This window comes from Pecten maximus, chromosome 17, assembly GCF_902652985.1.
Source record: "Pecten maximus chromosome 17, xPecMax1.1, whole genome shotgun sequence".
NCBI classification, from domain to species: Eukaryota; Metazoa; Mollusca; class Bivalvia; order Pectinida; family Pectinidae; genus Pecten; species Pecten maximus.
In genome coordinates, this window is record NC_047031.1 from 17,015,858 (window position 1) to 17,127,082 (window position 111,225).

Sequence of the window (111,225 nt, forward strand, 5' to 3'; positions counted from 1 at the left end):
CCCTTTCCCGATATAATTATACATAATCATTACAACAAGATGGCATATTTACATATTTACATATTTAAATTGAGAGAGAGAGAGAGAGAGAGAGAGAGAGAGAGAGAGAGAGAGAGAGAGAGAGAGAGAGAGACATATCTGTATATATCCACCCAAGTAATTTAGATAAGAGCTAATCCGATGCCGACAACAGAAGTATACACAAAGCACTTTCCAAAGCTTGCTGCTGGTACTAATGTTCATCACTTCCCATGCCAATGTTTCGTTCTCCTTTCACTCCTTACTTCCTTGAATATCCGTTTCTCTTTTGTTGTCGGCAACGGAAAAGAATAAGTATAATCAATTGATAATATATATATACACACATACTTATGTATACATACACAAAAACATAACATACCATATGTAAATATATACATGAAATATAAATCTAAAATGGGTGTAGGAGAGAAATCAGAATCTATTTGAGTTAGCGATGTATATCTGAGTGACTTGACAAATTCTTAAATTTTCCTCTTGCAATAAATCATTTCTTCCGTGTAAAAGTAACTGCAGATCCAGTGGAATATAGTCATTCAGATCACGAAACAATGATATTCTCTGGTTCACATAATCATTACAAGCAAAGAAAAAGTGATATGCATCTTCAATTGGATGTCCACATTGGCACTGACGGTAATTAATCAAATTTACTCTATACAGGTCATTGTTAAGTGTGCTGGATTTGTTTCTTAGTCTAGCATGCAATATATTTAATTTTCTATCACCGAAAGAATAATAATTTGGAACCACAGAACTGTTTGAGAGAGATTTTTTAAAGGATGGATAAGACACGCTATTTCTGATTTCAAGATCAAGTTGGTTCCACTGTCGAATGGAGGATGGAAAGAAAGAGGAGTTAGTTAATTGTAAACGGAAGTTTGGAAGAGAAAAGTTGTGTGAATCGCGCAGATTGTATTGAGAGTTTTCTGAAACAGGAGGAGGTAATAGTGACGATAAGTACTTTGGAACCAAGTGATTTTTAATTTTATAAAATAGTTGAATTTTTCTTCTGGAACGTCTGTTACACAATGGTTCCAATCCACTTTCCACTTTCTATCAGCCTTTAGTGATATATGTGAATTGATTGTGATTAAAACATAAAAATGGCTTGAGATTAAACTTAATTCAAATTGAGTGTTATTGTTAGGACAAAAAAATAAAATATGTATATTTATCGCACATTTAAAGTTATTAACTGAAATATCAAATTACAAAAATCATCAAAAGAAAAACAATATTCAAAGTAGAGATAACCGACGAAGAGGTAAGTGATGACAATGTTAACGCCACAACAGACTCTAATATTCCGCAAGCAGGTAAGTATAATTCACAAAAGTCGTTAGCAGTAGCCGCATAGGTGGTTTCACAATAGATGTGTTTGTGATCAGTCAGATTTTCATTTTTCAAGAGACAGTTTCGTTTGGCATTGTACTAAATGTTCGAAAATACAAACTAGAATACAATAAGAAAATAGTACTGCAGTTGTATTAAAATCATGCATTGATGAAAATATTTTTTTACTAATAGAAATAGCTTTAGTAACAGATAAAAAGTAAACGAGTGAATTGGTTTATACCACAAATGAAAACTTTATTTTCTACGTAAAAAAATACAAAAGTACATATGGTGATAAAAATATTTTAATGTGATAAACAATAATGAAAAGATGGGTAAATATATATATAATCATTAAAATAAAATGATATGGGCTCTTTGTAGAACTGCGTCCTCGTCGCAGAGCCCGGAAACATTCTTATACCAGAATGGCTAAAAGTTCTACAAAGCTCAGGATCGGTAGAGTTATCTGCCCTTAGCACGGGCTCGGTGAAAGCTCGGTAAACACGACGAGTTCATTGATCGTCGGCGCGGTTACAAAATGTCAAAATTTGACACCAAGTCACATTAGATATATGTTGAAATTTATATTTTTAGAATCAGCTATATTTACTTGTTGTTTGTATCTAGTAATATTTCTCAATAATAGCATGTATCGGAAATAATTAGCAAAAAACATGAATAGTCACGCTTGATTGCGGGCTACACAAATTCTCCCCCTAAAAAATGAAAATCGTCGATTTAGGACGTTAAAATACATTTTAAGAAAATCCACTTACACGGATTGATTTAAAACCTGAAATCAAATCTTGGTAGAAAAAATCACCTTAATCCATTCAGAAATGAAGGAGGAAAACGAAAATATCCAAAGCTCGGGCTCGGGTCTTAAGCTCGGGCTCGGCTCGGGATACACAAATTCTCTACCACCGAGATAATACTGTTTAAGAAATCATGAATATTACGTAACGGCGGTATGGTGTAACGGTTAGAGCCACGGGCCCTCGACAAACTTTTGCATATTATGGGGTTCAAATCACGTTCCGATCATTTTTATTTTTTCCATCATTATTTAAGGAACAATTATTTTGGGCGCTTAAATATTTTATGATTAGTATTTTTACAAAAACAAAAGCTGTATTTGAGCCAAAATTGATAATACACATTTTTCTTTTAAGGATGCCAATAAAATGAAGGACCCCGATATCAATTATCATGTTGGCAATGGATGGACTTCAAGTTGCATGTAAGTTTTTCATGATGTCGTAACTGAATTAATTTAATATTTTTGTCAGTGCTTTAAATTGCTTAATTATTTGTTCTTTGGAGTAAGCACATTTTTTTCTGATTTGTTCTTAGTTTCAAACCTACGTTTGTAAGCATTTTATCATTATGCTCTATTTATTTATTCATGCAACAGCTTAATATAACTAAATGAAATAGGTATGAACATAATTACACAGTCAGTATGAATGCAAAGGTAAACAATGATCAATTCAAAGAAACCCTCAAAAGTGGTTTTGTATGGGACTAGCAGTTTAAAACCCTCAAAGATACAGGCAATTCATTAAAAAAAAATGCTAAACATATTTGTTATGGTGAAAACCAAACAATCTAATCAAAATATTTTTTCTTTTTAGGATGCAAGTAATATGAGAGCAGAGCGAAGATGTCATTGATATGAGAGAGAAGGGACGGTGCCTGGATAGTTTTGAAGTGATAGGTAAGTGTTTTTCGGATGTCATAATTCAGTACTTTTAAATATAGAATATTTAGCCTTGGGTCTTGAGTTAGAGATAATTCAGACTATGGAGAGTTTACTGTCGTTTTAGTTGACGTACACAGAAAAACAAGGAACAGCTGTACGCAGCTTTGAGCTTTGTATATAACATGTACATATATACATTTACCAACGTCGATCGCCGGCCATCAATAAAATACATTGTAATGCAGAACCGCGATCTAGGGCCCCGGACCTTTTATTCATGTGAAATGTCAGTGCAGTAAGTCAGCAGACGATTTGTACACAACACATACGGACACACCCTCAGACATTTATTAAATGGCACACACACTCAAGCGCGCACGAGAGCGCACACACACCCTTACTGATACACATACACACACATAGTACCTGAACCAAAACGTATTTCAGCGCAAAAGTTTCATAGTTATTTTTTGAACAATAAACGCATGCCCAGACGTCGTTTGGTTGCCTATTTTCATGACATTTTATTATATATGACTGTTATCTACATGTTTATTCTGTTGTTTAGGATGCCCGGAAAAGGAGAATTTCGGTGTGTTGTTTGTTCTAAGAGAACAAAGCCTGGTGACAGACGCTCCACGAAAGGAAAGGAAAACACTACACTGAGAAAATATATGTTAAAGACTTTCATGATACAAACAAAAGAAGAAGATGTTATTTGTGGAAAATGTCGCATGTCATGTCATCGTTCAGTTCTACAGCGTCGTACACACATCGATCAACATCCCCCTCCATTTGAAGCACATTGTGATAAATCTGCAAAGAAAACCCTTCTGTCACCACGGAATATAACACTTCCAATACCATCCACAGGAAGCAGCCACAAAAAATGTATTGTTTGTAATACCTACCCAAAGAAACTAGTGGTAATATCTCGTGACGCAAAATACAACCTCTTTCTGAGAAAAGGTATTCTGGTACCTTTTGGAGCAAGATGTTGTACTCATCATATTGAGGATGGTTTATTGGGAAACGAGGCATGTGAAAACATCACTTTAAAAAGTGACTTATCTTCACTAAATCGTACTGAAATACTTGCTTTGATTTCTAACATTAGAGATGTAGCAAATGCCCAACAAAGCAAACGTATTGATTTCGACTCACCACATGCTCTTTCAGATGAAGATTTCATTACCTTAACTGGACTCAGTGTTCAGCATTTTAATGAGTTATGTGTTCACTTTACTGGTTCAGTACGATCTTCAAGAAACAGGAGCATTAAATCATGTGTCGGGATCTTTCTTACTAAACTAAAGAGTGGCATGTCAAACAAGCTTCTATCAACAGTGTTCAACATTGGTAAAGATTCCATTCGACGTGCAATATCATCGGCAAGGACGGCACTAATGAAAGACTTTGTTCCACCAAATCTTGGCTTTCAGCATGTAAGTCGACAGGATGTCATCTCGAATCATACAAGACCACTAGCCCAGACATTGTTTGGAGGACTAATGGAACCAGCCATTCTTGTGATTGATGGCACCTATATTTATATTCAAAAGAGTGGCCAGTTCATGTTTCAAAGAAGAAGCTACAGCATGCATAAACACCGTCCATTGGTGAAACCTATGATGTTCGTCACAACAACAGGTTACATAGTAAGCGTGTTGGGACCTTACTTTGGAGATTCAAAAAACAATGACGCCAGCATCCTGAATCAGATTTTAAATGCTAATATTGAAGAGATCAAGGAGTGGATTCAGGAAAACGATGTATTTGTGGTTGATAGAGGATTTAGGGATTCTCTCGACCTCTTGAAACAACTAGGAATCCAAACAGAGATGCCATCTTTTTCGAAACAAAAACAACAGCACACAGTTGGAGAAAGCAACGCTTCCCGACTTGTTACAAAAATAAGGTAAGGTATCCTGTTTTTGATGGACACTTCACTACCTTTACTGAATTAAATGTATATAACTCATCAATGTATAATATCTTAGCTGGTTCAAATAAACCCACAGTGAGAATAGCAGATACTAAAGTTTAATTTTAGCAATTGATTTTCATGAACTAATCTATAAAGAAGAAGTTGACAAAGTTCAAATAAAACTTCCTTTGATATAGCTGATTCCAAATATTGTACATTGTTACACTGTTTGTATCAGTCAAATTAGAAATGTACCAAATTACTATCTTTCAGGTGGGTGGTAGAAGCTGTTAATGGACGGTTAAAAACCTGGAAATATCTGGATCGTGTGCTGCCTAACTCACAGATTCCATACGTTGGCGATATCGTAAGAATTGTGTGTGCAATTTGCAACAAATACTGTAAACCAATTAGCACTGGCGATGCAGAGACAGACCAACTCATTGGAACAAAGATGTTGTATCTATCAAGGAAACAGAACGAACTCCAGGAAAGAGTAGACCGAGATGGTCTTGTCAATAGACCAAGTAAGTGGCAGAGGATGGACAGTAGCGACATTACATTCCTTGTTATGACAGAAGAAGACCTGAGGAACTTGACACTCGGTGTGTACCAGTTGAAATTAGCAAGGGCATACACACAGGAGCACATGAGTGACACAGGAGGTTATGATGTATGTGTTTGCAAAGTAGATGCTAACCTCATCAGTGCCAAGATACAGAGCAGACATATTAACTCTAAAACGTACCAACTGTGGGTGTTTTTCGATGAGTGTACTGTGCAGGGATGGTACTGTAAATGTCGTGCTGGGGCCAGAGTAGTTGGGACCTGTTCTCATGTTGCATCAGTTGTGTGGTATTTGGGATTTGCACGTCATTTGGACAAAATTTTTGACTTTAACAAGGACTGGACACAATATTTACAAGATGCCAGCCATACACCAGAGCCACTCAATGTTGATGAAAGTGATGATGAGGACAACAACACAGAGGAGTGAAGAAGTTTAGGACACACTTCATCATTATTTATGTTTGATGCACATTGTAATTATTGAACAGTTCAGGTTAAATATTATTAATCATTTACTAAATGCCTCCACTGCAACTTGTGTTATTTTTCTTCCAAAATGTAAACAGTTATTGATATTCAATTTGTAGTGTTCATTTCCCTCCAATATATTTCCCATGTAAGTTCCTTGCTTTCTGCAATTTCCATTTCTACTGGCCCGTTTGCACAGAGAAAGACCATGCGTATGGTGTATTACATTGTTACACACAATTGTACTTACTTGTGACTCTCAATATACAAGGAGACGGTGATGATATTGGCTAAATTGAGAGCCATAGAGGGATATCAGGGTGGGAGATAGAATGTGTATGTTGTAAAGGGTGTGTGCTTGTGTTGGGGGAGGGGAAGGGTGTGTGTGTTGTTGTTACTATTATCTGTTAGAGTCACGAAGAAATGAATACATTTCAGAGTATGCATGAATATTGATGTTTTTCTGTTCCGACAGAAAATGTTTATCCAAATAAAACTACTAGATTCAAATTAAGAGGCATGTTAACAATCAGTTCATGATTCTTTACAACATATACAACGTTGGTAATCAGTATTGTTAACAAAAGCAATTCACTTTTTAAAGTACAAATTGTACAAGAATGGTTTCTTAATTTTGTATTTAAAATGTTACTTAATCTAATTACCATGAGATGAGAACGTGGCACTACCACGGATACTTAAAGGTAACTGGTTACACAGTCTAACAGCAGAAGTAAAGAAGGATGCATTATATCTCAGGTGACGATTCCTTCTGTTATTGAATTTTGTTTCTTAAATATTGTTTTTATCACATGAACATTTTGATGTTTTGTTTTATATCCTTTACGATTTACCTGGATCGCAAGGGTTATTGATTACGGGTATATTGATTAAATTGTAAAATTGAAACTGAATTTTAATTGTTCTTTGTTTTATCAGTAAACTGACAAATATAATACGTACCAATACAATAAGATAGAAACAAACCATATTTAAAAATAATCAATATTTTCTTTCCATCCTTTGTTTGATATTGGTATTTGTATCTTTATCTATAACTTGTAATATCCAACCCCATTGTCTCCATTGTTACATGTTTCATGTACCATTGTTATGGGAACATTTGGTTGCTAAGACAAGAAATGGTTGCACCGAAATATCAATTATATGTTGTCTCTGCTACCTTTATATTTACTGTACTTTCATCAATCATCTTCAAGCATCAAACATGCACTTTCTGTGCCCATTATGATAGAAATCATATACCGTTGCTATGGAGAAACTGTCGTTGTTAATGCGTTGCTAGGAAACTCAAAAAACATGTTTGGTCACATCAAAGTGTATTTTAAAACTAAACAATATTCAGTGGAATGTATAAAGCATTTCGAACTAACAACTAATATAAGATGTTGTAATACATATTTCAATATCACTAAAATGTGTAAATAGATTGTATGATATACTGTATAAACAAGGTGGGTTTCCAGGTCTGTTGCTAGGCAACGTGAAGTTAAAATTCTTTAAAACTGCATTTTTTATAAATCTTATATATCCATGTATGCACAGTATAAAAATTGAAAAGATCTAAGATGGGGCCAAAAATGGCCCTTAATGCATCTACTCCAATCGACCGCCGTACGTGAAGTACGTATCTACCCTCCCCATTCGGGAGAAGTCGTTCTAAAGTTTTAGCCTATTTGACCCCTTGTGATCTTGAATGAAGGTCAAGGTCACTCATTTAAATAATCTTGATAGCCCTTCACCCCAGCATGCTATAGGCAAAGTATTAGGTCTCTGGGCCTATCGGTTATTGAGATAACGTCATTTAAATATTTTAGCCTCTTTGACCCCTGTGACCTTGAATGAAGGTCAAGGTCACTCATTAAAACAATTTTGATTGTCTTTAATCCCAGCATGCTACAGGTAAAACATCAGGTATATGAGCCTTTTTGTTATTGAGAAGTCGTTTTAAAGATTTTAGCCTATTTGACCCCTAAGACCTTGAATGCAGGTCAAGGTCACTCAATGGAACACTCTTGATAGCCCTTTACCCTAGCAAGTTATAGTCCCTATGTCAGGTCTCTAGGCCTTTGGTTATTGAGGAGAAGTCGAAAATGTAAATTGTTTAGGAAAGGACGACGGACGACGCTCGATGAACGACGACGGACAAAAGGCGATTAGTAAAGGTCACTTGAGACTTCGTCCTTGACCTAAAAACCCAAAGTAAAAAAACAACAACCTGCAGTTAGTTTGAATGCTTTGTTTTATTTCGTCTAAGTATACAAACCTCAACCACTTGCTCACTGTGTATAATATCGACAATATCATTTCCCAATTTGAATTGTTCAGAAAACACGGTGTCGCTTTTTTTTCAAAACCCTCCCGTCTCGTCTCAGAATACTTCAACTTGCTTTGTTAACATCTGACAACGCAAACTCTTTTTTTTTAATTGACGATAACAACAGATGAAAGGTTGTTTTTACATTTATGATTTAATTTGTGTTCGTAATTAACTTCACTGCTCACGACCAGTTTGAGTTTAGATTGACAACACAACGTCCGATTAGTGCACGGGCACATACAAAAATAGACATAGAGCTGGCAATGCCCGCGGGGAGGTAGCATCTGAGATTTTATTGAACAGACATTGGGAGCGTGTCATAACACAATGCGACTTGCTCCATTTTATGTCCCTGGGTCTGTTATCAATGTGGAAGAAGACATTAAAACTTTCAATCCAATTTCCCTTTAACAATGAAGTCATGCCAAAATAATGTATCTAAAACATGGTATCCCTGTATCCCAATATACTACTGGCGCGGCGTCAGGTCTCTATTAAGAAGATAGTGAAAAGGTGAATATGGCGCCGGATTTACGCTTATGGGCAGTGCTCCACAGCATAATTTTACATGTCCTTTAATTTACTTTATTTTTCAATTTTATTTCAGGCGACCAAGAGGTCAAACTCAGAATTAATAAAAATGATAACGGACATGTAATAAAATATCACAGATAAATACATTCAAACAATGTAAGGAAATGTAACCAGTATACAGAAGCATGGTTATCATCTATAATATACTATTTTTAGACTTAAAAGAAAGCAATATACAATCCAATATACAGTAAAAGTCAAGGGCATTTCTTTCCTTTACGATAACCAATGTTCAAGCTTCGGAAATCATACTTTTCTGCTTTCCAGAGGCCAACGAATACATTTAAACAAGAGGACCGTAACAGATACCTGCATTTTGATATATTTAGCATATTCGACCCCGTGATCTTGAATTTGAATAATCTATATAGCCTTTACCTATATATGCTACAGACATAATTTTTGGCCTGTGCCTTTTTGTTATCAAGAATGAGCCATTTAAAGAATTTAGCATATTTTACCCCGGCGACCTTGAATGAAGATCAAGGTCATCTTATTGATCAAACTTGGTAGCCCTTTATCCCAGCATGCTACAAACTAAATATCAGGTATTTTTGTTATTGAGGAGAAGTTGAAAATGTAAATTGATTTACGACGCCGAACAAAAGTCGATAGCAATAGGTCAACTTAGAAACAAACATTAAAATATTTAATCATTTAAAAGCATGAGGGACCTATGGCTGAAATCCAAGAAATGTCTAGCCAAAAATACGTGCAGGGTAAATCACGCTGTAATACTGGAGTAGCTTGACATTTTTGCCCATACATAATGTGCATAGAACATCATCCTTGCCTAAACCAACGGCATCTACACAGTAGCTATCTGTGTGTAGGATCTTGAGGAACTCACCATGCCCACTGATGAGTAAGACACAGTTGTTGTTATAGTCCCCTATGACTAGATTACCTGCACTGTCATACACCACACCACTGGGGTAAAATGCCTTACGTCCAGGCTGTGATGTTCGTCGGTATGTATCTGGAATTTCACTATCATAAACGAACATTTCCTTAAATTCCGCGTCCATGACAAGGACTTGATGGTTTCTGTCATTATTCATATTGTTATAAATTACTGCGAGATTAAATGTAATTGGACACTCTGACACCTTGTTTGGTAAATTCACTGTTGTTTCAACAGTGCCTGTAGCCGATTTTGAAAGTACCAGTTTACCTTTTAGGGTAAATTTTGAGATCTTGCTCTCCATCCCCACAATGACATGGTTACTGGCTGTGATGCATATGCACTCTGGTGCTTCTTCTGTTTGGAATCTGTGAATAAGTCGTTCGGACACGAGCTCTGTGATGGCATGTTCCCAGTCACAGACCCACAGTGTGTTGGTTGCAGGTGACAGGCTGATGTCCCAAATCCTAGAACTGTGTTTAACCTCTTGAAGTACATTGCTCTTATTGTCGAGGAGAATTAACACATCACTTGGTTGGCAATAGGTCCAAGTTTGACCACCAGTGGTCGGACATACAGAAGAAATCTTTAATGGACACTTCCACTCTTCCAGCAGTTTGGTCCGAGGCAACAGGGTGTATATCGGACTGTGCATTTCCTGTCCTTCCTTTGACTGCTGTTGAACAGACTGCATCAATAACCGCTGTGTTGTAGTGGAAAGTACGTGTTCAGAAGAGCATTCAATCGACTGATCATCACCTTGAGATTCTGGACTTTTACCTGAGATTTCCACTTCGCCTAAGGCTGTATTAAGGTATTGTTGGGGGTCTCTGTTTGGGCTGAAGCTAGCAATGCCCAGGGTTGGTTTCATACAGAGTGTGACATGGGTTTGAATCTCACATCCTGCAATGTAAATTTCCACGTCAGTTCCAATCTTAATCACTGTCTTGCATTCCTGCACTTTTTGCTTGAGATGTGCTCTGTTAATTTCAAGATTCTGTTTATAGGTTTGTAGCAACTTGGCGTTATCCTCCTCCATTTGTTTATAACGTGATACAGTATGAGCACACATCAGGTCAAGTTCATCTTTAAGTTTGTTAGTTTGTGTTTTTATCTTCTGTGAAAGGTCATCAAAGATTTTGGTGTTTTCCTTTAGATTTTCACTAGAGGAGGTAATATACTGGTCAATATGTACAAGGTCAACTTTCTCCGTTTTGTCTATAAAGTTTTGAATATCTTCTTTTTTGTCCCGAGTAACATCGCAAAGTTCATTCAAGGAGTGTCTCCTATGTTTTTGCCGTATGCATTTAGCACATACAAGTACATTGCATTGTTTGCAATAACTTTCAAGCTGACTCCCTTCATGGTCGATACAAATTGTTTGACCTTTAATACGGACAGGAACTGAAGCCATCCTGTCTTCCAGCGCCACTGTTCCATCTTCACCTGAAATGTATAAATTAGTATAAAGTATTAACACAATTATCTTATCTCAATTGGGTAAAATCAAGGCAGAAAAAAATGTTTTAGGCACGGGGATGTTGGGGCGGATCCCCATAAAATATGTTTTTAAAGGGGAAAAATTCACCATTAACGTTACGTAATATGATATATTAATTGTGTCAAGACCTGCAAAACCGACATAGGGAACCTGCTAAATGATTTTCTTATTTCAGCAACAACGTTAGTGCCATTTGTATGATGGGGATCATACCTTTGATGTCTTTCAAGGCAGGGTTTCTAGATGATTCCACGTGCACGGCACTGGCGTCATCTACACAAAACAGTCAAAAGAATTTTTATTGTTTTACAAGTCAAGGGAAACATATTGAAAGTATGCAATCTTACAATGAGTCGCTAGTATAATTATATATATTTATGAAAATATGTAATATGAAATTATTAAACGGGTTCAATAAGTTGATATGCCCCAAGCTCTTAGGCGAGTGGCAGATACAGCTTTTAGACTTAGTTTACTGCAATTCATATTACAAAGCGAATGTAAGATTATGTTTATCATATGACACGTATTGATAGAATGTAAGTGAACATTTTTAGTTTAATTTCTTAAATATTAATATACTATAATATTTTGAATGTTATACACTACTGGAGTAAACACTGTTACCATTTAGTCAGAAACTATTTTTATTTAACAAGAGTGTGTATACTATAAAATATAGTCAACTGTCATCTATTGTCTTTGAGCGGTCAGTGTGGTTAACTAAGTATCAAGGTTTACCAATATATATTTACATTTGCTCCGCATTTCCCCACTGACACAATGCTAAGAGGCAGTTGCCACCATACGCCTATAACACCCAGTGCCTCAGGCTATAACACCTAGTGGGTCATGTGACTTTAAAAAGGCGTTTTTTTTTGTTGGTTCAGTTTTTTTCAAAGTTGACGGAAATGGTAAGACAATGTAAATATAAGTATTGAACAGTGGTTTTAATGTTGTTACAGTCAATATGGCAGCAAGATGTATGGTGGGTAAATGTAGCATGGTTCCCATGCCATTTGCCCACCATATATCTTGCTGCCATATCGACTATAACAACATTAAAACCACTGTTCATTGCTCATATAGCTGCTTTTCTCTTTTGTGCCCGACAAAAAAGTCCTGGGAGGGATCGCGTTCCCCATCTTTGTTTCGTCATAAAACCTCCGATATGATAACGTTAATTTTAGTAAACAAAGAAACTTTACTCCATGGACTAACAAAGTACGCACCCACCATGGTGACAACAAAAATACCCATTGGATGTGGCATTTCAAAACATGAAGAAGAACAATTTAAATATATGTGAAATTTTACCCACTTTCCATTTCCCTACCCCTGGAGGTGTTAACCTTTTAGACCATTTCCCACATTATCAACTGTGAGTTTTGCATTCTTCTTCCTGACCAGATAAAAGAGAACCTACATGTAAGAGGTTTTGCCTGATGACCTGTCAGGATATCTACAAACATTATTATCCTATAAATCCATGCTTTCTACTATTTCTAGTGCTAAACAAATTTTCTCGGTTTTGATTTCATACGCATGTACAGATCTCACAAAGCTAATCATACACATTCAAGACACATTCATACGCATTATAAAACATACGAAATGATACTGTAGAGAATGCAGGTATATGGTATCACCAGTCTTCTCTATACGACTTACAGTGTGTAGGACTGCTCCCAGATCGCAAAACCCAAACAATGCAGCGAGATACTCACGTAAGTGATCTTTCTGTGTTGAGGTTTACGATCAAAGAGGGTGCTCTCTGTCACCTCGTAAGAATATATACGAGAACGCACCTCATGCTCTTGTGCTGAGAGAGTTCTAACAAAGGGAGGTAGTCCTCTCCCGATTTTCACTACAATACTTACCTATTTCCGGTTCCGGGTTTAATATTTTGTTGATTTCTTTTGTGTAATGTAGTACAGTTGATTCCAGTGAAGGATTTATTTCTATCAGTTTGGGTAATAATTGTCCGTAGTCTCCGAAATTAATGTAGGTTTCATCCATGAGGCATTTAAACAGTTCCTGTACTGTTTTTAGTTCATTTATATCCACTCTGGTAAGTGGATATTCGAGAAGACGATACTTTAAACTCTGAAACTCCGGAGCTGTTATATTTTCACTCAGCTTTAAAACCATCGCGTTGTGGAGATCGATAGCCTCTTTGTTTGAAGCCATACTGAAAGTGTCTTTATAATTAATCTGAAAATAAACCAAACGTTATTTATTAGATTTAAGAGTGAATTATTGATAACTAAGGTTTAAGAAATGCATGACATCAATTTATTTGAAACATGTCGTGGAAATGAAAATCACACGGTGGTCAGATAGCCCAGTGGAAACACTGTGAAAAGGTTATAAAGGTCACCTGCCTGACCACGTGGATTTTCTCCTAGAACTCCAGCTTCGTCAATTTGAGACATGACTTTGTAAGTCTCGTTGTCGCAGTATGAAAAGCGATTCGTTTTTAAACTGTGGAATTCCGGACCGTGATTAATATTGATGTTTGGATGGTAAAAGATAGATTGATCATCGTCACGAAAACAATAACAAGCATTTGTAGTGGACATAATTCCTACCGTTCTTATCCCCGGCATAAAAACATTTGGAATATAATCTATTTAAATCATCGACTGCAGGGTTTCCCTGTAGAAAGTGTCTAAATGTTTTTGCTGAAATATCCGTTTCTTGTGTGGTATTCGGAAATTAATGTATTTATTTAAAGAGAATGAATAAATATCCGAATTTTGTATCGATTATCGTTGTGGACCATTCTGTTTGCTGCAATAAAATGTCATCAGCACCTCCGATCTGGACGCACAATGACTGGTTAAGGTTCCAATAATGACGTCACGGAAATGTGGCAAGAGTTATTGTTACGTTTGTATATCACCCCAGAACGCTTATTTGGGATTGATATAATCTTTAAGTAAAGTCAGAATGCTTGAAATTAACCAATCAGGAAAAAGGGAAAACAGAAAGTCGTGTATTCACAGGGATTAGTTTAAAACATATTTTATTCCATTTCTTTACATTTCATACGTCATATACAGGAATATTAACAGAATTCAGAAAAAAAAGTATAAGAATATTTATGTTAATCCTCATTAACGGGGCACAACGGGCGACGGCTGACGAGAGAACTACCCTCCTCTCAGGAGTTCTTTAAAAACCCAATATGTCCTAGCAATTAAAGATATCGCTATATTTATTGAAAGTTATCGCTATATCTAATTATAAAGCTATAGTTACATCTATAAAGATGCTGATTAATGTATTTCAGAGAGTCAGGAGGGTGGTCTGGTGGTCGGATCGTGACACGCTTACCTTTCACCTAGGCGGACGGACTTCGATTCCGCGATCTAACCTGAAAAGGTATTGGCATAACCTGCTCGATCACGTGGGTTTTCTCCGGGTACTCCAGTTTTCTCTCACAGAAATGACCCTCGCGCGCTGCCATCCAGGCGAACGAGAGTGATAAATGCTTCGCAACTGCAAAATATATAAAGTTTGTATAATTTATTTCTGTATACAATGTAGATAACTGTACAATTACTTCAACTCATTCACAATCATAGTATACTAGAATTTCTATATGTGTATAAATATATTTGAAATATTGTATTGTGTGTATTTTGAGTTACACGTATAACATACATATATTACATGTAATTTATTAAAATTCCTCGCAAATGGAGATTGCCAGTTTCGTTTATCACAACAAAGTACCTTTGCATGACAAATGAATAAATACTGTTATCTTGGATCCAAGTGGTACGTTTGAAAAAAACGATCATACAGCGCGTTCTATTACGAATACAGCATATTCGTATTGGTACAACTGGGTTGGTTTTTTGTTTGTTTAACGTCCTATTAACAGCCAGGGTCATTTAAGGACGTGCCAGGTTTTTGAAGGCGGAGGAAAGCCGGAGTACCCGGAGAAAAACCACCGGCCAACGGTCAGTACCTGGCAACTGCCCCACGTAGGTTTCGAACTCGCAAACCAGAGGTGGAGGGCTAGTGTTAAAGTTTCGGGACACCTTAACCACTCGGCCCCCGCGGCCCCTCGGTACAGCTGGTACTGGTACGAACCCGATACAGGAACGCACGGATAATGTATATAATGTATGCTGATGATCATTATGTGTTGATGGTAATATAATATTTGATAATACATTGTGGATATATTTTCATTGATTTATTTTTAATTATCGATAGTTCAGACGTACAGCAGATAATTTACCCCAGAAAACAGGAACCATGAAGTATAAACAGATGTCCTAATGAACGTACGTGCGTGTATACATCTACTCATATTCTGTAGAACAAATATAATTTTAACTGTCAACGTTGCAGAAAATTCATAATAAAGTCCTTCTGTGTTAATTTTTCTGTTGTTTCTTTCTCCATTAAAAAAAGAAACTATATAAATACAGGGAAACAAAAGAGGCGCATTTATAGTCAGTTCTGAAATAGTACTTGTGTGTTAACGAACAAGAGAGGTGAACTTATAGTCAGTTCTGAAATAGTACTTGTGTGTTAGCGAACAAATGAGGTGCAATTATAGTCAGTTCTGAAATAATACTAGTGTACTAGGGAACAATAGAGGTGTAATTATAGTCAGTTCTGAAATAGTATCTGTGAATTAAGGAACAATAGAAGTCAATTATGGTCAGTCCTGAAATAGAACCTGTGAATTAATTAAGGAATAACTGAGTTGCTAATTTAGTCAGCTCTAAAAAATACTTGTATATTAGGGGACAATAAAGGTGAAATTATAGTCAGCTCTGAGATATTACCTGTGCAATGACATGTACTATTTACAAAAAAGATGGTACACATAATGTGCTGTATAAGTCATAAATAAATCAATAAATGTATTTCTGGATTTTGGAATTAAACACGTATCAGGTTTCAGTTATGATATAATAAGAGCACAGCACGATTATTTAACTGAAAACCTATTTTATTAATTTCATACCACATCAGTTTTATACATTATTGTCACATTTGCATGTATATATTTGATAATAAAACAACACATAAATATGAAGCATTATAGAACAGATATAATAAAAAATGCAGAGATTATTCGGAATACCTTTGGTGTTAACTTATGTATACAAGTGTATGGGAACAAGTGTACTGATTATTGCTAAAGTACTACATGTCCCCTACCGGACATCGCTGATTATTAAACTCTAACGGTTTATAAATATGGTGTCCTTTTTGATAATTTAGAATTTTTTTTTTTTTTTTTAAGTATTGACACTTTGCTTGTCACTGAAAATGTATTGTTAGTTTTTTTTACTTTCTAAAATATTATTGGTGTCCTTGACCTTACAACCCTGAAACTCAAACTCGTTAAGGATGCCAAGGTCATTTATAGGTGTCTTAAGTTTGGTCAAAATCACCATATAGGAACTGTTGGCTTTCTTAAACAACAGTAACGGTATTCTTCACCTTGATCCTGACCCTTAAACTTGTTCTTATTATGCCTTGCATCTTATCAATAACAAGATTATCATTGAATTCTTACATTTTACTGCCCTGCAAGAAGGGCGTTAGAACTATACTTGCTTGCCTCATGGCATGATTGTCAAAGGCAACTTAATTTTGGATCTTATCTTTTCTCTTCTTTCTTAACTGTCTTTTTAATAATTTCTCCCTTGACAATGCCTCACTTTTAGACTTTAGTATAGTGTTCGCCCCCTTGTAGAAGGCTTTAGGTTCTGTCGAGGCATACCAGTTCAAGTGAGACGACCGATTCGCCCGTAGTCAGTATAACCCTCCACTATGCCACAGTAAAAATTATTATAATAGCTACTTTCAGTCTATGTTCCGTGAATTTAATGATCTTAGTATTGAAATCCTGAACGCACCCTCCATTAGAGTATTTGAAAAGATAATATCTAACAACAGTGTAAATAATAATACTACTTCAGCTATCTTCAAAAATCATGGTACTAGACATGATAACATAATTTTATGTCAATTAAGGAATGGTGCAAGCCAGTTAAACTATGATCTATTTAAAGGTCATCTAAATGATTCCCCTGACTGCAGTTGTGGCATTGGGTTAGAAACATCATACCATTTCTTCTTCATATGTCCACAGTATAACATACATAGGGACACTCTTAGGGAATCCCTACATAGTCAACAATACTTAAGTCTTTATATTTTACTAAATGGATCAGATGATCTTAATGATGAGGAAAATACTCACATCCTAGAAAATGTAATTAAATATATGTATGTAAATAACACAAGGAGACTCTGAATGCTGAAAATATACCTATACAAATATAGATTCACCATGATCATAAATAAGTACATGGAATACATTAATTGAATTAAGGCATACATGTGTATATCTAATCACTATGTCTGTCCATCCTTATAACTGTCTATCAATCTATGTAATGATTCGCATTAAACATGTATACCTTGATGCTGATAATATACATGATTAATGTCGCTATGTTAATAATGTATCGGTGACAAGTATTTCTTATTGCGTAAAATAGCAAATATACACTTATTGAGAATATTAATAACAGCATACATGTTTTCTGTTATTATGATCATATACATATAATCATCATTTACTTGTAAAGTCATATAATAACAAAGTGCTAGGTAACATATATATACACATATACATATCATTATGAGTCTGTGCAAACTATATCTTACTTTATAATTTAATAATCATATAATATGTATATAAATATTCAATTACGGATGCTGTCACTGTGTTTGTGTGTTAATTATTTTCTAATTATTTTTTGATTTCTATAGTAATCACTGTACATCTATTAAATAATATTATCAACATACACACACATACAAATGTATATATATAATATATATATATAAACAAAAGTGAATAGTGTCAATGTGATTGCAACCCTCTTAACTAAGCATCATTATATTTATTACATGCCATACAGGTAAAATTAGGTGAGATGTGGTGACTTGCTAGTTATGTATAATTGATTTATCTCCTTACTAAGAACAATCTCAATTGATAATCTTATTTGATTTGGGCTTAATCAGAATTAGACACTTGTATGTTTTATTTTAAATTCTTTATATGGTACCAGTTTATATGCGGTAGGGAGATGCGTGTTTGGTCAACACATGAGTAGAAGACTACTGGTATTTACCAGATGGACATTATAGTCAGAAATTCTGTTGTTGATCAGGCACTTGTCTCTCTCCTGCATAGTAAACGAGTTCTCATAAATATTTAACAATGATTTGAAAATTATTATAAAGAAAAAGAAAATACATAAGATTATCATTATATATTATTCACAAATACTCTTTCTATATATATACTGTAATTTCCATTCTTGACTAATAACCAAATACTAATTATTTGAAATAAATGTAATATGTTATGGAGAGAACTTTAATATAGGCTTAGCCTGATGTTCAATCCATTTGATTTCCAATGAAATATGTTGAAATGAAATGTAGTCAGTATTATGTAACCGGGTGGGGTGTGTTGCTTGCCAGCTTGGCGTTTTCGGCAGTGTGATTCAGTGATTGTGAGGTAGAGCTATGAAGTCAGAATCAGTTCTGTCTTTCACAAGGAGACAAACAGAACAGATCGCATGTCTCCTAAAACACGGTGATTATCACAAATTTCTTTATATAAATAGATAAATAGATATATAAAAATGATGAATAAGACAATATCAAATGTTTGTTTGTTATCTATGAAAATGCGTAAGGATTTAGAAAAAAACATGTAATGTGGGAGAACACACTAAAACCAAGGTATATACATATTATGAAACAGACTATAATTACTGCCACAACATTACTGTAAAAAACGTTGGTTTTAAAAAGGTGGGAATAAGAGAACACACCTGTGTTGAGGACATATAGCTTACTGTAAATGAATAATCATAATCACAAACAAAATTGAAATACATTATAGATGAGAGTCAAAATAGATTATATAGCAGGTGAAACCACAAACAATCTGTGAATAACACTGCAGTATCTCTCTCTCTCTCTCTCTCTCTCTCTCTCTCTCTCTCTCTCTCTCTCTGTACACTATTATGTATTGCCCTATCAGAATGTCACCTATACAAACATGCCAGAACACCAGTACACATACAAACATCACAATGCCATGTACATGTATGCACACATACATCAGACAACCCTTCCACGCATCAGAATTCATGTACACATATATCGGGAAACTGCTCACATACAAAATACCATCTATATATATCGGTAAACTGTTTCATATTTCCCATTTATAGTCGATACTGCCAATCTAATTAACTCCAAAAATTGTCAAGAGCATTATAAAATACATTAAACAAGGACGTATTTGAACATTACAAAAACATTTCTGAACACCGTTCATCAGCAAATGAACGCATCCACCAAAGTTAGTAAATCGATATGTGCCTACCTTAATGGAGGGAGTACAGTAACTATTCACAGTGACGGTGGCTTGCATTCATCACTTATTTCTCGATTACTAATTATATAAAAACAGACAAAATGGCTGCCGGTAGATTAGGTTATCTATCACAATAAGGTTTACATTATCACGTGACAAACATATTTATAGACACTCGAGTTAAATGTCACAGGGCCGGTTATACGTAGGGAACTTTTCTTTCAGTATTAAAATACAGTACAGGAACTACAACACACCACCAGATACCTGTTAGCTTAACTGACGTCCTCCACCCCTAATAATACTTACTAGATAGCACATAAACCATAAATCTACATCTTTTACACATCTCATCAAATACTTCCTCACTATGTTGCCAGTTATACAACATATTTGGTATTTTTTAACCTATCCTTTCCGTGTATCTGACTGCGTTTTCCCTGTTTTAAGCTTAAAACTATTAAACTTTCCACAAATATCGACAACTGTTATATTTGAGATGCCACTTCATTAACGACCTCTGTCATATTCATTTTGACGAATGTATGGGTATATTTTTTAGCGTATTGACTCTTCATGTGGTTATATTTACCTTGTTTTAACTCTCGTTTTACGATATCCGATAAGTCTCAGATGTTTATTCAAATGTTGACGCTGATATCGCGATACTTTTCATACTGTGACGCATTTATCTTGACAATTTTCATACTGTGACGCATTTATCTTGACAATTTTCATACTGTGACGCATTTATCTTGACAATTTTCATACTGTGACGCATTTATCTTGACAATTTTCATACTGTGACGCATTTATCTTGACAATTTTCATACTGTGACACATGAGCCGCAACACATTTTATTCTGACCCATATTTCGCGACATTTTCATACTGTATCGCGACACTTTTCTAACTGAGACCCATGTTTTGCGACATTTTTATACTGAGACCCATGTTTCGCGACATTTTCATGCTGTGACCCATTTGACGCGATAATTTTGATATCTTGATGCTCATTTTGCGACACCTTATATATTTACCCATATACCCATACAATTTTATATTGTGACTTATGTATTGCATTTTCCCTATGTTTGACTTCCACGCGATACTTATTATAATATCCTTTAATGAAATGTATGTAACCTTTCGTATGACACATTTGCCCTGCAGGTAGGGCGTATGAATTGTACCTGCTGCCCCCATTGCATGATCGTAAGAGGCGACTAAATTTGGGATCTTTTCTTTTCTCTTCTTTCTTAACAATTTTCCTCTTCCTAACGTCTCCCTTGACAATGCCTCACATTTGGCCTTTAGTTGAGCGTTCTCCCCAGCGAGGAAGGCTTCGGGTTCTGTTCCCTGGCCGAGACATACCAGAGTCCTTGAAAATGGTAGTTGCTACTTCTGCTTAGCGCTACGCATACTTGGAGTAGGACGACTGGCTCGCCCGTTGTCAGTATAATGTGACCGGATGGGGTGTGCTGCTGGGTGTCTTCAGCAGTATGCTTCAGTGAGGTAGCACTATAAATCGGCAAAAGTTCCGGCCTTTCACAAGGAGACTTAACACGAACATACCGCAGCCTTCCTAAACACACATACGCACTCACCTCACGCATGACTTCTCCTGAGTGATGGTAATTTTAATAGAGTCGCCCAGATTTCATTCTTCTCTTTGTAAAATTTGGTCCTCCCCAACAATAAATCAAGACTGGTTCCAAGATGCCGCTCGTAAGTGTACAAAACCAGCCTTCACCTTAGCCAAGTCGTCATAGGCAGAATCTAAAACATGTGACCCGGTAAGAAAATTCCAGCAAATGATTTTTATACCAACACAAATGTAAATACTTTGTTTCAATGATATGACTAATCTGTATTTTGTATATTTAGCATTTTATTCCTAGGTTCTAGATTCATGTAGTTTTTTTATGTTGCGTGGAGATGAACCTCCATAATAGCTAAAAGAGAAATGCGCTGAAGTCTTATCTTCAAAGTATCAAATTAAATGGTAAGCATGTCATAGTCATTTGAAACATATGTTTAAGAGATCCAGGCAAACAATGTTTACTTTTGTCTTTTGTACTAATCAATGATATATGTAATTTTGTGTATCTGGGGTCTTAAGTCTTGTTTCCAATGGACATATTTCTAAATATGTACATTTAGATGTTTGATCTTGTGAAACATTATGAATAAATAAATCGGACACGATTGTTGTCAAAAGACCGTGGGAGTCTGGCCATACTTTGCGTTCGAATTGCTTTGATGTCGCCGTGACGTAAGTTTACTGCGCGTGCGTGCCGCCGGAAGTGGTCAGCGGTGTCATTATAAGGGTGTATCAAGGGCTATTAAAGTTATTGAAGGGTACAAAAGGACTAAACCCGTTCGGCAGGCGTCAGTTCCGATTTTTTGTTGTTTAACAATGTCCGAATGTAGCATTGTCATATATGTGGCCATTTTGGCTGTTTTGACCATTGGTCAAGCAAATGGAACCCGGTATGATGGGTAAGTAACGGTTTTTTTTTTCAGTTTGTCCTACGCAAATCGCTCTGTATTATTTCACCGTATATAATAGACAGACAGACAGACAGACAGACAGACAGACAGACAGACATATTTGACTTAATGGTTACATTTTTTTCATTTCCGTTCATTACGTCGCTTTAAAGCACATATGTAGAGAGATCTAATGTTGAACTATTGGGGGGGGGGGGGGGGGGGGGGGGGGGGGGGGGGGGGATACAAATACATTAAATTTAGTCTCCTATAGGAAGCGAGGATATTTGCTGAGAATGAATCGCAAATTCACCCCACAAGTACATCCATGTGACTACGGACAGACAGTCGGACACACTGGCTGTATTACGGGCAATGATTATAATGATATACTTTATATCTGCAATGTAATTGAAGTATATGTATCATAGTTTTAAACATTCGAGAAAAATGGTGATTTTTCAATGTCATTAAAAGAAAGAACATGTCTTTTTCTTTCGCATACACGTTATAATGATGCTAAGATTACATAACGTTAAAAATAAGTTTCTCGTCTTAAAATATTTGAGGTCAGGTTATACATTTAAACGAAAATATAAATCGAGCAGAAATCAAATATTTAAAACTGAGACGCGTTTTTTTTTATTTGTTACAGGCATCAACTTCTCCGGGTTCATCCCACCAGTTCCCGCCAGGTGGCGTTTCTGAGGAAACTCCATGACAACGAGAATCTACAGGTGAAATATTTTGATTTTAATTATTAAATGTCTCCATAAAGAAAGACACGTTTGAAAATATGTTCGGAAATGATAACTCTTTTGTTCGGAAATGATAACTCTTTTGTTCGGAAATGATAACTCTTTTGTTCGGAAATGATAACTCTTTTATCATACAAACACTCCCAATTTTATTTGATTGTGTCTGATAATATATATATATAAATGCATGCTTAAATCCTGCTTGAAAGGAGAATTTCTATTGACAGTTTGATGTCACCATCTAAAATTAATAAATGCTATGATTTTTTTTATAACAACAACTTTGATTGGCTAAATGTTTTGTAGTCTTTCCTCTAAACCGCGGTAAATAGAACAGCAATATAATGTCAGTTAGTGGTGCGCAAGCGAAAATGTTATTCCGCCATATTTTTTAATTTGATATTTGGTTATCAATTTTGATTTAAACATATTTTATTTGTAATTTACAATTTGTTACAAAGGGATTGGGCACAAGTTTTCCAGCTTATATTAAGCCCTCTCCCGATACAATTTTACATTGAGAAAAAATTCACATGATGGTAGTTTTATTTACATATTTACAATCTAATTTTATAAGAAATAGAGAGAAAGAGAGAGAGAGAGACAGAAGGGGAGGGAGACGGAGAGAAAGGGGAAGAGATGGGGAGTTGGAGGGGGAAGGAAGAGAGAGACAGAAAGAGATTTTATAAGATATTGATACAAATAATCTTATATATATGGGATATACATGTATATCTAAATACTTCAAAAAGACAAATAGTTTTGTGGTAGACCTAAGCGGACTCGGGCAACAATCACTTTGGTACACAATTCGACTTTCCTTTCGTTCAAACTTGTCTAATGTCTATGATAATCCATGCCAGTGGTGTCTTCCTCCTTTTCTTTTTTGGTCCTTCATTTATAACATTTCACACACACCCGAATGTCACCCGAGTCCGCAAAGACAAAAATATAATGTACATTAATTTCCAATTAAGATATTTTTAAAATCTATTTGTATTTTTAATAAATAGTTGGGTTGATTGGCATATAGTTACATTTTCTTGATGAGAAAGTTCATTTTTTCCGAATAGCAGAAGTTGCAGGTCTAGTGGGATGAAATAATTTAGATCACGAAACAGTTGCAAACAGAGTAATTATTACATTCAAAAAAGAAATGATATGTATCTTCAACAGGGTGTCCACATTGGCAGTGTTTAAAATTAATCAAATTTGCATGAAATAAATCGTTGTTAAGAGTACTAGATCTGTTTCTTAATCTTGCATTCATAATGTTATGTTTTCTGTCACCAATTTGATAGTAGAAGGGAACTTTTGTGTCTGTAAAATTTTGAAGAGAATGTTTAAAGGCCGAGTACGTAACACTTTGTCGGATTTCGTTTTCTAAATGATTCCATAGTTTGATAGTAGAGGGAAAGAAAGATGAATTAGTAAGATGTAAACGGTAATTTGGTAACGAGTAATTATTGGCATTTCTAAGGTTATATTGAGAATTTTCTGATACTAAAGGTGGAAGAAGTGATGTTAGGTAATTTGGAGATAATTTATGTTTAATTTTATAAAAAGCTGCAATTTTCGCCTAGAGCGTCTAATAGCAAGAGGTTCTAAACCACTTTCAGAATATAATGACTGTATACTAGTGTAAGATGGTAATCCCGTAATCACACGTGCAGCTTCTAGTTGAAGTTTTTCTAGTTTATCTGAGTCACCGAGACTACACCCATCCCATACCTCACAACAATATTCTAATAATGGTATAATATACGAAGTATATATTCTATATAAAGTGTGGCGATTTAATATATATTTAAGTTTACGCAAAACACTTATCTGTTTCGATACCTTTTTACAAATACCATCAATATGACTGGTCCATTTACAATTTCCGTCCAATATAACTCCCAAGTGCCTATGATTTTCTACGAAGTTCACACTAACATTATCAAATTTAATATCAATTACATAATCTAGCTCAGAATTATGGATAAGCAGTGCCTCTGTTTTGGAAGGATTAAACTTTACTAACCATTTATTTGGCCAATTTTGAATGTGCTCTAAATCGTTGTTGATTACAGATTCAACATTTTGAGGGGATGGATTTGAATATAATAATGACGTATCGTCTGCAAACAACTTTTAAAGACTTTGTAGATTATCGGAAATGTCATTAATGTATAAAATAAATAACAAGGGACCAAATACAGAACCTTGTGGAACGCCAGCGTTAGTAGTTTTAACAAGTGATTTAGAGTCACCCACACAAACTTGTTGTTTCCTTTCACTTATATAATTTAAAAGCCAATTTAAAAGTTTGCCGCTAATACCATAGTTTGCTAGTTTCACCCCCAGTCCCTTGTGCCACACACGATCAAAAGCTTTCGATATATCACAGAAAACTAAACATGTAGGATGTCTTTTTTCTAGATTTTCACACAAAGTGTGATAAATTTCAATAAGTTGATGAACTGTCGAATGGCCAGGTTGAAAACCAGACTGAAACTTATATATTAATGAATGATCTAGCAAGTAATTATTTAAATATTTAACAATTAACCTTTCAAAAACTTTCCCAACCGTTATCAACTTCAAATACTACGATGCATAGCTCCGAAACAAACGTTCTAATGATCTATTTTTGGAATTTTCAAAGTTCATTAACGAAATACTCAATGTGACAACGAGACAACCCATCTATTTGAATAATTCGTGATTTGATGGTTATTTGTGTACATTATAGATAAGATGGTCATCTGAATTTTCACTACATAGCCTCGGTACAAATTCTCAAACCACGGACAATACATTTTTTATATACACATAACAAAACAATAAACACTAAGGATTAGGGAGTTTTGTGTCAAGTCCCTGTTCATGGGTTAAATATATATTGAAACAAATTTAAATGAATTTTAGACGTACAGGGTTATGACTTGATTACTAGAAGTCTCGTGCGAATCATGTGACGTTCTATAGATTATTTCGGTGTGGAACTTTCTAGAAAGAAAATAAGATTCAATACAGATACAATATATCAAACACTCTCGCTATAGCTCGACTTCTGGACATATCCTATTCTTGATCGTGAAGTAGACATCCGGGTCCCTCCGAGGTCAAGGTCATATGTGACGCGACTGATGAAAAAGGCGGGTCTTTCAACACGGGTTGCTATTGACAACATCCAGTCGTAAGTACCTTTATTCAAATTAATTACATTGATGATGATGATGATGATGATGATGATGATGACGATGATGATGATGATGATGATGATGATGATGATAAACTGCTCTCAGATCTATCCACAAAGAACTTGAAGACATGGCCAATAGGCGGTTATCAACGACTGGTCACGCCACCTACAATTTTATGTGCGAAGCTTTTGGAGTTAACTGCCCGCCAGACGAAAGCGGAAGTGGTTCCACAACGCCATCTGGTGGAATTGTTGGCAGATTTTCACGTCACAGTGAGGTAACTATTTTACCCCAATTGTAATAACTAATTATCTTACTTCGACACATGATTCATACGTTTTTCGTGTGTATATGAAGTCATAAATTTGATTGAAGAAGAATTTATCAATATCATTAATTATTTGCTAGTGATATTTCCGTCTTTCTTGATGGACTGCACGACTATTAGCTACATGTTTAAAGTCATCTCGACAGCAATGGTCATATGAGTTATAATATAAACTATATAGTATACTTTGGCAAAAAGGGAATTTTTAAATCGACAATCTGGAATACCGGGGTTTTACAAATCTATAGAATATAAAAATAAATTTATTTCTCGCTGAAATAAAAAATTAGATAAAATCAATGTACTTGATTAATCATGAAAATAATGATAATTTGATTTTTTTTTTTTCTCAAAAAAAAAAAAAGATTGATGCCTGGCTGAGCACCGTTGAGTCTGAGTTCGAACAAATCGCCTCTGTGGAATCTATCGGAAATTCATACGAGGGCCGAGACATGAAAATCATCAAGGTAGATACATGTATATGTTAAGGCAGTATGTTATATAACGTAGACTGATACCCAGAGCTACCGTACCTGCTCAAAAAAGTAAATATCATACCAAGTCAATTAATATTGCGGTCTTTACCAAGTACCAAACAACTTCAGGTCGTATGGTATGATTTGCCATGAGTTACCGTTCATGGCTAAAAAAGGGGACAGCAACTTCCTTTTCTTGATTTTTTTAAATCTGTGACTGTAAAATAATAGTTTGTGTAACATTTACTTCACACAGTTGACACTTATTTTTTGAAAAGTCTTATTCTTTCGTATTGTTCGATATACATATATATATATAACACATGCATTCCTTTATCATATTTGTAAGCCAACCATTGCTGTTTTTCCTTCTTTTGAATGATTTTTCTGTTACTTCCTTGTAAAAGCCATTTGAGTTTTAACTTTTAGTTATTCAAACACTTTAACTTGAAATAAATTTTCGTAAATCATTCATTTGAACCCTTTCTACATTTGAGAATTACTCTTCGGGACTCCTCGTGTTATTTCGTTGCTTTGTAGTTTGATTCAGTTAAATCGTATGCACATTCCTCTTTTCTTTACCGTTAAAAGATAGGAAAGGCTTCCTCGAACCCGAAACCCGTGATTTGGATCGAGGCTGGAATCCATGCGCGTGAGTGGATATCTCCAGCTGTAGCTGTTTGGACAATAGATAAGGTTCGTAATCAACAATGACGTAATTCATTATGACGTCACGTCCACATCGCCGAGACTAATATAATAGCAGCATTATTTATTTCTTTGTTGGAAAGAGAGTAATTCGACATTTGTCACGTGACAGTTGATATTTGTCACGCGATGGTCGATAATCACCATTTTTGTTTTTTGTTTTTGTTTTAGCTGGTTTCAGTAGAGTAAATATTTTAGTTAAATTTCATAAAAAATTGACATAATATAATGAGATCCAGATATTTTTTTTTGACTGTTTCCCAAATAAATTTATAAAAAGATAAATACTGATTAAAATTAGATGTACCTTCAAATCAAAATGAATTCAACTGCGTATACGGTATCTTTGTACCTCTGATACAACCCTATACGGTATCCTTGTACCTCTGATACAACCCTATACGGTATCCTTGTACCTCTGATACAACACTATACGGTATCCTTGTACCACTGATACAACCCTATACGGTATCCTTGTACCTCTGATACAACCTTATACGGTATCCTTGTACCTCTGATACAATCTTATACGGTATCCTTGTACCTCTGATACAACCTTATATGGTATCATTGTACCTCTGATACAACCCTATACGGTATCCTTGTACCTCTGATACAACCCTATATGGTATCATTGTACCTCTGATACAACCTTATATGGTATCATTGTACCTCTGATACAACCCTATATGGTATCATTGTACCTCTGATACAACCCTATACGGTATCCTTGTACCTCTGATACAACCTTATATGGTATCATTGTACCTCTGATACAACCTTATATGGTATCATTGTACCTCTGATACAACCTTACACGGTATCCTTGTACCTCTGATACAACACTATACGGTATCCTTGTACCTCTGATACAACCTTATACGGTATCCTTGTACCGCTGATACAACCCTATACGGTATCCTTGTAGATCTGATACAACCTTGTACGGTATCCTTGTACCTCTGATACAACCCTATACGGTATCCTTGTACCTCTGATACAACCTTATATGCTATCCTTGTAGATCTGATACAACCCTATACGGTATCCTTGTACATCTGATACAACCCTATACGGTATCCTTGTACCTCTGATACAACCCTATACGGTATCCTTGTACCTCTGATACAACCCTATACGGTATCCTTGTACCTCTGATACAACCCTATACGGTATCCTTGTACCTCTGATACAACCTTATATGGTATCCTTGTAGATCTGATACAACCTTGTACGGTATCCTTGTACCTCTGATACAACCCTATACGGTATCCTTGTACCTCTGATACAACCTTATACGGTATCCTTGTACCTCTGATACAACCTTATACGGTATCCTTGTACCTCTGATACAACCTTATACGGTATCCTTGTACCTCTGATCCAACCTTATACGGTATCCTTGTACCTCTGATACAACCTTATACGGTATCCTTGTACCTCTGATACAACCTTATACGGTATCCTTGTACCCTGATACAACCCTATACGGTATCCTCGTACCTCTGATACAACCCTATACGGTATCCTTGTATCTCTGATACAACCTTATACGGTATCCTTGTACCTCTGATACAACACTATACGGTATCATTGTACCTCTGATACAACCTTATACGGTATCCTTGTACCTCTGATACAACCCTATACGGTATCCTTGTACCTCTGATACAACACTATACGGTATCCTCGTACCTCTGATACAACCTTATACGGTATCCTTGTACCTCGATACAACCTTATACGGTATCCTTGTACCTCTGATACAACCCTATACGGTATCCTTGTACCTCTGATACAACCTTATACGGTATCCTTGTATCTCTGATACAACCCTATACGGTATCCTTGTATCTCTGATACAACCTTATACGGTATCCTTGTACCTCTGATACAACCTTACACGGTATCCTTGTACCTCTGATACAACCTTACACGGTATCCTTGTACCTCTGATATAACCTTATACGGTATCCTTGTATCTCTGATACAATCTTATACGGTATCCTTGTACCTCTGATACAACCGTATACGGTATCCTTGTACCTCTGATACAACCTTACATGGTATCCTTGTACCTCTGATACAACCTTATACGGTATCCTTGTACCTATGATACAACCCTATACGGTATCCTTGTACCTCTGATACAACACTATACGGTATCCTTGTACCACTGATACAACCTTATACGGTATCATTGTACCTCTGATACAACCTTGTACGGTATCCTTGTACCTCTGATACAACCCTATACGGTATCCTTGTACCTCTGATACAACACTATACGGTATCCTTGTACCTCTGGTACAACCTTATACGGTATCCTTGTACCTCTGATACAATCTTATACGGTATCCTTGTACCTCTGATACAATCTTATACGGTATCCTTGTACCTCTGATACAACCCTATACGGTATCCTTGTACCTCTGATACAACACTATACGGTATCCTTGTACCTCTGATACAATCTTATACGGTATCCTTGTACCTCGATACAACCTTATACGGTATCCTTGTACCTCTGATACAATCTTATACGGTATCCTTGTACCTCTGATACAACCTTATACGGTATCCTTGTACCTCTGATACAACCTTATACGGTATCCTTGTACCACTGATACAACCCTATACGGTATCCCTGTACCTCTGATACAACCTTATACGGTATCCTTGTACCACTGATACAACCCTATACGGTATCCCTGTACCTCTGATACAACCCTATACGGTATCCTTGTACCTCTGATACAATCTTATACGGTATCCTTGTACCTCTGATACAACCTTATACGGTATCCTTGTACCACTGATACAACCTTATACGGTATCCTTGTATATCTGATACAACCTTATACGGTATCCTTGTACCTCTGATACAACCCTATACGGTATCCTTGTATCTCTGATACAACCTTATACGGTATCCTTGTACATCTGATACAACCTTATACGGTATCCTTGTAGATCTGATACAACCTTATACGGTATCCTTGTAGATCTGATACAACCTTGTACGGTATCCTTGTACCTCTGATACAACCTTATACGGTATCCTTGAATCTCTGATACAACCTTATACGGTATCCTTGTAGATCTGATACAACCTTATACGGTATCCCTGTACCTCTGATACAACCTTATACGGTATCCTTGTAGATCTGATACAACCTTGTACGGTATCCTTGTACCTCTGATACAACCTTATACGGTATCCTTGTAGATCTGATACAACCTTGTACGGTATCCTTGTACATCTGATACAACCTTATACGGTATCCTTGTAGATCTGATACAACCTTGTACGGTATCCTTGTACCTCTGATACAACCTTATACGGTATCCTTGTATCTCTGATACAATCTTATACGGTATCCTTGTATCTCTGATACAACCTTATACGGTATCCTTGTACCTCTGATACAACCCTATACGGTATCCTTGTACCTCTGATACAACCTTATACGGTATCCTTGTACCTCTGATACAACCTTATATGGTATCCTTGTACCACTGATACAATCTTATACGGTATCATTGTACCTCTGATACAACCCTATACGGTATCCTTGTACCTCTGATACAACCCTATACGGTATCCTTGTACCTCTGTTACAATCTTATACGGTATCCTTGTACCTCTGATACAATCTTATACGGTATCCTTGTACCTCTGATACAACCCTATACGGTATCCTTGTACCTCTGATACAACCCTATACGGTATCCTTGTACCTCTGATACAATCTTATACGGTATCCTTGTACCTCTGATACAACCCTATACGGTATCCTTGTACCTCTGATACAATCTTATACGGTATCCTTGTACCTCTGATACAATCTTATACGGTATCCCTGTACCTCTGATACAACCTTTGTTCCTCTGTCTAGAGGCTGGAAGGTTGTTTTTTTCAGCCGAAACTTTATTATGTAATTCTGTGGATTTTTCTCTCATCAGTCATTATTGATTATTTATAAACAGTTCTAAGGTTACATATTGTCTATATTATCTTTACACCATGCTTATGTATTTCAGTTGCTCCGGAACTACGGCGTAGACGATGACGTCACATTCATGCTGGACACGTTTGATTGGTTTTTCCTACCGTCAGCCAACCCTGACGGTTATGAATATACTTTTACGAATGTAAGTAATCCTATGCTTTTTTTATCATCACATATACTCGACGACACACAACCAGCTATTTGATTGGTCCTAGGTAAAAACCCTGATCAACTGATAAGTTGGCGGACTTTTAATAACGGTATGGCGACTACCAGGTTTGTTAACTTAATATCAAGGAATCGGCCTTGTCATTTTATTTAGCCACAAGATGGCAGAGAGTGAACTAACACATTCTGTAGGGTACAGAAACCGTAACCCCTGCGTTTATATATAATGAAAAAAAATCAAAAGGCTTTTGGAAAATATATCATCTTCACTTTGATATTTATAGCATATATATCTTAAACAATATTTTTAAGTCTGCAGGTAACTTCGAATTGTCGCATTTCAATCACCCGAAGGACCTGGTTTGATTTTGGGGCGCAATAAGAATTAACTAAAAACGTCGCTTTCGGAAAATATATCATCTTCACTTTGATATTTATAGCATATATATATTAAAAAATATTTTTAAGTCTGCAGGTAATTTCGAATTGTCGTATTTCAATCACCTGAAGGAGCTAGTTTGATTTTGGGGCGCAATAAGAATTAACTAAAAACGTCATTTTCCTTTTAAACATTCGAAGGTATCCGCTAAGGAAACGTTTTAACATTTAGTTTGTGTCGACGTTTCAATCGTTACTGACATAGTTAACGTTTATCTCAAAATCTGTGTCTCTCTTTCGGATGATGATAATAAACAGTTTTTGATTGAATACTTAGAGCACAATGTCAGATTTACACAAGCGGATTGTTTTTATAGTCAATATTTCACAAAATCATTTCCCCCCGCATGAAATTTACACGTAAAAATACTTCCAGTATGTCAATATACAGACATTGTAAACATGGAAATTAACAAAATATTTAGTCGGACAATGCTTGTAGGGGAAAATCACTAATTTGAATGAAAATCGCCGCTAAATCAATGAACGTTTTTAAGAAAACATGCAAAGTTTTATATCGTGCAGTAAATTTTCTTTTGAACGCTTTCAAATTCTCGTAATTTAAAAGAGATGATTATTTATATCAAAATCCCGAATGCATCATTTCCTTTTATCATCAATTAAATGTATATTTTGTGATTTTATGACTTTTATTGAATAACGTGTAAATTGAACTTACGAACCTTACATTTATTATTGGTACATCATGATAACACAGGATCGTCTATGGAGGAAGACACGGAGTCCCCAGGGTCGGGGATGTTACGGGGCGGACCCGAACCGGAACTTCGACGTAGAATTTGGAGGTATTAAAAAAACATAATAGAAAAAAAAATAAATAAAAAAAATAAAACAAAAAACAAAAACAAAACAGCACAGGGTCATTCTGTAGGGAGGAAACAGGAAAATATTTTTACTACAACAAATATGCACACAGATTTTTGTGGTATGATTGTAATTAAGTCCCGAGACCTCCAAAACGATATTATGTTTATAGGTACAATATATATCAACGTTTAACTGGAAAAGTGGTATTGTAATAAGTTTGTAGGAGGGATGGACATAAGGCATATATACATTTCTAAGGTAATTTCTATACGACTCTAAAATCATGTTTGAATCTCAGATATTTTTCCTTACTTTTTTACTTCATGATAATACGGAGGCGACTAATGTGGAACCTCTGATTCACCATCTTTGTGTTAATAGCTGACATTGCAGAGGCGAAAACTTATATACAGACTACAAAGAAACATTCGGAAAAGTCTCTTTTTCTACGTGCTGTTTCCTAGTACATGTAGCTTACTAGATACATTGTTCCTCTCGGAATTACCGTATCCTGTAGGGAAACTTTCTGTAATGGGACAATATGGCATTTTAAAGTTACTTGTCCATTTCTTTATAATTATAATGCATTGATAGAGAAACTATTTCAAGGGGCCACTGGAATTAGTACATTTAAACACGTCCCTTTGTTGGCCTCATTCAAACATACACCGTTATTTTATAACTTACATGTCTCGTCATAACGTGAAAAAGTGACAATCAAAATTCAAAAGGATGGACTTTTGAAATCATCTTGGTGTGAGGAAATTATCGAACAAAACCAGTTATCGATAATATTTGAAAAAAAAAATTGCTGAACAGTAATTAATTTAACGTCAAATTGACAGAACGTATTTTTCATAAAATTTTCAAACAGGAGCCGGAACTAGTAGTGATCCATGCGCAGACACATATCCGGGTACACGAGCTTTCTCTGAACCGGAAACTGACAATATCCGGAAGTCAATTTGGAGTGTGCGTGAACGAGCTGTTGCCTTCTTGTCATTCCACGCGTATTCCCAATTGATGCTAACCCCATACGGCTACACCTCTACCAAACCTTCCGACTACCAGGAAATGGTATGTACAGAGGCCATCTTCGCATTATCCGGATTTCGTTTTATAAAATGTTCATATTATCAGGAAGTCCAGTATATTTCATATTATCCGAAATTGTCACAAATCAAATACCATAGAAATAATAATTTTATTATTGAATTACATATTGTTTCTTTATGCATAAATCTTATAATCCGGAATTTTTATATTATATTAATCCGCATTTTATTATCATTTTATAATTTTTCAACACGCACTTTCACATGGATTAAGATTTGTATTTATCAATTAAACAGAAAAAATCGGTTTGTTTTATTGGGTTATTTGACAACCATGTTTATCTTTTTCACATTTCACGGTAATTATTAAATCGTCACTTTTTGAATGTTTCGAGCATAAACTAGCATATTTGTACAAATGTCAGTATTACTGGATCTGTAGATTTCTGTCTAGTCATTCTTTTCCCAAAAAATTATTTAAGACCTCACAGCAAAAGTTTTCATGAAATAGTGATTGCAGTTAATAGGAGAGAACATTTGTTAACGATTTCCGGAGAATTATCCCTCTCTTCTTGTGCCCACAATAAATTATTCGAACTTCCGGTTGCAGCTGCGCGTAGCTGATGCAAGCATGTCTGCTTTGAAGGCGGTCCATGGAAAAACATTTAGGGTGGGCACACCGCCCGATATCCTGTGTAAGTATGTAAAAATGTTAACAAGGTTGATAACTCTATATCTAGTCTTAAGCATAGATGACGTCATAATCTAGATTTTTCAATTTGTTTTACGTTTGCCATTGAACATACTACTTGGCAGGTGAGATTTCAACAGATTTTTCTTTGAACTATTGAAAAAGCCTTAAGTTTCGTTTGGGTTAGATGATACAGTTCACGCAAGGAAACCGAGTTTTCCATTTCCAGAAATTTGATATGTATTGCTATTTCGGACACCCGTATTCTATAAATTCGGTATAATAAACAGAACTTGAACCAAGTATACTAGGTTTCGGAAGTATGGCATAGGTTTCCTCCCCTTACCTCTACTTCATTAAGATATCTATTTAGCGGTAGCGGGATACAACAGGGCCCCGCGGTTGTATCTAGTGACGTAGAACATCGTCACGCTTCGATTACTGTATTTATCACGTGTTCTTTTCGTTCCTTATGAAGGAAAAACAATTTTAATAAATATATTTCACTTTCGTATCGGGAATGTCTTCCGATAAAACTCGTCATGCTCGATATGTTAAATAGGAGTTAAATCCCAGGCGACACAGTTAATAACATTAAGCTAGACTTCCTGTTATTTTCCTATAAAACAGCTAAATGTTGACAAAATACAGGTGTAAAAATTGTTCATATTTGTGATCGTAAAGAAACTGTTTACCAGAAAAAAAAATTGTTCGGGTCACGTGTTGTAGATGCTGCGTCTGGCGGGACGTACGATTGGGCCAAGTTGAAGGCCGGTGTAAAGTATTCATACACTTACGAGCTTCGTCCTGCCGAGGCCTCGTGGAACCAGTCCGGATTTATTGTTGGAGAAGACCAGATTTTACCAAGCGGCGAGGAGGTCTGGGCGTCCCTAGTTACCGTCGCTAGGGAGATCCGAGTGTAACCAGGAAACCTGTCATCAAAACGCCACGCGACCCGGTAGGAATTCAAGCGTCGCAGAGAAATTGATTGATGTATAAATTTCAATGATTTTTGTTAAATCTCAATTAATCCAAGTAACGCAAATTAATTATACGTACTGATTGCACCAATAATGCATATACATTTTCATTGGTCATAATTCGTCCAATAAACTTGTATTTCAAAAATCATATAAGTCAGTAACGTTGTATGTAAGAACAAAAAGTCTTTAACGAGGATTCTTATAACGAAAGGCATATGTTAAATAGGTCGATATTTTGGGATAACCACATCTTTGTTAGTCTATACGGATATAACAGATAATTTTTGTAACGGACAACTCGAACAAAAGGTACAATTTATATAACGTACATTATATTATTTTTTACGTTTCTTAACAAATGAATTTGATTAAAACTGAAATACCTTACTCAAAAATCTTTTTCGTTTTCATTTGTTTTTTGTTTTTGTCTTTTTTTCCCCATGTTATTGATATATTAAGAAATAACGGGAAATACATGAACTGAAATCAATACACGAGTATTTCAGAGACTTATTCATCATATCACTTTCGGTTCCATCAGGAAGAGTTATCTCCCATATTTTCTTTTTGAAAACACTGTATACATGAAGCTAGAAATACTGGTGTTAACCATGTGTCCCAGATGTGTGTCCTTTTTACTATCTGTAATATTGCTGAGTGATGAGCTCCCTCTGGTGGTGGATGTCCAGAGGTCTAGGTGATGAGCTCCCTCTGGTGGTGGATGTCCAGAGGTCTAGGTGATGAGCTCCCTCTGGTGTAGGTGATGAAGCTCCCTCTGGTGGTGGATGTCCAGAGGGTTGTTGTTACCAACATGCACCGTTTAAATTTTTATGGATACAGAAAGCTGACACAATTATGAAAAAGACTGAAAGACTGACATAAAATATTATGTAATGTTTAATATATCCTTAAATCCAACAAAAATCACTGGTATCATGTGTGAGGAGCGATAGAATAATCATAACACAATGCATATGTGCATGTATGATGTGTAAGGTAACACATAACCTTAACTCTGACACAAATCATAGGTATTATGTGTAAGGTAGCATACACCCTTAACTCTGACACCAATCACAGGTATTATACTGAACTCTAACATAAATCACAGGTATAATGTATAAGGTAACTTAAAATCTTAATACTAGTACAAATCACAGGTATAATGAATTAGCTAGCATATGGCGTCAGCTTAAATAACATATTATATGGTGTCGATAGGTTTGGACTTCGGTTTCCGGTACCGGCGAATCGCTACAAAAGCAGCAATCATTGATATGCCTATTGCACTGACGATCACGGCTATAAATAGATGGTCGTCTACACTGATGTACTGCGCATGAACGGAATTGTCGGTTTTATCTTGGTCTCCAACATCACGTCTGGAGCGACCTGAAAATAAAATAAAATGAAATGAAACCCAAAGTACAGTCAAACCTGCTTGAACGGTTACCTTGAATAAGCGTTTACCTCCGTTATGCGGCCATTCTGTGGTACGCCCGATGAAACATCCTATATAATGAACCTCAAAAAGAAACGGTCACATGTTTATCGCGGCCAGTGCTCATGAAAATCTGGCCCTAGTCGTTATATCAACCTGTATTGAGCGGCCATTGTGTCCGGAGGTAAACAGCCGAAAATTATATCGTAACTAGAATTTATTATCGATCGTCATGTGATTTGTTTTGTTTACAATAATCTTCACACTCGGGACGGATCCCACACACTTGTCGAGTCTTTAGAGGATTAAGCGTTATTATGCAAATCGAGACTGAACGTGACAAACTTTATGTGAAATGTAGCAGAAAACCTATAATTTGAGATTTTTTCAGATGCAATACATTTATGACAACTTTGGTGTGTGTTTCAAAAGAAGGAAGAACGAAAATAAATAAAATTGCCTACATAGCACATCAATTTCTTTTTATATTAAAATTTGGTTTTATTGCCGCTGAAACTTTTTCAAACGTACCTTTAGACAGATGAAGAATGCCAGAGGTCACTGATCTTCTAAGGAGGCTCCTGGACTCTGATTGGACAGATCGCCTTTTGACGTTGTGACATGATTGGTCACACGCTGACGAATAGTCGGTCACGTTACAAAATGTAGCAGTGCAGAACAAGTATAAGTCATCTTGATTGGTGGAATATTCAAAGTCTCGGAAGACGAACCTAGTCTCGTGAGAGGACAGGTATTGGACGCGGGTATTTGTATCACTGGTACATCTGTCAAGTGAAATATTCTTGATTTAAACACTGCATTTATAGATATGGTTATATTTTTTCAATATTTCAAATTTTTGATAATTCGCAACTCCTGTTTTTAACATTAACACCAGTTTTTGTAGAAGTGACAATGGTATATATAGAATGAAAACGTAGCTTTTCACATTTCCATGCTTTCACATTTTTCTATTTTACTAAAAAAATGTAGTGAATAGAATATCTCACATAGTTTCAGTAAAACCAAATATATTTCACTCGTGTGGCTTATATTTTGATATATATCTTTTTAAATATCAAAATATTAGCACCACTCGTGAAATATATTTGGTACTACTGACGACACTGTTAATCAATAAGGCGGAAGCTTTTACTTTTACAAGGCCATTATCCAGGGATACAAAGAGCGATAACTCTTGTGTAACGAAGGTGTATAATTAAATTCATTGAATGAACTGTTAGGTATGGTGTTGATTGATGTTAAACCTACCCGTTTTTGATAAGATAAAACTTTAACTGATCTCCCGCAGTCGGTGACGGCAGTGTGTAACAGGACTCGACCCTCATCTTCACGTCATAGTCTGAGAGGGGCGTGGTCACGCTGACGTAGATGTCCTGTCCAATACTGACCGTCAGAGGATTACCGGGCATTTGTTGTTGATATCCCTGGTCCCTAAAATATAGAAATAGTGTTTTAAATTGATTTCCCCAATGATTTTACCAAATATCCAAAAGAACCCGAATGATGAATGTATTAGATGGATACTTCCGACATAAACCCCTATATTGAATGTCTAAAGGGAATTACTCCGACAGAAGCAAGACGCTGAATGGTATCATCCATTGAACAGCTAAGAACACTTTAATTCAGGATCTCCTTGCAATAAGTGATAGTAGCTTCCTCATTGGACAACATATCAAATACCCTTTTCATGCCATTCAAAACTATTGCGTAAAGTGTCTAGCAAAAGGACACAATCATGGTCGGTCACTATTCCTGGCTTTCCCAGACACACGGAGGGATCAGTTTCTTTGGATCCTCGCCTTAATTAACTAGTATATCGGCGAACGTTTTACCATTATCTTCACAGTATGAGGGGAATAATTATCGACGGAATATATATCTTGGATGAGTTAATATGTAATTTGACTAATAGAAACAAATATTAAAAGTGAAGGAAAGAATGTTTACATAGATAAAATAAACCAATGGAAAATGTTATAATTTATCCTTTAGCGCCTACCTGTAAAATGCCATTTGCATATTATAATGGCCTGAACCGGAAATATGTGGATTGCTACTGCGCTTGCGCACTTGATTGTGCGTTTCAATGAAATGTTGTGATACAGTCTCGTGTGTCGCCATGTCACATTCTACGTCAATCTTGAAGCGGTATTCTCTAATAATGAACTTGTAATTAGGGTCCCTGTACGCGTACACAAGGGTGTTGGTATATTCTACTTTTCCGGATGTTGTCTGCAAAGAAAATATCATTTATGCTATCATGAACAAGTATGTAAAATGCTTCTACAACTAGAAATTGTTTGTTAGACATAAATGCCCCACACACATGACACCCCGAAACTCAGCAGTTCCTGAGATTAGCTACATTTAGATACATTGCATCAGGACAAGACATGGGTAACATTATATGCTAACACCATTCATGGTTTTCCATTCAAGTCTCTCAATCGCTTTATTTATCTCTATCTCCCAGTCTCTCTATGCTCTCTGTCTTTTATTAGATATGGTTGACGATGAAGCGGGGAGACTTAATGCCCTATTATTTTACTTACAAAATGGTGACTATCACAGTTGCTGTACTGTTGGTCAATTCGCAGGTAGTTTCCAACTCGGTAACCCTGGCAACCAGGTCGACCAAGGTAAATATCAGCCGGATCAAAGTCAACATGACGTTTGTAAAGTTCAGGCAAATATATCATGATATTCCAAGCGTCTGGGTAACAGTCCACTGTTATGGATCTGACGTACACATCTTAAACAAATATTCAATAAATGCATTGTTCAGCACAATTTTATCAAAATCGTAAGGTAGCAAAATATATATGTTAGTAAAGAGACTTAAAGGGACATTTCCTTCGTTTGAATAAAGTGTATGTCGCCTAAATGAAACTTAATGGGAAATGTGTATTTATCCGAAGAAGTAAAAGCTATAATCTTTAAACTAATATTGCAGGTTTACTATCAAGGGAAACCAAAGTGCTGCAAGTATTAAAACATAAAAATTCTCAATTCGACCCGAAGTATCACTGATTAAAGGCAGACGGTATTTGTGTACGAAACGTCATTTTTCTGTACATATTGGCGTTACTTTCATTACTGGTAGGCACAAAAACCTCATATAATCCTCATTCAGGCAAAGATTTCATCAAAAGAATATTTGAATGTTTCCGATGTCCGAACGTAGGAATACCCCTTTGAAGGAAATCCAATGAAAAACAATTTGCTTAGAAGTCGTAGAAATTTCTGTATGAGGATACATTTTTGGACTAATAAATTAGCTGAAAACAGCGCTGAAAGTAATCATGAGTTGGCACAAAAATTAATTTAATTCTTATCCTATGAATGTGATTTCCCTCGTACAAAATGAATGTAATTTTTTTTCTGGTGAAATCGGATATACTGTAGTACAATTCTAAACTTATAGAAAACAAATGTAATTTGAATCTTACCCGATGAACGATAGTTCGGTAATATTTCATTTTTCCCTGGTGAATATTTGTATAGTATAGTTTGAATTTTGTATTAAAGATATGATTTTCATCATTCAGAATAAATATTTATTTGGGATGATTGCAATTTTATCCGATAGATATATCCTTGCTATGACTAGAATATTGATTTTGTATGACCGATAATTGTATACATGTTTAATTTGGTTGCATAATATAATCTTACACGAGGTGTTCCGTCAAACCGAGTGTAAGAAAAAAGGTAAGTAACAAGTGATGTGAATCTTTATCATCGCGGCATCAAGAAAATGTGCGTCGAAATTGATGACATTATGCATTTACGATGCATAAAGTGTTGACGTCATAGCGCGTGCCGGTTGTCGTAAGCTCGTGTGAAATTTATCCCAACCCTTGTGAAGTATGTGACCAATTCTAGTCTTACCTGAGGAGTACGATGGTGCCACAGAAAATGCAGCTGTCGTAGGCTCTGAGGAAACAAATAAACAAATTAAAAATATGCAAACCTTAATTTTAACCAGAAACGTTTCACTATAGTCGCTAGAACTTCTCAACATATCAACACTGAATCAATGATGAGGAAGTGAACAAGGTAATACTCGATTTGAATCTTTGTTTGCAAGGTTTATTAAGTAAACAGGGTCGTTTTAAGAAGGTGGTCTTCTTGTAGTAGTTGGTAACTACCACATTTAACAACGTCGCATGCCATTCAAAGCAATAAGGGTAAAATAACTTGCTCGAGAACATCACAACGAAAGCCCAGACCTGCACGTTTCTCACCTTCCCGAAAAAACATAAACCGATACGGGTTAGGAACTTCGAATCACACATTTCGGATCTTGACCAAAGGTTAAGTGGTCGGCACTTTAAGCAACTGAGCTATCGCGGCCCTTTATTTACAGTGGAAGAACAGAACATAATGTAATTTAACTTAACATTGACGACATTAATGCTTAATGAACAGGACATATATGTTTGCATAAAGACCCTTAAAGTGACAAATATAATAAGACCAGTTGTACCGGAGGTATAGGCGTCTTGTAGTTCATCGACGATCCCACCATGTAAATCTAGGTCACGGCGACACCAACCATACAAGTCTAGGTCACGAAGATACAAATCTAGGTCACGACGACACCCACCATACAAATCTAGGTCACGACGATACAAATCTAGGTCATGACGACACCAACCATACAAATCTAGGTCATGACGACACCAACCATACACATCTAGGTCACGACGACACCCACTATACAAATCTAGGTCACGACGACACCAACCATACAAATCTAGGTCACGACGACACCAACCATACAAATCTAGGTCCCGACGACACACATCATGTAAATCTAGGATAATTCCGTATTAATTGATCAAACAACCATCTACTTAACAGTTAAAAAGGAAACATCACTTACCGTGAATATAACATCCAATTTCCACGGTGGTACAAGAACTGATCCCCCAGTAATCCGCACTGCACTGAGGTCCGTAGTAGTAATCATCCGTGCATTTCAAATGGTTCAGCCATATAGGTACGGATGAATAATACTGGTAATTGGTATAGTAGGGATCTTCCCTATAAACAATGCAACATGGATTTACGTTTCAATACTAGACACAGGGTACTGTTTAAATAATGTATCAGGTGAAGCAAAACCAGCAAGAAAGTTAACTTTTTTTTTACAGGTATCATGAGACATATCCCCTGCCGAAAACCGTAATAATGAATTCGTACAGCAAAACCTAAAACTAAAATGAAAACTAGTGAAAAAAATAAATAATGATAACTATCACCGTGTTTAATTCAAGAAAACATTTAACAAACTAGCACAATGTCACTGTCGTGTGACAGGTGACTCTTTGAGATTCCACAATCCCTGTCGAAGTTTGTAGCCTTTGCACGCGACTTTATATTACAGGTCCGTAATATGCTAGTATATTAACCGTGTCAGAGAGAAAAAAGGTACGAAAGAAATATACTGTTACCAACTCTACATTGACATCCACGGAGCGACTGATACTTACGATGGCCACTGTCCGTAAATAAGGTAACACATTCCACGAATCGTCCTCATATCGAGTCCATCATAGCACACGGATCCCCAAACCCCGTTATGATATACCTGTAACTGTCCTCCTTCTAGTCGAAATTGTGTTCCTGGTGCTAATTGATGAACAATGAGAAAAATGAAGTAAGTGGATCAAGCATGCTCGTTATTGCCAAGGTAATGCAGGCCCCCCCCCCCCCCCCCCCCCCCCCCCCGCTCAAATAGTCCCAATGACCTTGACTTTGTTAAAAAAATCCCTGATACTCTAATTTTATCTGTGACATACCGGCTTTCAACAAGATACCTTGAAATATAAAGCGGAAAACTGAGAGGAAAGACAGACAGATTGACAGACAGACGGACGCATACTTTAACCTGCGCAGTTCCCAAAAGAAAGAGCTCAACATATTCACAAACTCCACGGAAAGAAGGAGGGGAGAAGGAGCTTTCTACGAATGTGGATCAATATTCAATGTTACAGTCATTGTACATTTGATATGATATCCATGTGGTCAGATACTGCAGATAATACCACTCTTGGCTTTTATCTAGGCGCCCAGGGTTCGATACCCGATTGCAGGTGAAAAGAACCGCCATCTCATCTATGTTTGCTCTCTCCGTTTATTCCGGTTTCTTTCTATGTTATTGTTTTTTTGTGAGTTTTCATCCGGACCAAAGTATGTTACTAAAACTATAAAAAAAACTAATATTTTTCCATAACTGGTGTTTAATATAAAGAGATATAGAGAAAGAGAGATATAGAGATAGAGAGATATAGAGATAGAGAGATAGAGAGATAGAGAGATATAGAGATAGAGAGATAAAGAGAGATATAGAGAAAAAGAGATATAGAGAAAGAGAGATATAGAGATAGAGAGATATAGAGATATATAGAGAAAGAGATATAGAGATATATAGAGAAAGAGAGATATAGAGATAGAGAGATATAGAGATATATAGAGAAAGAGAGATATAGAGAAAGAGAGATATAGAGATATATAGAGAAAGAGAGATATAGAGATAGAGAGATATAGAGAAAGAGAGAAAGAGATATATAGAGAAAGAGAGATAAAGAGATAGATAATATGTTTTAAAAATCTCTAGACAAACCATTTCCGTGTAAAAATAAATATCTGTGTCCTACCGATTGTCATTCTGCCTCCCTGAGAGGTTGTATCGTAGTCAACTGTTGTAACATCTGAAAAAATATATATTTGAATTCACTATTACAGCAAAATGTACGTCAAACTATTATCTAACAATTTATGATGTTTTTTCGGGGTTTTTTTTTGTCTTTAAAATATAACAACGTTTTCATACTTATATCTCCCTGAACTGTGCTTCACTTTAATCTTTCAGGCGAATTTTTGTGCCTATGAAGAAGACTACTGGCTCCTTCCCGTAACCGTGGCAAACGGAAGGAATTGAATTTGTAGTTTACTCGATGTTTCTTCAATATTCTTCGTGAGTAAAAGCCATTTAAGTTATATCGTGCTGAAAACATCCTGGTATGTGAAATGGGTGAATTGAGTTGGTCCTTAAAAGGAACGGTTAACACTACTAAGCCAAACCAAACTGTTTAGAATCTAGAAATGAGTGTATATACTTTAAACAGACGCTAAAGAGATCTACCTTAATTTGATTTTCACCAGGTTACATAACATTGCAATTATACCAACGGTCTAACTACAATAATATCATGGCATATTTAGTTTCGCTTTATTTGCGTTAGTTCTACATTAATATATCGCCGAAATACATAAATCACGAAAATGTGTACCTTGAAATATAGCCTAATAGAATTTATTGTAACACACTAATGTCGAGACCTATCATTAAATGTGTACATGATAAAGAGTTTGTAAATGGCCGTGGTTTGCGAAAATGTAATACCAGCGAAAGTGTTCCGACTTGAGATAATAGCAAAATATTGAGCCCTCGAAATTCAACAACATTAGAGTAAGTGTACCTCGTGCTATTCTGATACATCTGTGATACCATCGTCATTAAATGTTTGACCACTGTGGGATATAAAACTATTTGTGATTAGACTACTGCGATGTCACAGTCATATAATTTCCACAGACGGTCACTAGCGTGGATTTTTATATTTGCAGCATATAGGACAATCTCATCCTCCCAAAATAATGTTTATACAATATCCATCACACAATTTCGTATTATCTTTTTTCATGAAATGAACATAATTAAATAAATAAATAAAATAAATCAATCAATGACTAATATACGTAACAAAAGAGGGGGTTCAAAACAATTTGCACGCTTTGTAACAACATAGAGCGATAATACAGACAAAAGGGAGATAACACAGACAAAGGGAGATAACACTGACAAAGGGAGATAACAGAGATATATTGCACCGAAAAGGGGAGGAACTTGAAAAAAGGAGCTAACACCGACAAAAGGGAGATAACACAGACAAAGGGAGATAACACTGACAAAGGGAGATAACACTGACAAAGGGAGATAACACTAACAAAAAGGAGATAGCATAAAGGAAGATTTCACCGACAAAAGGAGATAACACTGACAAAGGGAGGTAACACTGACAGCAAAGAGATAACATCGACAAAAGGGAGATAACGCAGATAAAATGGAGATAACACTGGCAGAGGATTATAAAACAGGCAAAATGGAGATAACACTGACAAAGGGAGATAACACTGACAAAGGGAGATAACGACTGACAAAGGGAGATAACACCGACAAAGGAAGATAACACAGACAAAGGTGAGAAAACACTGGCAAAGGGAGGTAACACAGACAAGAGGGAGTTAATACGGACAAATTGAAGAAATCACAGAGAAAATGGAGATAACACAGATTAAGGGAAGTAAGGCACCAATGAGTTGTAATAAATCAGGAGTAAACAGGTACCATAATAGTGACATGCCATATTAAGATCCTCAGAGTGACCACAATTGTTGACTCCCCAGTAATTTGCGCTACACCTGGGTTCGTCATAATAATAATATGAGCGGGTACATTCTAAATCGTCCAATAATATCGGGACTGCATTAGAGCCTCCGCGGGTGTAATACGTGACAGAGCTGCAAGAGAAAGCCAGGAACAACTACACGTAGAGATACCGTATAGCGGGAACTTTAAGCGGTCATAAAATTTGGCGATTTGGTCATGAAAACTGAAAATTAAATTTTGGCGGGTTAAAATTTAGCGATTTCTCTTTAATCTAGGGTCGGAACGGAAACTATTGGCGAAATTGAAATTTTCGCGCCTTTTTAATTGGTGGTGTTAAAATTAGACAGGTGAAATTTTGGCGATCTATATACGAACCCGCCAAATCGCCAAATTAAAGCCCCGCTAAAATGTCACGCTATATGGTATATTAGAAATACAAACAGGCAATCTAAGCTTTCCATAATTCAGTAATAAATACGGTGATACAAATTCATGGAAAATGGAAGCTGTGTTGTCGTTTAATTAATATACACATTATACGCCATACGCCTTTCTACTTAAATATTTTTTGTTGAAATTGGGTGTTAGATTAATCATATTATTAATTATAACAATAAAATATGTATAAGAATTTAGATGCGGCAGGTAGGGTAATAAAAAATGTCGGTAGCTAAAATTCCACCATAAGGGATTACCATTCAATAGTATGAAATCTATATCCAAAAGACATGTATGAAAGTTACATCGTTTACAGGATAACACATGTACACATTCACTCCTAACCTACCTTGGCCATGTTCCGTAAATAAGTTTACAAATTCCCTTAACTGTGTCTTCACCGATTCCGTCATCACACACGGTTCCCCACATCCCGTCATGGTAAACTTGTAGCTGCTGTCCGTATAATCGGAACGAGGTGCCTTGAGCTATATCATGCAAAATTGAAAAAAAAATATAAAATTTCCCAATAATATACATTTAGGTGAAAAAGTTCTAATTTATGGTTTTAAATTCAATGGTCGGATTTTTCAGTGGCGTTTTGTTTCTCGCTATTTTGTGATCAGAATAAAATCCGGATAACTCATGTACGGGGAAAAACTTCAATGTGTTCCATCATGGTTTAATTTTAAGACATTTAAGAAAGAAACATACAAATCTCATACGGACCGACGACGATACAATTCCATCACGATACATACATGTATAATTATTCATCCACTTTACAAACTTTTAGAGAGTGTAAATAGCGTAAAGTATGTAGCTATTGTAATAGTTTGAAATATTCCCTGTTTTCGGTTTATCGTCATTACTCTTTGTCGCAGGTTGTACAATCTTTGATAGAAAAAAGTCTCCTAAATTAATTTCGTTACCACACTGTTTTGATTTAAAGACTTGTTTGTAAAGCTAGACCTTTCAATGATCTAAAAAACCACTCTAATAATAATTATACTTCCTTCTGAACCTTTTTATTTAAGTAAATATAATGAAAAAACATTTCATGTATTTCAAAAATATTTTACATTTTATATATTTTTTATTCAATACCACACCATTTGCAATGAATCACGTGCCATGTGACATACCTTACCTATATCACGTGTCACACCTTACCTATATCACGTGCCACGTGACATACCTTACCTATATCACGTGCCACGTGACATACCTTACCTATTGTCATTCTTCCTCCCATAGACGAAGAATCGTAGGTGGACGTTGTAAAATCTGAAGAAGAAAGTGAGCAGGACAATGACCTATTGTTAATTCGACGTTCAACAATAACCAAAATGACAGTATAACAGATTCACTGACTAAAACTAAACTCACCAGAGCTTCTACTTGTTACCCGTCCGTTGATATCTTATTGTTACATTATGATTGATTTGTCTTCAGGTAAAAAATATCTGTACAAGATTTAACGTCCTTACAATAGTCAGTGTTATCCTTGGACGACTGTATCCACTATGGGTCACATTACAGAAAAGATAGGATAGACATTCACACTAATACAAAGGGACATCATATGGATTTATATTACATTTGTGCATGTGAAGTATCGAAAATTATTTATTCTAAAAACGTAATGTAATTTTCACACAAGTGAAAAATTCGCTTTTTCTGCTATTTTTTTCTTGTTTCTTTTTCTGATATTTTTCACTAGAGAATCAAAAGACTGCTTACAAACGACAATGGGGAAAATTAAAAGGTGACCTGGTTTATTTTGCTATAAAATGTAATAAACAGAATATCTAATGGATTTCCGGTAATACCAAATATATATAACACGTTAGGCTAATACTTTGATATTTTTTACTCGTGCTGTGAACTCGTGAACAAATATAAACATACTAGCCCCTCTCGTGAGATGTATTTGGTATTACTGAAGGCACTGTTAGATATCCTCTAATTATTGATTCTGTTTGTGGGTAAATGAGTGGAATTTAGTCATCTGTTACCCTCAATATACTGGAAGATAAAAAATGAGCCCTTTTCTTGGACCCCTTATTTTCTTTTAATCATAGGACATTGGATTCCCCGTCTCCTAGCCACCTTCTGCCGGGGCCCGCAATAAGTCACCTCATGAAACATACATAATTTTGCTCGCTCCTACGTGGGTAACAAATAAACATATACCTTTCACACTTTGTTTGGATGTAATCAAAAGTGGTACGGTACGCATGCCACGTATTAACGTGTTACTACCTTTCTTCATGTGCATTCACTGAATCAATTCATGGTTGCCACCTTTCAGTAAAAGACTTCATATAATTTATCATATTTCAGATAATCAACATTTTAGTGAACATATTAGCAATATATAAAAACACATCTTGCATGCAATTTAAAAACATGAAATTGTGTCACTGTGGCAGAGAGGAACACGTTTTGCATCCAAGGAAGTTAAACCGACAAAGGGAGGTAATTCAGCATTTTAAACATATAAAGGAGTAATGTCACCTACCATAACCTGACGAGAAGTAACATTCTACAGAAACATCCTCAGAATGCGAGCAGTCGTTGACCCCCCAGTAATTTGCGGTGCATTGAGGACCATAATAAGAATAAATATCGGTACACTCCAGTTGGTCCAGCCATATTAGCCTGTTAGGTGGTGAAGATGTGGTGCTCTGCTGGCCGCTGTAATACCTGGTGCTCCTGGGTATGATAAAAGCATCAGACTTTAAAGGAAACTTTGTTGTAAGTCACTACAGTTAAAAACGTGAATGAAGTGATGCATTTTCTTATCATTATAATAAATAGAGGATACATATATCAATTAATGGTTCAATAACCCAATAGTCTTATCATGTTTTTAATTTAAATGTTTTGTTTCGACGTGAAATATGTAAGATGCATCAATTCAGTGTCTCTATTCATAATAAAAGGGAAAACATGGATGAAGGATAATGGCTAACCTCTGATCCGCCGAGTTTACCAACAGCGTTTATATGTTTCACTTACATGTACCAGTATCCATGGATTTAACGAAGGGTAAACAAGTGTATTGATATTCAGTACGGAATGCTAATAAAAAAAAAAAAAAAAAAAACAATAAGTGGCATGAAGGGTTACGGCAACCTCCGGGGCCACCAAATTTACCAGCACAGCTGATATGTACCCCCTAGCAGTACCAAAGAATAAACGACGGGCAAACAAGTTAAAAACGTTAAAGAACCTTGTCGGAATGCTAATACTTACGATGGCCACCTTCCGTAAATAAGGTAGCAAATCCCTCGAGTCGTCCTCTCATTGAAGCCGTCATCACAGACTGTGCCCCATCTCCCATTGTGATATACCTGTAGTTGTTGTCCTTCTAGCCGAAAATTAGTTCCCTGTCCTTTTTGGTACAAAATACGAAAATAGTTATTTGGATCTCATTCGCTTTGTGTTAATGCTTTCTATTTTCTCTTTCCTTTTTTTCTCTTATAATAAGGAAACAAGAGGAACTTGCATATCAAATATGAGAAAGAAACCAAGAACACTGAGAAATAGTGTTAGACCAAACTTTAACTAATACAAGAGGAATATACTTAGTTAATAAAGTTGTAGAAACATACAAGGGCTGATTGATAAATTCTGAGCCTCGTATGGAAGGAGATACTCAAGGATGTTCTTTTTAAGTCCTACTTTTCTCTGAATATATAGGGCCGTGTACCCAAGGACTGGTCTCGTTTGGTTAGTTTATATCGACGAGGTAGCACTCTAATGTAAACAAGACAAGCGGCCTTTGCAAAATGGACACCATCGGTTAGGGTTAGGGTGAAAGAGTATGTCACTGACATGGCTGCCATTCACGATTGTGGCTTTAATTTGATTGAGCATCCGTCTTATTCACCTGATCTCGCTCCATCAGACTTTCATCTATTTCTAAAACTGAAAACAGCTATTTCAGGCACCCTAACCCTTAACCTTACATGCAGTTGATGGCTTTCTGAACCCCAGGAAAAGGAGTCTTAAACACCGCTAGCAAAGGTGCATAGATACTGAAGGGGATTATGTTGAAAAGTAATACAATATGTCCGGCAAAATTCAAATCCTTCAAAACGTAGCTCACAACTTATCAATCAGCCCTCGTAAATGAAGAACTTTCTAAAAAAAAACTTTAATTAACAAAGTTCTAAATAGCCGCGAACTTATTTTCTTATCAGATTCAAAACAGAATACATACAACTGAGGGTCGAGGATACCTACAATGCATACGTGAAATTTGAGAAAGATCCATGACGAACATTTTGAAAATAGCGAAAACTTCAACTGTCAAAATTCAAAATGACATCTTGTTTTCAGATCAGTCACAAAATAGAGCATGCACAAGTAGGTACTAAGTGGAACCTACAAGTAAAGTTTACAAATGAAGAACATCCTAAGAAATAGCGATAACAAACTTCAATTGTCAAAATTTAATGTCTGTCATCTTATTTTCAGATAAGTCGCAAAAACAAACATTCACAGCAAGGGACCACGGGTACCATACATATGAAATGAGAAAAAAAATCATAACAAAACTCAAAAATTGTCAAAATTGAAAATAACCGCCTGTCGGCCATACTGAGTTCTGATCAGTCCCAAAACCAAGCATTCACAACATGGCACAGGGGAGACCTGCAGGCGAAATTTTGAGAAAAGTACATGACGGAAGTGTTTGAGAAACAGCGAAATTATAAAAATCAAAATTACCACCTGCTTGCCATCAGCTATCAGATCGGCCTCAAAATGAAAATGCACAACTTGGGATCAGGGGAAACCTACATATGGAATTTGACAATGATCGATCAAGTGTTTCTACAGATTAAAGAATTGTTTACAGACGAATGCTGAACGAAGACAGACTTGAATAGGCCATCATTTTATGATACAGAAATTGGATCATACATAAACGATACTTAAATGGTATCAAATGTGCATTTCAAAGAGAGAAGTTTTGGAGAATGCGTCTGTTTTAGTCAAAACAATCATTCATAAATCCTGACAGTAAAATGTTTATTTCCTTCCGTCAAATGATCCATGTACGATTGGTGTAGGACCAATACGTAAATGTGAGAGTATAACTTCAACCCAGCGACATAAGTTTGAGTTAAGGAAGTTTGGTAATTATGTGAGTTTAGTGGTCTTGTCAGTTTCTTCTTCCATGATGTTTAATCATACAGCCTGAGTCATTCTAGACATATACCACCAAATGCACGAATTTTGAAATGCTTTTATCTGTAAAGGTACAATATTTTAAATAAAACTTTCTTTGTAAAGAAGGGAGACTTTTAACAATGCATAAACCGATTGTAGCAGTAATTATATAACCTTCAAAACTAATAATACTAAAATACGTAAATTTGAGAGACTTATTTTGTTCAGTACGATACCGTTTGCCAATCCATCACGTGTCACGTGACATACCTTACCTATTGTCATTCTTCCTCCCCTGGACGAGGAATCGTAGGTTGACGTTGTTATTTCTGAAGTAGAAAATGACACTGACGGTGTACAAATGACGGCACTTAATGAAATTAAAAGGTGCATGATATACGTTACATATACGTGATAAATGATTTCCGTTTAAGAATTAGTACACTTATTTAGACAGGTAATGTGTTAGAATTGTACCTGCCGTCCGATATATTGTTTCATATACAGTAAGCCGACTTACCTTTGGATGAATGTTCTCTGATTTGAGTTATACAGGCCCAATGGGCCTCTTGATTTTAAACATTTGTTTAGTGTTTTCTTCAATCTAACTTACATTCTGTCTTTAGTGTTCGTCACTATCACCACCTTAGTTTTCATTACGATTATTTGACCTAGAAGACGCTTACTTTTCCTGATCACCTGGTATTATCCTCCTAGTTTTTTGTCAAAGAAATCGTGTTGTACGCTCTACCGATCGAGATAGAAGAATGGTTTTACTATAATTAGATCTGTACCTGCTGTGTTTGTATAGGTCATTTGATATATCGCCGCACAGAGACAAGTCTATAAATTTTGTACTCCAAGCTGATTGCTTCATAATATAACTTTCACACTTTCAAAATGTCCTGGACGGAATGTATTTAAGGATGATGTATTCAAAGATAGTTTTACATTCGTTAACATTTACCCAGTTGTGTTACTTTCACTCACCCAATTCTTCCTTGTTTCCGTTAAGTTAAAGTGGTAGTGAACTATATAAACCACCTGTAATGTCTATACTGTATAGCTGCGTTAACGCGACATTTTATATTCCTAATATTTTAATATGTATATGTAGTAAGAGTGTGTGTATCATCTTCTTTCATATAATGCGAGGATTATTAATTTTCTAAGGTTTTAAACATAAAGGAATAACCCCCCAGCCCATCACCCCCACCTCTCTCTCTCAATTATTTTTAGTATAGTAAAGAAATCATTGTTAAGGCCATCTTATGATGTATATATTATGTATACAATTTTACAATTTCTAAAGGAGAAGGCGATGATAATGTTTGTAAAACTTGTACATATTCCTTTTGCTTTATATATGGTAATATAATATGTTTAAACAAAACTAAAACTATAAATCATACTTTGTATGCAATTTACAATATATAAAAACGGACACATAGTGCAAGTACAAAGGAATAGAAGAGATGAAACATATAAGGTAATGGGGCGGGTATGGTTTTTGCCAAATAAAAGGGAAGAATCACTCACCGTAACTTGTAGAATAAAAGCATTCCATATTCACATCTTGAGAATGTGAACAGTCATTGTCCCCCCAGTAGTTTGCGGTGCACTGAGCGCCGTAATAATAAGAATCGCTACACTCCAGCTGGTCCAACCATATGTCACGTGCCACACCAGAGTACCCGCCACGATAATACCAGACGTTCCTAAATTGTGGTTTATACCGAAAAACAAAGTCTTATATTTGCATGCAAACCGTCACATTTTTTTCGAAAAAAAGAATATTTCATAACGAAAATATTGTTGTTGTCTGCATACCCTGAACGGCCTCCGTACACAGAAAACGTCATATAAAATATATATTATTTGATAAATAATAAAAATGAATTCAGTATTGAATTTCCTAATTCCTGATTCTTTTTCGTTCAATATATAGGCAAGATATTCCGATATAAAAAGGATATTCGGGAAAACAAATATCGGATAAAAGGGTTCCAAAAAGGAAACAAGATAAAAAAAATGTCACCACACAAATTATAATTAATAAAACAATACAATCTAACCTGAAGTTATATCTCGTGTGATACAGATGTCTTCTAGCTATTGCTTCTAGCTGAATCATTTCCAATAAAGACTAAAAGACTAGCAATGCAATTATATCATTTATACATGAATTGTGTTAACATAATCTAAGGGGTCAACAAATTAATGCCTCATTGTATATATGGTATTGTACTGTAGTGTTTACCCTATAATATTCACATTGTTTCTGTAATTTCAATTAGATTATAATTATGTACTGAATTAGAAGAAACGAAATCAGATTTAATTTTCATCTCAACATTTTTTCATTTGATTTGTATAGTTATTTGCCTTTCAATTTCCGTTCCGTTAATCCAAACAGTCTTACGAAACTGTTATTCAAAGAGACGTTGGCGGTGTACACAAAACATTGCACATGTGACGTTCCATATGTCCTTTTACACGAGAACTTCACAAAATGCACACATGGAAACGCATCTTGAATAAGAATAAATGAGGAATAAAATCTAGCAAGGAAATTGCATTACAGTTTTTTTTTAATCAACCACGTGTGATTATTCCGAAATCGTATCCCTCTCAAAAAAAGAAAAGAAAAGAAATCCCCCCAAAAAACAAACAATAGGTGGCATGAAGGGTAACGGCAACCTTCGGTACCACGAAGTTAACCACCAGCAGAGCTGATATGTACCCCTAGCAGTACCAAAGAGTAAACGAAGGGCAAACAAGTTTAAAACGTTAAAGAACCTCCACGGAATGTTGATACTTACGATGGCCACCTTCCGTAAATAAGGTAACAAATTCCTCGAGCCGTCCTCCTATTAAAGCCGTCTCCACAGACTGTTCCCCATCTCCCATTGTGATATACCTGTAGTTGCTGTCCTTCTAGCCGAAAACTTGTACCCTGCCCTTTTTGGTACAAACACGACAAAATTATTTTGATATAATTTTATATTGTGTTACAACTCATCGACATGTAGTGATTTAGGGACAACAGAAGAAAAGAAAAATAATTTTAAAAAAATAAATAAATAAACGCTCAGAAAAAGAAAAACATCCAACTCAACAAAAATGTTTAAAAAAATTGCTAATTGCAATACTTTGTAAAACAAATCCTATCTTTTGATCGATCATGATTAAAAAATTACATTCAAAATAAAACATAAGCAGATTTGATATACAAAAAAAAATGTAATAAACATTTCATGGAAGGAACGTTAAAAAAGATTATGCTTCAGTTTGAGTCAAAACATTAAATTATAATTTTGGAAGAAACACCAGTCATTACGATACGTTATCTAAACTCGTTGGCAGTTTGATTTTATAGCATCAAATGTTTTAAATGGGGAAAAATAAAAAATAAAATAAAAAAAATTAATTTTGACGATTTCTAAATCAATTATTACGCTAATTATATAATCTTCAAAATGTCTTTTGTCAAAACACGTGAATTGCATTGCATGCGTTGAAATTGAAATTAATTTTAAATTCTTTACATTAAAAAACTATTAAGGTTTCTCTCTAAGAAACTATTCACAATGCATCACGTGTCACGTGACATACTTTACCTATTGTCATTCTTCCTCGCATAGACGAAGAGTCGTAGGTGGACGTGGTTATTTCTGAGGAAGAAAAGTGACATTACATTGTCAAACAAACGACATTTAATGAAAATCGGATAAATACCACACTTGTCTTTCATCATAGCAACCTGGATTCGATACTCCCCATGACGTAAATGGTACAAAAAAAGTGCCCGACCACAGTAGTTTTCCCGGTTGCTCCTTTCCTAACCCACGATAAGACCGTCTATATCTTACACCCTATCAAATAATATTAACTTGTACCCTGTTGATAAGTACCATGATAAATTTATTTCGAAATAAAAAACTGTGTATCGAACACATATTATTCTTTACTTTGAATAATACTCAACATCAAGACGTCAAAATTACTACAGCCAATCAGGACATAAAGATTTAGAGGATTTCGAGTGAGGATAGTTCCATATTTAGTTGTATCATCCGAATAACGCATTAAAAACAACATGTAAAATTTGTTTATCCGACATGTAGGGACCAAAATACTAATGGGGAAATAAATGGCCAACAGATTACACATTTTGTGCGTGTGCTGATGAACAAATACGAAACTAAAAATACCAAAATACGGGTCGTATTCCTCGAAGTAAGCTCTGAATCCAACCCGCTGACCTGAACCGTCAGAATGGAACTTAACTGTCATTACATTATGATCTGAATAAACGTTGTATGGCAGTGATATCCTTCCGTCCAATCTGAAACAGTTGGGAGACTTTATTAGTTCTGATAGTGTAATATATCATTTATCTATTAACATAACATATATATAATAACATATTACTCCCAAAATCAGTCAAACAATTTTGATTAGATTTTAAATCATATACAGAAAACTGAAATGCAGTAAATGGAAGATTTAAAAAAATGTTAAAATGCACGAAGCACTCACAATTTTCGTCAGAGACAATTGCACTTTCGGAACACATTTGGTTCTTTTTAAAGTTCGTTAAGAAATTGTCATCTTTGTTCGTATGTTGCACTGTTTTTATGATTTTTAGTTAGAATTATGGTACCCTCTGCTGTTCTATTGAGGGAGTTATTTCAAATATTGTCATTTCTAATTATACACCGAGATAATTGGAATGTTCATCGTTATATAGGTCATGGTGGGCGATGCATTAGCAAAATAGAAAGCTTTGCTATCAAGATGTTCAATTTTAAACGAATTTAATTGTTTAGTTCTTTTGTTTCACAAGCTATATTCCTATAATTATTTTTAAACCATTAGCTTAAAAATGTGGGAAGAGATCTCAGCACAAACAAAAGTTACACCATGCGTTTTTACATTGAGGTGAAGCAGTATGAATATCCAAATTCAAATGTGCATCAATTCCAACATAGGATTTTTGTAGAACTTTCATTTTATGTTACTGTATCATTGATCCCATTATATATCTAGTCTTGTATTTAGATTGAAACCTTACCTTGTTTTAGAATCGTTGGTGCCATTGTAAATATCTACAAAGTCATATCCAGTCTCCGTATCGAAATCCACAAACGTCAAACGTATACGCATTGGCTCTGTGACGTAAATGTACCACACACAGTCAGTATCTGGTGCATACGAACTTGGGTAATTTGGACTCTGGATTGAACCATTTTGGCCGTTTTGTTGAGTGGCTCCACACCCTATCAAAGATAGAACAAGATTGATAGTTAAGGCAGATTAATGCTTATATTTACATTCTGGACATATTTTTTTGTTATTTTTGAAAATAAAAAAATTGAGTTAGCATAACAAATGCGTATAACCAACGACTTCGTCAATGGGGTTCAACAAATGGAATAGCCTATTTTTTTCAAAATTCATTTGTCACGTGTGGATTGGCAAACAAGAGTGCATTGAAATAATACGAAAAAACAGTCTGTTCAATACTTTTCATTATTTGTGTAACAATATTGTATAAAATTTCTTTTTGAAACTGTTTGATTAACATAAAAAACGACGTAGTCCTAGCTTTTTTCGTAGAGTCATGATTGTTTACGTTAGTTACAAGTAGTTCCGGTGAGTGAATAAATTCATGCGCGGCATGTATTGATGTCACGTTTTGGGTGTTAAGGACTATTGGACCTACCTCTCACCATGTTGTTGATACTGAAACAATTTTTCTCAAACAAACATATTACTGAACAAAATGCATCCATTTTTTCCATGTTTGTAACAAAACATACTAGAAAGGTGCTGGACTTCGACTTTTAATAAAAAATAACTTTTGAAACAATAAAAAATAACTTTTGTCGGTTGTCCGAACTGTCACAAATTCATAATAATAAAATACATACGAGAGGGAAACTGCCATGGAATGTGTTATTTCATTATATAGCTACACGTATTTACCGTTTTTTTATTAAGTTTTTGGTCTCTAATGCGTGTTTGTGAATTTCACTTTCGAACCATTTACACGAAAACACCCTTTCGGGTTCCAACACGTGCATCGAAGGCAAAAATGATATCGCTAAAAATCTGTATGAAATCTGACTTTAAAAATAAACACACACCAAGATTAACACTTTGGCACATTAAATACTGCAAACACATTGCAATCAATATATGTTTGTAACTTATAATTACGTTTTTGTCGCTGTCATTCTTTCTACTTTCACTTCATGCCGCCATCATGCCGTTTATGTTATGAAAATATTAATGCGCACAGGAACCTCCGATATGAAACTTCGCAGGTAAGTATTTATTGTCTGCCATTAATTATTTTAATATGTTTTCTGTATTTCTATTCATCATAAATTTACGTTTAATAACACCACATAATCAATTTGACGATAATCAATATATTTCTATTTCCGGTGGCGTAGGGGGCCAACCGATTTACTTACTTCCGGATTTATGTATCTTCGTTGGTAAATTTTAATTGAAGGTGTGTTTTTATGATAACTGGACTCTAATGACGAAGTAACGGATAGTGTGACATTTCATTACAGTTATGAGCTTATTATGCATTGATGAGGGACGCAATCGCGTTTATGATTTTTCAACAACATGATCTCAGGTAAGAGTCATGTGTTATAAAACGACAATTTTGACAGGTAAGTTGTTGATTTCACAAGGGTGTATTGTAGGTTATAAATCTTTTTTAATATGGCAGGAACCGATTCTTTCGGTTTATTAGATACAAGTCTTTAAGAGAAATATACAAAATCCAATATAATTCAAACTGAAACATTGATAATATTCATATAACTTTTGTTATTCGTAAATTCCATCATACAATTTACCCTATTTGGCCCCTTTATGTATGTGCAGTACGACAACACGTATAACATGCGTGTACTACTACAGCTTAAAGGTGCCATGTGACCACATGGATACTGGTGATGTATTTGTATAGATTAGATATATGCCATAATTAAGGATTTTCTTTTACTGGTGATACTTATAAATATATCATACTCTATATACAGATCTACCCAATGAAATCCTGTGTACATATATGTATGTTTACCTGATACCTGATACCTCTTCTTCGACATCACTGGTTAGCTGATATCAGCTAATTCTGACGCATCTTGTAGGAATAACTCACTTTTATCCGGTTGCCCATCATAAAAAACTTGGGTAAAACTTAAAAGGTACTTTGTGCCAATGTTTATTTAGACCATTTTTAGAAACATTTAGAGTGGGCCCCGGGGGCTTCTACTACTGAACTGGGGAGTAAACTCCACGAATCCACCACTCGTCGACTAAAAATTCCCTGTGTGACTGTCGTTCTGCTCTGGTTTTTATATAGTTTTTTTAATGTCCTCTGGTGTTAGTTTGTGCCACTGTGAAAAGCATGTTTTTGTCCAATATATATGTCTATATTGTTGAGTATTTTGTAAACTTCAACGACATCATTGCGTTTACGTCTGTATTCTAGTTTTGGTAGCCCAAGCTTTTTTAGTCTTTGGTGATATGGCAGGTCTTTTATGGAGTGTACTCTTTTTGTAGCTTGTCGTTGGACATTTTCAATGGCTATTTGGTCTGTCCTTAGTTACCAGACTTGTGTTGCATATTCTAAATTTGGTCGAATCAGGCTTTATATAGTGTTAGAAACATGATTGTGTTCATGTACAGAAAAGTTCTAAAAATTAGACCCAGAATACTATTTGATTTACTGACTGTTTGGCTAACGTGTTGACTAAATTTCAATTGGTGGCAATTGTGAAAGGTCACCCCTATGTCTTTTCTTTTGCTACTTTCTCAATTTGATTGCTAGGAGGAAAGTGGTATGTGAGGTTTTGGGCTTGATGTCCAATGTTTAGGTGCGTACATTTTTTTGTATTCAGGTGTCATTTTCCAGTCTATCATTTTTGTTGTTTCTAAATAGCTTGTAGTCGTCAGCAAAAAGTTTCATAACACTATGATGGACTACATCTGGGAGGTCATTAATGTATATTAAAAACAGAACAGGGCCCAGTACACTACCTTGGGGCACACCACTTGTTACATCTACCAGACTGGATATTTCCCCTTGAATGACTATAATGTTTGTGCTACTGCAACAGAAAAGAGCCTATGTGCATATTCCCATCGCTTTCCCTGACTGGCAATAGAACCTGGTGCACCGGCCAACTTAACAAATAACCAATGTCCATCACCTGAATGACAGAGACTATTTAAGTATAGTACAACACACCAACCCATTCGTAATAAACTACATTGTAAATATATATCATAAATACTACACATTTAAAAATGGGAATACCAGCCAAAAAAAGAAAACGAAAGTTTAATTCACGTCGTGGACGTCATGCATATGCAACCAAACGAAGATATACAAAACATGCCAATTTCCTGGAAACACAATTGCCCAGCTTACTGCAGCATGTCAATAAAAAGAAAGTGAAACCCTACAAAATTGTGCCAGTAAGAAATACTTCTGTACCTGGAAAGTCTTCCATTAAAATTATAGTTAAGCGTCTGACAGTGTGCAAATCTTTGAAATTACGAAATTTGACATGTAATAAGACATTGGAATTTACATGTACATCTACAAAGAAACAAAAAGTTGAAGGCTTTCGCTTAACAGATATTTCCCATATACCGAATTTCATTAATCAAGCATGCAGGCATACCGTTTCTTGTGCTGAAGCAAGCAAGAAATTAACAGAGGGAAATGATGCCTTTGAAATTGTTAGAGAAAGTAAAAAGTCTGGATTGGTCTCAACATTAGTTGTTGCATGTTGTTGCGGACATACATTTACAGTAAATACTAGTGACCGGGATACATGTGGAACAACGTCATTTCATGATGTCAACATCAGAGCAGTATGGGGGTCGATGGTCACTGGGAATGGGTGCTCCCAATTAAATGAGACATTAGGCACTATAGGTTTGCCAGGTATGACCCCAAAAATGTTTTCTCACATAGAAAATCATATTGGAAATATGTGGCTGAACTGTCTCCAAGGAGACCTGGACTTAGCAAATGCAGAGGAAAAACGTCTGGCTCTAGAACGTAATGATTTGCATGATGGGATAGCTGCCATCACAGTTGTTTGTGATGGAGGATGGTCCAAGAGGAGCCATCGACATACCTACAATGCTTTGGGAGGTGTTGGGGTGATATTTGGTGCTGTCACTGGCAAATTATTATACATAGGTGTTAGGAATCGCCACTGTCACATATGTACACTGGCCGAATCAACAGAGACAGAACCTCCAGCCCACACATGTTACAAGAACTGGGACCATAGCAGCCAGGCGATGGAAACAGACATTATCTGCAATGGATTTGAGGAGGCTGAGGAAAAACATGGGGTTCGCTACATGAGAGTCATAGGAGATGGGGACAGTTCTGTTTTTTCAAGTATACAGGAGAGAGTTCCAGTATGGGGTCGACATGTGAAAAAGTTAGAATGCGCTAATCATGCATGCAAGTGCTTGCGTTCTAGTCTGGAGAACCTTGTCAATGACAAACCGCATTACAAAGGCAGAGGAAAGTTGACCAAGACAGTTCGTGTTCGCCTTACAACAGCAGTCCGTTGTGCTATAAAAATGCGTTCCCTTGAGGAAGACAAAAAACAGGCCACCAAACAACTAGAAAAAGATATTCGGAATTCAATCTTCCATATATTTGGGGATCACAAAAACTGTAGTGATTTCTGTAAAGACTTCACAGAAAAAAACAAGGCACCACTTCCTTCATCATTAACATCAGCATCATCCTCGACATCCCATCCATCTCCCTCATCAGCAGCCTCATCCTCAACATGCCATCCATGTCCCTCATCAGCAGAATCATCCTCGACATCAACATCTACACCATCTGATTTCAGCCCGTCTGAAATACTTGAGGATCAGCAAGAATACTGGAAAGAGGGAACTTCAGAAAAAGATATGGCAGAGTCTCGTGGGGGAGTTAGCTATGAAGTTGACCTAGACAAAGATATTTTAAGAGATGTTAGTATTCTGTTGGACCGTCTAGCATCGAAGAGTGACCGTCTTCTCGGGAACTTCACTACAAATCTTGCAGAAAGTTGGATGGCTATCCGCATGAAATTTGATGGGGGAAAAGTTATCAACAGATGCAAGAGGGGATCCTGGCATGCAAGATGCTATGGTGGAGCGTTGCGAAAAAATTTTGGCCCGGCTTGGTCCCCATTGGTATTTCATAGATGTACTGGGAGGAAACCTGGAGAATCTTTCACAACACTTTATAGACAAAGGTCAAATCACCTTACTAGAAGTCTGAGATGCCAGGCCAAACCTGAAACCAAGGCCAGAGCGAGGAAAAGAAAACTGAAATCAACATCTGCCGCAAACACCAAGGCAGCAAAGAGAGCGTACGGAAAGGAGGTGGTGGAATCTGTTGCTGACTTGTCATCCGATGAATTACGAGAACGTTGCAATTCTTTTTATAAGAAAAATGTGGATGTTTCTGAGGAACAAATCAACATTATTGAGGCATCAACAAAATTACAAAGCCTAAGTACTACATGGAAAGAAGAACGTCATCTTCGCCTAACATCATCTTCATTTGGTGAAATAGTACATAAGAATGTTCATAGGCCTGTAGTTCCACTAGTTAGAAGGCTTCTTTACAGCACTTTCCAAGGCAACAGGTACACTGCCTTTGGACTCGCTCAAGAACAACCATCTGTGAAAGAGTACATTCAGTACAAGCTGGAACATGGTGAAAAAGTAAGTGTTAAACCAGCAGGTCTTCAAATTGATGTCAACAATAAATTTCTGGCTGCAAGTACGGATGGTTTGGTAGAGTGCGTTGATAAATCTGAATGTGGACTCCTGGAAATTAAAAACATCTTACAAAGAAATCAACTTTCCTTCCAAGAAGCTTGTAAGAAGCAGTCATCATTTTGTTTAGAGATGGAAGGAAACATCTTGAAACTGAAAAAAACACATAATTATTATATGCAATGCCAAGGGCAACTGAACATATTTCAGAAAAAGTGGATTGACTTTGTTGTTCGACGCCAGAATCCGTACCAATTACACATCCAACGAATATTCTTGGACAAGGAGTTGTGGCAGCAATTGATATTACCCAAACTTCATGCCTTCTATTTCACTTCCATTCTACCAGAACTCTCATTACCGCGATACAGACTTTCACCTGGAATCAGAGAACCACCTAAGCCTTGGGTAATGATAATCAATACATATCATACATGTCATATCATACACTACAACTTTTATTAATTACTAATATATGCGATCATAGAACACTTGTATACCAGGGAATGGTCTTGTTAGGACTATTGCTAATGTCCCTGAAGAAAAACAAATATGCACACAATGTCTAAGGTACTACATATGCATGTATATATATAAAACACATATTTACTATACACCAAAAATTTCATAAATGTGATAATTGAATTGTAAACTGACTTTAAAGTTGATTACAAAAATGTTTCCAAATCTCAAACACAATCACATGTTAAAGTCTGAAATATCAATATTCATATTCTGTCTTCTTCACCTATGCATATTTACAAGTGAAATTTACTTATATTCCCATATATTAGCATTTTAATCACAAATGTCAACAAAGGGTCAAGCCAAATTGGCTTCACGAAGAAGCCGTGTGGCTTACATAAAAGTTGTAGGGGCCAAATATTGTAAATTGTATGATATAATTTACGAATAACACTAGGTATATGAATGTCATAAATGTTTAAGTTTCAACTATATTGGTATTTATGTATTTATTGTAATATCATGTAACTAATAAACATGGTGGTAGGTAGGTCCAATAGTCCTTAACGTTGATTGATGTTCTACGTTCTCATTGTATCATCAGCATTGTGCTATGTTCTTGTAATTCATTTTACTAGTTTTCTGTAATAATATGGTATACATGTATCTATAATATTTTATTTTATTTCAGTTTAACCAGCAAAAATTAACATCCAAGTTGAAGACAAGCAAGCAGACTTCAGCCACTACCAAAAAGACTTGTCATGGTAATTTGTTTTTCATGCTTTTTAATTGGAGCTTATTTAGATCATACTAGTCGATTCGCACTTAATGTGAAAAAGTTGTCAGTTACGTAACGTACATCGATGGTTATCTCCTGGTACTCCGGCTTGGTCCACCATTAAAACTGTCATGTCCTTACATAACCATAAGTGGTTTACTAGATGTTAAACTCTAGCTCCCCCTTCATACTAAATATTGTAAACGTAACATTAATGGGCAGGTGTAGACGAGGAAAAATGCTGTTTTTACGTGAATAAGGGCAATTTTCTGTTTTTATTCCAGTAAAATGATATAATGAGAAAATGTTTCATTTCGAATTCCACAGTTCCAGAACCCACTTTATCAACAAGAAGCAGTGGACGTAAAAGATGCATGAAATTTGTTGGAAGAAAGATTTCACATGCGTGGTGTCCAGCTGAAGGGTCACAGATAAGCCGATGGTACACTGGAATGGTTTTAGATTGTATCAAGGTAATATCATATTCAATTTATTTATGTATTATGATTAATCATGATATACATTGTATTGTGCAATATATTAGAAATTATCTGAAGTCGGCTTAATAAAATTAATTTTTTATGCATTATTATTAGTTTGTAGTGATATTTCTTGCAGTCTTATTATATTATGGGCTTGTGACCGGTTTATACAGGTGTTCAGTTTATACAAGTTTTTGGTGTATATACAATTAAAATGTATTCTGTGTGTGTTTGCTTTTTAGATGTTTATAACGTAAATACTCTTGATTTTTTTGTTATTTTTCTGCTGCATGTAAATTATTTGTTCTTAGAGAAAACTCTTGTAAATGTCTCTCAATTCACTTCAGGGAAAAGATGGTGACAGGACAGCTGTTTATGAAGTTGCATATGAGGGGGAGGCAGCTTCCAGCACACTATCAAATTTGCAGCAAGACTTGGACAAAGGTTCCCTGAAGTTTATAGATATTTAGGTAATATTTAACATTATGTTACAGTTAAAGTAAACATTATGGCCTTCATTTTTTGTTTAGATGGTGATATTTGAGGTAAGAAATGAAGCTTGAATAATAGCTTATTGGTGCATAATTACATGTATAAAGTACAAAGTGAAGTACAATAATGTGAAGCAAACCACCATAGAGGTTGATGTAAAGCTAGACCTTATGAATGGTCACCTATAATTTTGGGATATAAGTCAGTTGATGGGTAAACTTTGTCACTCCAGTCAGCCAGCCACATATCCAGTCAGCCAGCCACATATCCAGTCAGTCAGCCACCTCTCCAGTAGTGTACACAGCCACCAGTATAGTGAGCCACCTCTCCAGTAGTGTACACAACCACAAGTGCAGTGAGCCACCTCTCCAGTAGTGTACACAGCCACCAGTGCAGTGAGCCACCTCTCCAGTAGTGTACACAGCCACCAGTGCAGTGAGCCACCTCTCCAGTAGTGTACACAGCCACCACTGCAGTGAGCCACCTCTCCAGTAGTGTACACAGCCACCAGTGCAGTAAGTTTATTTGTTAATGTGAACACAGTTCTACATTACTGTAATTATCATAGAGACACCATGTGACTGTTAATACACATTGATTCTATTGAAGTAGAATAACAAATATACATACCATAGGTCTAAACCCAAAAAAACTGACATGAACTCAACAGTCAAGGGACAAGAAAAAACAAGTTAAACAAAGGAACATACATCGACAGGACACAACATGAACATCCATAAAAATCATGATGGGTGCCACATGCGGAGCAGGAAATGCTTACCCTTCCGGAGCACCTGACTTCACCTCAAGTTTTTGTGGAGGTTCATGTTGTGTCCTGACACTGTGTGTTTCCTAAGTTTCACTTGTTATGTCTTGTCCCTTGACCATTGTGTTCGTTTTAGTCCCTTTGTTTAACGTGCAGTATATATTTGTTCTTCTATTCTATTACAGTCAAATGTAGACAGTGAGTCCGGCATTAAGTCAGTCATCAATCGATCAGTCCAGTAGCCTACCAGTCAAATCTGCTATCAACTAAGTAAGCTATAGTTTTGTTTATTTTAGTTTGTTTGTGTAAGTGTAGTTGTTTATTAAGTTTTTTTTGACAAATATTGATTCAGCTAAGACCATTCATTGTGCAGCTTTGTTATCTCTCCTCAAAAATAGATCATTCAATAGATTAATTTAATTGTAAACTAATTATAATATAAGTTCATTGAAAACTATTACTTGATAACGATTAAGTGTCCTCATTTTACAGATAAATGTAGAAAGATATTGTTTGAAACAAATTTACCACTTTCACTTTTCAGTCAAATGTACACATGGACTTGGCCATCAGTCAGCCACTAGTCACCAGTCATCAGTCCAGTAACTAGTCACCAGTCCAGTTACCAGTCATCAGTCCAGTTACCAGTCATCAGTCCAGTAACTAGTCATCAGTCCAGTTACCAGTCATCAGTCCAGTAACTAGTCATCAGTCCAGTAACTAGTCACCAGTCCAGTTACCAGTCATCAGTCCAGTTACCAGTCACTTGTCCAGTAACCAGTCATCAGTCCAGTAACCAGTCATCAGTCCAGTAACTAGTCATCAGTCCAGTAACTAGTCACCAGTCCAGTAACTAGTCACCAGTCCAGTTACCAGTCATCAGTCCAGTAACTAGTCACCAGTCCAGTAACTAGTCACCAGTCCAGTTACCAGTCATCAGTCCAGTAACTAGTCACCAGTCCAGTAACTAGTCACCAGTCCAGTTACCAGTCATCAGTCCAGTAACTAGTCACCAGTCCAGTTACCAGTCACCAGTCCAGTAACTAGTCACCAGTCCAGTAACTAGTCACCAGTCCAGTAACTAGTCACCAGTCCAGTAACTAGTCACCAGTCCAGTAACTAGTCACCAGTCCAGTTACCAGTCATCAGTCCAGTAACTAGTCACCAGTCACAAGGCACCAGTCCATTCACTAGTCATCAGTCCAGTTACTAGTCTTCAGTATTAGTGTGTCACCACAATCTGACAATCCTATAGTAGAGTAAGCCAGTAGTGTCAGTCACTCTTTTCTAAAGCCAATATGAGTGGGATTTGATTTTAAAAAGTATATTTGTTATTTTGTGTACAAATTAAGAGAATAAATTTCATATTATCAAATGTTTAAAAAAATAAAGGCAGATATTGGAGAATACCTGATTTTTAATTTTTATTATTCATTTCATACATACAATATATCTATGTATATACTGTATACATGTGTGGAAAGAAAATGATAACAAAAATCCTTAGAACATCATCACATTTTCAGGGATGAAAAAGATCCCCCCCTCCCCCTCATTCTTTGTGGAAACTTAAAACTCAGAAACAATACATTAACCTTTGGCCTAAAAGCATTCAAAATTGCAAAAGAAATGAGATAAAAATGTCAAGGGGAATAACTCCTATAAAAGTTTTGCATTCATGGGCCTCCATACTTACTAGTTGGAACTACTTTTATGTAAGCAACATGGCTTCTCAGTGAAGCCATTTTGACTTGACCCTTGATTGAAATTTATGACTGAAATGCTGATATACGGAAACGTAATTAAATTTCATTTGTAAATATGTATAGGTGGAAGATGTCAGAATATAAATATTGATAAATCAGATTTTAACATGTGGTGGTATCTGAGATTTTGAAACATTTCTGGAATCCACTTCAAAGTCAGTTTTTAATTTAATTTTCACATTTATGAATTTCTTGGTATAGTAAATACGTGTTTTATATCATACCATAGACATTGAGTGCATTTTTGTTTTTTTATCAGTAATTTTTGAAGAGTTTTTAATCCTTCTACATGTAACCCCAATATGGCTGACATTAGTAAGTCCAATAGTCCTTAAGTATGCTTACATAGACTGCAAAACTTTTTACTTAGCTTATATCGTGGTTTTGACACCAAAATGTCAATATTACACAATATTCACGGCTGATTACGCAAGGTAAAAACAACATTGTAGTATAATTATCTCTTGTAATGTCAAGGTGTTGACTCAGGTTGTACGAGACTTGTAGAAGACCGCAGGAGCCGGCTCTAGTCATGAGTGATATATTATAAATAAATGATTTCTTTATTAAATGGGAGTCTTCAGATTTCCATGATATAAGTGTTTATTTGATTTTCCAACGCATGAAAAATTTGCGAAAATACATAATTTTGAACCTATGTTGAATTATATTTATATTACCACGAGAGTGCTTTGTAATTTCAGGCAAGTTTGAGAAAGAACATTCCTATCTGTTGGGGTCCATTTATGGGCTAAAATTCACATTTCATCTTAAGACTTAAAGGCTTTCATATCGGAAAACAATCTTTGACACAATTTTCACATTTTTACTGCAATTGCAAATGATTATTAATTTTGCATACAAGTATTTTGAACAAGTATCCTGTTATGTATACATCTGTAAGATATACCAGTCAAATGTACACTTCTACTATACATTGTCCATTGATCCAATTTTAAGTAAACTTAAAAACAGTTTCGTCAAAGCAAGATTCCGATTTGTATATAAACAGAACATACAAATTAAGCACAACCCACGTTAAAGATGAAATGAAGCGAACTAGTTAGTCTGAGAGAGGACAAAAAGATCAACATAATACAATACTGTGTCTCAGGTCAAGAAAGGACAGTGAAAGAAACATAATACAACTATGTGTCCAAGTCCAGACGGTACAGTAAGATCAACATAATACATTACTTAGATCAACATAATACAATACCTTGTCTCAAAAATCATATTCGCCAACACTACATGAACCATTGCATGGTTCGAGTGTCAGCTGGTCAATCTAAGTGGAGGGTTTACCGGATTATCAAAATCAACATTTTTTACACTGTATCTCTAACATTAACAGTTACCTAAAATCGTTGGTTGGCTGTATACCATGGATGTCACAAGAGAACGTTGGACAGGGTTTATTGACCACTACGGTGAACTCAACATATTTTTATGATATAATTTTTTGATATTGTCAATGAAACTTTATAGAACTCAAAGACCTTTAAACTTTGTATAACTATATGCAAAATATAGGAACAAAATAACTACATGTAGGTTATAACAGATTATCAAATGTTGTGAGGTTTCAGATTAAACGCAGCAATACCTTCGCCCAAATCGTCCACTTGATGTAGGGCTTCCTGTAGCTATGGGAAAATCCCAGATAAAAGAATGTTTGAAAATGAATGGCACGTACCTGGCGAGCCAGTCACGTAAAACACACTGTCTTCATCTGATCCATATAAGGCATTCATCTCCGTGTGATTAATACTTGTTTCTGCCGTTGCTGCATGATTTCTGATTGATTGATCAGTTGTAACATGATTTCTGATTGGTGGATCAGTTGTAACATGATTTCTGATTGGTGGATCAGTTGTAGCATGATTTCTGATTGGTGGATCAGTTGTTGCCACATCCGCCGTAACAAGTGTCAAAGTTATCTGTAAATGAGCGAAAAATATATAATACAACTCTTCTATTCCCTGTCAGTCTTCTCAGTCTGTGTATGATAACCCGTCAAACGTTATAATTATATAACTAGCTGTATAACTAAAAAAAACAACATATATCTCGCCTTATTGTACCCCAGCCCGAAGACACTCAAAAGGGAGCAAGAGTCTTTGAAGGTATAATTGGAAGCAGAAGAATATAGGTCACTGTACCACTTTGCAGCTAAATCTGCAAACGATACAATCATCAGATGGATATTCTTGAAAGGTAATATATATATTGATGATAAACAATGGAAAAGTGACAAACCTATCCTGGTGTGTTGACAGAACACGTCTTAATTGATCTCTTGAAGATTTGACGCTGAATTTATATATAGATTCATGAATTTCACCATCGTTCGATGTGCATCTGGTGTGAAGATGACGTCGAACGTAAACTTCGATGTGTCCCGGAAATATTTATAGAAATGGCCTCAAAATAGCCAGCCAATGACATTACAGCAAATCCTCATGAATATTAACCGTGCCACCATCGGTCGGATTTTTTCCAAATCGCGACTTTGGATGAAATGGAGGTGCATTCGAGGTAGTGGTAATGCATTCTGCGTGAATAAAGGATGGTATTGAAAGAAACATTATCCACCTTTTCAAGTATCATAAGTTTCATAAGTTTATTTGTCTACACTCAACAGAAATATTATTTCTTTTCATGAAGAAACATAGAGTACATGTACTTACCACGCTTTTCCTTATGCATGTACATGTAATGCACACCGGGGTGTCATCTTTATCTAATCTAACCCCCCCCCCCCCCCCCCCCCCCCCCACCCATCTAAACCATTCCCACACAAGGTAGACCGTCCTTAAATTACCATAGCTGTTGATAGGACATTAAACAATACCTTAAATGATCTTAACTGTTGATAGAGACGTTAATTCTGCTTAACCAAACCAATCTCTCAAAAGACATTCAAATAATTAACACAATTAGGTATGATTTGAGTTATAAGTACAGTATACTGAATATTCGATATAAAACTGGCGATACACGTAAGTTTGCCCTCACAGCATTATAGCCAACCAGGCTGGCGAGGCAAAGATGTGAACACAAGAATTTAGATATGCAAAGTAGTGCAATTTGGGGAGGGGGTGGAGACTTACTGTTAAACAGAGGAACAATGTCGGGGTGTCCATGTCTGAATCTTCAGTCAAATCTACAGTTTTATCTCGGTATAGACAGGCGATATGGGTTATGAATCAGGATGTTACCTGTCAAGTGAAGACATTTATCTACGATATGTCTACAAACTTATAACCAATGGTACGCTTGTCTATCTATGTTGAAATACAAAGCATGATAACAAATGCTGATATCAAGTAGGAAGAATGTCAAGATTTGATAATCTTACGAAATGAGTTATCTCCTGAACTTAGTATAGTTGTGATCAAATATACGCCTTTAACGTTAAAGCGACAGTAACTGTAAAAAAAAAAAAAAAAAAAAAAAAATCTGCTGAAATGTATTAGTAAAATATATCATTATACATGTACTAAGACTTTCTTTTAATTACAAAAATTAAGTCCGTAACGGTGTACCAAATCAGTCCAAAATGTGAAAAGGTTATTGATGCTGCTCATTGTCAAGAATATATGTATCGCTGTAGAAGGGTTTTATGCTTCCGATTCCACTGTCTAAAACCCGACGGTTTTGAGGTGACTAGTTGATGAAATAATCAATCTTAGGTCACCAGAACACCGATTCAAGCGGAACTCCGTGTAATTCATGTGAAATGATCATGACATGGATAAGCTTTAAAGATACAACAGAAGCAGTCAAGCGTTACAGGCCCACTGGGCCTCATGTAAGAAAATCAACTGAGCTTAAACGGGTTTTGTTAAATGTGATTTAACGACGACTAATTGTGTTGATTTCAATCTTTTAATATCTTATAAAGTAATCATGTAGTTTTTAATATTTGCAATAATATGTAAAATATATCAGGGACATACATATATTGTAAGTGTATGTATGTGATATATTGTATATGTGTGTCATATATTGTATATGTATGTATGTGATATATTGTATATGTATGTCATATATTGTATATGTATGTATGTATGTCATATATTGTATATGTATGTATGTCATATATTGTATATGTATGTATGTCATATATTGTATATGTATGTATGTCATATATTGTATATGTATGTCATATATTGTATATGTATGTATGTCATATATTGTATATGTATGTATGTATGTCATATATTGTATATGCATGTATGTATGTCATATATTGTATATGTATGTATGTCATATATTGTATATGTATGTATGTATGTCATATATTGTATATTTATGTATGTATGTCATATATTGTATATGTATGTATGTATGTATGTCATATATTGTATATGTATGTATGTATGTCATATATTGTATATGTATGTATGTCATATATTGTATATGTATGTATGTATGTCATATATTGTATATGTATGTATGTCATATATTGTATATGTATGTATGTATGTCATATATTGTATATGTATGTATGTCATATATTGTATATGTATGTATGTATGTCATATATTGTATATGTATGTATGTATGTCATATATTGTATATGTATGTATGTATGTCATATATTGTATATGTATGTATGTATGTCATATATTGTATATGTATGTATGTATGTCATATATTGTATATGTATGTATGTATGTCATATATTGTATATGTATGTATGTATGTCATATATTGTATATGTATGTATGTCATATATTGTATATGTATGTATGTCATATATTGTATATGTATGTATGTATGCCATATATTGTATATGTATGTATGTCATATATTGTATATATATGTATGTCATATATTGTATATGTATGTATGTATGTCATATATTGTATATTTATGTATGTCATATATTGTATATGTATGTATGTATGTCATATAGTGTATATGTATGTATGTCATATATTGTATATGTATGTATGTATGTCATATATTGTATATGTATGTATGTATGTCATATATTGTATATGTATGTATGTCATATATTGTATATGTATGTATGTATGTCATATATTGTATATGTATGTATGTCATATATTGTATATGTATGTATGTCATATATTGTATATGTATGTATGTCCTATATTGTATATGTATGTATGTATGTCATATATTGTATATGTATGTATGTATGTCATATATTGTATATGTATGTATGTATGTCATATATTGTATATGTATGTATGTCATATATTGTATATGTATGTATGTCATACCTTGTATATGTATGTATGTCATATATTGTATATGTATGTATGTATGTCATATATTGTATATGTATGTATGTATGTCATATATTGTATATGTATGTATGTCATATATTGTATATGTATGTATGTATGTCATATATTTTTATATGTATGTATGTATGTCATATATTGTATATGTATGTATGTCATATATTGTATATGTATGTATGTCATATATTGTATATGTATGTCATATATTGTATATGTATGTCATATATTGTATATGTATGTCATATATTGTATATGTATGTCATATATTGTATATGTATGTCATATATTGTATATGTATGTATGTCATATATTGTATATGTATGTCATATATTGTATATGTATGTCATATATTGTATATGTATGTATGTCATATATTGTATATGTATGTCATATATTGTATATGTATGTATGTCATATATTGTATATGTATGTATGTATGTCATATATTGTATATGTATGTATGTCATATATTGTATATGTATGCATGTATGTCATATATTGTATATGTATGTATGTATGTCATATATTGTATATGTATGTATGTCATATATTGTATATGTATGTATGTCATATATTGTATTTGTATGTCCCTGAATATATGTATTAGTTTTTGAAATATCTTATAATTTATAAAATATTTCTATAAATATTTGAAATGCTTCTCATAGTAAATTAAAAGACTGCATGAGTTGATACGTGACGAAATGGGAACATGGATTTCCGTATTATGGACAACTTATTGGAGTAATTAATTAATGAGTCATTTTGATGACAAATATGGTACATACACCCTTAACGATCGATGAAATTATTAATACAGATAAGTTTTTAAGTTGTCATGTTGATATCTTGTGGCTAAAATATATTATTCTGGTGCAAATATACGTATCCTCGGGAAGAAAAACAAGTATACACAAAATGAAAAAAAAAATATTGTGTAATACTTTATGCAAAGGAATGTACAAAAGAAAAGACAAAAAATATATTAGCAACTTTCTTAATAAATTGAGAGTTAGATAAAGCAGAGCCAAGGTGAGTTAGGCGGAAACTTAGTATTTGTAAATGTACCAAGAATTTATTTCTCTGTTTTGTTATTGAACAGAACTCCGACTTTTCCTCTCTGACGGTTTTTGCCCGGACACAATTTACCAGGGTATTGTTTCCCACTGACCCCGGATAACGCAGAATGGCCAGTGACGCAACGCTGAGAGAAGGTATTTAGCCAGATATACAGTGTTTTCTGATTCTCGATGTTGTATATATTTCTTTAACAGATGTATTGGGTGTAAATGTAACTACATAGTACCTCTTCGAGATTGCAAATCCTACCAATTAGTATGAGCTTCCATTCACCTGGCGGTAATTAGAAGTATTGAACTTTGCACTGACCGGTAGGACAACCGACATGGAAAATAGCACACAAGTCTGTTCACTCCCCAGAGAGGTCAATTAAGTAATTAACGATAGTTTATACTATTATCCCATTGCAATTCTTTATTTCTGTTTGCAATCCTTCTCTCGTAAAATATATGCATAATTAAAAAAAATCTCGCATTAATTACACAATATTCAACCTTCATTTTCGGTAGAACAACGTTTAAAGGGAGATAACACCTACATAATGCTTTATACGGAATCTCGTCAGAAAAGTTCTAACAAAAAGAGTCTGTAAGAAGTAATTAATTTATGAAATAATATGATATATTTTTAAATATTTTGCATTAAAATTTTAATTTCCTGGCGGGAAAACCACTGGGAATCCCATTAAAATGAAGTTTGTTATTCTGAGAGAGAGATTAAATGCTGAGTAGAGTAAGAAAACGATATATCGTTTTATAACTAACAAATGCTTTATTTCAAAAGTTTATTAAAATAACAGTCAATGCAGCGAATTAAAAATCCGACTCTTCATGTTGACAATGTGACCTTAAAATATACTACATGTATTACTCGACCTATTCAATGTATGCATGTGACCGCTGGCTAATTTGTGCATTTTGAGTATACGGAATTCTTATTCATCAATGTCATAAGAGAGGAAAAGATATTTAGTCAATTCTGAGGAACCTAAAATCAAAAATGTTCCAAAATATTACAAGTTTGACCAATTGCAATTATCAGCTTGGCTTTTCATGCAGATTTATAAGGGGAATTTTCACTAGCCCAGTCAGTACCATGGAGCAGCTAACCCTAATCCGAAAACCATTAAATCCATGAGTCTGGCTTCTGAAAATGTACACCCCTATAATTGTTCAAACCCCTGTGTTGTCATGTTTTGTATGTACATATTTTATCAAACCCCTGTGTTGTAATGTTTTGTATATACATACTTTATCTAACCCCTGTGTTGTCACGTTTTGTAGATACATACTTTAACAAGCCCCTGTGTCGTCATGTTTTGTAGAAACATACTTTATCTAACCCCTGTGTCGTCATGTTTTGTAGAAACATACTTTATCTAACCCCTGTGTCGTCATGTTTTGTATATACATACTTTATCAAACCCCTGTGTCGTCATGTTTTGTAGATACATACTTTAACAAGCCCCTGTGTCGTCATGTTTTGTAGAAACATACTTTATCAAACCCCTGTGTTGTCATGTTTTGTATATACATACTTTATCAAACCCCTGTGTTGTCATGTTTTGTATATACATACTTTATCTAACCCCTGTGTCGTCATGTTTCAGGCGTGCGGCAACATTTAGCCTCATGGATCAGGAAGTTAGACTGTGGCGGGGACATTGAAAAACAGCATTTTTTCAAAACCAAATTTATTCAGTCATTAAAAACATCTCCAGTTGCCATAGAAACGGACAAAGCTAACGAACAACACTATGAAGTTCCTACCGAATTTTTCAAAACGGTAAGTCAAACAACTATCATTTACATGAACGATTTCTGATCAAATTGTATGAAAACAAAAAAATCATCTAAAATTCTTTTTGTATATAGATTTTTCAGATCAATAAATATATAGGAATGATATTTTGTGGTTCATTTTAAACGGTGCATCCAATGCTATCGCAAGGTGTAGGTATGCTTCTACAAAAAACTGCTTGAAAAAAACATGTAAAACCACGCGATTCTGGTTGGTGTGATTTTTTTTGATTTTTTTTTATTTTTGTTTGTTTGTTAACTGATGACCAGCCGAAATTTCCAAAATAAATCCAACTGTTTCTGTTGTAAAACGCACATCTTTAGTTTGCTGTTTTGAGTTATGTACAATGTAAAAGTTTTCTATTCTGACATCTAATTGAATTATTGCTATAAATGCATATCAAATTATTAACGAAGGAATGAAATGTTCTAATCCCGTTCTATGAATTTCTGGTACTCATAAAATGTGCCTGAGTTAAATAAAGTACCTTGGTACTTGTTTAAAGGTACTTGGACCTCGTCTTAAATACAGCGCATGCGCATGGGACGCCGGGACCAAAAATCTAGAGGAGGGTATGTAGAAACGCTTTCATGATTTCAGAAAATAATTTCTATATCAATTGGTACAATGTACATTTGTATATCAATCATGGTAATATCACTTTGAAAGGTAATATTCTCAACATCACAGGTCAAAACGATGTATAAATCTCACTTCATTACGTCACTTCTGGTCCAACATGTATCTTAGCAAATTTGATCTGGTCTATTTTTTACAGCCGAGAATAATTCATTGAAGATCTACTGTGAGCGAGCACGTCTCGAGGATGGCCATACCGTTATGGTAAGAATGTGTAACCTACAAGTTGTTTACCAAGCTTTCTTGTAATCTGCACGTGTGTCGCTTATTGTGCAAACTTTCATGTGATGAAACACATGTTACGTCGGTCATGTCAGGCATACCACAGGCGTCTGTATCCCGTTACTATTTATATAACAAATATTTAACTCCTACTCGTATCGACAAGATGTAACACTCGGAGATCGGGCGATACATCAACTGTGAAATGAATGTATGTTATCTGTCTTAGAACTGTTTTAAAACGGATAGTCTGATTGGTTATAGTTAGTATTGTTTATAGAGCTGTAGACCAATCAGATTCCCAGTTGCAGACTTGGTCAATTAATACTTTAAAATCCCCCAAAAAATGTTCTTCAAAATAATATGCTTGAAATATAAGCATTGAACAGATTCAGCGTTACATAGTAGTGCAATGCAAATGCCCCAGACAAATGCAAAATTAACACATTATACATGGCATATATATTGCCATGCATGCCAAAGTTAAATAGCATATACCTGTTGTAGGATCTTGGCTGTGGATGGGGATCACTTGGGCTCTACGTCCTGGAAAAATTTCCAAAGTGCCATGTGACTTGTGTCTCTAACTCGAACACACAGCGTCTCTATATCGAAAGCGAGGCTGAACGAAGAGGCGTGTCCGACCGATTGGAATGTATCACAGCAGATGCGCGGTCGTTCACCACTGGGAAGCGGTATGATCGCATTATGTCCATCGAGATGTTTGAGGTGAGGGACTGTCTGTCTGTGTGTCTTATTTACTTGTCTGTTCGTCTGTCTCTCTAATTCTTTTTTGTTTTGTTTTGCAAAATGTTTTTAATTTCCTATTGATACAAAGTATAGTGACAGCAATGCAAATATACAAAGTTTCTATACATTAAATCATCTACATGTTGAAGTATATTTGGAATTTGGCAAGTACACTTCATACATATGAAGCAGTTAACTTATTACAATTAATCATAGCATGAGAACACAAAGGATTTGAATGAAAGAATTGCTTATTTTAGGTAAGGTTTTTGGATATTTTAATGGAAAACTTGTTATCCTTCTACTCATGTGAGTAAAGATTTTCGAGCTAGGCTGGTATGGACCCTATGTATCTAGGATCCAATAGGATTCTTTGTCCCAGTGTAATTCTGTATAATAGAAGTGATGCAGGGTGTAAAATACTCGATAAAAAATTACAACTCCTCCAATGTTCTCTAGAAAAAAGAATGTGTAAAATAAAAGCAGATGTCCCTACGCTCCACGAAAATGAGAACTAGGACTAGTGCTGACTGGTAATACATGTATAATGCTTTGAATATGGGAGGAAACACCCCGCACACTATACTACCATTGGTTTGGTGACGTCACTCACGACGTCATCATCTCATTTGGAAACATTCTACTTATTTGTGAGATAAGAAGTCAGACATGTTGGATGCTTGTTGATAGGTCTAATGACCCTGTTATCGCCGTCCTAGATCTCATTTTTGTCTGTGACTTAACTGGGATGTTACCGTAGACAACTAGTGTTGTCTATAAAGGAAAATACGCCTATTCTCCCGGAACTCCTGGTCTTAGTCTCCTAGTACTTTACATGGATCTCTATGTCAATCTTCATTTGTTGCTCATATATGTCATCATTTTATCAATATGGAGTTATGATTCATATATGTCAGTAGTCTCTGTTCTTCTTTATGTTAACGTTCTGTTCACAAAGCTATAATTTAAGAACGGCAACGTTATGTCATACGGAACTAAAGTCAACCGGTTGTTTTTATAACCAAGTAATCCATAAAAAATAAGAAAGTTAAAAAATAACAAAAAAAAACAAACAAAAAAACAGAAAAAAAACACCAACAAAAATAGAAGAAAAAAAGTCCTTTTTTTTCCGTTTTTTTAGCATATGAAGAACTATGAAATCCTAATGCAGCGGGTCTCGTCCTGGCTCAAGCCGTCCGGCATGCTTTTCCTCCAGATTCTCTGTCATATTAGCCATCCGTATTCATTCGACACCAAGCCGGGTTCAGACACGGAATGGATGGCTAAAAACTTCTTCAGTGGCGGAACAATGCCTTCATCCGACCTATTCCTTTATTTTCAGGTAATGTTTTATTACTTATCTGGTTCTCTTCCAAGAAAATAAGGGAATACTTTTCGGGACTTCAAGATTTTCTGTGAACTATTCAATTAATTCAAAATTCTTTATATTAAATAATAATAAATAATTCAGGGTTTCTTAATTTGTATGAATTGTATGCTTCTCTGTAAAATTCCCGATTTCCGGTAACAGTAAACTTTCGTTCAATTTTCAAACATGTCAATCAATGAAAGATTACTAATTAGTATGTTGGCTTAGCACTTTGAGAAGAGTTTTATTGTGAAACTAATAAGATACTGTTGTAAGATTTATATTGTTTTTATCCGTTGAGTAATTTTGTGGTTTATTCTGTTTCGCTGCTGAGCTATAAAGGGGAGCATTGAATAGGCCTAATGTCATGATCTATTATTTTTTTCAATCTGAATCGCTGAAACGTTTTAATTGTCAATCTGGATCACTGAAATGTTTGAAAATATTTCCAGAGAGACGCTTGCCTTGTCGACCAATGGATTTGGAATGGCAAGAACTATTCTAAAACACTTGAGGCATGGCTGACCAAGCTTGACCAGAACATCGAAGCTGTTAAGGCCCTATTCCAGTCAGTATATGGTCAAGAGGCTGGACAGCAGTTATTTAATTGGAGGTTGTTTTTCATCTTCTGTTCCGAAGTTTTTGGTTACAGTGAAGGAAATCAGTGGCATGTAGCCCAGTACCTGTTTAGACGTCAGGCAAAAAGTTCACTTTAAAAATCAAAATGGCCGACCTAACAATGGTGTGTATTGTGTATATACGACCACATGATTTTAATCATGACTTAAGCGAACTTTCATGGTTGAAGACACTGGTAACAGAAAATACCTTGTTTTTTATTCAATGAATGGACAGCCAAACGATGTGTGGCAGCTTATTAAGATAGATAGCAAAATATGGGCTAGAATGATGTAATTATGACGTCACAATGATGCCGATTTGGTTGATGACGTCATTTTGGATATTATGACTGAGTGGTGTGTATTAGATTGTTTGTAATTAACCAATTAATTTGATTTTACTCTTAAGTCAATTGATAATAATATGGTATATTTATATATTATTCATATTTGTATGCTGTTAATACATGTGATGTTAAAATAAACTCCGACAATCATTATGTATTTTATCTTTTTAAAATGTGACTTCAAATCAATCAAATGAAACGCAACGACCAGGGCTAAATTGTTCAAAAGGTGATTAACTTAATCTCTTGATTAGTGAAAATTTCATTTCTTATTAGTTGCAAAACCTGTGAATATATCATTTTAAAATTTTTAATTATGCCAGTTGGAAGTGAATTAAGAATTACAGAATTTCATTAAGTTTTGTCAAGTTAGTTCTACCAGAAATTATTATATCAGGGATTTGAAAAATGTTGTTAAAATGTGATTAGCCTAATCACCTTTTGAACAACTGGGCCCAGATCGAGATTCCTTCCCGGGACCTCCGAACTTTTGAGGGACGCTCTAACCTTTTGAACAACTGGGTCATCCAGCCCAGTCCAGTCCAGTCCAGTCCAGACCTTCAGTGGAGAACGAATTATAAGGGTCTTGCTAGCTTATTTAAATCGGATTAAGTATTATATACTGTAAACGTAGTTATTTTCGCGGTGGGTTAATTTGGCGATTTCCATTTGTAAACTATACGTGGGGGTAATTTTCGTGATCGATCCGCCCATTTGTAGTTCGAGATTACGCAAATTGATATCAAGATAATTCGCGATGGGCAAATTTTCGCGATCAAAAGGTCTCCGCGTAACGTAAATTTCCACGTTTACAGTATATATATATTTAAAAAAATGAATAAAATGTGAATAAATGATCTGCCTGAAGTATTCGATCTAAAACATCTTGTTTTATCTGATAACTATGGTTATCAATTGCATTACACACACAAACAAAAGTATTCGATATGACAAGATACTGGAACTTATCTTGAACACCTGGTCTCAAGTGATTTTCATTTTTACTTAATTAATCATAAAATACATTATATTTATCTATTATATAGTGTCATACGTATTCGGTACCACTGTTGCCGACCCAAGTTGGGGACGCGCGGATAATTTCAGAATGCAAGGGCCTTAATCACATGTCTAACATATAGAAATTGATACATTGGATATGATCGTGGGGCTAATGTGTGATGCCCTACAGGTCCATGACTAGAAACACTGACCTTGTACGGTGAAATGTGTTCTAATCCGACACCCAGTGGGGCACATCATACTGGCCAGATTACACAGGATATCGAAAAACACAGGTTGTATTTAACATATTTCGCCAGAGGTTTAATTTCAGTAATATATTGTACAAGGGAAGATATTGAAATGTTTAAGGGTAAAACTGGAGAGCTCTCCTGGTATTTCTTCAAATAAACACAAATTGACATTCCATCCTGCCAATATTTGTACAATAAACCTTGCAGATCACGTGTGTATTTATCAGCCAATCGTGATCCATATCAAAATAATCAAAATGTTTCTGAATTCTGATCTAAAATAAGGTAATTGAACGTAGTTCCGGACATTCTGGTTTTTATATCCGTGTGTTCCGAATGTCCGTCTAATCTGACCTTGAGATAGTGTATCTCTGCTGCATAGGTCACAGAGTTCTACAAACGAAATTTACCGGCTGGCTGAAAAGGGATAACGGTATTTGATGACGTCATTTGTTTACCGCAAGCGATATTAGGTTGACCTTAATGATACCAGCGATAAACAATCAACCCAATATAGACTAATATGTATAATTTGTTGATCCTGCAACAACCAAGTTCATCTTAGGACGAAATTAAATATGGCGGCTGTGAAATTCCTCCTCATTTTTATGGTAAGTTTGATAATATTGTCATCTAGAAAGGATATAAAAGGATTGTCTTTTTGTTTTGTTTTGTAGGGGGTAACTACAATTGAACGAAGTAACAATGACAACAATAGGATTGTTACTGTTCGAGAAGTCTGTTCCATGTTAATGATGACTCGGTCAGTGTCCTGATCTCGCTAGGGCTGTGCCTGTATCATTTAGAGACCAGGATTTTGATCCATCTATATTTTTCTCCAATCAGTCATTTTTGTTTCACCTGGATTTAACGTATATTTCCAAGTCGGGCGTCGTCAGTAAAGCAGAAGACGGATACACTACCGGAACGCCTGGTCTTCATTTCTTACATGAGTATCCGTGTAGTATTGTATTTCTCTTTCAAGTACCAAGAATCACTCATATGTACCCATGTGGTGACCAGGATAACTTCCACAGTTTGTTTGTCGTATGTTTCTAAACACGATCTACTGTACGTGTTATATTCTATAATCTACATCGCTATCTTACCCGGGTACCTTATCAACCTGTGTAGGTATGATATCAGGCGTACTTTAGGCTGGTACCAAAATTATCACTTTCCACAATGTCGCCTTCGTTTAGTGTCATGTAGTACAAAATTAATTTGACGCCTTCGTTTAGTGTCATGTAGTACAAAATTGATTTGACAAAGAGTAATTATATATAATTATAAGAAGAATATACTATTTAATATTTTGAAACAGTACAAAATATCGTACAATTAATGATATCCGATTCTCCAAAATTTTAGTTTCGCATTTTAAATTTGATATTTAAAGTGTTTATCTTTTAGCTTCAAGTATATTCTAGCGTACATGTATTCCGTATCCATAGTTACTGCGTATTTGTCGGTCAGATAAGTGATCATTATCGGACAATGTCATTGATGTGTTTATCATTTGTTGTTGTTAATTACATATTACATATATATCTATGTCATGAATGCTGATATAACCTCTCGAAAATAAAAGTGTAGACAATCTGGAAGAGGCTCAATGTCCTGACGCTGCCGATTGGTCATTTGACTAATGGGTTGAAATGTAAAATGCAGACAATCTGGGAGAGGCTCAATGCCCCGATTGGCCATTAGATTATTAGGTTGAATTGTAAAATGTGGACAATCTGGAAGAGGCCTAATGTCATGACGCTGCTGATTGGCCATTAGACTATTGGGTTGAAATGTAAAATGTAGAGGCCCTCTGTCCTTATGATACCGATTTTCTATTTAACTATTGGGTTGAATTGGGTTCAGTCGTTATTGATGATAGTCTCGTCCCACCAAAAATGTTGTTTATTTCAGTATTATAAATCGGGTTTGGCGTTTTCGCTAATGTCATTTTGGGACGAAAAGGAGGAACAATACATGAACGAGGAGTTGTAAACAAACCCCAAGCGATCGATCTGTTTGTTTGTTTGATTGTTTTTTATTTAGTTCGGGGGGGGGGGGGTGGGGGGTGGGGGAGAGAGGGGTGTAATTGTTTTCGTTTATTTTTTTTGTAATTTATTTGTTTTTTTATTCGTTTATTTTTTTGCATTTTGCATTTTGTTAAATTTGGTCTTATTGTCTTCTGCTCGTTGATAAATACTCCAAAGAACGTCATGCTTCTTCAGGACACCGCGTTGCAGACTGTTTACTTAAACATTTATTCCTTTAGTGATGGACGTGTAAACAGGATATCCTGGCAACGGCTTATATCACTTCTTTTTGTTTTGATGTCGACTCGCTTTGAATGATAGTGGTGTCCACCGTCCATACGTCTGTCTGTCCGATTGTCGATTAAGGTCGCTTCTGAGTGAATATATAAAATTTATCACGAGTAGAGGATATCGAAAATGTGTCTGATTAAATTGTGTTTATTATTTCTTCAGTTCCTATCAGAATGCAATAGAGTGGAGATGAGAGCGGACACACCAATGAGAAGCGTTACCACGGAAGGGAATCCTCTCGGGCACACTGGCGAAGATACAAGGAATGCGGGGATGAAACGGCGGAGAGAAGGTCATGCTTCTGTATTTTTTTACCCACATATAAATGAAGTTGGTTTTCCCCTGGAAATAGTATTCATAATCTCCTTTCTCTTCCTTGAATTTGCAATTATATATTTGAGTCCTTGATATATTTTTTTTCCAAAAGGAAATATTCTCACGTATTCATTCCGCGAAGTTTAACTGTTGTGATTTTTTTCATTTCAATGGAATGCTATACTTTATAATATTGTCATCAGTTTATTCTAAGTATTTAAAGATGAACGCAGTATAACGACTTCATTATTAATGCTGATAAAATAGATGACAATATTGATGACGTCATCACAATGTGTTAAGGTCACACATCTTAAAATGATGATGCAGTCTTATGGTTAGATGGTAATATTTACAAATAATGACGTTCTTTTTCAAAGTATACACAGATATATTTCTCTCAACACATTTGAGGGATATTCAAGTATTTTGTAAAGAAATTTAAAATGGTCATTCTATCTTCCCAACGACGGTTCAAAAGAGTAGGTTAATTCAAAAGTGCTCACAACTTTCCCCTATTCAATCAAGGCATCATTTTCTGCATATAATGTCAATAGCACAATCTGATGACGTCATCAGTTTTGTGACACATTTTTGAAATACGTTACTGGTGCGACTCACGATTTAAAGTTAGAATTTTATTGTTGGCAAATAGTAAATATAATGAAGCACTCGAGTTCAACGCATGTAAAGCTCAATCGACTATTCAGCTTATTGCTGTACCATCAAGAAAATATACGTTTTTAAGTTGTTGTTTTTTTATCAAGAATTGCCAAGCTAAATGCTAAAACTAGCTCATCTCCCCCTACTCTGAAACTTAGAATCCGACATATCCTATGTACCAAAATAATAAAGCTCATTTTATTCATGATTTTAATATTCTAGTGACAGGGGGCCAGTCTAATTGGTAAGGTTGACGGCCGATGGGGCCCGAGAATGGGCCCAGATCATACTTGGAACCACAGGAATATCATATTCATGTGACGTCACGTGTTTATTTATTAGATTGTGGACCAGGTGACCTTCACGGTCCCCGTGCAACTATTGAGAGTCCTTACAATGCTGGGTATTACCATCTTTACTTTCACTGTTGGTGGACCATGCACGTGACACCCAACACGACAGTGAGGCTGGAGTTCGAGCGTTTTGACCTCTACACTGGACATGATTACGTCATTGTGTACGATGGCTCGAGAGATGTTACAGGAAAGTAAATATTGCAGTATAGCGTTCCGTTTGTAAATCGTAATTTCTCTGATCCGTAAAATAAATTATCTTTGACAGAATAACATAAACACGTGCACTGATCTAACGAGCATGTTTATATAAATATTGTTGGTTGTGAGTCGTATATGATTTCTATTTTAGAAATACACAAAGTAGCCAATTAACTTAATTCTGGGGCTAGTCATTATCATGGATTTCCTTTCTGATTTGCGTGTTGTCAGTATAACGTGACCAGATGGGGTACGTATCACGCTGTCGTGTCCAGGTGTGTTATTACAGTGGGATTGCACTATAAGTGTTCGTCAGTGGCCACATAATTCGTGGGCTCCGGCCTTAGGTGACCGTTTTGTTTTAAATACATGTGTATGTAGATGTATGTAATAATAGAAAGAATCCAACCAAGATTCCAGATGTCCACCATTTTGGCCCAGGAATCACTTCCGGGTACTTTTCTGGATGAAATAACTACAGAATTCAGTTTCTGGTCATTGGGTCTCACATTTCCACCTGAGGGGTAAACTTTTCAATAGCGTATAAAGGAAAATCACATTTTTGACTATCATTTGTTGAACATTTATTGAAATGAAATCTAACTTGTTTAGAATTATCAGCGTTGGATGACAGTTGGACGCTTGTTCATTACTGACTTTATTCAAAGGTATAATGTTTTGTAAGTTGCTATACAATCTTCTTGGTGCCATTTGGATCAATCAGGAAAACATTCAGCTTTAAAAATAGAAACGGTATGATGCAATTTCAATAAAATATGTTTTGTATTCGCCAATTATTGTTGTCAGTATAACGTGACCAGCTGGGTACGTATCACGCTGTCGTGTCCGGGTGTGTTATTTCAGTGGGATTGTACTATGAAAGATATAAAATCAAACGAAAAACTATTTGTAAACATGTTCAAGCTTACGTACAATTTCAGAATCACTCTGTTCTAGGCTTACTGGATTTATAAATGTGCCATACTTCGTGGATTCAACTGGTGACACCATGAGAGTTGAATACGTCACAGACATCGCCTTCACAACCAATGGATTTAAGGCTACCCTCCAGGAAATAGACCGAGATCAAGGTCCGTCTCTTAAGTCTATTTCCGGATATTTATATTTTTATTCTAATTTTAGTTGTCAATTCATATCCGAATACTTTTTGTTTTTGTTGTTGTTGTTTTTGTTCTCAAATTCATATCCGAAGACTTTTTTTTTTTTTGTCGTTGTTGTTTTTTCTGTTTTTTTTTTTAATTTTTTTTTTATTATTTCTTTATCATTAAAATTTCCCGTCTATTTATTGCAGAACCCACAACGACCAACAACGTACTACAGACTTCCGGTGAGTTATAAACTAATGATGCATGTCGGGTAATGTGATGTGTTCACTGACGTATTAAATGTCTACCTTTGAGAAATGAGACATTTTATTAGAAACGATGTTGTCATTTGATGGAGCATGACATGTTCCACAGTGACTTGACTAACAGAAATTTGTTGTGAAAGTAAAAATGGAAATATTATATTTTTATGTTATTGATATTGCTTCATTGATCGCTTTCATTCAAAATATCTATACCATGCTGAACTATCGCCTTTAATAAAAACCGTCAGGAAAAAAAACCTTCATTATAGCTTCTGATTGCTGTATCGAGGACAAATTGTTCTGCCATTTCAGGAACATGTTTGCTTATACATGTAATATTCTTTTGTTCACGGATGTGACGCGACAGGTGGCGTTACTGGTCAAGATGAAGTATGCGATTGGTCAATGTAGCGGTAAATGCAAAATGCAGATATGCAGTTAAAAACGAAACAAATTTAAGATTGATTGCAAGCTGAATAAGTGGATGTATCTTTTCAAATGACACATTAATGAAATTATATTCCTGATTCAAATGCAGTCTTATTATCACCAAAAATGATTCAAACTGATATAATTCTGTCATCCATGCTGAAACACATTAGTTCGTTCATTTATTTCACCAACAGTTTTATATCATAACCACCAGCATTAAAACTATGCCGTTTATCTTTTTAAAGATATTTCTTGTTTTATATTAAGAACACCCTGTAACAATCACGAGCTCTGCTGCATCAAGCTATTCCTCAGGTGAGTTTACCATTTGTTTACGTATTCTTCTAGAATTACCACGAATCTTGAATTATATAATAACAAAAACGTAATACTAAATTGATTCTGATTTTGATTTTGATTTAATACAATTTTTTAGAAGGCTAATGCAGCTGTGGAGTCAGTTTTTCAGTATTCGTCATATATTATGGCATCATCAAGATTCATATCTCGAAATAGTATTCATAAAAGGCTTTTAGTTTGTAAAGATATTTATTAATTACACATGTAGATTGAGTAAAGCATAATTGTAAATAATAAAAATAATATCAAGTTATAGTTGCGTGTGAATACAAGAGTGTGCTAATAGCTATCCCATGAGTTGTTAAAACAAAGTTTTAGTAGTTTTAGTTTAAAAAATATTCTAGTAATTCACAAAAAAAACAACCAAAAAAAAAAAAAAAAAAAAAAACACTTTCGTATTCGCTTATTGTTATTGGACTTTGTGTTGAAGAAAAAGAGCGATGTTTTTTTTTTTTTTTTTTTCTTAATTCACAATTTATTAAACTTGATAACTGTTCATACGTTCGTTGAACCCAAAGCAATATCTTTTGCATGAATTTTCTTCTATGCTCAACAAAAGCAGGTAACAATGTCCTAACATAAAAAAATGTTTCATTTTTGTAATAGCTTATTGTCATTGGACCAATATCACCGATAATTATTTGTTAAAGACTCTTACCCTTCCGGAACACCAGGTCATATTATCGTTTTACGTTTTCAAGTGTCTCCATGCTAATCTAGATATTTTGTTCTTATCTTGCCCACCTTGTTTCTTTGATAATTTGTTCTCTGCTGTTTTTCACAATGATTGTTCTTTAGATATATACACGCGTTTTAAACTTGATTACCGTTCATACGTTCGTTGAAATCAAAGCGTTATGTTTTGCATGGATTTTCTTCTATGCTCAACAAAAACAGGTAACCATGTCCTAACATAAAATATTGGTACATATTTGTAGTCGCTTATTGTCATTGGACCCATATCACCGATAATTATTTGTTGAAGACTCTTACCCTTCCGGAACACTAGGTCATGTTATCGTTTTACTTTTTCAACTTTTACTATGTTTGTTTTTCAAGTGTCTCCATGCTAATCTAGATATTTTGTTAATATCTTTCCCATGTTGTATCCATCTTGAATTAGCATTACAACTTTTACTATGTTTGTGTTCTCTGCTGTTTTCACAATGAATTATTTTAGACATATACACGCGCGCCATTAGTACTGGTTGTTACCAAGACGCTTGGGATATCCGCATATATTTGCCTGATCTTTACAAACTCCACAGTGACTTTGATCCGTCTGATATTTACCTTGGCCGGCCTGGTTGTGAGGGATATCGTTCTGGTGATTATCTTATAATTCACCAGCAGTACACAGACTGCCTGACTCACCTGATGGTAAGCATATATAATATAAACAATATATCGACTGTCTGTCTCACTTCATGATCATATTAAATACTGTAAGTCACTTATTTTTTGCATTCTGTTTCCGTTAAAACCTCTCTATTTTCGTCAAATATCAGTTATGACATAATTACAGAAATATGTTGAATGATAGGATACTTACTCTAAATATGAAATAATCCAAGAATCAATACCGAAATTCTTTAGCATTGCAATTTAATCGGGAAACTACCTATTGATTACGGGTAATCTCTAATCCGGTGCTCCACTCTCTATATGAAAATGAGCTGCGGAAAATGTGGCACGCACGCATGCGCAAACTGGTTCGTTGTCAGGAAAGGCGGTCGGTCAAAAAGGCAAAGAAAGGGATCGGGTAAAATCAAAACATTACCTGCGAATTACAGAGCCAACGTGAGACTATCAGACAAAAGATAGGTTAAATGGGAAAAGGCATGATGAATTGGCAATAAAACTTCTCAGCACTTGATAAACAAACCCATGCTTTTTCAGTTTATTATTCGATGTAACCCGGTGCATGGTTGCTTAAAATTCTATTTTTAGATGTTGATTGGAAAATTTACCAATGAATCGTTGGTGAAGCTGAGCAGGTTTGACGGAAATAAAGATAACCCATAGGGGATTATGAGGTTTTATTTGATAAAATAAAGTGAAGCTTTAATACGCGAATAGAGTCAATCGTGAATTAAAATCGTTTGCGATTATTTGTATATTGTACGTGGATAACACATTTAGATGGCGGTCAAACTCTCGGTTACCGATATACAGGTAGCTACAGATTTTATTATTCTTATTATATACTATTCCCGAATTTATATCTATAAATTCATTTCTGGACCAGCGGTCGCGAAAACATGTATTTGCGATTTCACGATTATTGTAAACAAAAAAAAAATCACGTGAAGATCCATAATTAAATCTGGTCATGTGATCACCCGGTTGTTTACCTCCTGAAACAATGGCCGCTCAATACAGGATGAGATAACGACTAGGGCCAGATTTTATTGATCACTGACCGCATTAGAAAGGTGACCGCTTATTTAAGGTTCATTAAAAATAATTTTCCTCGGGCGAACCACATACTGGCTGCATAACAGTAGTGGCCGCTTATTCAAGGTGACCGTTCAAGCAGGTTTGACTGTAAGTCTGAATAATTAAGTTCGCGAAATGAAGTAGTATACCGATAACTTGGATGTCTTTCGTACAATTCTGCTAATGACATGTTTTAATCTATTCCAGACGACCACTGATGTTATGGAATATACTAATATGCTCATCTACGCATACAGGGACCCTAACTACAAATTCATCGTCCGAGATTATCGCTTCAAGATTGACGTACATTGTGACTTGCCTACTCACGAGACGGTATCACAACACTTCATTGAGACGCACAACAAAGTGCGCAAGCGCAGTAATAACCCAAGTGTTTCCGGTTCCGGTCATTATAATATCCACATGTCATTTTACAGGTATACATGTATGTTGAAGCAAAAAGGGCACATAATTTTGAATATTAATGATGTTATTTCCACTGAATTTGTTACACCGTTTGTATATACCAAACTTGTGTAGCTTGGTGCACTCAAAATTTAGTTCAGTGGTAAATTTCATGACGTATCATACTGCAATATTGAATTACCGCACACAAGTGCATATATACTTAGAAAAGGGATTAGCAAAAGTATTATCTAAAATAAATGCTTCCAGTGGGGAATGCGAAGATCCCCGGTAAGCTTGATATATGCTAGTTCAGTATTGTAATTATTTAAGCAAATACTGTAAAAAATGACTATGTCGCTTCCATGTGGATGCAACTAATAACAATAGTAAAAATAATTGTATTGCTCCGTTGCGTTTAGACTCAAGTTTTCGAATATTAGCCAATGGCCCCCTAGACAATATATCATATTTCTATTGTTTGTACATTATATAAAATGTTCAGATATGAGGTAACGAGAATGAACAAATATACTAAGTCAGCGATTTCGACTCTTCTTAGGGACTCTACTTATCGACAGCAAATGACCGGAAGCCCTTTGATGGTTGATATTGGACAGGACGTCTATGTCAGCGTGACCACGCCCCTTTCTGACTTTTACATCAAGATGCGAGTCGAGTCCTGTTTTACACTTCCGCTCCCAGGTGCTGGGGACCATTTAAAATTTTACCTTATTAAAACCGGGTAGGTATTGTTATTTTGACAATATAAGGAAGAATTTGACACAATATTTAAGTTTTTATGTATCTACATCCATACGGTCAATTTGCCTGATATCTACTGACCTTACTCCGGCCATACAGTATGCATCCTAAACAACAATTTCCATAAATATCCCTCTTCATTATTGTCATATAAATTGACATGCATTTTTTGTTATTTTGATCGCAATCTGTTTCGAAATTCACCCCCCCCCCCCCCCCCCTTAAAATATAAAGGATATCAAAATAATTAAAGATACCGAAAGGAAATAAATCCCCACCGTTTGGATTTTTAGTATCATTTTAATTAACTACATACATGTATGTCATAAATTCAATCAGTGGATAATTCCTTCCGATACCGAGAGCAGATGTTAGCACTTAAAAGATTTCTGAATTTCACTGCTTGTACATGTACTACATGTTTGTACTGTAAAGTCGGTAATATCCGCGGGGATTTAATTTCGCTCCAATAGCGTTCTTTAAATATAGCGCGAAATTAAATATCAAGCGAATACTTATTTATACACTGAAATAGAAGTGTTTACTGTTTAGGCATGGTTGCGCGAAATTTAATGCCCGCGAATTTTGTCCAACAGGGACATCCGCAAAACGTTAGCCCGCGAAATTTATCAACTAAACACCGTCATTGTAATTTTTTTTATCTTTATAGATGTAGCAGTGACGTCAACACCCACGTCATACATCAATCGTCTCACGAGACCAGGTTCGTCTTCCGAGACTTTGAATACTCCAATCAGGATGACCTATACTTGTACTGCACTGCTACATTTTGTAACGTAACCGACGATTCGTCAGCGTGTGACCAATCATGTCACAACGTTCAAAGGAGATCTATCCAATCGGCGTCCGACATTCATCTTCAAAAAGCGGACACGTCTGATGTTCTACATTTGTCTAAAGGTACGTAAACAAAAATAAACACCCCAGACTTTTGGTTTATCAAATACCTATTGCCCACCATATTGTGAAATAACACCACGTGACATTGCATCATGCTATTTTTTTTTCTTGAAAGGGTTTAACAAAAGACTCACAGAATATTAACACATTTCAACAAATTTTACAAAAGGTACAGTAGAGCTAGTATTAATTTTACTGCATCATACAACGCACTGTATTGTCCTTCTAAGTCTCGTCAGTGAGCTAGGGAAATCATACAGTTGTTCCGTCATTCTAAGACTCGTCAGTGATGCTAGGGAAATCATACAGTTTTTCCGTCATTCTAAGACTCGTCAGTGATGCTAGAGACATCAGTCAGTTTTTCTGTCATTCTAAGACTCGTCAGTGATGCTAGAGACACCATACAGTTTTTCCGTCATTCTAAGACTCGTCAGTGAGCTAGGGAAATCATACAGTTTTTCCGTCATTCTAAGACTCGTCAGTGATGCTAGAGACATCAGTCAGTTTTTCTGTCATTCTAAGACTCGTCAGTGATGCTAGAGACACCATACAGTTTTTCCGTCATTCTAAGACTCGTCAGTGATGCTAGAGACATCGTACAGCTGTTTCGTCTTTCTAAGACTTGTCAGTGATGCTAGAGACATCGTACAGCTGTTTCGTCTTTCTAAGACTCGCCAGTGATGCTAGAGACATCGTACAGCTGTTTCGTCTTTCTAAGACTGGTCAGTGATGCTAGAGACATCGTACAGCTGTTTCGTCTTTCTAGGACTCGTCAGTGATGCTAGAGACATCGTACAGATGTTTCGTCTTTCTAGGACTCGTCAGTGATGCTAGAGACATCGTACAGCTGTTTCGTCTTTCTAGGACTCGTCAGTGATGCTAGAGACATCGTACAGCTGTTTCGTCTTTCTAGGACTCGTCAGTGACGCTGGGGGCCGGAATTGTTTAGAGCAGGAGGCGACAAAAACGAATTCTAAACAGGCCGAAAGAAATATTGATGGGCAGGTGCAAAAAATCCTAACTTCAATAAATTTCCTAATTTTCATTATTTTATTTCAAATGTGCATACTGTATGTATATTACAAATTATTCTAAATTAAGATTTTCATGTTCCTAACAAATGTTGTATCAATTTATTGTAGATCATTTGCAGCGGGACGTCGATAGATTGGGTGACATCAGAACACCCGGTCATGCGCAATACATCAGTGTCAACGACCATCTGTTTATAGCGGTGATGATCAGTGCGTTAGGAATATCAGTGATTGGGATTTTTGTGGCGATTCGTCGTTATCGGAAGCCTAAAACCAAACCTAATGAGTTAATTTAATTTCTCAGACCGGACCCAAATAATGAACAATTTATTAGGATTATGTATTCATGACACTGTGGTGTTAAAACGTTCAATTGAATGATGATAATTGATTTTTTTACTTGAATTTTCTTTTAAATACTGTAAACGTACAAATTTTAGCGATTTTCGCTCTTGAAGCATTGCGTTAAATCATGATTTCGCTAATTACATTATCAATGTGATTTTCCTACAGAGAATATGAGACTGCGATTATTCTTCATTGTGTTAACTTATAATTTGAAAATGTGCAAAAATTTGAGTGCGGCAATATCAGTAAGTATGAATGCGAAAGGACTTTGGTCAAAAAAATACAAACTTAATTTATTTTACAACAACTGCGAAATAAGTTACATCAGCTTATATAAATCACACTTGTTGGCCCGGATGGAAGCGCGCGAGGGGTCTTATTGTGGGGGAAAACCCAGTACGTCGGGCAGGTGACCTCATACCTTCTCCATTCCGATCGGGGAATCGAACCCCGGCCACTAAGGTGATAGATAAGAGTGTTAAGATTGTGTCACCCGACGACTTTGATACATCACAGCAAAGCACGAGAAATCATAAACAAGCTGGGATATACCAAAGTCGATTCAAAGATAAACCACCATAACAATCAGGAATTGTTGATGATACAGTACAGTGTTGACCAAGGAGAAGACTTCCCTTTCATTACCAATTACCATAACGACAGTACAGATTTATTTATCAACACCTTCCTGTCAGATTTCTTGGTGGTAAGCTTAAATCTCCACAATAATTACCCATAATGCTGCGTCTAAGTTCGTCCGAAATGTCAGTGAATCCGAATACACACATGCATATCACAGTCTTTTGAAATATTCCAATATCTAAAATTTATTTATTGATTACATAGTATACTCATCACGCCTCCTATTCTACCACTTCTGAAGGCCAATTTTTATTTTCTAAATTCCTCTTCAGGTCATGTTTGAATCAGAGGATCCCTGACGAGTCCTTAAGAATGTAACAGCCCTGTGACGCAGTGTTATACTCATCAAAAGGCATATACTGTAAACAACCTAGATTTCGCGAATACTTTATTTCGCGAACTAACTTCTTCAGACATGTTCGCAGATGCATGATTTCGAGAACAGTGATCTAGAAATTACTTTAATATCGAGAATGATGTGCTATTGGAGTCCCGTTTTCCGCAAGACTCCTTTATTGATAACCGATAGCTTGACTGCCATCAAAATGTGTTATTTTCGTACAAATATTCGCGAAGGGTTTGAATTCGCGATTGACTCTAATCGTGTAATAACGCGAAAATAAATTCCACGCGAAATTTAACTGATTTACAGTACTAAATATATTACAAATTTTATTATTTGAAAACGTTACTCACTTGTGTGTTTTACGAATCCTGACCTAAAGACGAAACCGTGATTCTAACTTTAAGTCGATAAAAGAAGGTCAAATTGCGAACAAATATACATTTGGGTTGACATGGAGCCCTTTAAATAAGTTTAATGAGAAATGACCAGACGTTCGCGAAGGTTAAACGTCTTTATCGAAGACACCCGCAAACAAAACTATGTCAAATCAGGGTAAAGTGACGTTCTCTAAAATGAGAACTTTGTTGGTGAAAACCTATCCACATAACACAGGAAACAAGCGATATTGTATTTATATTACTGAAGTCGATCACCACGAGGTTAATATGTAAATGATCAAATTTCATACTGGAGAAGTTTAAAAAACAAAAGTTGTTAACATTATTATCATACTCTACGCTTGCTTTCATTTTTGTGTTAGTCTGTCAAGTTCAAAAGGTCAACACTTAAATTTAAGTTATTAAGGGGATATACATATGCGTGTCAAATGTTGCTTAATTATACAGTTACTGTATAGTACATATCCACGTGATCTTGATATTGTATAATATGCTATTCATAGAATCAGTTGTTTTCATACCTTATTTTAACTTTCTTATATATTTTGTATTTTTGATGTTTTTATTGTATGTGTATTATCTACAATATTTTTATTGTGTCTTTCATATTTATATTCTTACTTAGAATATTTTTTTTTATTTCAAGTCTAGATTTTACTATAGGAATATCGACAATACACATTGAGCTCGAATGGGTTTATCGTAAACTAGATTAACCTGTAGTCTATGACATCACATTACACAAATGACGAATGGGTTTATCGTAAACTAGATTAACCTGTAGTCTATGACATCACATTACACAAATGAGATACACAAGATATGTATTCGATCGATACTTAAGTACTTGTAAAAGGTTATGTCATTGTTTTGGGAAAATGGGGAGCATTTAAACCAATACACATGTTTTTGAAACCGACATCAAATTGTCGGAAGTGAGACCTTTTTAGTGACACCTTACGGTTCTCCGGTCGAGCACATCAGCTATATATAAATAGCTCAGCTACACATATCACAGTTTGCTACAACAACTCAGGGATGTAATCTGTTGCATATTATCTGGTGGGATATCGGCTGTATATACGGTATGTACATTATATGTATATCTAAATTTATATTGAACATATGTTTAGAATTATGTTTAAGCTTCATTACCAGCAAAGTGACACATAGAAAGCTTGACGGTCTGGCAGTCGCTAGGCGGTGATTATTGTGATGATTGATTGACCTGGTATAGACACGTGGCGTGGATATATACATCGTTTAAGTGTTCATTTCTGAAACATTTACAATGTACGCTGATTACAGAAGATTGACAAAGTTCTGCACTCACTGCTGAACTCCATCCATGCAAGTGTAAGTGATATCTACACGTGTATCATAAATATCTATATAAGGTGTATATATAGCCTGGTTGAAAAACCCCCAATCTAAATATAGGTTAAATGACGGTAGTTTATATATAGACAATGAACAACGGAGTTTGTTGCAAACACGAAAGTGGAAAATTTCGTGAATATATGTGCATGCATTAGCAAATTATCAAAATAATTAAGTATAATGTTCATTTTATAGATATTAACTCCATCATAAAGGAACGATAAATAAATATTGATAATTATTTATTGCTTACACGAGTACTTCCTTGTAATTACGCTATAAAGTCAATACAACTTCTGAGTGTTATTTTCAATAAAATTTTCAGTATATGTTATATTATTTTAATTAATGAAAGTACAATATATCATATAGAGATAGAATCAATAATATTAATAGTCATAAACAGTTTAAACGTGACACAGTACGTAATTATATTATAATTATATCAATTTTAAACAATATATGAAGCATATAACATGTACATGTGCATACTTACTGAGGTTGATTTTAGGCTGTATAATTGTCAAGAAAACAAAGTTAATAAGATACTGTACAGTGAACTTTTTTTGAACTATTGCCATATAAAACCAAACATGATAATTGTTTAAACACTTACCTTGAATGTTGTTTTGAAGATAAAAATAGTGTAGAGAAATCAATTGTACGTGTACCGTCTACTGGAATATGATGGAAGGTAACGCGCATGCGCTGTACAGACGACTAAAACGAAGTTGAATACCACGTGTCGAAAACAGATGACGAAACGAAGCATTATAAAATTATATTGAATCAAATTTAAACCGAGTTAAAATCTTAAATTTGATCATGGAAGATTGAAAACAAAATAAACCCATTATGTATTCCACGTCAACAGTTCAACTTCAATGCGTAAAAAAAGTGGAATGTTCGTTGTGAACACCTTTCTGAAATACAAATATATTTTGTGATAGTATTGTAATCAATATTGTGACACACAAATTTGGTTTTAAACGTTATATATATATGATAAGTATAAAACTATTAAGTTAAGGTTGTGTCCTCCGTCCCCGTCCATCAAATCCGGACAGAATGGGGCATCAGTTATGTTTATAAACTTCGTTAACTAGCTAGATATATATTTGAGGCTAATAAGGCACGAATGATGTAAAATATTTACATTTGTAAATCGACATAATATATTAAAATTTATTTATGACGACGACGACGACGACGACGACGACGATCATGGTAATGATCACTTAGGTACAGTAAATAATTATGCACTCGTCCTTCGTTTTCGGGGTCAGGTGTAAAAAGTCATTTCAGTAAAGTAGCGTGGACAATTTAATTTACAGTAGCCAAAAGGAATATGAAAATTCAATTTATTTGATTCAAATATTAATTTGAGTTTACTGCATTTGTAAATTGTATTTGAATGGTTGTGTTCTTTTTTACCATAATAATTATGATGTTTCATTTACACACAGTGTATGGAATAAAAAAAAAGTCCGTGTTATTTGGGTAAATGACAACATATCCATATAGTATACATAACAAGGGTATATTTACATGTATTACTTACTATATTTAGATATTGACATTAATGTACATATATTTGTATATATTTACTAATATTTACAAAATATTTTCTTATATTTATAAATATTTACATATATTTACAAATATTTATATATATTTACAAATATTGTCAAATATTTACATATATTTACAAATATTTGTATATATTTACAAATATTTACATATATTTACAAATATCTATATATATTTACAAATATTCATATATATTTCAGTTAGAGATCGTGTACACGTAGATCTATATGAAGCGATGGAGGATATTGGGCCAGGTAAATACAATATTGTATAGTATTATGTACACGTACTTCCATGTCATCAAATTTATTTAAGCATTGATGTCATTTTTTTTTTAGTTTCATCGGGGTATGAAACAAATTTTGTTGGAAAACTGTATGAATCCGCGTAGCGATGAAACTAAAAAATAATTGACATCAACGCTTATAATTAATTTTTGAAAATGATTTTCTAACTTAAAACATGTTTTATGTACAATTTTACTGGTTTTAAATGGGATTATTTTTCTCATATACGCAACGTCAATTGTCGTATTGTGACGTCACATTTTTCGCACCATTCTCGGAATTTCTTTCGTAGATGAATGAAAAGAATTTTTCGACCAATCACATTTGAGTATTTACCATGAAAACAAGGAAAAATTTATTATTTAATTTTAATTAAGATTTATAAGACAGGTGACGTTTCTATAGGAGAAGAGGCAAGCTGGAATTGTAGACATGTAGTTTAAACTCGTTTAAAACTTTTGCAAATGTACAAAATTAATAAAATCATGTATTTTTTCTTGTCTATAGTATGCCTAGCCCGAGTTTTCTCTGGCCCTGTCACCATGTCTGGTGTAGGGCCAGAGCGCACTACTATATGAAAACGTGGAATTATCCGACACCGTTTGGTGTCGCTAAGAATTTGATGCAAAAACAATAAAATCGGGTGTGACATAACACCTACCTTACATATATGGATAAATGAGATATTTATGTACCCCAAAACACCCATTTAGTCTCATATAGGTGTTTTATTTCGTCCGTACAGGCCCTCGCTTTACGCTAGTCAAAATTTCATACTTGACTCGACGCCATATTGCTAACTATGTAGGTCGCGGTCCGCCTAATTACCCTAATCTGTGCGCGATGGAGCGAAAAGAAAAAAAAATACTACATTTACTTTTATATATTTTACCGCTTATAATTTATAAATAATGATTTTTTTAATGGAATATAACATCTTTTGGGAAATAATCAACTTAGTTTTCATAATTTAAACTTTGTAAGAAGAAAAACACAATAAATGATATGTGGTCTTTTCGGTCCATTGCGTTCCGATTTGGGTGGTTAGTCGTACTGTCACTTACAAAATGGCGGGTCAACAGTATGAAATTTTGACTAGCGTAAAGCGAGGGCCTGTACGGACGAAATAAAACACCTAGATGAGACTAAATGGGTGTTTTGGGGTACATAAATATCTCATTTATCCATATATGTAAGGTAGGTGTTATGTCACACCCGATTTTATTGTTTTTGCATCAAATTCTTAGCGACACCAAACGGTGTCGGATAATTCCACGTTTTCATATAGTAGTGCGCTCTGGCCCTACACCAGACATGGTGACAGGGCCAGAGAAAACTCGGGCTATAGTATGCCCTAGGTCATTCGATTTTGAATTAAATTAGTGTTTTATGCATTATCACGTTATATTCATACTTAAACGTTTTTCAGCATGGAATTTTGAAGAATGCATGATTTGAGATTTATTTCTTACTAGCAAGCTTCATATAAGGTTTTGCGTCCTTGAAACGAATACTAGTAATATGACAACATTGCTCCTAGATGATTCAATGGCTTAAAAACTTTGAAATATTATCAGCCCAAAACATAAAAAATGACGTCGCTGTTTAACGTCTCGTTGACTGGCTGTCACAGCGGCGTATTGATTTCTGAGAGAAAATAGTTCTTCAGTAAAAAGTAGATTTCCACAAGGCTTTTGTATTGTAGATTAGATTTTAATATAAAGTTTATGTTACGGAGGTGTAGTAAGAAGATGATGTTTCTCCAATACATAAAACATATATTAAACCTTAAACAAACTGTTAACTGTTTTACAGGGGGCCGCGGTGGCCGAGTGGTTAAGGTGTCTCGACACTTTATCACTAGCCCTCCACCACTGGGTTGCGAGTTCGAAACCTACGTGGGGCAGTTGCCCGGTACTGACCGTAGGCCGGTGGTTTTTCTCTGGGTACTCTGTCTTTCCTCCACCTCCAAAACCTGGCACGTCCTTAAATGACCCTGGCTGTTAATAGGACGTTAAACAAAAACAAACATCAATATTTTTACGGATTAGCACAATGCTGTATAGGCACACCAAACTTACTTCCTTAAAAATTGTTAAAAAAAGAGCTATTGTAGAGAAAACTGGTGTAGGGTTCTCACCAGCCTTCTCTAGAAGACTAATGAATGCTCCCGTATCCCAAAACCCATACAATACAGTGACGAGTACTCACGTTTAGTGGCTGTATGTGTGCATTGCAGGGTTCAGGATCAAAGAGACCGCTCTCTGACACCCCGCGGGATTTTATACTAGCTCACGTGCGGAATGAGCTCCAAGCAAGGGAGATAACTCCCCCGATTTTCACTACACTATTACCGCAATCATAGTTTAGTGCAGTGTTCCTTGAAAAGCGCTAAAATATGTTTATTGCTAAGATATGTACATTTTCATTATCCTAGCCCTGCCTTATTGTGGTGTGTTCCCTTTCCTTGTTTTACCATCATGTTGTCCAGTATATCTTTCTTCCCATTAGACTTTCCCATTCATTCCAATAATTCTAGTAATACAGAATGTCGAATTTCATCTAAAGGAATTTCTGTAAACCTACATATTTTAGCGTTAACCTTTGTTTTGTTTCCCTTTTTAAATTTGTTTTTGCTCTTATATGATTACGTCAATTACATTTATAGATTTTTTTTATACTGCAAAGCTAGGGGACTTGGCAATTTTTGTTTTTGTTTTGTTTATTTGTTAAGTTGTATAGTTCGCCAAAAACTGACAATGCGTTAAATAAGATGATGGGCTTAAGATTGTAGAAATAAATGCAAAAGATACCCCATGTTTTATCATTATTTGATGTAAATTGACAAGTGGATGACCCTATGATTTGGTAGTGTGTTTCAATTTAATAACCCAGCAATATTCATATTACAGATATAGTCTGGTTTGTAGTGGAGGGGGACGCGGTGGCCGAGTGGTTAAGGTGTCTCAACACTTTAGCACTAGCCCTCCACCTCTGGGTTGCGAGTTCGAAACCCACGTGGGGCAGTTGCCAGGTACTGACCGGAGGCCGGTGGTTTTTCTCCGGGTACTCCGACTTTCCTCCACCTCCAAAACCTGGCACGTCCGTAAATGACCCTGGCTGTTAATAGGACGTTAAACAAAAAACAAACCAAACAAACCAAAAGCCCTCCACCTCTGGGTTGCGAGCTCGAAACCCACGTGGGACAGTTGCCAGGTACTGACCGTAGGCCGGTGGTTTTTCTCCGGCTTTCCTCCACCTCCAAAACCTGGCACGTCCTTAAATGACCCTGGCTGTTAATAGGACGATAAAACAAAATAAACTAAACCAAACCAATTGTAGTGATGCACATGCATTAACAACATCGGGCAATAGAGAAGAACGAGTAAAAGAAAACACACATGTGTCCTTATAGATTTTGGCTAAGCCTAATAAATTTTAAATTATTTAATGTAAAAACATGCCAGTTATCGTTTTGAGTAAACTTGTTTCAGTGAAATTGATGACAAAACTTATTACCTTTTACAGAATGGCAGTGGTTTTTAAGTGTCTACATCTGTGTGCTGGTTATGTATGGGTAATTATTACAGTCATGATCTAGTGTATATTCCTCGTAGTACCACAATATGACATTAACACTGTTTTCCTTTCTTCTAATTATATGTTGTTCAGCTTCTCTTCCTGCTTTACCTTGTGTTAACATCATACATGTTTACATTTTGCATGTGTATAATACTCTTTGATGATTTTATAGATCGAATACTTCAGTTTCTGAAAACACGGTATTCTAGCAAATGTATATATGCATGTATCTCCAACATCTTCCTTAGTCAGGTCTTTCAAGATTTTCAAGATTTTTATTGATACACTCAGACACATGAATATGTGTAACATGAGGATATTTGTGACAAACAATAGAAATAAGCATGACAAGATGGATACATACAGTGCATAATGCAAGTAACTACACATGTAAATATAGATATACAAAAGGGATTCGACAGGCTCGGATCCAGGGTTTGGGGAGGAACTCCTCCCCCCTGGATCCGCTAGTGTTTGACATAGGAAGGTGCAAGAGGACATTCGGCTCACCTCGGCCGATTCTGATGTAGGGTGAGCCGAATGGCAAAAGGAGAGTATAAGGTCACATGACTAGCACGTGATAGGCTGGATTTCACTTCAGCTGAGTGGTTAGATGTCCATTCGGAAAGCATGAGGTCGTTAGTTCGAGTCCCAGCGAGGACGGCCCATTCGAGTGAGCTACTTTCAAGTGTTTGGAACATTGTTCATACAGGTTTCACTTCAAAATGCTTACTTTTGATGAAAGTTGCATGACAAATAGAATACCATGTACATGATCAGCGCCTAAAATACAAAAGTGGCTCTTCAAAAGCTCAGATTCAGATTCAGATTCTTTATTTTGCCGAGAGCCTTACGGCTCATAGGCGCATCAACAATACATGTACAAAGAATACAATTATTCACGTCTAATAAACACACTCGCACACTTTCACACACTCTCACACACACCAACATAAGTAAATAACTACGTAATAAGCTCGCTACTGTGTCTGTCGTAACACCCGCCAAAATTCAGCTTTGACAGGTGGCGTTACTGGTCAAGATGAAGTATGTGATTGGTCAATGTAGCGGTAAATGCAAAATGAAGATATGCAGTTAAAAACGAAACAAAGTTAAGATTGAATGTAAGCTGAATATAAGCTTTTCAAACGACACATTGATAAAATTATATTCCTGATTCCAATGCAGTCTTATTGCCAAAAATGATTCAAACTGACATAATTTCTTTATCCGTGCTGAAACGCCTTAGTTCGTTGATTTATTTCACCAGTTTTACATTATAACCACCAGCATTAAAACTGTGCCGTTTATCTTTTTTAAAGAAATTTCTTGTTAATATATGCATACTTTTTAACCCTGAATTCGATTCCATTTAAGATGTAAAATATAATTTATAATCAATGTGTCAACACTTTTTCTATTTCTGTTATGATGCAATTGACTTCCTTCTTTCGCAGCGGAATGATGCTTCTTATTACCAAATTTTCATGCTGATTTTTTTTTAAGTTATAAAATGCCATTTTATTAGAATGTAGTGTTGGCTTGCCGCTTAACGTCCTTATATCCTAGCGGCCATAGACACAACCTTTGGATGAATTATTATAGAGAGGCGGGAACAAAGGTCAGAGGATGGGTAGACAGAAAAGAACGGGTAAGAAAACGACAGCAATGTCACAATGAAGGATTCAGATATATTTTGGTCTCGGCAATATCTCTCTTAATAGAGGACACAGAGGAAGGTTCCTCGCTTCTAAAGTGGAACCATATTTGTCACAAAAATTAGAAAATAAATTTGTAAATGTAGTTGAATATATGTTGTCATAAACTATGTTTCGGCATCCATTATTGCTAAATAGAAATATATATCACCCTGTTATCATTTTTTGAGACTGTGACCTAACCCCGACTTTGACTTAAATTTATCTTCCAGGTGTCACCGATTTGACCTAGTTTTATCTGATTGGTGTCGTCGATTTGACCTTGTTTTATATGGCGAGTGTCGTGGATTTGACCTAGTTTGATATGGTGAGTGTCGTCGATTTGACCTAGTTTTATATGGTTAGTGTCGTCGATTTGACCTAGTTTTATATGGTAAGTGTCGTCGATTTGACCTAGTTTGATATGGTTAGTGTCGTCGATTTGACCTAGTTTGATATGGTTAGTGTCGTCGATTTGACCTAGTTTTATATGGTTAGTGTTGTCGATTTGACCTAGTTTTATATGGTAGGTGTCGTCGATTTGACCTAGTTTGATATGGTTAGTGTCGTCGATTTGACCTAGTTTGATATAGTTAGGGTCGTCGATTTGACCTAGTTTGATATGGTGAGTGTCGTCGATTTGACCTAGTTTGATATGGTTAGTGTTGTCGATTTGACCTAGTTTTATATGGTAGGTGTCGTCGATTTGACCTAGTTTGATATGGTTAGTGTCGTCGATTTGACCTAGTTTGATATAGTTAGGGTCGTCGATTTGACCTAGTTTGATATGGTGAGTGTCGTCGATTTGACCTAGTTTGATATGGTTAGTGTCGTCGATTTGACCTAGTTTTATATGGTGAGTGTCGTCGATTTGACCTAGTTTGATATGGTGAGTGTCGTCGATTTGACCGAGTTTGATATGGTGAGTATCGTCGATTTGACCCAGTTTAATGTGGTTAGTGTGGTCGATTTGACCTAGTTTGATATGGTGAGTGTCGTCGATTTGACCTAGTTTCATATGTTTAGTGTCGTCGATTTGACCTAGTTTGATATGGTGAGTGTCGTCGATTTGACCTAGTTTGATATGGTGAGTATCGTCGATTTGACCCAGTTTTATGTGGTTAGTGTGGTCGATTCGACCTAGTTTGATATGGTTAGTGTCGTCGATTTGACCGAGTTTGATATGGTTAGTGTCGTCGATTTGACCTAGTTTTGTATGGTTAGTGTCGTCGATTTGACCTAGTTTGATATGGTGAGTGTCGTCGATTTGACCTAGTTTTATATGGTAAGTGTCGTCGATTTGACCTAGTTTGATATTGTGAGTGTCGTCGATTTGACCGAGTTTGATATGGTGAGTGTCGTCGATTTGACCTAGTTTTATATGGTTAGTGTCGTCGATTTGACCGAGTTTGATATGGTGAGTGTCGTCGATTTGACCTACTTTGATATGGTTAGTGTCGTCGATTTGACCTAGTTTGATATGGTGAGTGTCGTCGATTTGACCTAGTTTGATATGGTACGTGTCGTCGATTTGACCTAGTTTTATATGGTAAGTGTCGTCGATTTGACCTAGTTTGATATGGTTAGTGTCGTCGATTTGACATAGTTTGATATGGTGAGTGTCGTCGATTTGACCTAGTTTGATATGGTAGGTGTCGTCGATTTGACCTAGTTTTATATGGTGGTTGGTGTCGTCGATTTGACCGAGTTTGATATGGTGAGTGTCGTCGATTTAACCTAGTCATAGTTTGTCTTTTTTTTTTATCAATTTTGGGTTTCGTTTTCATTGTGTTTCTATTTTCTGGGTTTTTTCCCTATGAAATTATACTTTAGTGTTTTGTTACAGACGTTTATTCTCCCAGCCTCAACGTTCCGGGTGTAGTCCTGGAGTTGGTTACCGGTTTAGACAGTACGTAATCTTGAACTAGATTAAGTGGCTTGATTAATGTGACAGATTATTATATATGTACATTTGTTTTGAATACTAAAATTACAATGCATTCAAAAGTTCGTGGTTCGACTCTCCCTACTCGTGGCGGTTGGTGTTTCTCGGGAGGTTGAGAAATGGGCCAGTCTGTGATGTCATGGCTACAGGTCCTTGGGCAAGACTCATTACCCTTATTGCTCTCGATTCCAAGTGAATGTTGCTGTATGCTGTTCAGTGTGGTAGTCACCAACTACTACAAAACTCCCGCCTCAACATAACCCTGGCTGTTCACGGGGCGATAAACCCAGCAAACAAAAAATTAATTATTCAGAAAAATCTATTTGTCACAGATAAGATGTGGCCTCGATCTCATTACCTAATCTGGCAATTTCAGGAAGCAAATATTTTTTTTTTTTATTTTGTTTAATGCAATAAGTATATAGTAGTGTACTAATTTTGCTTGGTGGTAGACCACTAACTGGTCACATGACCACTATAATGACGTCGACCCTGTGACTATACTCGGCTGACGGCCAGAGAACGTAATCAAAAGTTGTTCACCTGTTGCGCCTCTGTTGGATAAGTGTTTTGCGTGAAAATCCGTTTTAGTAATCAAATGTATAATGAAATTTTAATGATTTTATTGTTCTCTGCAGTTGCAGTGATATATAAGGTTGATCCTCTATTTTATCATTGTGTTTATCGTTTAAAATTGGATAGTGTTTGACACTCGCGTACATCAAATAGATAACTTAGTAATATTTATCTTTCGTTCCTCTTTTCAGATTGTTTTCATTTGCGATCCTCTTCAACATGCTGTTTATGTGGAAAATTAGAAACAGAATTCAAACTGTATCAGGTTTGTTGTATATTTATTTAACAAATTAATTCATTCAAATTAACTTGACTTTTTTTTTCTTTTTTTTTGAAATCTCATATTGAAAATGATGAAGTGAATGGAATTATAGAGATTGTAGCAGAACTAGTACTTAAATGAAAAATTTGAGGCACAACTGTTGTGCCTTGAATGATGTCCTTTTATTTTGTTATCTGGTACATTATCCAGCATGATTTTGTGGCGAGTCAGACGAGACCTCGTGCTTTATTTCTTATTGTAGCAGATTTACTGATGATTTTGATTTATACAAAGGTATCAGGCACAAGTTTTCCATCTTATATAAAGCTCTTTCCCAAAAACGGTACACAACACAAATATTTACACAAGATGACATTAGAATTTACATGAAGTGATTTTATTTTTTGGAAATGTGAGTTTAAGAAGAGTAGAGATAGGGGTGATAATTAGTGGGAATGGAGGGGAGAGAATGTAGAAGTCTCCTTCATTTACAGTTTAGTTTACAATTTATGAAGAATAATTAGGACATTTTTGACAAGAAAGTTTTAAAGTATTGTTTAAGACAGAGTGGATCATGATCTTACTCGACTCAGCTGACATTTGTTAACCATATGTGCTTGCATAGAAATGTGAATTTAAAACATCGCCGAATTCCTCCAACAGAACGCCATTTTTCAAACTGCTCCCTCACCCTGTCCAGCCTCCTCAGTTACATACGGAGTTGAAAGGTGTTTATATAGGTTTTATGCGTTTATATAATTGTCGTATAACAGGTACAGTTATATATAAGACATGCACAGTAATATATAACACATCCACAGTAATATATAGTCATTATTTTTGCAAAACTATTAATCTAAATTTATTTTATTTTATTTTTTTATTTTATTTAAATTCGCTAATCCCACCATTGCCTACATCCTTATTTTTTCTTTTTACAGAGGAAACGCCAGACCAAATCACGATAGAGAAGCAAACAGCTTCCAACAAACACATAGTTTCCATTGTTATCACGGAAGTGTCTGATGCCTCGATTTCGTCATCTCCATCCAATTTTTCGCCGATGTCAACTATTTCATCCGTCTCACAACTTGACGCGAGGTCCCTGGATAATGTGTCTGCTGTAAGTATTGCTATTATCTATCTAGTCGTCAAAGTAGAAACAAGAACACGTACGGAAGTAGAGAATACAGAAGTAATCCAAATACATAATCGTTAAAACGAGGGTAACATATGTACAAAGTACAAAGGCCTCTAAAACCTACAATGATAATATGACCAGGCGATCCGGAACACTAAGCGTCTTCTACTTCACTGACGACCCCTCCCCCCCCCCCCCCCCCTCATCCCGTTCAAATCTTGATCAAATAGGGTAATGTCAAGTTCTAAAAATGAGAGCAAGGGTATGAAATGATGATTTTGTATTGTAATAACAATAGCGTTGTTCATTGATAAATGGGTGTGGTCTGTATGTGTGTCTGTTAGGAGGCTGAGGTATGACTGACTGATGTCGACTTTATAGTGTTACCTCACTGAAACATACTGCCGAAGACACCCAGCAGGACACCCAGCCTGGATGCATTATACTTACAAAGGGCGAACAAGTTGTCCCACTATCAAAATCAGTAGAAACCAATTGTAAGCCCGCCGTTATCAGATAGTGTGTTATCGCCCTTCGCACTTTGTTCTCGGTCTGTCCGTATCAACCCATATAATCGCTATTTCTTGAAAAGTATTGGGAGGATTTTTCTCAAACTTCATATGTAGGTTTTCATTGGACACTGTTTTTGCTCATTAGATTTTTAAGCGTGAACCAGAAAACAACCAGGCCGACAGGCAGCCATCTTCAATTTTAACAATTGAAAGTTGTTATCGTTATTTTTTGTGCTGGAAGGATTATCCTCAGCCTTAATATGTAGGTTTCCTTTTGTTTCTTGTTATGTTCATACAAAATGGCTGCCAGTCGGTCATCATTGTTTCTAAAATTTGTTATCGCATGTAGGTTCCCTTTGCTGCCAATTTAATTTTGAATCTGACTGCAAAAACAAACTGGCCAAGAGGCGGCCATCTTGGATTTTGAAAATTGAAGTTTTTAATTGCTATTTCTTGAAAGTACTGGAGCGATATTTCTCAAACCGCACACATAGGCTTCCCTTGAGCTTCGTTTATTTTTTTACTTTTGATAGGGCAAATATAATGGCTGACAAGCGGCGATCTTGGATTTTGACAATTGAAGGTTGTTATCGCTGTTTCTTGAAAATTATACAGGGATACTTCTCACACTTCACATGTAGGTTCCCCTTGGTCACTAGTTGTGTCCATTAAATTTAGAGTCCTATCGGAAAAATAAATGGCTGACAGACGGCCATCTTAATGTTTTTTACAATTTAAGTTTTTATTTCTTGGATTTTTCTAAACTTTCGCAGGAGGGTCCCATTAGTCCCCAGTTGTACCAATTCAAGTTCAGTCTAATCGGGAAAGCAAAATGGCCGACAAGCAGCCATCTTGGATTTTAATATTGATACCTTTCATAAAGTTCTTCTTTGATCTAAGCCTTCATATGTAGATTCTTCATGTTATCAAATTTCTTATTTGGAGGAAGCGGGTAAAGAAATAACATTTCTTACGACAGATAAAGATCATTTGATGGTTGGCGTCAGACTCCTGGTTTTTTATTCGAACTTTTTTTTTTTTTTTTTTGTAATTAGTCGAGAATATCATGGTAACAAAATAGTGGACGTATTTAATGTTTCACGTCCGGTTGAAGACTATATGTCCGTCTGTCTTGAAACAAAATGTTATTACACTATCCACTGCGCCATCCGACCGCTATGGACATGTATGGTCATTCTATTGTATTTCCTCTTTGGTTAATTTGTTTCAGGTAGAACCGCTGATTGTGAACAAAACAACTACAACAGATAGTCTCCAACCATTTGATTATTCTTCTTCGGAAATTGACTGCCTAAAAACGCTGTGAAGAGGAAATTAATAGTATACAGAGGGTGTGTGGAATCGTCTCCCCTTTTTTATTGAATAAATGTCCAAAACACTCAACACAAAAACGAAATTTAATAACACCATTAAGGAAATATATATATCATAGAAAATGAAATATAAGGCAGCATGAACTGCACAGTAAAATGTATTTCCAATGCATTTAATTTTGCTGCATTCGATATTTATAAAAACAAAACTATTAGATCTATACAGTCGCTAATTTAGATAAAGTTGAAGTATTGTTTAAATATAGTTTTTATTTCACTGTTCTTACATTTTGTAAATCCTCTAAAATTTGAACCGTCAAAAAACTATCTCTCATAGTATGCAGAAAATGTGTAGACATATACATATATGTATATGAAGGTATATTGTAAAATATATCAACAGTATTTTTCTGTAAAACATGTACATATACAATGTAGAAATTTATTTTTTGAAAATATAACACTTTCCTTGAGTTCGGTGAATGGGAGGGTTCTTGTTTCTGGAATGAATGATTTTGAATTTTGTTTAACAGATTTTATAAAATGTTTCGAAGTACCAAGTCTAGTTGAAATGGAGGTATGGGAACGATGAAGAAAGTGTGTATGAGGTAACTTATGTATATTTAAAGAGCGATAGGAGAAATGGAGCTGTATAATGGTTGTTTTAAAGGCAGCGAAAAAATGCAAAAAAGTGCCTGTTTTAGGTTGTATTACGTGAAGCTGGTATTTGGAATAATCCTCGAATCATGTACGTACATGTGGATTGTTGGCCTTAGTACCATTTTACTCCGCTAGGACGCGCTAATGTTACTGTTTTTGAAGCGAAGCCTGTAAACTATGACAGGCAAACCAATCTAGGCTACAAATTGAAAAGTATAACAGTGCGCAATCTAGAGGAGAGAAATGTTTCAAGACTGAGTTATATAAAGGTAGTATCCTCGACTGTCAATACACTCAATATATATATATTGACAAGCGAAAGCGAGCGAGGCTAATACCTGTGATGTTATATTAGTGCCGGTGCAATTAAGATGATATTATGCATTTGATGTATGGAACTACAGCAATTTGATTTAAGTATGTTGATGTAAAAAAGATATGACAATCACAATAGCAGTCTGTACGTAAACTCGTGGTCAGGGTCATTAACTCTGTCATAGTGAAGTTGTAGATAAAAACTACTAAGGTAAGGGGGGGGGGGGGGGGGGGGGGGGGAGGTTGTAATAATAAACAGACTATAGGAATAGCTACCGCTAGGTTGCGCTCGTTGACATTTTCTTAAAGCGAAGCCTAGCGGAGAGTAGAACAACTACGACAGACAATCCAGTCTAACCTTCGGTTCCTCGAACAACAAACAAACATATAGGGCAAACAAGGATACGTTTTGTCGCCAAGGTTATTTATAGTATCTTTTTTTTTATGTTTTTCATTAAAGACATCTACTTATTTATTATAAACAGTGTAGTCTGAAATGACTGAACTTAAAAATTACACAGTTTGCATTTTTGTAGGATATTTGATCTGTTAATATCTGTTTAATGCACCCTGTATCATTTGTGTTTATTTTCATTTTATTTCCATGCTTCCAAAATAAATCATGTGTACATGTACATCATTTTCCCATGGAGTTCATGTTTTCATTCTTTCTATTAATTTATTTATTCTGAAGTCTCAAATTTTTCATTAAAGAATGTTGGAACTGGTTATCTTCGGCCTGTTAGGATTTCAAATCAATCAAGTAATTTGAAATACATTAAAACCCCTTCATGTTCAAATACGCAGATGGGTATTGACATGTAAAAACAAGTGCAATCAATGATTGCGAAAGCTCACCAGCGGCAGCAATCACACTATGCATTCATTTTTTATGTATGTATAAGCATGTCATTTTAAAATTGTACGTCACATAATATCACTCCTAGAGCATCTAATGGATGTATAAACCGAATAAGAAGGGTGTGGACTTACAAGCCTTCCAAAACTTACCCCCATAATCTTTAAAATTGGTTTTGGTGCCATAAAAATTAAGTCCACAATATGGTAAAATGCAAAAAAAAAAAAAAAAAAAAAAAAAAAAAAATTATTCTAGGTGATTTTGCAATAATATCACTCCTGGACATCTAATGAACTTATGGGTGTAAGGTGCATAGTTTTGGACTTACCCCCCAAACTTTAAAGTGAGTTTTGGTGCAAAATGGTAAAAAGCGAAAAAATCACATTTTGTTTTCGGCATGATTTTGCTATAACATCACTCCTAGACCTTTAATGAATGTATAAACCAAATTAGAAGGGTGTGAGGTGTTTACTTTTGGACTTACAAACTTTCCAAAAACTTACCCCCAAAACTTTTAAGTGGGGTGGGACGCCGGCGCGGACGCCGGGGGTACAGCATTAGCTCTCGGTTACTCGTAACCGGTAAGCTAATGAAATTCCTATTTTCAAGCATGAGTATAGGGACCCTATAACGTGTTGCTATTTAAAACTTGTGATAAATTTTCTAACAGGACACGAGTTCCAACGTCCTTGTGTGAATATATGACAATATTAAAGTTTGGCTCGTGGTAATAACAGCACACACGATCTGATAAGCTATCAATCGGAACCCCTCGTTATTTTCTACGAAACTAGACAGACGGAGAGATGAGGTGTTGTTGGATAAGTTATGCGAGAGGTAATAAACGTTCCAAAATGAAAATTGAAGCCGTCTATTCTTAGACTTCTTGTCACTGCATTTTTTCCCGAAATATTGCAAAATAACGAAACACCTAAAAATACAATTTTCACTGAATTATCTTCACAATACAATTGACATATCAGCATTCAACAAATCTGTCAAAAAAACTCTTCCGAATTATACGGTAGATAGCTTTACGGGAAGATTTGTCCCAGTTACCTCCCTTACATTATAGTTTGCCATGTAGTTTAAATACGTGATATCGTCGATCTATAAAAAATCACCCCAAGACGTTATCCAAACTAAGTCAATTGTACGTGCCTTACATTTGCTTGGTACGAGAGAACACCGACATGTGAATAAAACTATCATTTTAACACCCCCAACCCCCCAAAAGAGTTCAAAAATTCACGCGGAGACCATTGAAAAATACACAAGTTATATA

At 35.4% G+C, this 111,225-nt stretch overlaps 7 protein-coding genes and 2 long non-coding RNA genes across 14 annotated transcripts; 7 read left to right on the top strand and 2 right to left on the bottom strand.

The window, feature by feature from the left end:
• Positions 1 to 4,359: 4,359 nt before the first annotated feature.
• Positions 4,360 to 6,006, top strand: LOC117315175. Its single transcript, XM_033869320.1, has 2 exons — positions 4,360 to 5,000; positions 5,283 to 6,006. The coding sequence occupies exons 1-2, from the start codon at positions 4,405 to 4,407 to the stop codon at positions 6,004 to 6,006; spliced, it is 1,320 nt and encodes a 439-aa protein (XP_033725211.1). The 5' UTR covers positions 4,360 to 4,404.
• A 2,286-nt stretch (positions 6,007 to 8,292) lies between these two features.
• LOC117315749 lies at positions 8,293 to 19,950 on the bottom strand. The gene is made up of 5 exons (XM_033870099.1): positions 19,843 to 19,950; positions 14,727 to 14,891; positions 13,268 to 13,601; positions 11,601 to 11,660; positions 8,293 to 11,332 (listed from the first exon to the last, which is right to left on the bottom strand). Exons 3-5 carry the CDS (start codon positions 13,575 to 13,577, stop codon positions 9,681 to 9,683), a joined length of 2,022 nt encoding a protein of 673 aa, XP_033725990.1. The 5' UTR covers positions 13,578 to 13,601; positions 14,727 to 14,891; positions 19,843 to 19,950; the 3' UTR covers positions 8,293 to 9,680.
• A 2,257-nt stretch (positions 19,951 to 22,207) lies between these two features.
• LOC117315496 (carboxypeptidase B-like) lies at positions 22,208 to 36,360 on the top strand. The gene is made up of 11 exons (XM_033869708.1): positions 22,208 to 22,335; positions 22,982 to 23,063; positions 26,135 to 26,268; positions 26,378 to 26,552; positions 26,969 to 27,070; positions 27,671 to 27,775; positions 31,832 to 31,942; positions 33,125 to 33,212; positions 34,109 to 34,311; positions 34,900 to 34,984; positions 35,710 to 36,360. The coding sequence occupies exons 1-11, from the start codon at positions 22,253 to 22,255 to the stop codon at positions 35,901 to 35,903; spliced, it is 1,362 nt and encodes a 453-aa protein (XP_033725599.1). The 5' UTR covers positions 22,208 to 22,252; the 3' UTR covers positions 35,904 to 36,360.
• Positions 36,361 to 36,842: 482 nt separating this feature from the next.
• Positions 36,843 to 70,327, bottom strand: LOC117315495 (deleted in malignant brain tumors 1 protein-like). 2 transcript variants are annotated; one of them, XM_033869706.1, is made up of 22 exons: positions 70,225 to 70,327; positions 68,808 to 69,051; positions 56,592 to 56,796; positions 55,729 to 55,862; positions 55,135 to 55,188; positions 54,337 to 54,475; positions 53,054 to 53,232; positions 51,790 to 51,843; positions 49,592 to 49,730; positions 48,855 to 49,048; positions 47,564 to 47,617; positions 46,680 to 46,818; positions 45,851 to 46,023; positions 44,097 to 44,150; positions 42,930 to 43,068; positions 42,320 to 42,480; positions 41,323 to 41,367; positions 39,984 to 40,183; positions 39,431 to 39,663; positions 38,677 to 38,859; positions 37,936 to 38,189; positions 36,843 to 37,355 (listed from the first exon to the last, which is right to left on the bottom strand). In XM_033869706.1, the coding sequence occupies exons 1-22, from the start codon at positions 70,255 to 70,257 to the stop codon at positions 37,168 to 37,170; spliced, it is 3,198 nt and encodes a 1,065-aa protein (XP_033725597.1). In that variant the 5' UTR covers positions 70,258 to 70,327; the 3' UTR covers positions 36,843 to 37,167. The 2 variants fall into 2 exon arrangements, with proteins under 2 accessions (XP_033725597.1, XP_033725598.1); XM_033869707.1 differs by lacking the exons at positions 51,790 to 51,843; positions 53,054 to 53,232; positions 54,337 to 54,475.
• LOC117315497 lies at positions 58,072 to 64,887 on the top strand. Of its 2 annotated transcripts, none has more exons than XR_004529707.1 (5): positions 58,072 to 58,172; positions 63,516 to 63,591; positions 63,933 to 64,078; positions 64,435 to 64,557; positions 64,812 to 64,887. It is a non-coding gene; the product is annotated as an uncharacterized LOC117315497 (long non-coding RNA). The 2 variants fall into 2 exon arrangements; XR_004529708.1 differs by having other exon boundaries at positions 58,084 to 58,209.
• Positions 64,936 to 66,013, top strand: LOC117315498. Its single transcript, XR_004529709.1, has 3 exons — positions 64,936 to 65,094; positions 65,531 to 65,615; positions 65,890 to 66,013. It is a non-coding gene; the product is annotated as an uncharacterized LOC117315498 (long non-coding RNA).
• A 3,179-nt stretch (positions 70,328 to 73,506) lies between the features above and the next one.
• Positions 73,507 to 79,371, top strand: LOC117315746 ((S)-coclaurine N-methyltransferase-like). The gene is made up of 7 exons (XM_033870098.1): positions 73,507 to 73,607; positions 75,083 to 75,258; positions 75,779 to 75,845; positions 76,052 to 76,116; positions 76,642 to 76,863; positions 78,026 to 78,226; positions 78,706 to 79,371. Exons 1-7 carry the CDS (start codon positions 73,580 to 73,582, stop codon positions 78,967 to 78,969), a joined length of 1,023 nt encoding a protein of 340 aa, XP_033725989.1. The 5' UTR covers positions 73,507 to 73,579; the 3' UTR covers positions 78,970 to 79,371.
• A 1,491-nt stretch (positions 79,372 to 80,862) lies between these two features.
• Positions 80,863 to 92,601, top strand: LOC117315811 (deleted in malignant brain tumors 1 protein-like). 2 transcript variants are annotated; one of them, XM_033870209.1, is made up of 11 exons: positions 80,863 to 81,087; positions 82,966 to 83,095; positions 84,124 to 84,328; positions 85,293 to 85,426; positions 85,648 to 85,683; positions 86,407 to 86,454; positions 87,680 to 87,879; positions 89,146 to 89,378; positions 89,909 to 90,091; positions 90,782 to 91,032; positions 92,175 to 92,601. In XM_033870209.1, the coding sequence occupies exons 1-11, from the start codon at positions 81,055 to 81,057 to the stop codon at positions 92,360 to 92,362; spliced, it is 1,641 nt and encodes a 546-aa protein (XP_033726100.1). In that variant the 5' UTR covers positions 80,863 to 81,054; the 3' UTR covers positions 92,363 to 92,601. The 2 variants fall into 2 exon arrangements, with proteins under 2 accessions (XP_033726100.1, XP_033726099.1); XM_033870208.1 differs by lacking the exon at positions 80,863 to 81,087 and having other exon boundaries at positions 82,857 to 83,095.
• Positions 92,602 to 94,532: 1,931 nt separating this feature from the next.
• On the top strand, positions 94,533 to 109,294 carry LOC117315666. Of its 3 annotated transcripts, none has more exons than XM_033869962.1 (6): positions 94,533 to 94,885; positions 96,971 to 97,024; positions 100,586 to 100,634; positions 105,049 to 105,122; positions 106,061 to 106,242; positions 108,004 to 109,294. In XM_033869962.1, exons 2-6 carry the CDS (start codon positions 97,006 to 97,008, stop codon positions 108,097 to 108,099), a joined length of 420 nt encoding a protein of 139 aa, XP_033725853.1. In that variant the 5' UTR covers positions 94,533 to 94,885; positions 96,971 to 97,005; the 3' UTR covers positions 108,100 to 109,294. The 3 variants fall into 3 exon arrangements, 1 of the variants encoding a protein (XP_033725853.1); XR_004529738.1 differs by lacking the exons at positions 94,533 to 94,885; positions 96,971 to 97,024; positions 100,586 to 100,634 and adding exons at positions 101,994 to 102,290; positions 102,570 to 102,664; positions 104,183 to 104,245; XR_004529737.1 differs by lacking the exons at positions 94,533 to 94,885; positions 96,971 to 97,024; positions 100,586 to 100,634 and adding exons at positions 101,999 to 102,290; positions 102,570 to 102,664.
• The last annotated feature ends 1,931 nt before the right edge of the window (positions 109,295 to 111,225 follow it).

Coding starts and splice junctions, on each gene's coding strand:
- LOC117315496 (XM_033869708.1), top strand. CDS start 22,253: ATGTCCGAATGTAGCATTGTCATATATGTGGCCATTTTGGCTGTTTTG. Junction 27,776..31,831: donor CTGTTTGGACAATAGATAAG/GTTCGTAATCAA, acceptor TATGTATTTCAG/TTGCTCCGGAACTACGGCGT. Junction 34,985..35,709: donor CACACCGCCCGATATCCTGT/GTAAGTATGTAA, acceptor CACGTGTTGTAG/ATGCTGCGTCTGGCGGGACG.
- LOC117315746 (XM_033870098.1), top strand. CDS start 73,580: ATGGCCAGTGACGCAACGCTGAGAGAAG. Junction 73,608..75,082: donor TGACGCAACGCTGAGAGAAG/GTATTTAGCCAG, acceptor GTCATGTTTCAG/GCGTGCGGCAACATTTAGCC. Junction 76,117..76,641: donor AGGATGGCCATACCGTTATG/GTAAGAATGTGT, acceptor TACCTGTTGTAG/GATCTTGGCTGTGGATGGGG.
- LOC117315175 (XM_033869320.1), top strand. CDS start 4,405: ATGTCAAACAAGCTTCTATCAACAGTGTTCAACATTGGTAAAGATTCC. Junction 5,001..5,282: donor CGACTTGTTACAAAAATAAG/GTAAGGTATCCT, acceptor ACTATCTTTCAG/GTGGGTGGTAGAAGCTGTTA.
- LOC117315749 (XM_033870099.1), bottom strand. CDS start 13,577: ATGGCTTCAAACAAAGAGGCTATCGATCTCCACAACGCGATGGTTTTA. Junction 11,661..13,267: donor AAACCCGGAACCGGAAATAG/GTAAGTATTGTA, acceptor TGTTTTGTGTAG/ATGACGCCAGTGCCGTGCAC. Junction 11,333..11,600: donor TGCCTTGAAAGACATCAAAG/GTATGATCCCCA, acceptor TATACATTTCAG/GTGAAGATGGAACAGTGGCG.
- LOC117315666 (XM_033869962.1), top strand. Junction 100,635..105,048: donor TGTGTGCTGGTTATGTATGG/GTAATTATTACA, acceptor TCCTCTTTTCAG/ATTGTTTTCATTTGCGATCC. Junction 106,243..108,003: donor CCCTGGATAATGTGTCTGCT/GTAAGTATTGCT, acceptor AATTTGTTTCAG/GTAGAACCGCTGATTGTGAA.
- LOC117315495 (XM_033869706.1), bottom strand. CDS start 70,257: ATGGACACCCCGACATTGTTCCTCTGTTTAACA. Junction 41,368..42,319: donor AATTGGATGTTATATTCACG/GTAAGTGATGTT, acceptor TTGTTTCCTCAG/AGCCTACGACAGCTGCATTT. Junction 39,664..39,983: donor ACTGTGATAGTCACCATTTT/GTAAGTAAAATA, acceptor TTTTCTTTGCAG/ACAACATCCGGAAAAGTAGA.
- LOC117315811 (XM_033870208.1), top strand. CDS start 82,930: ATGTGTCTGATTAAATTGTGTTTATTATTTCTTCAGTTCCTATCAGAA. Junction 85,427..85,647: donor GGAAATAGACCGAGATCAAG/GTCCGTCTCTTA, acceptor TATTTATTGCAG/AACCCACAACGACCAACAAC. Junction 86,455..87,679: donor TGCATCAAGCTATTCCTCAG/GTGAGTTTACCA, acceptor GAATTATTTTAG/ACATATACACGCGCGCCATT.